A 144,179-nucleotide genomic window follows, 5' to 3' on the forward strand; every position below is an offset into this window, starting at 1 on the left:
TGTATTCCCCCTTGTGGCTATGCTGGCTGGTTGTGCCAAAGCATATGAGTCCACAAATTGTAGTGACTGTTGGGTGAGGTTGTCGGGGCCTGAGTAGTATCCCCAGTCAATATGTGTGTATATGAAGTCACACAATATAATGGTGTCTGTGGAGACCTGCATATTCTCCATAGTTCCCACAAAAGCCGAGTGTGGTTCCTGAGTTTGAGAGTGTGTTCTGTAGCAGGCAACAAACTGAAAGGCAGTATTGCACAATGGTAGTTGTCTATGTATGGTCTGTGATGCTTTGTGCAGTGCTACTAACCTGGAGGTGTGTGTATCTGTGACGTATATGGATACTCCCCCTAGTTGTGTTGTCTGTTCCAAATCTTGTTGTCAGACAGCATGGTATGAAACATAACCTGGTAGTGCTGGTGTGCATAATCGAGCCTGAACCAGGTGTCTGTCAGTGCACAGATATTGCTCTCCTCCATACTGAGGAGGGTCCTGAGTGGCCACAATATCAGGTTAACACAACTGTTGTTGAGCAGCATTACCCTTAGTTTCATTTAACCTGTAATGTATATGGAGGTGGGTTTGTCTTCTGAGCCCTGCGCAAAAAAGGCACTCTGGTGGTAGCAAGAGCCTTAGCCAGCATACCAAAGTCCAAGGGTGACAGGTGCAAGCTGACCATAGTGAAGCTACGTGGCATGTTGAGCATGTCACCATATGCTGACAGACACTGTATCCCCTCTGAATGAAATAAATTTGTTAGCCAACTGTTAAATGTGATATGTGTGTCCGTATACTGTGACATCATAATTGGTGTGTGTAAGATGCTAGACAAGGTCAGGTTCATACTGGCCTGGGCTACATGATCAGAGTGTACCTCCATGTATCATGCCATGTGGCCCAGGGAGTATCGTCTGAGGTGACACACACCAGTTTGGACAATGATGGTGCCAGTCTTGTACTTGCTTTTGAGTGACCTGACTGCCTGTGTTATGCGGCAGATCCTGGCACCCAACAGACAGCCCAAAGTGACCATTCCCTTGTCAGGGCTGGTGAGTGGTACATCAGTGTGTCTGAACATAAATGTTGCCTATTACAAGTGTATTAGGTGTGTTGTTTAGCCCGAAGGGCAGTGAATGTGTGGCACACTGACATTGTGAACTTAGTGATATGTGGGTATTGCAGTGGGGTAGCAGGTGTGTGTGTGTCTGCTTTGGAGGTCTCTGCTGCTTAGGTAGAGTACATTTACAGCATCCGAGTATGTCAATGTGTGCTAATGTGGTTTGAGTGCTGTTGCTAGAGGATATGTGAGACTGATATGTGGTGTGTGTGGTTACCTTCACCACCTGATACACTGTGCCAGTCATGGGTCGAGAGGCTTCAGCTCCCTGTATGTCTATATAGGTGCATCTCACACATATATCTGAGTTTGTCGGGAGGAGGAGAGGGTTGTCTGTGTACATGAGGCAGATGTGGCATTGTGTCAATATCACAATATCCACCAGCTGGACTGAAGAGTACACACAAAACCAACTCCTGGACATGCCAGGATATTATCATGACATACTCTGTAGCCTGATCACAAATGATCAGTAGGGTGTTAAACGTGTAAAAGAGTATAACAGGGATTAGTGCTCATGTTCGTTAGTGTGTTGTAAAGAGGAGCTGAGAAGGAGTTCAGACTGAATCATGGCACCTCCTTCAGCTATGTCATAAATATCAATGTACACACATATATGTCCTGAGTCAGGGCCAACTGTACCTGAGTGTCAATACCGACATCATGACAGACAGGCCAATACGTACATACCCATCCCCCACTGACAGTAGTCCACATCATCATACCAGGAGATATCACATGTAGAATGGATGAGCAGCTACCCCCACTGCCAAAAGCATGGCAGCAGGTGGAATACATTGATTCCCAATATGTGTCATGCACAAACTACAGAACAAACAGATCATGCACCTGAACAGTTAGCTGAGCTGCACCCCCTACACAGGATGTGGAACCGTTGAATGTGTCACAGCTACATATGGCACTCCCCACAAGTGTTGGTGCACAACACACCATGGGAAGTCAAGTCCAGTACGCCTATGAGGTCTGATCTGCAAGGTCATGGAGTCCATCATGGTTGCAGTCATAAAAAGAGCTATTGGAAGCTGACACACACACAACCCTACCAACTGTGGTATGTTCATGTGCAGATCATGGTTCCCAAACATGCTAGACTGTTTGCAAGGCAGCCACCCAGGACATACATCAATGAACACATCTACACATGTGTCACATAGACTTTGAATAGCCCTTTATCAACATCCCAGACACATGTAGTATCCACAAAACCAAGAAGCTGTGCATAAATATGTGTTGACATATGACGGAATGTCAATGTGTCCACAGATAGATCACACAAGGTAAGGATACTGAGGTCACGTTCAAGCTGTTGACACCTGCTGACCCACATGGACCATTCCTGGAATGGCATAAAACAAAGTGTACACACATCACCATGTCCAGTCTGATGATGTCACCATCCTATAAATACAGCAGGAGAAGGGAAACCAGCCAGTAAAGCAAATAGCATGCCGTGTTAATGCATCTCTCTCTAGTATCATAACATAGTTAAATAGGGGTTTGAATCCTGCAACCAGTGTGTGTGTGTGGGGGGGTTGTGTGTATGTGTGCAATTGTCTTTGAAAGGAGTGTCCTTTTTGGAGACTGTGAAAACACACTAAAAGAGGTACATTCCTCTTTGGAAAGTCTGATGATGTCACCATCCTACAAATACAGCAGGGGAAGGGAAACCAACCAGTGAAGCAAATAGCGTGCCGTGTTCAAGCGTCACTCTCTAGTATCATAACATAGTTAGGTAGGAGTTTGAATCCTGCAAACAGTGTGTGTATAGGGGGGGGTTGTGTGTATGTGTGCAATTTTCTTTGAAAGGAGTGTCCTTTTTGGAGACTGTGAAAACACACTAAAAGAGGTACATTCCTCTTTGGAAAGTGTGATGATGTCAGCATCCTACAAATACTGCAGGAGAAGGGAAACCAGCCAGTAAAGCAAATAGCGCGCCATGTTAATGCGTTTCTTTCCAGTATCATAACATAGTTAGGTAGGGGTTTGAATCCTGCAAAGTGTGGGGGTGTGTGTATGTGTGCAGTTTCCTTTGAGAGGTGTTCCTTTTTGGAGACTGGGAAAACTCAGTAAAAGAGGTACATTCCTCTTTGGAAAGTCTGATGATGTCACCATCCTACAAATACTGCAGGAGAAGGGAACCCAGCCACTAAAGCAAATAGTGTGCCGTGTTAATGCATCTCTTTCCAGTATCATAACATAGTTAGGTAGGGGTTTGAATCCTGCAAAGTGTGTGTATGTGTGCAGTTTCCTTTGAGAGGTGTTCCTTTTTGGAGATGGGCAAAACTCAGTAAAAGAGGTACATTCCTCTTTGGAAAGTCTGATGATGTCACCATCCTACAAATACAGCAGGAGAAAGTAAACCAGCCAGTAAAGCAAATAGCGCGCCATGTTAATGCATCACTCTCTAGTGTCATAACATTGTTAGGTACTGGTTTGAATCCTGCAAATGCTGACTGTGTGTGTGTCACTGTTGGTCAACACAGTGTGTGTTTTGCTTTTACTATGGTATGACATAGCATGATGACAACAGTAAGTGCATTGCAGACATCAGGTATCTGCATGGCAAATATATATGTGTACATGTCCCCTCAATCAGTACATAGCTGTGAAGCCTGCATACTTCATGAATACATTTGTTTCCATTGACAGGTTGTGCCGCTGCTACTCAGATCATAGGTCACATATGTATGTATGTGACATGGCCATCCACTGTCGTGTTCTGTGGCCAAGGTCATCTGTGGTACACACACCTGTGACAGTTACTTAAGAGTAGTGTGAGTGAGGGTGTATGCCTGGGGTATATGTCAGACATGATCATACACAACAAAGTCTGCCAAGAATGGACAATCTTTATCGGTGTATGACTGCCTTGTGGATATGCATTCAGGCCTCTAATGTCTGTGATACACCTTGGAACTCCACAATACATGTGGATATGTGGATACCAAGGGACACATGACATAACATGGGTCTGTATGTACACAATGGTACCCGACATACATGTTGAGAGCTACCACTGGTGTGGTACTGACGGAATAGTACACATAGTACATGAGGATGACTATGCCATAGTCGGCTTACTGCTATACAGCATGTATCACACAACAGGTATCTGTCTGTATGATACTCTTGTGTAGGATATGCGTCCCATCCAGGGAATGCATTGTAGGCCATTCCATGCATTCCCAGATTTGGATGGACACATCCCTAGTGTGTCTGCATGTACCTAAGGGGGCTATATGACACACAGGTGTGGTCACAGTAATGCGTGGCGGTCATCACCACTGGTTAGTTTTATAGTGTAGCACAGGAAGGATCCAACTGATACTGGTTTCCCTACTACTGTGTGTCATTTGTCAGGACAGCATCCAATGATTGCTTATAGTCATGCTGTTGAGATTGTGTATACTACCAAACTGCAAATCATTGACTGATATTAACTGTATCACCCGCAGCATAGTGTCAACTCATGTCATACACACGTCTACCCATGTTAGTACATAACTGTAGTAGAATACATACTGACCATTGAAAGATGCAATGAGATGTTAATAATGTGTACGACAGGGTATGCCACACGTCCCATGTGTCCACTATGCACGTACATCCAGACAGTGCACACCCACCATGTTCACAGATGTACACTTGCTAATATGTACTGCACACATCACACACGTACTGTCCACTCGGTAACACATGCTGGCAACACATCACACATCAGCCAAGTGGCACATGGGTGGATAATACATACTCAGACCTAACAGTGGTGTAAACAATGCTACATTGACAATCAGAGCTTTGATGCATAATGTCTGCTCAGATATACCTACAAGGATGTAGTTAGACTTCCTTGTTGACAACTCGCTATTATTGCTACACTGCTATAGTGTCACCCTGTGCATCAGCGCCACGTTAGCCTGTCCCTCCGTCAATAATGCAGATGACAGGAGGTGGCACAGGTATCATCATATGCACAGGGCGGTTTGTTGTTTGTAAGAGCCTGACACTGACCAATCCAACCGACATGTGTGTGTGTGTGTGGGGGGGGGGGGACATCAGTACAGCATGCGCCAGTGTTGATGTAATGTGTGTGTGTATGTGTGAGCCCTAGTTGTTTGCTTAATGTGTGTGTGTCTACATGCACACAGCTCCACCATGTGGCTGCCATATACAGTGGTTTCTGGGACAGCCACAGACTGTACCTGCTTGGCTGTACAGATCACTGTCTCTGGCCACGGACACAGTACCTGTGCCTGGCAGGGGTGCTACGGACAGGACTGGGTACTGTCATCAGAGGCAGAGGTATGACAACTGGACCCATGTCCCTGCTGGGACTGGCCAGAGCCACGTGCACGTGGTCTACTGGGACAGACAATGGATAGGCCAGCCAGAGCATTGCTGGGGCTGGTACTGCCACTACAGGAGCAGCTGTGAGCTGTGGGCCATCCGCGACCACTGCCAGCTGTTGCTGTTGCTGGCATGCGTCAATGTTGCAATCATCCTGCACAGTCCTGGCTTGAGGAAGACATGTTGCGGAGGGCATCTATAGTCCCCTCAACATCTATCAATGATCTTGGTGTATGTCCGGATGGCACTGGCAAGGTCACAGATGCTGCCATTGATAGCAGTGTTATGTGCCCTCTGCACCCTAAGTCCCTGCCTGGTGTACCGTTCCATACGTGCCTGAGCCTGCATTACAGCCTGGAACATAGTGGTTGTTGTAAGACCTGTGAGGGCACGTCTGCCAGGGGCAATACGTCCAGTGGTGCTCCCCTGAGAACCCCTGAACCTCCGCCTATGTGGTACCGTTGCGGGTCTATGGTTATGGCTGCTGTGAGGGGATGCACATGCCATGGGAGCCACACTCTCCTGGTCAATGCCAACTGTATGCTGTCCCTCCACTATGGCCATTGGTGGTGAGGGATGTAATGGCAGTATGAGTGTGCACATAGATGGGGTTGAACGCTGTGTACTGTCGATTGGTGGACCAATGACAGACCCTGTCAAATCACCCTGTGCCAAAATACATGTTTCATCATCACCACTATCCATGGCAGTGGCTTCAGGTCGCCTGCTGCTTTCGCCAAGCCCTACCTCAGCACCTGTGAGAGGAAGACAGGAAACACACGTTACGGTTTGCACATGCACACAGACACACAGGCACACAGGAACACGTGCACACAGGAACACAGGAACACATGCATACTCCTCACTACAGCAGATACACACACACAACAGACTTCCAAATCATACTCAATACTGGTTGAAGGTGGGTGACAGTATCACAAGGCAAACAGTCATGCACATGTGTCAGCATGCAGAATAAGTGTTGATCAAGTGCATGCAGTGTGAGTGTAGACAGCCATAGTTGATGACAGTGTACATGGCTGTGGTGCATGTGTGTACATGTTCAGTGATTGCCTACACCCTGGAACACAATGTGTACAAGGACACGACATTTCTGTGCAGGTATTATAAGCTCTGCAATGTCCTGTGCACCATCGCACACAGGTATACATGCCATGGCTGCGTGTCACATGGTTTTCCATGTCTGATTGCAGTGTCTCTGTCTGTAGCAGATAATTGTGGACACAGGTGTAGCACATGCATTCTATGTACACACACGGAATGGGTGGTGCATGTATACGTGATGGGATACCAATCCTGGACATGGCCATTGTAACAGTATATAGTGTAGTACCATTAGCCATTACCATCATGCATCATGTGGTCACTCAAGGCCTCTAACGTGTGCTAGACCACCACCTAGCATGCTGTACCTGAACCACAGTGCCGTGGCTAAGTTCACAATTACACCGCCACGTTGCACAAGGGTGTATGAGGTGTCCAATAGGGAGCATTGCCTAACATGACTGTGTTATGTGTTGAGGAGTGTTGCACAGCCCCATGCTAGGCCCCTACCCCTCAGGTATGGTATGTGTGGTGTGTGGATGACATGTGGGATACTGAAGTGTGACCTGGCAGCGGGTGTCCGGTTACACTATGTGTAGCATGTTGAGGTGTGCTGCGTATGACTAACGTGTTATGTTGTGTACATGTGTGTCAACTATGCCTATCCAATGTACAGTACAGTGTTGCCACATTTGTATCTGATGCTCTTTTCATTGCATGTGAATGAGGCAGCTACTGACATTACTGAGATGTTTCACGTCTCACAGCAAACATGCACAGCATGCATTATGCGTAGGTGTGTTATGGTTACATGGCCTACACCTCACCTATGACATGCACAGTTTAATACCAAGTTTAAAGTGTTAACACACTCACCAGCATGTAACGTCTGCCCTGCTGTCACACCAGAGGGACCTGCAAGAATATGACACAGTTTGTCAGTGGCCACACCTGTGGCATTGCTACTGTGAGTGTGCTAAACTACAGTAGAACAATAGGCATAGGTGTATAGATACTATTCAAATTATCAGTATTGCACACAATAGGCAGCACAACTGCTAAACACAGTACACATCTCACACATGCATAATCTAGCAATACAGGTAACAGTAGTCTACAGCTAGGGCATGTTACCTGCACGCTCCATGTCACTATGTTGGGTGGCTCCGGCCTCCATGACGACACATGTGTGATGTTGTTGTTGCTGTAGGCCAGGAGCCACCACACTTAGCAGCAGTTTCTCCACTCTGGTGAGGGGGGGGTGTATGGCCACCCCCACCACCTGTGGCAAGCTATTGTCTGTGGATATCAGACGCACACTGCCGGACATGTCTAATTAAATCACTGCAGTGATGGCGTACCTGCTCATATGTCCGGTTATGCATGCCTATGTCATTTACCCGATGAACAAGTTCTTGCCACAGTGCAGTACGCTCCTGCTGGTGCTGGCGGGCCCTTGAAAACAGCAGGGTATAGTGCTGTACCAAGCTGTGGTGGATTTCCTGTTCCTCTGGAGCTGTGTAGCAGGGGTTCCTGTGATGAGCCATAAGCCTGGAAGACAAGTAAACGATATGTGTGAGCAAGTCATGTGGCACACTTAACATTATACAGTAAAGATATCAGTTAACTGCCATATATAGCATCTGTTTGTCTGTCACAGGATACACACATTCAATACCACATATCAGTGCTCAGCCCACAATTGGCTGACAGTGCCTGCCACACTCCATATGACACACCAGTATACACCAGTACTCGGCTCACTGTTTGGTTTCCAATGCACAGCCTTGCCAGGGGGGTACATATCAAGCTAATGCATGCAGATATATGTCATCCATTGCAATGAATGTGAAGTACAGTTACAGTATAACCAGTAACCCACCCTAGTCATTGATGCCATACCCCTACCTAACATATGTGCACAGTTGTTAATATAGTTGGCATACTGCTGCAACAGCGTATACATGTTGCTAGGTACACACCCAACCCTGCATCACACATGTGATTGCAGACATGGTACAGGCATCATTACACACCCATCAGACATTCATACCACACACAAATGTATGCTAACACAGATGAGCATTTGCTATGTACCTTACAGTACTGTGTGGCCCTACTTACAGATGCCTATGCCTGAGGAATGTAATCTGTGCAGACTGCAGGAAACACACAAGACAGTGTTACCAGGGAATGTGAACATACACCATACTGTGCTGTTTAGGCCTACAGATTCAGGTGGTACAACAGCTCTAATGTCGGATGGATTCACCAGCAGTACCACTTACTGAGCATACATGTATTGCTTCAGCCTATGATGGGACACCACAGTTGTACACAAGGAACTACATCACAACATATACCATCCTACTATGTCTGCATCATAATAACTGACGCATCTTTTTCTGGCCTCACACATAGGACACAAATGACCATGATGGAAACAACCTCACTCCTAGCTATCACACCATCACAGACCTTACACACATTCACTGTCACACTCATTCCACCTCACATAGCTGGTATTGCACTGTGTACATGTCTGTGTGCATTGTGTCATAAGTAGGTAATATGTTATTTTCCCTGGGGCCTACAGCAGCCTAGCCATATGCTTCCCCGGCCTGTGACACACATATAATTAGATTTCACTTCCTCCTGTCAACCGGATACACAGAGGTGATTCCCAGGGCATGTTACCTATCCCCCAGACAATCATCAGGGGTATGTCTGACATCTGCTACTGAAGAGCCTTGTTTGTTCATGCTGGGTGGTTTACTCCAGAGTATGGCATATTTGCCAATAGGAGTCTATCCCTCCAGCATGTGCTGTTTAGTGATGTTGCGGGGACTAGGGACCTAGGCTGTGTAGCCCAGTGGGATTGTGAGGTGTTGACATGGTGGTTGTCTGACTGCTATGGGTGTGGCATGCCTCTGTATGTTTGGCAGAGGTAACCTCTGGGTGGCCAGTATACAACGCACTGTAGCTGTGGTTATGTGAGTCAGTCTGCATAGGGTATGTGTTTCAGGGCAGTATTACCCTTTGTGAGGTATGTCTGTGGACTTTCCACTTGCTGTAGTTGTCATGTGAGGTACATACCACATGTGGCATTGTGATGAGTACAGGGGAACACTGACCTATATTTCCATACATGACACATCGTTTGTGATTACATGTACCACGTAGACAGATTACAAGACTAGTGTGGCACTGTGAATATCAAAGGGGAGGCTACTGTCCACCTGTGTCCCATGTTCCCATTCTGACACCTTCAGTGTTAGTCAGGCAACCACCTATCTGGTAGTTAGTGGGTAAAGTGTTTTGGAATGGGGTATGGCACTGCAGTATCAACACTGGTGTTCAGTCCATGCCTTGGTCTCCAGGCACCTGTTGCAATATGTCTGACCTGTGTCTCCCTCTCTCACTATATATATATATATATATATATATTTATATATCACTCTATATATACATATCTATATATATATATATATATATATATATATATATATATATATATCTATATATACATATCTATATATATCTATATACATATATCTATATATATATATATATATATATATATATATATATATATATATATCCATAAATATCCATATATATCTGTATATATCTATATATCTCTATATATATCTATATATGTAGATATCTATATATCTATATATATATCTATATATATATATCTATATATCTACATAGCTGTATATCTATATATATCTATATATGGATATATGCATATATCTATATCTATATATATATATATATATATATATATATATATATATATATATATATATATATATATACACACACACACATACTTGTAAACAGCCACTGCTGTACATATACATGCGTATATGCAGATATACTGGCCACCTTTCATGGTGGGAATATCAATTATGGAACAGTTGTGAGACATACGATTATGTAATAATATTGCACAGTGTTGTGCAGAATGCATTTTGCTGTCTTCAGGCCGTATAGCCATAGCAGACCTCACTGGCTGTAACTCAGTCCCACAGCATTTAACCACCACATGACATATACCTGCACTGCTTGCTGTTTTCAATGCCACACAGTACAACCTACATAGATATGTGCACATAGCAACTTCAAATACATATATATGTCCAGCCTTCACTAACAGTTGCAGTATGTCCCTTGCCCTATGCACATCTGCATATACATATAGATATGGTCCGCTACCACATATGGAGGGTTCACAGAATGTAGAGTACCCTTCAAACACATCATTCGGATGCCAGCAAATACATCTCTGTTACATACCTTACCTTTGTATTTCTCACCTCAGTCTGTTGTACCTGTTGATGCTTTTTTTATTTTTATTTGTTTAGGTCGGTGTCCGCCACTGCCTCTGTTTGTTTTATTTTTTGTTTTGGTTGGTCGGTGTCTCCAACCGCCTCTGTTTTTTATTTTTGGTTTGGTCTCTCCAACTGTTTGTCTGTCTGTCTGTCTCTCTCGCTTGCTCTCTCTCTCTCTCTCCAGTTGCTGCAATGATATTATTGCATGTGTGGACAGCAAGTACAGGCTGCTTTTGTAGGTATCTGCACATGTGCATGTGATGGCCTCTGCACCAATTGGTGCCCACCATTTAGTAATTGCATGCAGCCTGCTGTGTGGTAATTGCAGTTCTCACTGTGATTTCAGGACACTGCTATAAAATGAAAGGTTAGGTAGGCATAGGCCTTTCAGTTTTGCAAGGTGGGGACCATGCTTGTTTGCTGTGGACACTGTTGTGTCAGTCAAAAGGTTGGTATATGTTTCATCTTTGAAGCTGGGTTGTAGTCAGTGAAATGCATGAATGCATGTTGTACTGAAACCTGACTGTTGCTTCTTCAAGTACACTCTTCTCAGTGTGTAAGTTTACTCACATCTCCTAATGCTAACACTGGATACATGGGAGTATGTACTTTCTTTTGGAATTAGGGAATTAACTGGCATACAACAGTAGTTATTGCAATGTATTCCTATGGCTTTCCTATTTTCCCTTTACATTCAGTCCTTGTAATGCATGTTATATTTCTTTATTGCAATGTATTCCTATGGCTTTCCTATTTTCCCTTTACATTCAGTCCTTGTAATGCATGTCATATTTCTTTATTGCAATGTATTCCTATGGCTTTCCTATTTTCCCTTTACATGCACTCCTTGTAATGCATGTTATATTTCTTTCAGCACCAAGTTATTGTGTATCTGCTGTAGCTTAGTGGTACATCATGCAGACTGGTGAGTCTAAGGTGTGGGGCTTGAGACTGACAAGGGTATTTTATTTTGCTGCTGAGCAATACAAGGGCCTTGTCATACATAATGACAAAGGCACTTTTAAGCAGTTGTAAGCGAGTTGGCGCGAGTTTGCATGACACTTAGCGATGCTAAGCGACACTTAGTGATGCTAGGCGACGCTTAGCTTAGCTTATTGTATTTTGGCAATACTAAGCTAAGCTTAGCTTAGCTTACTTTATGTTAGCAATAGTAAACTAAGCTTGGCGGAGCTTATCATATCTTAGCAATGCTAAGCTAGGCGCACACATGTGCACACTGGTGCAAACCCACTTGCTACTGTTTACAAGTGCTCACTCCCGCTAACCCTCGCTCTCATGTCTTTGACAGAAAACTAAATGGGGAGATAGGAATGTGGTGATAAACGGTGCTCAAAGAGTGGAAGACAGTAGGGAAACTAGCTTGGGATGTACACGATGGTGTGGAGAAGGTCCATAACTGCCCATTTCTTTACCAGCAACAGCTGTGCATATGCAATACATTAGGTAGGATATTTGAAACCTTCCACCCCTGAAAGAGTGGTGAGGACATCTTAGTATGTTGTACTACCAATTATGAATATCAGGCACATGCACTGTTTGTGAACAGCTATACTGTCATTAGTACATTACTCACATCTGAACAGTTTGTGGTTTATGTTGGCATTAGCACAGTCTGCTCAGGATGACTGGACATATTTCTGTACTGTGTATGCCTACCTACACCCTTGGTTGTGCCTGACTACATGGGTATATAGTACCTCTGGGTAGGGGTGCAGAACTGCAGTGTGCATTATTTACTATCATGTGATGTTTATCTTGTTGAACATGCAGAGTTGCTGTGTACCTGTAAGTCTATGAAGGCTTGTAGTCTGTCTGAGTAGCTCCCACCTGTGGACATATCCAGATGGTAGACAGAGGTCAGCTTAGTATTCTTTGACTGTGCACCACAGCAGTCTTTTCAGCACCTGAACAATGGCATTGTCACAAGTGGTTGCTAGCAGTACATGGCTACATCTTTTGCTGTTTCTGTGTTGTAATTCTACATAAGGGCATGGTTGTGGGATTCATTCTACAGCTATTTGCAGAGTGTGTAAGAGCAGACAAGCTGATATGCCTGTGTGTTTCTGACTCTTGCAGGCCTCAGATACTCTCACGTATATATTTGAACAGCCTCAAGGAAAGGTACATATAACTGGGATACACCTGTGATATAGTTCTGACATTTTTCAGTTCAGACTTTGGGTGATTCAGAGCATTTCTATTACTACACCTTTTCTGATGTGCAAGCGGTGTCTACTCTCACTTATTGACATTTGTTATGAAGTGAGATTCAACACCTTTCTGCCTACTGTTAGTACATTTCACAGGGAGTCAGAGGGCACAGCTAACGTTTGTTTACTAATCAGGGTCATCACTGTAGAGCAGTCACTGTTGGGAGGTCTAGCCTGTGACCTATGCTAATATGCCAGTGTGTATCCTGCTCTGATACTGTGTGGGGTTTGTAAGCTGCTACTGTAACCTTATTCCCTACTAGCATGGGTGATTCTCTTTTCACAGTCATGTCATGCAATTCAACAACACCTGCTGGTTAAGGCCCACAGAACAAGATTTGTGTTATGCCATTCCTATTTTCCCTTTACATTCACTCATGGTAATGCATGTTAAATTGCTTTCAGCACTAAGTTGTTGTATATATGCTGTGGTTTAGTGGTACTTCATGCAGACTGGTGAGTCCAAGGTCCTGGGTTCGAGACTGACAAGGGTATTTTTATTTTGCTGCTGAGCAATATATGGGCCCTGTCATACAGAGTGACTAAGGCACTTTTAAGCAGTTGTAAGCAGGTTTGCACGATGCTTAGCTAAGCGTACCCTCACTTACTACTGCTTAACAGTGCCTACTCTTGCTAACCCCCGCGTTAATTTCTTTTAAAGAAAAGAAAATGGGGAGATAGGAAAGTGGTGAAAAAGGGGGCACAGAGAGGGTAAGACAGTAGGAAAACAAGCTCGGGATGTGCAGGAAGGGTGTAGGGAAGGCCCATAGCTGCCCATTTCTTTAACAGCAACAGCTGTGCATATGTTGAAAATTTGGAGTGAGTTTTGAGACCTTCCACCCCTGAGAAAGAGGTGAGGACAACATAGTTTGTTGCACTGCCAATTAGAATTATCGGTGTATATGTCCTACGGACATGTGTGTAAAATGGGAAGCTATGTATGGGGCGTAATTTTTTTTCGGGTACAGATTGCCCATTTTTTTTTTTTTTCAGGTGAGAGTGGTAAGTGAGGTAGGGGAAGTAGGTATATTTGGGGAGATAGCTTGGGGAGGTAAACAGACAAGACAAACAAGATGCATACAGGGGTGGAATCTGACACATGGGGTGGGTGAACACAATTGACGGAGAAGGTTGTTTGGAAATCACAAGCCCATGAGCCCACAGATGGTAACAGTGGAACTGAGATCCCCACCCATGGGCAGTCACCACTGCACCTTCACAGCCCCGGGGGTGGCTGTGCTGGGGGCTGAGTAGTACAATCAGTTATGGTGTGTATTCCTGCCTGTGGGGATTATATATGCCACATTTCCCACACTTTTTTGTGATTGTCCATTTTGTAAAATTCTAGGCTGACTGCAGACCTGTTTAGTAATGGTTAAACTATCATTCCTAGGTTTATGAATGTTAATAGTGGCTGTTTCCCCTATGTTGTCATGGCTTAGTGGTTCTGTACTTTGATTATGATGCTAAGTGTCCTGGGTTCAAACCTTGTCATTCTTTTATTTTAATACTGTCTAGACAGGCTAGGGGGTGTGGCTGCATTTAAGCAACTTAGCTCTACGTTGCTGCACGGTACCCTATGGTGCCCTGGTTGGTGCGGCGCGCATGTCTGCGTAAACACATTGTGCTGGGTAAAGTGCTTTTAAACGTTGGGCAACTCTATTGCACTGGGTTAAGCGCTATTAAACTATGGGCAACTCTGTTTAGCTGAGTAAAGCGCTATTTAACTATGGGCACCTCTGTTTAACTGGGTACAGCGCTATTAAACTATGGGCACCTGTGTTTACCTGTGTAAAACGTTGCTTAACACCAAGCTATTATATATCTGGGTCCTTTAAAATTATATATTTTGCTCACTGATACATTGGCCATGTCACTGCTTTTAATAAAATTTTAATCATATTTGTCTGGTATTATTTCAAATACTGCTTTAAGACATAAACAAGAAGGGGAGTGGTGGGACTCGACCCGTGAATGCCTTCTCTTTGTGCATACGCTCTACCATTATGCTATTGCTATTTGGATTAATTTGCATAAGTAGTTCTTATATGCTCTTCAATGTCACAATTGCTAAATGTGGTTAAGCAATGGGCACACCCACGCAAACAAGCACAAATACGGGCAGCTATATCGTGGATTTAAAAAAAAATAATATTTTACGTTTTATAACTCTGCTGGGAGTTTACAGTGTCAGGGAGTGTGGTGTTGGGTGCAGGTACATTTGAGCAAACTCATTCTTGTCTGTTGACATTATGCTTTTTAAAAACTTGCAGGGACGTGGATTTTTAGACTGCTTGGCAGTCGGACACGCCCCCTGCTTGCCTACTCAGTCTGTGTAAGAGTTACGGATGAGTCAGCATGCCCTCATGAATATTCATGGCATGCTGATGTCATACCGTTCAACTGCAGCCTCCGAGTAAGACATTAAGTCTTACACGGTGGTTTCGTGAATCCGGCCCAGTGTGTAATTTGCCCTTTAATTGCATTCCACATTCTATCTCCCCTTCTTCTCCTGTCTTCTCCTTTATGCACATTGTAGACTTTCCATAATCTATACTTCCAATTTTTAATGTCTGTTGTTTCATGCTTTTTTTCTGTCATTCATTTTAAGTATAAAATTTATATGCAATAGCATAATGGTAGAGCAGTCGCACGAAGAAAAGGCATTCATGGTTTGAGTCCCGTCTCTTCCCCTTCTTATTTAGGGCTCAGTCCTGGGTCCACTCTTGTTCGGCATCTACTTTTCTGAAGTACAAGCAAACACAGGAGGGTTATGGCTGACAAAGTTTGCAGATGACTGCAAACTGGGCGCCATAGTCGAAAACACATCTGACACAGATATCCTCCAGAAGGGCCTCGCAGAAATGGATAACTGGTGCCAGAGCCATGGCCTGAAGTTAAACGCCAAAAAATGCATAGTCATACCCTTCGGGAAAAACAAGGTTACCCCTAGCTACCATATAGATGGCAATCCACTGAGCACAGAAAAAGTCATCAGGGATCTGGGGACCCAAGTTGACAGTAGCCTTTTATTTGACACTCATGTTGCTAAAGTAGTTAGAAAAACCTTCTATATCGCCCACCTGATCATGAAGGGATTCACATCTAGATCAAGGGAGGTCATCGTCCCCTGTACTCATCACTCATTAGACCTATGATTGAGTACAATGCCCGTTCGAATGTATCTGACCAGACACCTGATGCAGCTTGAAAGGCCCCAAAAGTTCCTCACCAAAAGGATAAAGGGTCTCAAAAATATGTCTTATGCTGCCCGACTGAAAGAACTCCAGCTCTATTCAGTCTCATACCGCTTGCTCAGAGGTGACCTGTGCCTGACATATAAGGCCATGTCAAACCCAGATTTGATGAATATGCTTCACCTCAAAAATCTAGATCCCTCAGAACCACAAGGCGGAGACTTAAACCTTGACACGGTTATAAATAGAACGTGCTGGAGGGACAGATTCATCACCCAGAGACTCCCTATGCTGTGGAACAAAATCCCGGTACATGTGAGGCAGAGCACCTCGCTGGCCTTGTTCAAGAGGAATCTTGACCAATGGATGGGAGATCGCAGATATACCCCAGGGATTACTTCAGTGTCACTGCCTGACAGAGGCACAGAAAAATGATAGGCATAGTTTTTATTCAAACTAAAGGGGTGGCGAAAGCCACATAACTATGGGCTAGGCTTATAAATGCCCTTGGGCAGATAGCCTAGTATGAACCTATGAACCTATGAACCTATGTGCTAATTAGTGGCATTATTGTATTAAAAACACAATAATATCATATTAATTTAGGCTACTGATATCTAAATAATATCACTGGGTTTGTCAGTATCTTTGAATGACCTTCTCTTTGTCAATCTAAGAGCCAGACACATTCTTTATTATTACCTGAGACGGAGGTGTTTACGTGCAATTGGAATGAAAAAAACAATCAGGTAAGAAGTGTGGCTAGTGACAACCATATTGTATAGAATTAAAAAAATATCTAGAGTGCAATTAAAATTGCTAAGTTTGCATCTAATGCTACATATTCCTCCCATCACTGTTAGTCACTATGTACGCTGAATTGGCTTGAACTCCCATAATACCTTACTTACCAACAACTAACTGTGGCTCACAAAATAATCTATAAACTTGTTGACAGCCCATTTCTCTGTTCCATTTTAGCACTATACCGTCCAACTAGATACCTTAGATCTAAAATCAAACTTTACTGCTTGTGCAAAAACCTAAACTCCCTGCTGGCAAAATGCTTTACTCCTCCTGCATAGCCAAACTTTGAAACCCACTGCCATCACCACTTAGGTCCACTAATGATGCTAGCTCCTTCAAAAATGCCCTTCACCTACATCTATCAACCCAATGGCACTGCTCATGCTCCAGATCTCAACCTCCCATAACCTGACCCCTATAATACCACTGCTTCTCACTTACAGTTTTCTTTCCTTGTATAGCATACTACAACAGCTGTCTGCAATCAACTTCAGATTCTCAACTCTGTCCATTTTTTTATTTTTATTTTTTTTACCTAACATATGTATAGCCCTTTGTATATATTTTATTTTTGCTGGTGTACTACCAGTTCTTCCTGTTTATCTAGTCACTGTATATTGCTATTGTTTTTACACAAAAATGCTTTGTCTATGTAATTATGTCTGTAAAATCTTCTTATTTTTTGCTATTTTAATTTGTTACATTTTTAAATCTATTCTGTAAATTCATGTTTTTATTGGAGCTTTTCTCCCCAGGCCTCCACTGAAAATGGGCTCATTTTGCCCAGTGGACTTTCCTGATAAACAAATGTAAATAAATAAATAAATGAATAAATAAATGCATAATCCTCTAGTAAAATAGTCTGGAGAAGTCTGCAGTTTTGAATGAAAATTCTAACATTTTTACTGACATCAAAGACAATAAAAGTTTGTTCTTACACTACTGTGTTTGTGTGTATTTTGTTTAGTTTATTCTTTTAATAAAGGCTTAAAATAATGAAATAATGAAAGATACAGAACTCGTTTATAAAATATATGCTGAGAAACTGAGAGCAGTGTTTGTTTCAAACACACATAAACTGATACACTCACCAATGAATTAAATATCTTCTGTGAGGTAGTCAGGTCTGAGCCAGAGGTAGATAAAGCTCTGATTTACCCTGTTCCAGCATTTGTCAGGAGCTGGAGGAGACAGCCAGTGGGGGAGTTGGGACTAAACAGCTGATACAGGTTGAGACATTCAGTGGGGAGGTGGGAGCCCCAAAAACATATTCCATGATTGCAGTTCAATATTCATAGTACTCAGACCTGCAAAGGCAGCTAAGGAGTGCTTGAAATCCAGCCAATCATGCAAGGGCACAAAATCTTGCACACCTGCTTTTCACAGTGTAGGCAGGCATTGTGCTGTGCTTGCAGGCCAAAAGGGTGTGGGTTAAAATCCTATTACACAAAAATGTCAGAAACCACCTCAAATGACACCACACCAGTACTAACTTGACTTCCCTACCTGGTCCACTGAATGTGAAGCCTTATGTTTCAGGGTCCCATTTCCCAATCAGTGGATCCAGGCCAGTGAGAAAACTAAATTTATAAGGCAAAGGGAGAGGGAAGTAATGGGGGCAACTGATGATCAGAGCTCTGCTTGAACTAAAAACAAGATTAAAGAAAAACTACTGTAAGGCCTATTTAGGTTTCCCAACAAATGCAAAAAAAAAAAAAAAATCATAGTGAGTATGCAAAATTAATATCTGAAGATTTTTAAGACATTTTGATGAACATGAGTTTTTTACAAGAGAGACTGTACTCCCATGAGGGGGCTGCACTGCCGCATTCCCTGATACTTATTATAATAAAGTCAAAGATTGCCATTACTCAAAGAAAAGCAAAAATCATTGTTGTGCCTTCCTACTTCCTTTAGTGATTTTGTAGTGGGGAAGATGCATTTTGAATCACTGTAGTTAGATTCCTCTGATTCAAGCACTTAAAAAGAAGTGCCTCCCAGAGTATATAACAGCATGCCAGACTTTGAGTGGCCTCCAATAGCTACAGTCACATAAAGAAAGATCGATACCTTGATTTTACTGTGACGATTGCAACCTATATCTTCTTACATGTCTTGTCAGTAGTGCAGGATCATTCATACAAAGCATTTAAAACTTAATAGGATTATGTTTTAAGTCCTTAATAACCAGGTAACACCTGCTAACCACAGGCATTTTTCTCGTGGATGATCCAGGAAAAGTAAGCTGTGAAAGTAGCAACACGTTGTCATACAACAAGCCAATGAAGGCATGAATTCAAAACAGAATGTGAAGAGAGTGTGTGTGTGTGTGTGTGTGTGTGTGTGTGTGTGTGTGTGTGTGTGTGTGTGTGTGTGTGTGTGTGTGTGTGATGAACGCTGTTTCAAAAAGACATAATTGCCTTGCCAACTCCTTTAATAACAAAGAATATGAGAAGAACACTGAATAAAAACATCTGAAACATAAGACTTATTTTGCCAAAATATTATCTCTCTCTTGGCAGTTGCTCAAAGGCTCTAGTTATTTGTCCAAAACAATCCAAGACGGTAGCAGACGACTGAGACTTTAGTCATGTGCTTTGGAAAGATGTGCAGTGTACTTAACAATGGGTCTGTTTGTTGACTGATTAAACAGTCGTTTAAATATAGTCTGAAGTAAAGGAAGCAAATCACATGGCAGTGTCACACTGTTTGCGGGCATCTTCCCAGAGAGAACTATCAATCAGTTACTCACTTCGAAGATGATCTGAAAGGTTGAATATTTCCTTCCAAGCCATAGTATGCACTGTTATCGTGGGTGAATAGGCTGGGGATGAACAAGGATCAGTGTCCTACCAGCTGTTTGCCTATGTGTATGATATTTGGAAAGCATACTGAATAGTTACATGTGTAAAGTTAAACATTATGCACAAGTAGCAGGAACCATTATTTGTGTATAGTTCCTGGTATCCTCTTTGCAATCATACCTCTTTGAAACTGAATAGCTTTGTGCATGGTCAACATATTAGTCAGTGTGCACCTGACAGCAAATATATGAAAAGGAACACACTCTGAGCCAGTTAAAGGTAAGTTTGTATTTTCTTCAGGTTTAGTAACCTGATAGGGATCAGTTAACAACCATGTTCTTTTCCTATGAACAAAGGAAGGCATTACAAACATTTGTCAGAGAGACTTGCAACATTCCAGTTGGAGCTATTTAATACTGCTGCTATAAAGTTTCTTCAAAGAGTGAAAGAACCTTTGTGCTATAATTTAACAAATGATAGGTGTCACATTCATGAGATCCTCAGAAAGAAGTTACTTATTTCAAGTTTTATATGAAAATATGAAAAGCAGTACAGTTATAAAGCTGCACTTACAAAATTAAATGCACACTATTACTTTTTCCTGTATGCATGACCTTGCCCATTGACTCCCCTTCCTGCTCCTGTTTGCCCCATTTATTTGTTTCTCCTTGCAGCATTATATCCAAACATATTCATGTCCCAGGCAGGATTAGAACCCCATAAACAGTTATTTTGATGTGGGAGGTAAGCTCATTTGGTCATCAGAGGCCAGAGTCAGGAACAAGGGAGAGGATCACTCTGGCATATCATTAAGACCTACCTTCTACACCTGACTTAACCTCTCCCTTTAAGGGCCTTGATGTCTGCTACATGCTGCCTGCTGGGAGACCTATCATGTGCTCCCAAACAGAGTAAAGAGTCATCGGCCTCTATCCTGACAGACAGACCTCCACAATCCTATGCAGGTATCTGTCAGAATAATCACAACGATTCCCTCTCCTAGAATGGGTGAGCTGATAAATCCTTCACATCACAACGATACCACACCAAGAACTTTATTAGATAAAGCTTTTGGGTCTACACCCTTCATCAGTATAAATCAATGCAATAAATCAACATTTAAATAGGAGAACATAAAATCACATGCTTCAGCCCATTCCACATCCTAATTAACAATCAAGCCTAAAAGTAATAGAACACTCATAAAATGCTATATAAAAAAACCACACCCAATTAGTAGAAATCCAAACAGTGAAGAGATTAAGAATGTTCAGTGGCACATAAACACCAGTATGCGCAGCTGTTGACATACTAAGTAGTTAGTCGCCAGATATCAGAATGACAATGAAACAAAACACAGAAATATTTTATAATTCTTGATTGAAGAAAACACAAAGAAAAAACTTTTGGATACAAAGTTTCCTTGTGTGCCACGCTTTGCTAATATTAGCGTTGGCTATATTAGTTGAACAGTTCCTGCATTTGTTCTATGAATATCATTTGTATTCGCAACATATCGTTTTTTTTTTTTGTTTGTTAGTGAGGTTGACAATACTGCCTTGCCTAATGAAATCTTGCAACGCTATTTGATTTGTGTTCTTCTCTCCATCCTTTGACTATTGTGTTATTATATGTATATATATATATATATATATATATATATATATATATATATATATATATATATATGTACATGTATGTGAAAATAACAATTATATATGTAAAAATAACAAATAATATCTACTAGGGGGTGAAAAATAAATATACCTAGTTAGAAGTAAAGAAATTCCTATTATACATAAAATTCTTCCATTTAAACAGAAAAATTCTTCCATTTAAACCAAAGAAATAAAAAATCTTCCATTTAAACCAAAGAAATAAAAATTACACATGACTTATATAAAACAATATACAAGTATACAAACATATTCACACACATACAAATACATACACACAAAACCACAAATCTATAATAAACTCCATCAAGCACGAATACTATGTAATACCTTTACTAAAGCCTCTCTCTCTGCCTCTTAACCAGTACTGGCTTCAAGCTGACTGCATTATTTAAACCAGGGGCTACGTCCGCCTGGAGCCTAATAATCCACTCTAATTCTTTCATTTCCAAAGAATTATTGATATCACCTTTCCTTATACTCACTTCCACTTTGCTCAACACCCTAAACTTAAAAACATGCCTTTCACCTTTATCTACGGCATGCTTACTCAAAGCATTTGTTAATACCTTTTTCCTTACTTCAGATTTATGTTGCACTATTCTTTCTCTTAACTTTCTAATTGTTTTGCCCACATAAAATGATGTACACAATGTACATGTAGCTAAATATACTATCTTTTCCTCATTACATGCAGTTAATGTTCTTAAAGCAAAAACTTCTCCACTTATGGGATGCTGAAATACAGTATCTCCTTCATATAAACCATTACAACAAGAGCAGTTATAACATTTAACTATCCCTACTGCTTTGTTTTTTTCCGTTAGTTTTAACTTGAAAATCTTTATAACATAATTTCTGCTTCAGAGCTTCAGAGCTCCTATAAACAAACCTAGGTTTTTCTAGATCCTTCACATCCCCAGCTACCTCCTTCCAGCTCTCCAACTTCCCATGATGATACTTGAACCTGTATCATTTGGGGTATAGTTAGGGATTTATCTAATATGCCTCAGAGTAGGGGAACAATTCATTAACTAATTTATTTTTAATAGTTTTACATTTCAAAATAAACTTTTCATGATCTTTTCTCTTTCCTAATGAGCAGTGATAGTGAGCATGTCCTATAGAAAATATTGTTGAGCATAGAAAAAAATGGGGGGAGACTATTGTCCCAGTCAGAAAAATTATAGCATTCATGTTTCTAGGTTGTCTAATAAATGTCTGTGTTGCAAATTTTGTTGCTCCCTCTCTCTCTCTCTTTATATTTATATATATATATATATATATATATATATATATATATATATATATATATATATATATATATATATATATATAGATATTTACACACACACACACACACACACATATATATATATATATATATATATATATATATAAACAGGGCATTGCAAAATGTTTACAAATGACTGTATAACTTCAGTGCATTCTTCTTTCCTTGTAAATTCAATTAGCTGTTTACATTTATTTACATTTTTGTACCAAATGAATGGGTTGAGCTGAGGACCATCTTTTAGACATGTTCCAAGGCACAAAGCGCAAACATTATAAAAAACAATAAATTGTGCAAGGCAGGTAGCAGCTGTTGAAATATACGTAGAATAATATGAAGGGTATACATAGGGCCATGACACATTAGCAGATAGGTGCCAGAACCATAAGGTGAGGGGAGGGGGCGAGACCCTCCACCCACTTTCACCAGTTGTCCAATGTGCTCTGAAACTGCTTTCAGAATAGCAGTTATATGGAAACATATGTGTTGTCATTTCCAAAACAACTACAAGTTCAGAAAGCTGGAAAAAACTATGTGAGTAATAATTCATCTTTTTTGTGGCTGCCATGGAAAAGCCTGTGGAACTGTTTCTGAGTCAAAACGATCAACTTTTTTCCTCAAGAATTTTGGACAAAGCCAAAAATAACAAGGGAGTGAAGGTTCAAAACCAGGGAAAACATTTTAAACATTATTAATTCATTTAAAAATTAAATAGAACAGGTTTTGAATCAACGTGCATTTTCTAACAATAGAAGCATGAATGTCTGGCATTACTGAGTGACTGTATTCCTCGGCAACTTCTGCTTAAGAATTCTGGATAAAGTCACAAATAATTGGGGGATAAAGGGCCAAAATCAGGGAGACATTTTAAATACTGATCTTATAAACTTAGAAGTGGCCAGAATGACAGGGTTTGTAATAACATGCATTTTCTGAAGGATATGAGGTCTCAACTCAAATGTCTCATTATTTAGTGAACCCTATCCATAATGGTTTGCCAGAAAAAAAAAACATTTTATGAGAACAGACCAAAAATGTTAAACAATAACCTAGATATTCTGTGAATTCTGGTTAGTTGAGAGCTATGATCCTGAGTGTTTTACCAGAAAATCAAACATTTTATGAGGAACAAGGCAAAAATATGAGGTAAAATTGGTGATGTTTTGCAGTTTGTTAGCAGGTAAATGGACTGGCTTATGTATCATTTCAGCCACAATATGGGATCAAGAGCAGTAAAGACAATAAATTACACAAGTACAATAAAACACTGCATTCATGTACATCAAACTTTACTGTTAGAACATTCATCCCAACTGTAAATGTATGTACGGTTCCCGTAAGTTCACACAGACCTGTGTATTTACAGTATGTACGATTCCCATAAGTTGGCACAGACCTGTGTGTTTATGTATGATTCCTATAAGTTAGCACAGACCTGTGTTTATGTACAATTCCCTTAAGTTGGTGCAAACCGTGTGTTTATTTATGATTCCCATAAGTTGGCACAGACTTGTGTGTTTATTGCATTTAACTCACTGAGTACTAGGATGGAATTTGGCTGCCCTGTCTATTAGCATGTTTTTGGCCGAACTTTCCACAGAGGTACATTTCATCAGAGCTAGACTGGCTTCCAAGGTAGTAGTCATTTTGATGTATTTAATTGTTCATTCATTCTGTTAGACCCACTTTATGCTATTCAGCATCTTTATGGGGGTAGACCGAAATTTCCCAACAAGTTATGGGAGTAAGCTATAAAAACAGTTTGGATTCATGGATATTCCAGGACCAGCTAGTCTTATGACCATTCACACTCTGCCAGTACCCTTCCTCAGGCAGCACTTCCTTTCTACAGGAGGGCTACACCAGTCAAACCCAGAGTAAGTTCACGGATATCCATCCAATCATTTATTTTGGGTTTAAAGTAAGACAGTGAATTGTACTGCTTACCTTTCCCTACATGTTAAGCAGTGAATCACACTGTTTAACAAGTGGGGAAAGTTTATTCCAGAGGTTTGTGAGGTGTTGCCATATAAGCATAACTCTCCACCATTGTATTTATCTGTTGTTGAAGATTAGAGTTTCTGGTTCTAGTTTTGGTTGGAGATATTGGACTTGCAGGGAAACATGAGATCCGAAACAACTGAGTCTCTAATGGTGCAGTAAACAAGACAGAGATCTCCTCTCAAAAGTCTGCAAGACACTGAATGAAGAGTATAGTTTCCAGCTTATCTTGGTAGCTCTGGGACTTTTGGCCTGTGATCTTTTAGTTATGAACCTTTAGGGTCTTGTAATTCTTTGATTATTAATGAGACATACCCCCAAGGGGGAATTGTACTTGATAACTGCCATGATCAGTGCTGAGTATAAAAGAGTGATTACTTCTTTAGACCACAATATTTCTTTTGCAATCAGTTGGACTAAATAAAAGGACATACTGACAACCTTTATCACACAATGGTTAAAAGAGATGGAGCTATCAGTCCAAGTACCCAGATCCCTCACAAAATGCTTTTTTTTACTGATTTGTTGTCTAAACAATAAGCTGAAGGGAGGGATTGTCTACCAAGAAGCTTTTAGTTTCAGACCATTTTAAGTACACCAATGGCTTACTTAGGAGAGTTCACTCTGGAGAGTTTGGGTGTCATTGGGTGACTTAACAACAACCTACACTTTGTTAGCTAGAGGTCTTGGTTCTCCAGTTGGAGATATGAAAAGTAAATACCAAAAAGGAGATGTCTCAGCATCACGCACTGAGGGAGACCACTGGTCACTTTCATACATAATGATGTGGCATCTACATCTCACACTGTGTTGGCTCTCTTTTTCAGCTAGTTTGCTATCCATCTTACTACATATGGGTCAATTTTTTTTAAAGAGCTAGATTTTGTATGAAGCCAGCATGGGGAATGCTATTGAAGGCCTTCACCAGGTGAAGACAACACCACATGTACTGCATAGACATTATCTACAGCCCAGTAACTCTTTAAATAAATGTACCAGGTTAAATAGACATTATTGAACCTTCACAAAGCTAAACTGTTGATGGTAAAGTTCAAAACGTCTTGAGGTAAGTTATAATACACCCCATGGTTTTGCCAGTTAGGCTTTTAAGGTTGATAGGAATGTAATTACCCGGGTCAGTTGCAAGGCCACCCTTATGGAGGGGCATCCCCACTCCTGAGCGGTACTCATCAGGGACAAAGCTAGAAGCTAAACCTAAGTTAAATAGCTTAACAAGTGTGTCTGCAGGGGCATATTTAACACTGCTATTTAAGTAGCCAGGTATATGATATATAATAATAAGCAAAGATACAATCAAAAGGATTGAAATCTGACAAAACCAAGCATTCTGCATGTTTTTTTTGTTTTTCACCCAGATGTTACAGTGTTATAAAATATTTTATGAATTGTAACCAACCCTCTTGATAAGCTGTGTGATGGCATTTTGTTTCATGACTTAGCTGCTGTGCCATGATGTGTGGTGTATAAAGCTCCAAGCTGCATCTTTATTGTATCAATAAATATTTCCAGACTTAAAAAAAAAACTTTGTGAAATTTGTTTTCTCTGCACTGATGAGGTTTAAGGTTGACATCAAATGAGGAGAAAACGTGAGAGGTACCCATAAACTTTAATGGATGAATCCTGCACATGCACAGACAGGTGCCCATAGACTTTAATAAACGCATGCTGTTCATGCACAGAAAGACATCCATTAAAGTCTATGGGCATTCACCTTACATGATGTCACACATGGAAAAGCTAAATTTATTTGGGCCATGGCTTTAATAAAAAGTTTACAAAACTTGTTATTTAAAACAATGGCCCAAGTAAATATGGACACACTTGTGCAAATTGCATCATAGCATTTAGCTCACTAGATGCAGAGATGCAACACTATATTGTGGCAAAACACTTTAAATGAGGTAGCATTTGGCAGCACTGAATATTTTAACTCTGACCTTTGATGAAATTAAACCCTAGGAAAAGGACTCTATGGGTCCTCTGCTGTCCACAGCCCCCCCCCCCCCACTCCCCCAAGCCTTGCTACACCATTCAGATTATTTTTTCTTGTTTTCTTATACTTTATTGTATTCTTCAAATTACTCTTACATTCTCTAAATGTATGCAAACCAGCCAAGATTGCATCATGATAAATGAACAAGAAATAATCAAATTAAGCCTGAGGTCTCAGTCCCTCAGAAGCCAGTGGAATGCAGATCCTCTGAGTTGTATTTTAAATATTTTTCTCATATCTTTTGAACCAAAGATGGTCTGAACAAAAACTGTGGATAAAGAAAAAAAAATCTCTCTCTTTCTCCCTGCATCACTCTCTTAATGGCAAAGACTGCACTGTAATAACTGGAGGGAATAAGATGCTTGGACCTCAGAAATCATGGGGGACTACATGCTGTGAGGTTCATTTTAGAGTTTTTTTTCTTCAGCCTTTTGTTACAACTATGGCCCTACTAAGTAAAGAAATTCAGTCTTACATGTTTCTTTCAATGAAGAAATATGTTGTGTCCAAGGCTTAATGATCAAAGTTGACAAAACAGTATGCCATATTGCTGGCCACATCCTCTTAATTCCTGATTTTTGTATTGTGGACCATTATCAGATACGACAACATCAAATTTCCCCATCTGAAGAATACAAACCTTAGTTTTTGTTTATGTCAGTCTGATTATTTCAGGATACTTAGAATAATAGTTCCTAAAATGAAACAAATCTGGACATTCCTGGAACTAGATCCATTAGCATCTCTTTCTTATGAACTTATAAAATGGCATGAATTGCATGTGACATAAATATTGGCCAATATATAAAATCTTATATTCTTTCTTTTTCACTTTATCTCCAGATATGATTCATATTTCTGCTCACGTATCTGTCTTCACATTTGATTGGAAATTATTATTCTGACAGTTTAGATCATTGAACATTCAACATACTTTATTTATTGTTTAAATGAAAAAGAAGACTGTATGACAATGTTTTCCTGAAGACAACCTCTCATTCTAGCGTCTTTTTGCATTTATAAGTCAGTCTCTGCATGCCCATTATTTTTCTTTCTTTTTTACTTTTTTCTATCATTAGTCATTTCAGTTACCCCAAAAATATCATATTCCTCTGGTAAAAATTCACCATGCTTCTCTGGTGTGTATGCTTTGCTCAACATATCTTCTATATGTAGTTCTTTTGCATGGCCAGTTTTTGACTTTCATATCATGCATCAGTAGATTAAAAAAAGTCTACTGTGATCTTGGGACACTTTATAAAACACGTATGCTGTGGAGCAGGTCTGGTATGCCAAAGATTAGATTACCAAAGCTCTCCGCAATTTATAAAACATGGTATACAATGAGGTAAGGTACTGTATGCAGTCTTTCCTAATTATATAACCATAATACCCCATGTGTAGAATACAAATGCAGATAACCCTATCCCTAATTGTATATGAGTCATAGACATAACACTATCAAAGTATCAGCTGGTCCCAAACAAGTAATTTATGGGATACTAGACAATCCTCTCTTCCTTGCTAATATGTTGCTCAATATACAGAGTTGAACAACATATCAGTACTGTTAAAAATACCTGCCTGCCGATGAGTACCTTGTGGTGCAGGCACATGCTACCACAATAATACTTGTCCCACTTTTCCACACAGTGATAGTGGCAAGCTGTCTCCATTAGTAGCCTGCACAATACCCCTTCCCATCATTACCATATTGTGGTAATTCCCAAACTTTGCCACCATGCCTAACAATTGTGAAATCTTTATGACGTGCAGACATGCATGTTAACAGTGCACAGAGCACCAGGAAAAATCAACTTAATAATATGTACAAAGCATACCTTACTGCATAGTTTTTCTGTGCTTTGCTGGAACCTCATGCAGCACATTATATAGTACAGTAGCATTTTGGCTGCTGACAGGAATGGAAATGAATTGGACCAAAGGAATGCTTACTACATTCCTGTGTACTAAGCACTCCTGTATGTATTTTTATTTATTATTTTATTATTTTTTTATGGGAATGTCCGGGAAATGTCCGACCGCAGATTTTGCCTTGTTTCGGGGAGAGGGAGAGCCTGCTCCAGATGTCTGTGGAATGTGGTGGGAAACCCGGAGACCACGAGAAAACCCACGAACACAGGAGAACACAGGACTCCACCACAGGCACCCCACCCCAGCCGAGAACTGGTGAACCTCTTGCTGTGAGGCGACAACATTAACCGCTGCACCACTGTGCCGCCCATGTAAGGTGCAAAGAATATAAGGACACTAATTCATGAATATGAATCATAATTCTGAATAGTGAAATACTAAACATAGTAAACAGAGCACACAGTGTTTATGAGTTCTAGGGTTGAAAATGTCTTGCACATAGACTTTCTGAATATTTTTGGAAGTGACTGCAGTCTGTTACTATCTGAGCTTTTTTGTCATGCACGTATTCATGGAATTGCATTGATACATACACTATTGCTAACTATCCAGTTTTATTTGATCAAAACACTTTTGTGTGTTTATAAATGCTCTGTATCCAGAACAAACTGGCCTATTCTCTTGTATTTATTTAATTATCTTTTCTTGATTGAATTAACCATATTAGGTTAGTAGCCTCATTTCAGGGGACACCTGAAGTGGTATTTACATTATGAGGGAACATTTGGCCATGCATTAGGGAACTTTCCCTCCTCTTTGGAGCTGCTAGATATACCAGAGCACTCCTACAGCAGCAAGGAAGAGGCCTAAAGGAAGCAGCAGCATGGAGGAGGAGAGAAACGCTATGGAGAGTTTGGCGGTGGAGCTAGGCATACTCTCTGTACTCAAATGAGTACATTGTTTTCTGAACATCTCTTGGAAACTTCAGTACTAAAAAAGCACAGAATGTTTAGAACTGTGTAAACAAATATTTACAGTACAGCATAGGGATGTAGCCAGAAAATTCCATTTTGTACTCACAAACTCTTTTTACTGCTCTCAAATCATCTGGCATTTCAAACAAATGGACACATCTTTCAACATCCCCCCTCCCCTTGCAGTTAATAAATGTACAAATCATTTTCAGCAGTTCCCTCTAAAACTGTTAAATAATATTGTTTTTATATTTGCAATCCTCTCTGTAAGCAAGTTATATACTTGTTGTTTGAGACGGTAATTTGGACAGCTGTAAAAATAACCTGATCCAAAGAAAGTTAAAATGTTTCTGAGTGATGGAAAAAAATGTACTCTGTAGGGCACAAAGTGTATGCCTGACTACAGCCTTGGTACAGAGGTATGGGAATAATGCTTGTGTGAAAGGAATACACCCTTCAAATGTTATTGCTATAAATGGGAACATTTAAAAATAATGTGTCCCCTTCCTGTATATCTGGGGGTAGCATTTTGAGGGTTGAGTACATTTTTAAAAGGATAGTTGGGTGTGGGGGAGGCAACAACATAAGGATCAGTGCGAAATGTAAATTTCTTTTTACATCGCTGGGTGGAAAGTGAGAATTCAGAGAACAAAAATGCTCATTATGGAGCTTCAGAATGTAATCAAAGATTCCTGTGTAGTGGATGTTACAAATGAGCAGTGATTAGTTGTCTCCTCGGAGAAAGTGACTGAATCTGTGGAAGCGGTGCAGATAACAGAACTGGTATCAGGAGCGCTTGCAGATGATGTTCTGTTAAAAAAAAATATTTGAGCAGGATGATCCAGGTGACACTTCTGCTGTTTCATGGTGTGAAATGAATGCTGACTTTTTTAGAAGTGCAGAAGATGCGGAAAAGGAATCAGGTGAAGTAGGGGCAGAGAATGCAGCAGTAAAAACATTCAGCTGTAACAGAAAGAAAAAGAATAAAGTAGCAAAAAACTGAGAAGGGTCTGGTAGTGAATAATGGACTCACTAAAACCTAAGTAGCAGTGACAGCAGGCAAGAAGTGAGAGCAGCAGCAAACTAAGTAAAATTGTTTTAAAAAGAAGAGAAGACCAACAGTGAGAATAAAAAAAAACACTGTAATAGACAGATATTATGTATGGGACAATTTGGTAACTGTTCTGGGTTTTAAAGCTCAAGAAATTCAGCCTTTTATACATACTGGGACAGAAACATTTTGTGACTTAACATTTGAAACTGATGGACTAATGATAAAATTTCTGTATCTGTGTAAGAAACAGAACATTTATCTGTAGAACAGTTATATGCTTTCTGTAGCAAGTTAAATGTCAAAAAATGTTATTTTGCAGTTTACAAGTGATAAACTTGAAGAAGACGATGTTAAAAATTGTATGTAGGATGTATGTGAAACTGTTGATAATATTGCGAAAGCTAGACATGACAGAAACTTATGGTATGGAGATGGAGGTTGGAAGTTGTTTTGAAATATGAAAACACAGTGAAACTCTTGCCAAGTGTTATTGTTGTGGCTGATCATAGAGGTACACCGTGGAACCAAGTATCCTTTGCTCTTTAATAGTACTTGCCAGAACTGTTTGTGACATTTATCATTTTATTTAAAATGCTGTTTTCTTTTACTTGCCTTTTCAAATGATTAATTATAATACCATGTTGATAATACTGAATAAATGTTAGGCACACCTGCCAGTAGCTGTGCTAAACTTTTTCCCAGATTGTGGCTCTCTTTCTCACTGCTATCACTATTACAGTTTATTTTTACTTTATGATTCATTCTACTCTTTTATTTTGTTTCATATTGTAAGTTATACACATTCATTTTCCTAGCTGTGTGCTGGCGATTTCACTCACTCAGTTCAAATTCCAAGAATTAAAGTGTTCTGCCTCACTTTTTGTATACCATTGTGAAATTTAGTTACTTAGGTTCATAGGTTCATGGGTTCATAGGTAGGTACTAGGCTATCAGCCCAAGGGCCTAAGTAAGCCTAGCCAATAAGGTTCCCTGGCTTACGCCAAACAAGAAAGTTAATTTCCTGTGCCCCTGTTGAGCAGAGCCACAGAAGTAATCCCTGGGGTGTATTTCCTATTTCCCACCCACTCATCAAGATTTTTCTTGAAGAGTGCTAATGAGGAACTTTGCTTGACATAGATGGGTAGCTGGTTCCAGAGTATAGGAAGTCTCTGGGACAGGAATCTATCCCTCCAGCATGTCCTGTTATTGTGGTGACAAGGTTTAAGTCCCTAGAGCATGTAGCTCGGAGGGATTGGGATTTCTTAAGGTGTAGCATGTCCAACAGCCCTGGGTTTAACATAGCTTTATATGTTAGGCAGAGATCTCCTCGGAGTAGGTGATATACTACAGAGTAAAGCTGGAGTTTTTTGAGATGGTCAGTGTAGGGCATCTGTTTGAGGTCAGTACTCCTCTTTGTGAGGTACTTCTGTGGCCTTTCCAGCTGCTGCAGATGTCTTGTGAGGTACATTCCAAAAGGAGCATTGTACTCTATAATGGGTCTAAAGAGTGCCGAGAAGAGGGGAAAAATGACCTCTTTTTTCCTGGATGAGAACCCTTTTGTGATGAAGTGTGCCACATAGAAGGATTTCCTGACTACTGTGGCAATGTGATTATTAAAGGAGATACTACTGTCCACCTGGGTCCCAAGGTCTCTTATCACACATTCGGCATTAAGTAGACTGACGTTTATGTGGTAGTTCATGGGTAGAGAGTTTTTGCCAAAGGGGATGACAATGCACTTTTAGGCATTGAGCTTGAGACTATGCCTCTGACACCAGGCATCTGTCTCAGTGAGGCACTTCTGTAGGATGTCCACATCATTTGGGGACTCGACTATGGCTCCTAGTTTGCAGTCATCTGTGAAATTCATTAGCCAGAGGCCTTCTGTGTTAGCCTGTAATTCAGAGAAGTCGATACCAAACAGGAGAGGTCCCAGGACTAAACCCTGTGGTACTCCACTTGTCACTGGTTTGAAGTCAGATTTGGAGTCTGCAACTTTTACAGTGTGGGTTCTGTCAGTGAGCCAGCTGACAACCCATCTTGTGATGTAGGGATTTATACCTAGTTTTGTGAGTTTAGCTATAATTCCAGAATGGGAGCTGGTGTCGAAAACCATGGCGAGGTTAAGATAGGCTGTGTGAACCACCTTACCCTCGTCTATGGCTTTGGTGACTGCCTCAAGTCGATCAGGTTTATAAGGCATGATCTGCCTTTCACAAACCCAAACTGGCTGGGGTCCAGAGTTGGTGGTTATCAATATCTTTGTTTACGAGTTCCATGATGATACGTTCCATGGCCTTGCAGACCAGGCTCATCAGGCTAATAGGGCTATAGTTCCCAGAATCAGTGGTGGCTCCTCCTTTGTGGAGTGGGATAACTGTTGATGTGCGCCATTCAGTGGGCACAAAGCCTGATGTGAGATTATGATTGAACATGGTGCTTAGGGGGGGAGCCAGTTCATTCTGAAGTTCGTGTAAAACGCAGCCTGAGATGTTGTCCAATCCCATGGATGCTGTGTTTTTGGTTTCAGAGAGTGCAGCTTTTACCTGTATAGATGTGATTACAAGGACTCTGCATTTTTCCTGTATAGATATTGGCCCTTTAGAGAGTGAGAGGGGACTAAAGTTATCACTGAACCTATCTGCCAGGATGTTGCAATATCAGTTGGTTCTGTAATTTTCATGTCATTGTGCTGTAACTCAGAGCAGATCTGGGTGTTGCCATTGAGATTCTTGGCATAGCTATAGAATGCTTTGTAGTTGCCCTTAGAATGAGTGGTGATTTTGTTTTCGTAGCTAGCTTTGGAGGATCTTATAAGGGTTCTCAGCTTCTTACTGAGGCTGACCAGGGAGCTCCTCCACTCATGGGATTTTACTCTCTTTTGCAACAGTTTCTTCCTTCTGTTGTAGAGTTTGTTTATGGCAGGGGACCACCAGATTGGCTTCCTGTTTTTGGAGGATAGTGTCTTGGTTCTGTTTGGGATAGCACGATCCATGAACTTGTGTAAGTGCTTATAGAACAATTATTTTCCACCCAATCATACCAATGTAATGTGGATGTTTCCTTAAAAAAGCTTTGTAAGCTTTTCATTAAGGATGCACTCACATAATTCTAATTTGTTCCTCAGTGATGTCACCATAGCAAAAGCATGGGGTATGTCCATAGACTTTAATAGATAAGGTCCTGTGCATTCACTGTGGTGCAGCCATTAAAATCTATGTATGCACCCCCATAATATCACTATGTTTGCATTACTCATAGGATCATAGAAACTTACTAGGCTATTGGCCCTAAGGTCCTTACAAGCCTAGCCAAGAATTTAGCCCATGTTCTGAAAAGTCAGCACCCGATGCCCTTGTCCAGTAGGGACACAGGTGGAATCCAGTGGTGTATTTTCTGTTCCCCGTCCAGTTATCCAGATTGCACTTAAAAAGGGTTAATGAGGTACTCTGCTTGACATGCAGAGGGAGTCTATTCCATAGAAGGGGGTGTCTCTGGGACACAAATCAGTCCCGCCAACAAGTCCTATTGATGTCACAGATCAGGTTGAGGTCATGCTTGCAGGTTACTTGAGCGGAGCTTGACTTGCAGATATGCAGCAGTCCCATCAAAGCAGGGTCTAAGATTGCTTTTTATGCCAGACAGAAGTCACCTCTGATGAGTCTGTATGAGAATGAGTAGCAGGACAGGGCTTTTAGCCTATCTGTGTAGGGTAGATGTTTGAGCCCCTGAATTCTTCTAGTAAGGAACCTTTGTGGTCTCTCCAGCTGCTACATTTACATTGTGAGGTAGATGCTGAAAGGGGCATTGTACTCAATAATGGGTCTTATAAGGGAAGAATATAGGAATGTTATGACCTCCTTGTCTGTGGATGAGATACCTTTACTAATGAGGTCAGCCATCTAGAAAGCCTTCAGTACAAAGGAGGCAATGTGGTGGTCAAGAGTCAGTTTGCTATCAACCTGGGCACCCAAGTCCCTCACAAATGATTGCATGCTTAGGGCCTTGTTGTTAATGTTTTAATTTGTGGGGACATCACTCTCACTTAAGGAGATGATGCATTTTTTTGGCATTCAGTTTGAGGCCATGGTTCTGGCACCAGTCATTTGTTTGGGTGAGACCCTCTTGCAGGATGTCACATCACTAGGGGAATTGATGACAGTGCCCAGCTTGCAGTCATCTGCAAACTTGGTCAGCCACAGCCCACTGCTTTTGGCCTGCACCTCAGAAAAGTATACCCAAATAATAGAGGCCCCGGACTGATCCCTGGGGTACACTGCTCATTAAGGGTCTACTGTTTGAGGTGGCTTCCCCTATTTTGACTAGGTGGGTTCTATCAGTGAGCCAGTTTGCTATCCATCTGATAGCATATGGATTGATGCCTAGCTGAGAGAGTTTATCTATTATACCCGAGTGGGGAATAGTATCAAAGTCTTTGGCCAGGTCAAGGTAGGCAGTGTGCACTGTCTTCCCCTCATCCATGGGTTTGGTGATTGCCTCAAAGAAGTTGACCAAATTTAGCAGGCATGACCTCCCCTTGACAAAATCAAACTGTGTGGGATCGAGTATTTGGAGGTTGCCAGTGTCCTACTGAGGTCCTTGATAATCCTTTCCATGCCTTGCAGATCAGGATAGTTAGGTTGATGGGTCTATCATTTCCTGGATCGGTGGACACTCCACCTTTGTGCAAAGGAATGACAGTGGCTGTCCTCCACTTGGCTGGGATGAAGCCGGTACTCAGGCTTTGGTTGAACAAGGTGCCTAATGGTGCTGCATATTCTTGCCTGAGTTCATGTAGGATGCAGCCTGGGATGTTATCAGGTCCCATGGAGGTTGTTTTTTTTGCCTTTGAGAGGGAAGTGATGACTTGATCACTAGAGTTAAGGGGACAGGGTAGGTGCTGGTGATGTCCTGATTTACTGATGGGGAGACAGAGGGGTGAAGTTTTCACTGAACCTGTCTGCTAGTAGGTTGGCTATATCTACAGTATTTGTGCATGTGGTGTCCTTGACCACCAATTCTGAGCAGATCTGAGTACTTCCTTTGAGATTGCAATCATATGTGAAGAAGGCCTTAAGATTGTCTTTAGTAGATGTGGCCAGTTTGGACTCAAAATTTGCTTTGGAGGATTTCACTAGTGCTCTTATTTGCTTGTTCAGGCTATGGAGAGATTGCTTCCAATTAGGCACCTGCTCCTTCTTGGTCCTGGACAGCAAGTTTATCATTTTATTATAGAGTTTATTTCTTGCAGATGTCCACCAGACAGGTTTACTCTTCCTTAAGGAGGATGATTTTGTCCTGTTGGGTATTCCTTATTCCATGCAGCTATATAAATGCTTGCATAGTACTTTGGTGTAGATTTGGATATATGTACCAGTTCGTATGGTGGGGGAGGGACTGTGAAACCATTTATATCTTCCCTCAGAGGTTGTAATCAGCTTTAGAAAAGTTTTTTTGTTTAACTCTAGCTGGGGTGGGGTCGGGGAGATGTGACTTTGAAAGTGACTGCTTTGTGGTCAGATCTTACCAGGGAGGATGACACTATAGAGATGCTGCAGTGGTTACTCATGTTGGTTAATATCAAGTCTAAGATATTATCACCTCTTGTGGGGGTGTCGACAAGCTGGTCCAAGGCATTTGTATTGATGAAATCAAGGAATCTCTGGTCATTTGTGTTTTGGCATGAGTAGTTTTTCCATTTTATGGCTAGATAGTTAAAGTCACCCAGGATCAGGGTAAAAGGTTGAATCTTGACAGATTCAAAGAGGTCCAGATAGGTAGACTGGGCATCTTAAGTCAAAGTTGGGGCCCTGTAGCTAGCTATGATTTGAATAGGGGTCCTGTCAATGGTTAACTGCACCTGGAGTGTCTTCTGTGTGTCAGAATGTTTGACCATCCTGGATGTGTATGTCTTTAATATATATATTGTAACTCCACCTCCTTTTGCTCTGCTGCCCATGGTTTGGGGTCTGAATGTATGATAGGATGAATAACCTGGTATGGCCAGGGTGCTGTCCACAGCTTTGAACCACGTTTCTGTGACTGCACATGTTAGCATCTTCCAGGGTTAAGAATGCTTGCAATGCATGCGGTTTCATGTTTAGACTCCTAGCGTTTAGCAGCATGACCTTTAATTTGTGTTTTGATGAAATTTTCATATTGATAGTTTTGATCTCATGGCATTGCCTAAAAAGGTAGTATGTGGGAGGTAAGCGCCTTTGCCTGAAGCCCAAGGGAGACAGATGCAGGCCATCTCCGGCAAAACATCATGGTTTGTTGATCATATCTTCCCAGGCTGTCAGGTAATGGATCCCTTTGAAATTACACCAGAAACTAAGCCAATTGTTAGTCAATCATTTTTTGTTTGTATTGAAGCATCATTTTGGGTGATGGTAGAATGCTGTTTAAGGCTAGGAACATACTTGCCTGGGATACATCTTCAGCGAGCACGATCATGTCTCTCTTCATATAGTCCAGGGAGATACATCTCAGGTCATTCACAGCAACATGAAGTATGACAGAGTCATAATAGTATCTATTGTTGAGAGACTTGAGTGCATGGGTGATATAGTGGATTCTGTCACTTGACAAACAACTAACTGTGACTTTCTTCTTATCCAGCCTGGTGAGAGGCACATGTGCCTCTCAGAATGGAGTCTCTGATGACTAATATGTTATGTTTATGTTTAGACCTTAGTGGCTGTGAGACACAGGTGTGTGGACTGTAGTGTGGTGGGCAGTGTTGTTCACGTGTGTTTTTGCCTCAGAGGTCTCTTTTGTTTGGGTATGTTTTTGTTGAAGATGTATGCATATGTCCGTGTGTGTTGTGTAGGTGTGGGTAGTGTTTCAGGTGTGGTGTTTGTGTTGACAATCTTCTCAGTCCAGATATATTGACTTGTGAGGCAGACAGCACAAACTCTAGGTTCTTAATGTAATTGCATCTTTCAGAAATTGTGTCCCTAGGTGGTAGTAGTAGAGGGTTGCCCACGTACATGAGGCACTTGCTAGACTGTCTCAGGATGCCCATATCAATCAGACTGGCAGGAAAAAACAGAGAATTGTCCATCCACATTTGTCAAAATCTGATGGAGAGAAGCCAGAGAGAGCTAAGGTGGTAAAGGGTGGAAGGTCAAGAGGAGTACTACTAGGTGATCACACAAGTGCTACTAAGGGAAATTTTGTAGCTGGAATACCTTGCAATGGGTTATGTACAGAGAAGCCCAAACCAGATCAAATGTGGGGTTTAAATGCCACAACAATAGAAGATTCTGATAACATAGAAATCTAGCCTCTTTGCCTGGAAATGTGCTAAAGATGAGGAACTACACTATTGGGATACAGCTGTATCTAAGAGAAAATTGTCAAAATTATCTGTCAGGGTGTTGTGCAAAATTGCATGGCAGTCCCTGGTGCTAGGCAATGAGCAAATAAGCAGAGACCCACACAAGGGTTGGGAATTAAATACCAGAAGGTTAAAACCTAAAACAACTTAAAAAAAGCTAAATAAAAACCCATTGAGGTGCTTACTCCAAGCCCTAGACCAGCCACCCTTTATCAGCCAGGGACCAATCAGCACAATCCTCTCACTAGAGTGCAGAAGGGCCCTTTGTAATCCAAGATGGCCTGGAAAATGTGCTCAGAACAAACAGCTACTACAAGTAAACAACCAAGCCCAGAAACAGCAACCCTGAGGCTGGACTATGCTACAGCTGCTAGCTAGACTATTTTAGGCAAAAAAAAAATACTACAGGAATGTTTACCACAGCAGAAAAACAGATGTGAGGCACTAAATAAAAGTTTTAAACAAAACAGAACAAGGAGATTCTAGAGAATGCTTTTAACTACAAATAAATCAGTTGTATGATACACTTCTTGACAGGAAAATCAGAATGAACAAACAAACAAACTGATGCTTAACAAATGGGGAAAATTTCCCGTTAATTCCTTTCAAACAGTGAAAATGGCTAACAAAGCTTTGCAAACATTGAAAATGGTAACTAAATGATTTAACAGGCCCAGTAAGGCAGAACTAGTTAAGATTACTGGGGTACACTGATAGGTGCATTCTCAGTTATAGGAAGGAAGTTATTTTTCTTTTCCACTGCTAGTTCATGAAGAATCTTATACAACATGCATGCAGCTGTGAAGACATATTAACTGCACTGAAGTGAATGGAGGAAGTCCAGAGAATGGCAAATGCAATGATTGAAGAGGACGATAAGGACAAACTAAGGATGTTTAGTTTCATAGTTTCAAAACGAAGTACTAGGCTAAGTGCCCTCATGGGCCATTTTAAATCTAGCCAATTTTTTTTTCAAAAGGTGAGATTCAACCCTGTACTTTGTGAGCTAAACATATAACCTTTATACCAACCCTGAACCCTTTTGTAAGGGTCATTGTCACAGGTATAATTGAATACAACGGTACACACATTCACATTAGTTACCCAGTGTTTTATTTGAATCCCCACCTATCGATTTACTCAGTCTGTACAACCACAGGCACCACAGGAAAAGTGCATTTGACACATACATCTTGGAAAGGAGCGAAGGGTGAAGAACATAACAATTGTTCAAATGCTTCAAGTATATCTGCAAAGTTTGAAGATCCATGAAACATCCTGCAAAGTAATGGGTTCAAAATCAGTGTTAAGAGTTCAGAAAATTATGGGACAAGATAAGCAATTTCAGTAAATTACAGGACAGTGTAGAGTGTTGATTCTCTGTGGCTAACTTATTGTAAAAGAAGTAAACTTGCACTCAGACTAGTCATACCAAACAGTCCTTAACTGCTATGGAAGTGAGTATTTCTATTTATCTTTAATACCATTCGTTCTTCTTATCTGTAAAGCTCAATCTCTACCTTGTAGTAACAAATAAAACCTCAGTGGCATGGAAAGCTGGGTCTGGGCTGTTCATGGAATACTACTTGTCGAAACTTCCTTTAATCGAATGGACATTGTCAGCAAAATTATTAAAACAGACTGTAAAATCATCAGGTTTTTCTTAAATAACAGTCAATAATACAGGAGGTTCAAGTTCAAAACGTTTTACTAGTGTACACCAGGAGGCAAAAGACTATACAATACAAGTATAGAATTTTGACTAATTACATTCAGGAAGTATACATTATTTTATACTGTTTACAATCAGCTTTGCCCACCTTACTGACGTGGTCAGTCACAGGGCACATACATCACTATAGTCTACAATATTCTATTCATAAGAAAGTGCTGATGTTATACTTTTTAAAAGTTTTCCCATGAGAATAATACAGCCTTGCAAGGCACCTGGTCAGTTATAATGTCTTTCTGTAAATGTTGCTCTTTCAAGGTTCCAGTCCTGCTCGAATACAATAGTCAGTTTGGTTCTTAATACGTTCCTTTGTTCCTTCTGGCAACATTAGCTAATAGCAGCTGTGCTGATAATATTCACAAGGCCAACTATCTCAGAGGAAGGAAGATACATGCTTTTTCCTGACCCAGCAGATAATCATTAGTGAAAAACATAAGCTTGCTGAGCTGGCTACTGCCAGGGTCAGAGTTCAATCACACTGCAGCTCCAAAGCTTCAAGCAATTACATGTAAGATCATTCTTACTGCCATATTGTAAAATAGAATAAAATGCATTACATACTATTTGCTTTTAAACTAGCACTTCATATATGTTTAAGTACATATTTTTCTAACATTCTCCCTCCTTTTAATTCTTTTTATTCTATTCAGAAACATAAACAACATCATTTCGTTCCCTAGCCTTTTCCTCTTAGAGATTTTTAACTAGGCAAGTCATTTGCTTTATATTTCAGAACGAATTTCATTTGGAACTAATGAATCCAATTCAATGTCTTGATACATAGTCTCAGTTACAGTTATGTCAACAAATTCTCTAACTAGTCTTTTCATACAGGGTATCCATAACAGACACATGCTCCTAGTATGAGCAAAACAACACAAATGGCAATCAAAATATTCATCAGGATTGAGCCCCACCCACCAAACAGACCCTGGAAAAAGTTCATCAGTGGGTTTGGGCCTGGTTCAGTCATGGCCGATACCTGCTGTATTACCTCTAGGTGATCATTAATTTCATGTTTATTATCTGGTATGTACGCACAGCATTCTTCTTTGATAAGCGCGCACGTACCACCTCTCGCCACTAGGGTGAAGTCAAGAGCCATTCGGTTTTGTAGCACAACAGTTCTCATTGCATTCAGTTCATCAGTTACAAGTTCGAGAGCGGAAAAGGTTGCATTACTCATTACTTCGAGAAGTTTTGACAATTTCCTCAGCTCCCAGATTGATTTGACTGCTCCATAGGCTGGGAATATTCCAGCCCAAGATATAACACTGTCACTTAAGTCCATATGAGTTAATTTTTCTTTATCTTTCATGGATGAATGGTCTTTCCAGCCAGCCTCGATCTTACCCACTGGATTAGCAGGTTTTCCGACTGAGTTCCCAGTTCTTTGGGCTACATCTCTTACGTTTCGTATCTTACCCAGAGGTAATTCAGCAGTATGCCTTATAGCTGGAACCAGATAACCCAAAAAACAACTGCCAGACCAATTCTCAGGTAACCATTTATATGCCTTTTTCCCACAAACAAAATAACAGTTTTCTACTTTAGTACTGATGCGGGTTAACTCTGAATGAAACATTTTCTTGTCTATAACAGATAATTGTTTATGCAATTCAGGATTTTTCTGCACATCTTTTATCGTTGTTTTCATTAAGCTCAAATATGAATCATAATTTGTGCTACAACTAGTACTTTTATCTTTGGCCTTAATATAGCATTTGTAAGATACAGTTATGTTACAGTTACTCCAACCAACTTGGAGTGTATCATTTTTATAGAAACAAACAATTCCTTTCTGTGTAATGGGTAAATATAATGCAACTTTGTCCTGTGACCTCACAGAACCTGTGTCAAAAAGTAGATTTTCCCAAGTTTCATTTATCCCCAAAGGGACAGCTGACATCAAAAGTCCTCCATATGCTGTTGGTATAGCAGTACAAACCCAGCAGTTCGAAACATTCATAGTCTCTACATATACACGCTTCATGGCCAGGTATGTGTTAAAGTTTGGATGCCAGTCTATAGACAGTTCATCACGTTTTGTCAATTTTATTTGTGTGGTTATATGCAAGAAAAACCACAACAAAAGGCAAGTCACCACGATCATAGTCAATAGGTGTATAATTAGCAAGACAAACAATTTCTTTGGGGTTGATTTGCGTTCTTATACACTTTGCTCCTAGCCATCCTGCTTTTGTGGTGCATCAGCTACAAAATATTTATCAAGCTGAAAGTTCTTTACCAGTTTGCAGTGTGTCAGATGAACCCAGGACAACCTCTCAGCAATCTTTACTGCGGTAGGCGTCGCCAACAGTACCTGGTATGGACCTTCCCACTTTGGACTTGTCCAATTTTTCTTCTTGATAACCTTCAACCAAACCCAGGACCCCGGGGTCAGCACTGCTTCCGGTTTCGTTTGTTCTTTATCTGAAAAAAAGTTTAACTGCAAAACAGTCTTATTAGTTAACAATTTTTTCATGTGACTAGCTATTGAGCTGTCAGCCTCCAGCTCTGCAGGCATGAGTGCTTTCCATTGTGGCACATAATATGCCCTCCCAAATATTATTTCAAAAGGGGTCAAGCCCTTTACATTTGGAACTGTTCTCATGCTCAGCAATGCTAAAGGCAAACAGCAAATCCAATTCTTCTGAGTCTCACTTATCAACTTCCTCAACTTATTTTTCAAAATCCCATTATATCTCTCCACCAGTCCTGCAGACTGGGGGTGGTAAGCACAATGATTTTTCAAGGAGATCCCAAAGAATTTCCCAAGTTGTTGGATTGTCTGATTGACAAAGTGTGTCCCATTGTCACTATAGATTCTTTCCGGTATGCCAAATCTAGGAATTATTTCTTTTACCAGGGCCTTTGCCACTGTAGCTGCATCCGGATTTATAGTTGGAAAGGCTTCCACCCATTTTGAAAACATATCTATAATCTCTAAGCAGTATTTTTTCCCTTCACATTTATTCAATTCTACGAAATCCATACAAATAGTATGGAACGGATATGGTGGTGTAGGAAAACTCCCTTGTTTGGGTTTGAATGCCCCTTGTGCATGATGTTTATTACAAATGTGACATGCTGCACAAAATTTTTGTGTGTAATACGTAAACCCGTATGTTTGGAATATTTTATTTACTAACTGTACCATCCCCCCTGTTGAGACATGGCTCTGCCCATGGCTCAACAAGGCTGCATATCTAAATAAGTTAGATGGTAATATTGGCTTTTTTTCTTTGGAGATGTACAGTCCATTTTCGAGGATCGCACCTCGTCTTTCCCATTTTTGTTTTTCTGCTTTCGTAGTTAATGTCTGCATTGTTTTTAACATTTCTAAATCTAGAATCTCAGATGGTTGTAATTCCTCATTCAAAAGTAAAGTTTCCGAGTCTGAAGCTGCTTGCTTAGCAGCTGCATCAGCTCGTGCATTACCTTTTGAAATCGGATCCTGTTGTTTCGTATGAGCTACACATTTACAAATAGCTACTTTAGTAGGTAATTGGATGGAATCCAATAAATTCAAAATAAGTTGTGCATGATTAATTGGTTTTCCAGTGGATGTTATCATTCCCCTGTTCTTCCATTGCTGTGCAAAAACATGCACTGTAGAAAAGGCATACTGACTATCAGTATATATGTTTACACATTTGTCTCTTGCTAGAGTGCAAGCTCGTGTTAAGGCTATCAGTTCTGCTGCTTGAGCAGACAAATTATGCTGCAGTGGTTGTGCTTCTAAAATGTTTGTGTCTGTGACTACTGCATACCCTACTAGATTCTTCCCTGTAGGACCCTTTCTGCATGAGCCGTCCACATAAAATGTTACTTCAGCATCATCCAAAGGTATATCAGTAAGATCTTGTCTAGGTGAAGTTATTTGCTCAATTTCCTGCAGGCAGCTATGTGGTGTGCCATCCACAGGGGTCGGAAGTAACGTTGATGGGTTTAATGTTGTACAACGTTCAATTGTCATATGAGGTTGGCTCAGCAATATGGTCATACAAGAAAGATGCCTAGCAGGAGACAGGTATGCTATTTTTTCTTGTAGCAAAATTATTGCGACTGCATGAGGCACTCTCAAAGTGAGAGGGTGGAATAACACCATTGAGGCTGAAGCCTGTATTGCCATTGCAGCTGCGACTACTGCTTGTACACAATGTGGCAAAGACCGTGCCACTGGGTCTAACTGTGATGAATAGTAAGCTATGGGGCGTTGCTTACTTCCATGCTGTTGGGTCAAAACTGACGTCATATATCCCTGTTTACAATCTACAGTTTGAAAAAATCTTTTGTGGTAATTAGGTAGTCCTAAAACTAATGATGAAGCTATCAATTGTTTTAGTCTGCAGAAAGCTGTTTCTGCTTCAGGTGTCCATTGCAATACATCTTGTGCTGCCATTGGTGTTTTAAATATTAAATCAGCCAATGGAGCCAATTCCAAGGCATAATTTGGTATCCAACTTCGACAAAAATTAGTCGTTCCCAAGAAGGACATAATTTCCTTCTTGGTAGTTGGTTTGGGTGCCTGTAAAATTGCTGTTTTTCTATCCTCATCTAGTATTCTACCTTCCTTGGATATTACATATCCCAGGTATTTAACCTGTTTTCTCCAAAGTTGTAACTTGTTCTTGTTTACTTTATGTCCCTGTTGTGCTAAAAATTTCAACAATGCGATTGTATCTTCCCTACACTGCTGCTGGGTAGGGGCTGCTAACAGGATGTCATCTACATAAAGTAGTATCTGACTGCCCCCTGGTGGAGTAAATCCCTCCAGGTTGCTAGCCATCTCTTGTGCAAATATTGTCGGACTTTCACAATATCCCTATGGTAGTAGTGTATAAGTATATCTCTTACCCTGAAATGTAAAGGCAAACCAATACTGGCTATCAGGATGTATAGGTATTGAAAAGAAGGCGTTACTTATATCTACTACAGTAAAATATTTTTGTTGTGGCTTTAAGTCGTTTAATAAAGTGTGTGGGTCTGGCACCGTAGGTGCTCTAGGTATTATTGCATCATTTACAGCTTGTAAATCCTGTATCATCCGCCATTCCTCGTTTGCTTTTTTTACAGGAAATAGAGGGGTATTACATGGTGAATTCAAAGATTCTACCAGTATTCCTTCCTTGAGTAATGCTGCTATTATAGGCTTAATTCCCTGCTCTGCATCCTTCCTCAAGGGGTATTGTCTTTTTTGTGGTATAAAAGCTGATTTCGGTGTAATGGTTACTGGACCCGCTGTCTGAATAAGTCCCACATCTGATTTCCATGTTGACCAAAGAATGCTTGGTACATCAAACAAGGCTTTTTCTTCTTCCTCTAGTAAAAATGCTAATCAGCTGTCCTCACTATGTTGTAAGTGTACAGCTGGACGTGCTTGTGTTAACCAATTCAATTTTTGTTTTTGTACACCCTGTTCTGATAATTCTAAATCAGTTTGTTTTTCCCATCTTGTTACTTTTTCACCCAAATCTGCCCATCTCACGTTTTTGTTTTTTGTTAAACTGACATGTGGCAGTCTGTTGGATTTGTACAATTTCATGAATTCCTGAGGCAGTGAACAACTTGCTACACTGTTACCCTCAGTATCCCAATATAAGGTTTGCAATACTAGTCTATTGGCCGGATTTCTAAACAATTCTTGCTCATATTCCTTATTGGGTCCTGGTGTGCTACAGTAGTATAGAGTACAATGTAACAAATGCTGCTGATCAGTGTTAAGGGAGGATACCTTACTGATGGCTACGTTCATCAGTTCTTTAGTTACTGCACCTGGACCAGTCGTAACTAAGTCCTGGCTGTACCAATAATAGGCTTCGTCCTCCGATCGCACTACAAAAGCATCCATTTGTCTCTGTGCCTCCATACCCTGCATGGTAGGAACTACTGCTATTCCAAAAATCTGCATAAGGTCTCTCCCCAGTAAGTTTACTGGACATTTTGCAGAAACCACTATTTTACTTTTCTGGGTCATACCTGAAATAGGGTCAGTTATTGCTATATCATGGGAAAGTGGTTCCCTATATAGCTGCCCATTTGCTGCTTTCACTAATATATAGTCAGGTGATTCAGAGTGTTCTGGCAACTTTGAAGGGTGTATCAAAGTTCGTGACGCTCCTGAGTCACACAAGAATTTCACTTCCCTTCCTTCCACTAGAAGTGTAACTTCCGGTTTTGTATCTGCCAGATAGAGCTCCAAGCTCAATAATGCTAAGTCTAAAACTTCACTTTCATCATCCTCCACATCTGTCTGGACTTCCTCTATCCCTTCTACCACATTTACATTTTCTTTTTGTCTATTATCCTTTCTTGGTGAGTTCTGATTGTTATCACTATCATATAGTCAATCCTCATCACCTTTATCTTTTTCTTCAGTAGTCACCTTTTTATTTGACCTGCAATCCCTCGCCAAATGTCCTCTTTTGCCGCACTTAAAGCACTCACCTTTCCTTTTCCTTTCTTCTAAATCCTCTGAGGTTTTGCCAGAGTATTTATTACCCTGAGCATTTCTCTTACCCTTTTTGTTTGACTGTACTACAAAGACTTCTGCTCCATCTTCAGCTGTGAAGACTTGCGTTTTCTTTTTCTCTTTACTATTAAAATGTCTTTCAGCATGCCTAGCGTACTCTAGTAGGGCTTGTAGCCTAGTCGTTCGGTGATCTATCATATGTTTTGTAATAAAACTACTAATAGGGGCAATACAACCTTTCAGAAATGCATTTTTCAACTGCTGTTCATATGAACTATCATTCTTCTGATTCTCAGGAATAGGCATATCACTATGGTTATTAAAACATTCCAATAATCTACCATAGTATCCATCTACAGTTTCATTATCTTGTTGTATGCACTGATTAATACAGGTCCAATCTGCTCTAGGTTTCCATTTTTCAGAGATTCGGTCTGTAAGACCTTTCACTCTGGTATCTAGCTCTGCGTCACTGTGTAGGAGTGGCTTGAGCTGTCCGTCACGAGCGTTCCAGGTGCCACAAATCATGTGCCAGTCTGGACCTATGATTTGTCTAACTACCTTCTCTACTTCTTCCCCATTCAAGTGGTAACTTAGTCTCATACCTTGTAAATCTTGTATAAACTTCTCATGATTAATTTTTGGATGAGGGATTCCCTCTGTAGCTTTCCAGATATCTTCCGGTGTCCATGGTCTATACACTAGTAGAGTTGGGTCCTGTCCTTCCTGTCCTGCTTGAGGGTTCGGTACTTCAATTAGTGGACAGATTTCTTCACTTTCTTCTAGTGAATCTCTCCCTATTTGATATAAATCTGTATCCCTAAGTGTTTTACATGTTCGGGATCTAGTTTCAATAGGTTCTCTTATGAATGGTTGTTTCAAAGCCCCTGCAATTTCAGGATATCGTGGAGGAGGACTGGCTTGTCCTCCTGCTTCATATCCTGAAAAAGGTATCTGAGGGGGTGGAGGGGGAGGGGCCATTGCTATTACTGTATTATTATCTTCTTTATCTAAAAATAATGCTTTTGCATTTTTAATCTTCTGTTCCCTTCGGTTCACTTCCTCAATCCACCTATGTGCCTGAGGAATGCCTAACTGTCGTTGTTTTTTTGCCTGACCTTCTGCGTCAGATTTTAACTGTTTCAAAAGTTTAACTAACGAAATTTTGTTTAATTTGCCGTCAAATTCATACTTGTTAACCCATTTTGTATAGTATCTGATATTATCTGCTCGTTGCAATTGCATATATTTCGCGTCATCAGTTAGGGGCGGATCTCGCGATCTTTTAGTGCACTGATTTTCCATGTCTTAAAAAGACTGTTACGTAACCCTTTTCTTACCACGTGGTATATTCTTCCCTCTGTTCAGTCCTGTCTAGAATGACTGTCTACTTTATTCTGTTTTCCTGATCTATGACCAAATATACAGTACTGCAATTCGTTCCTGATCTGTAAAAACAAATCTTAGTAACATTATACTGTAGCTTGGTCCCTGATCTAAAACAAAAGCAAAGAGGGAAATTCTTCCTACCTGAGCCTCCCGTTTATGACTGCACGTTTTCTTCTTGGGGGCCAGTTTTCCGCTCTTCAGCCACAGATCAGAAAGTGGCCAGCCTCTTTACACACGACAATTTAGTCGGAGGTCTTTTCACTTCAAGAAGAACCGTGCTTTGGTAACTTCTCCTGCGCAGCTTCTCCACCACCGTTGTATTCTGATCTGTAGCTTACCAAGGGAATTCCGGCTAAGAAGGACCAAAATGTCAGCAAAATTATTAAAACAGACTGTAAAATCATCAGGTTTTTCTTAAATAACAGTCAATAATACAGGAGGTTCAAGTTCAAAACATTTTACTAGTGTACACCAGGAGGCAAAAGACTATACAATGCAAGTATAGAATTTTGACTAATTACATTCAGGAAGTATACATTATTTTATACTGTTTACAATCAGCTTTGCCCACCTTACTGACGTGGTCAGTCACAGGGCACTTACATCACTATAGTCTACAATATTCTATTCATAAGAAAGTGCTGATGTTATACTTTTTAAAAGTTTTCCCATGAGAATAATACAGCCTTGCAAGGCACCTGGTCAGTTATAATGTCTTTCTGTAAATGTTGCTCTTTCAAGGTTCCAGTCCTGCTCGAATACAATAGTCAGTTTGGTTCTTAATACGTTCTTTTGTTCCTTCTGGCAACATTAGCTAATAGCAGCTGTGCTGATAATATTCACAAGGCCAACTATCTCAGAGGAAGGAAGATACATGCTTTTTCCTGACCAAGCAGATAATCATTAGTGAAAAACATAAGCTTGCTGAGCTGGCTACTGCCAGGGTCAGAGTTCAATCACACTGCAGCTTCAAAGTTTCAAGCAATTACATGTAAGATCATTCTTACTGCCATATTGTAAAATAGAATAAAATGCATTACATACTATTTGCTTTTAAACTAGCACTTCATATATGTTTAAGTACATATTTTTCTAACAGACATATCATCATAAGGATTTTCATCAAATGATGATAGTTGGCCAACATAAAGGATACATAAGCAAATACTTATCGGTAACTTAGGTATATGGAAACCTGCCCTTTCCCCACTGTAGTGTGATTTTGGAGTTGGTATATATAATTAGTAGGGGTGTGGGGGGGTGCAACCCCCCCACAAGAGGAACATTACATAAAAAACACCCGCACTAATTATATATACCATCTCCAAGTCACACTACAGAGGGGAAAGGGCAGGTTTACTTAAACCTAAGTTACTGATAAGTAGTATTTGTTTACGTGTCCTTTATGTTGGCCAATTATCATCGTCCCATGAAAATCATTATGATGATATGCCCATTCGATTAAAGGAATTTTTGACAAGTAGTATTTGACAAATAGCCATTCAATGAACGTGTTGTTCAACAATTAACCATAGACCCAGAAAACTACCTTCTAATGGAGAATTGCAGGGCTAACTACAGTTGTGTAGCTTTTGAGAATTCATTTATGCATAGTTAGTTGACATGTTGTACATGACTGCCTCCTCAAAATAAACATGCCTTAATCAGCCCTGTGTTAGAAAAGGAAAAGACTTGGGACCACATTCTGAAATTCTCTCTCCCTGATCCTCAGGGATGCGATATATACCAAGCAGGCAGGAAATGCTACACTGAAATTAGTGATGTAGAAACAAAGACATTGTAATAAAGGTCTCATGAAAACTGATTCAACAGTGTCAGCCCGCTCTGTAAAGCTACAATGGAGAATTAACTAGTGGATAGTTATTCTTAGCTTCCTGACATTTTATTGATGTCTACCAATGCATGTGGTGAAGTGTGGCCCAGAATGTAATTCTATATGCTTATGTATTACTCATTAAAATTATACTACATGCAATATGGATTACAGTGTTGTACAAATCAGTCATAAGCCAAGGATCAGACAGGTAAATGTGCAGAGAAATGGAAGAGCCTTCTTACTTACACACACACACACACACACACACACACACACACACACACACACACACACACACACACACATGCACACACACATGTGCGCGCGCACACACACACACACACACACGCACATCAACATGCAGACACACCTACACACGACTAGAGATATTTCAGTATTTCGAGATTATAAAGTGACTCCAAATATATATATATATATATATATATATATATATATATATATATATATTTGTTTAACCCCAGACCACAGGCATAAAGACTGTTTGCTCTGTATCCTGCAATTATTATAATCAGCTCTGGCATTGCTGCATATTGAGAGTAAAGCGATATTAATTTTTGCAGAGACCCTTCACCAAACTGTGTAGTGTGTTTTGTACATAATGGCCTTGGCCAGTTTAACTGTTCATATGTTCTACAGCATTTTTTCTTAATTTGTTTTGGCATGACTTCTTTAATGCTACCTTCTTTATTTTAATGGATATAATTAGACAGAGAAGTTGATCCTGAAAATCTTGACCTTGACATAAAAGACATACTAAATATATATATTTTTAATATGACCTTAGGAATTAATTCTATCAAGAGTGCAAAAGACCCTCTGTATGAAGGCATGGACAAAGTATTTGCATGTCTTGTTTCTTTATCTTCAATAAGGCTCTCCATTATACCTCACTTGTTTTGGCAAATTTGAGATAGGTTTCAGTCTTGTTCCTTCATACTGCGTCTGCCAGGGTAATATCCTTTGAGCTAACATAGTCTTCCTCATGGGGTCACTTTTGAACTGTGCACCATTAACATTGCCCTTACCTTAAGAACATATCTTTTTTTATCTAAGGTACAGCTTCCAGATCTAGCCATAGAGTTCTATTTGAGATATTTGCAGTGAAAGAGTAGTATTGCTGCCTCCCTTTTCTGCTGCATGTAAGTGTTTGACTTGTACCCGGAAGCCATATTGCTTATGGTTTTATAATGTCCTACTACCCTATCATCATCAGGTGAGATCTTATGCTAATTTTCTACAGGCACAGTACTCTCTCTACCCTACACACTTGTGCTGTAGCTATATAGCTTCAAGTCCTGCAACTGAAGCACATTGGGGATGACTGTAACCACACGTCATGTTTTCTAACTATTTACAATCCTAATATAACTGATGTTATCACATGCACAGAAATTGTACAGATTATGTACTCTGGTGTGAATGCACTTACACCAGCAGGACAACTAGACAATTAAAATGCAAACCACTTTGATGATAAATCAGTAGAAGTGAATAAAGACCTAAGGAAATCCAGTAGCATTCCGCTGTATTGGTTGTTCTAAATCTAACATTAAATAATTTAAATATATGCGTCTTAAAACATTTAAAGAGGATGGGCAGCACAACGCCTTATAACAATAGGTTCTCAAGTTCAATTCTCAGCTGGGGTACTTTCTATGTGCAGTCTACATGTTCCCCCAGTGCTTGTGTGGGTTTCCTCTGGGTACTTAATTTTTTATCCCACATTCGAAAGACATGCAGTAGGTGAATTTGACTCTCTAAATTGGCCATAGGGGTAAGTCTGTATACAAGTGTGTGATATGGAAGAACAACAGCATCAGGGCTAGTCTCTTGGCAGTGTGAACCTTAGTTCTAGATGATTGTCACTATTAAAGTGACACCCCGATAGCATGTGCAAAAATGGGAAAAGGGGTTAAGGATGGATGGAAAACATTTAAAGAGGACATAAGAGATTCATTTGGGTATTGTAAATCACTGCAATGCTTAACTCAGTTAATAATGTCAATTTGCTACAGTAACACTTGATATGATTAATTAGTTGGCTATCTGACATGATACTTTTAAATGAACCAGTAGTAGGTTGTTGCTGAGCTGATTTGGATTATATGTTTTAAGCTGACCAAACTATGTTGATTAATTAATTGACATTTATCTCACTATATAGAATTTTATGTCCATTTTAAAACTAAGTATGAATAAAAGTTAATGATGACAACTGAAATATGGTTTCTTACATCCATGACACTTTAATAAATCAGTTTTCATAGAAGCAAAATTTGCTGGAAATAATTCACTAAATCTGTATTTTGATAAATTAGAAAATTAAAGCACGTTCTACAAATCTAATGGTATTTTTGGGCAAAAAACTTTTTTACACCCCAGAGAAGCTTGACGATTATAGCTTCAAGGTAAGACATCGTTTAACAAAACTGAGTTTTGGGGAAGAGGATGTTCTATCTTCTCTTTAGTTCAGCAATTTGACACATAAAATATATATCAACTGCTGTTTTTGGCTTAATATGGCTTATTTGCATGTTTCAGCTGTAATAGTACAATTCTATTTTGTGCTTTGGACCAGGTTGTAGCTGAAATAGGTCTTTGTATCTACCCACCTCCCCAGCAAATACATATTAAATAAATTAATTTGTTATATAAAGAAGATGCAATGGATTGTGTGGTCTGGAAGACTGGTACATTTGTTGTTTGCTTTATTATCCATTCAGATGAAATGAAGAAGTAAATGGAACATTAGAGTCATATAGCACAATAAATGTCATGTTTATTTTTGAATTTATAGTAGCTATGTAAATTTTAAAATTATCCTCTTAATAAACTTCCCTGTTTATGACTGTATTATTTTATTACATAAAGATATGACATGTACCCCTTATTTAGGAATACTAATCTACTGTCCAATGAACCAGGAAAAACTGTTGCCAATAAAACAGGTGCAGTGCTGTACAAACACATTGTACAGCTTTAGATTTGTTTTTTGACAACAGTTACATTAATCACTATTACCTGCAAAGTCTGCTACTGACTTGTAGTAGCTGTCAAAAGATCAATGTTACATAGCATAATTGCAATCTAATGCACATTTTAACCAATATGTTTATATGTAATGTATCAAGTAAGTATCTCAGCTAAACATTTGCATACAATGAGACTTACCCAGCAAAATGTTCCTCCCAGATTATCTGTTTAGTGAAACAAATTCATGGAATAGATTTTTGACAAAAAGGGGTTAAGAACATATTTGATGAGTTAGTCTCTTTTTGCACATAAGCTATCCCTCACAACTTATCTTGTATATAGCAGCATCCTATAGCTCTGCAACTTGTGCAATCATCTTTGTAGTTGTTATATACTGTGAGATAAATTTGAGGGTTTCTGTAAAACTATGATTCACAAAGTCAGACTTTGTAAAACTAGATAGAATTGGACCCTTCATAAAAAGAACTTGTTTAAAGATATATTTTTATACAAGGCAAACGGATAACATTAATAATTACTGACTGACCATTGTGAAAGACAGATTTACCTGCTCCCAGTGATGCTTAATCAGTGACAGCCATAGCTTTTTCTGGCTTCATCAGCTGTCATGTAATGGCTATTAGTATAATGTAACATTAGTTCAAACAAAATTAATGTTTGTAGTAATGGACTTTGGAAAGTGCAGAGCAGTTTGATTAGATTGTTAAAAAAATAATTCCTTTCTCTGTGAGAACATGAGTTGACCAATGATTTTTGACATGTGGTTCTGAACTGACCTTATTGTAGATAAATGATTCCAGGTTCAATGGGGCTAGTCTAGAAAATGCACACTCAGTGTGAAAACAATTGGTTGTGGCATTATTAGCTTGTAATTATTACCTTGCTTTATCTGTTCATGTTTTCTCTCTGTAGGGACTTATTTGTTCATGTTTTCTCTCTGTAGGGACTTATTTGTGGCATAGATTCTTTAAGTATTTGATAAATTGCAAAATTATTTTGTTCCATTAGCACGTATTTTGGGATGTTTATCTGAGCACCACAGGACAGAAAACTTTTGTTTATAAGGACTGTTGGATCATCTGCACATAAAACTGCAAAAGCAATGCTCCTAATATTCCCTTAGCAATGTCACCTCAAGACTTTCAGAAACTTCTCAGTAATTGCTTTTGAATATGGTATATGTATGGCAGATTGTGAAGGTCTGGTCTCTTCTTTCTATGATAACATTTCATATTACCCTATATTTGTCTTCTATTCTCTACTGGGCAAGCATATCCCTCAGAGATGATTAGGGTAAAGTGAACAACTCTGAATATATCTTAGCTACATTGAAGAATGAAATGCCAGGTAAAGACCTTGTTCAGATGAACTTTAAGAACTACAGAAAAAATCACACTTGTACTACAGATTATTATACAACAGATATACATCACTCATTAGGGAAGGCAAAAAAAAACAAGTTACTTCAAACAGCTGCATGTATCTACTCTTGTCAAATCCAGTATCCTTCTAAAACAGTATCAAGTCTCATCTTAAAGGATCAGACTGTTTTGCCGACCCATCATCCAAATGTGACACCCTCTGTTTCAAAATACATGAGATTGCAATATTAAACTCTTATTTCCCCAGTAAAGCTACCATCCTGGGTTTGAACTTTGAGATGTATCTAACAATTGCTTTAATTACCATCTACTATTCCTTTTCAGCTCAAATTAGTGACTGTTTGCTCAATCAAAACACTAAAAGCTAAAATGTAAAAATACTGATTCACTCTCTGTAGACCATATTCCTTTAAAGCTCTCATTAACATATTTCATATAGTCAATAACAAACAAATAAATCCAGTTGCTGTGAGAATTAAGCTGTCTCAAGATAAAAAACAAAGTCCAAAGAAAAACTACCAAGAGACAGCAAACACAGATGGGCAAATATATCAATAACACCATAATTTATTAGGAAATGTGAGTGCTTTCATTGTCGATGCTGGTTTGCAACATTCTTTTAAATTTTTGATACTTGATACCATTGATAAAGGTAATCAAATGGGAGATATTAAAAACAGAACTGAGAAATTAGAACAGAAGTGGATAGTAAAATTACAAGCAGATAGACAATATGGCCTCAATGACAACATCTCTTTAAAACCTTTCTTAAAAAATAGACCACTCATTCATTAAAACAGATAACATCTTAACATATGTTTTGAAATATGTGCCATAATATCAATACACTGTAGATCAGTCGGGTCTACTTTAGATCGATGAAAGATCAATATGTTGAACGCTCACATGAGCAGAAATTCAGCAACTCAATATTTATTTTTTTGGATCGCAGTACAGTGAAGCTTGGAATATTTGTCGTTTCCTCATTGTAGTGCGATCTTGGAGTTGGAATATATATTTAGTGGGGGGTGACAGAGATTTTGAATTCCTACATTTTTACTCATGTGAGCGCTCGACATTTTAATTTTTCATCAATATAATATAGACCCGATCAATCTTGCACTTGTAGAATGCTGATGTTGTCCTATTATTAATTCTTTGAATTAATATTTTGCATTATTATATATTTTATATTGTGCTATTGTATATTTATATATACTTTTTAGGATGTTGTTCTTATTTTTTTTATACCTAAGATGAATTGCTAACTGTATTATGTGTTTTGTCATTATAGTATTATTTGATCTGAAGTAGTTAACTTCATTTGATCAGCAACCTGTAGGTTACGGATCCGACATGCATCCGTGCCGGCAGCATACCAAGCAAAAAGATCCAAGCTCCAAGCTCCTCCCCCATACCCATACTACACTGCAACCTCCTTCCAATCCCCAGATCTCATTTGCCGCGGCTTTGTCAAGCACGGGATTCTTAGAGCTCCAGGCAAGTTTAGCAATTTTTTTCTTCAAACTTCTCTTTTGGTCTTCTTTACTTGGTGTGTGAGTGTATTTTAATACCTTTCTATGTTTTTTCCTTCCACCTAGCCTTTATTTCCCCTTTACCTCTGGTAGTTTCTCATCCCTTTGTAGGCCCCTATTTTTCCCCTCTTTCACGTGTGCATGCGTGGCTGTGTGTGTGCTTTTGATATGGCTGAAAACCACAAAGTGACCTTTTCTAAATGCTCTGAGTGTGGCCATAAGCTGTCGCTAGCAGATGGTCACACTCAGTGTGTGATTTGCTTGGGGGTTATGCACCTTTTCTCAGGCTGCCAGATTTGTGCGGCCTTTAACCCTCGAGCCTTAATTGATAGGAAGAACAAGCTGATTCTGGTGGGTCTTCTACCCGTGGAATCAGCTTCTGCTCCTTCTCTCTCAGTAGTGACAGCCGTGGCTGCCCAGCCAACTGGCCCTCTTCCCCTGTCTGGGACTCATCCTCACACCTTGTCTCAGGGAGAACGAGAGGCCAAGAAATATAAAAAAGAGAGAAAGGAAAGTGAGAGAGAGAGAAAAAGAGAGAGAGAGAGAGAAAGAAGCTGCAAGCAGCAGGTCAAATTGGACCCCTCAGCCCCTCCCGTGAAGGTGGTTTCTTCTCCTCCTCTAAGAATGTCCAAGCCTTCCTCCCCATGGCTCCGTTCTCTGTGTTTCTCCCCGAAGCTGGAGGAGGAGACCCGACCACCCTTGAGGTCATCGTCATGTCAGCCCTCCCGGCCAGTGGTGGCGGCTTCCTCCAGGTCTACTCGAAGCATTTTGGAGGCAGATGATGCATCGTTTTTTGCAAACTCAGCTGCAGATGGGAGTGCTACTGCCTCCCCCCCTGCCGGGGGGGGAGTTCAGCTCCACTGTTTGCCCCAATAGCTCCTTCTCCGATCCACCACCAGATTTCGGAGTCTTTGGATCCGAGGAGGGTCGGCGCCGATGGTTATTGCTACCTCGACGCCAGCCATGCCCTCAAGCTTATCGGATCCGCTTTTGGATCTGAGCTCTTGGAGCCGAGAGCAGGGTGTTGGATCCGAGGGGGTGAGTGGGTCTTCGGCTCCTTTGCGGTTGGAGCACACTGTCCTCTCGGGTCCAATCGCTTCGGCTCTAGCGCCGATCCCTTCATCGGATCCGAGGGCCCCAGCCACCTGTCTTAGAAAGGCCAGTTCCCCTTCGGCATTTGACGTGGTGGAGAGGGTTCTCTCTGGAGTATCGAGACCCCTCACTCTTTCCTCAAGGTCCACCCCACTCCCTCACATCTCAGTTTGTCCTCCATCATCCAGTCCCCCCAGGGACAGCCTATGTCATTGATGCCCTAGCCAGTTCCCTTGGAGGGACATGAATCTGTGGGTGAGCCCCCCTTGGACAGTTCCCCTGAGGAGGTCTCTCACAAATGCCTGTGCAAAAGGAGGCACTTGGACTCCCCCGAGTCCCTTACCAAGGATACCGATTTGGAAGAAGGGGAGGTTTCCCCCAAATCACTTCCTGACGATGTCTCCTTTGGAGATATTATGGAAATACTCTGCGAAAGGGGGTGATCTACCCAAAAACCCTCCTCGGATGAGTCGGTATTCCTGGAGGCATTCAACATAGGCCCATCTACCTCTTGGGTTTCCCCCCGGCCGACCCCCTGGTCGACCTGATTACCACCAGGGCATGGAAGGAGGCAGAGACTGTACAGCCAAAACCTAGAAGGCCCAATAAGGTTCTCAGTCCCCCTACAGACAGAGCTTCATGGAGCAAGAGTTCCCCAGTTGATGCAATGGTGGTGGCGGTGGCCACCAAAAAGGAACTATCCCAGTAAAGTTCTTCGGTCCATTCCCTTGACAAGGAGTCTCGGGCAATGGACTGTATTGGAAAGCAGACTTTTGCTTCAGCTACCATTTCTATAAGGGCGCTGAATTATTTGGCCCATGTAATCAGACTGCAGCGGGACCTGGTCAAGGAATACGCTGAGTCTCCCCCAGAGTCCATGTTGGCTGAGGATAAACGGACTTTCTCGGCTCGTATGGCCACTCTTAAGTCAGTGTCCAATACTTTTATGCGGCTACTTTCTCATGCCACAGAAGGAGCCGCTAGAGCTAGCGGGTCTGGTATCGCCTTAAGGCGTCATGCCTGGCTTCGACTTTGCGATTTCTCATAACCCTTCAAGGCATCCTTTGTGAATGCACCCTTTGCAGGCCCGAAATGCTCAGGACTCCTTCTCCCCCAGAGGCAGAGGGGGACAAGGTGGACGCCAGCCCAGAGGCAGAGGGGGACCGAAGAACTTCGGGTCATGGGAACCTTTTTCTGACTGACCCGCACAACAGCCCTGAGGGTTTGCCCGACTGCTCCTCTCTGGGGGCACTTGGGGGGTGCTTTTTGAGGCACCTGGCTCAATGAGAGTCCATCACAACAGATTGCTGGGTGCTTCTGATAATATCCAGAGGCTATTCAATCCCCTTCATCAACAAGCCCCCTTACTCAAGATGCCCCCAAGTTCCATCCACTCAAAGGGAGGCCGCGGCTTTGGAAATAAAAAAGCTGTTAGAAAAAGGAGCCATCCAGCATGTGCCCCCAGACCAGTCCAGATCAGGCATCTACTCCAGGTTCTTTTTGGTGCCAAAAAAGACGGAGGACTTAAGGCCAATTCTCAACCTGTCAACAATTAACCTTTTTGTTGCCAAAGAGAAATTCCAGATGGTCACAATTCAATCCATCCTGTCCCTCTTGCAGGAGGAGGACTGGATGTGCTCCATAGACTTCAAGGATGCGTACTACCATATTATCATGGAAAGACTGTCCAGGAGGTTTCTCCACTTTTGGCTAGGAGACAGTCATTACCAGTTCAGGGTCCTGCCCTTCGGTCTCACCACAGCCCCCAGGGTGTTCACCAAGGTCATGGCAGTTGTAGCGGCCCATCTGAGGGTCCAGGGCATACAGGTCTTCCCGTACCTAGATGACTGGCTTCTCACTGCTCCCACCAGGCATCTACTTTCTCTAGCCAGGGATTTCTTCCTCCTGATGTCACCCTGGTTGGGGATAACCATAAATGTCAAGAAGTCCTTCCTCCAGCCTGTTCAAGTGTTAAACTTCATAGGGGTCAGGAGAAATACCCTCCAGGCCAGGGCCTTCCTAAAGTCAGACAGACTTCACAGCATGACTCTGCATGTGCTAGCCCTCTTTCAATCCCCTGCTCCCCCAGCAGAATTAGTCCTGAGAGCTTTGGGGTCCATGGCGGCAGCAATCAATCTGATTCCTTATGCTCATCTGCACATGAGGGTTCTGCAGTGGACGTTGCAGGTCCAGTGGTCTATTCTACACCACCCTCTAGACTTCCCAATTCCCCTCAGCAGGGTTTGCAGGAACTCCCTCACGTGGTGGCTTCAATCCCGAGCCCTTCAAGAAGGATGACCTTTTGTTATGTCACCACTCCAGCCCCCAGTGACCACGGATGCCTCCAACCTAGGGTGGGGGGGTCATTGTGCGGGCAGGACTGTCCAAGGCACGTGGACTCAGACTGAGACCATACTGCATATAAATGTCCTGGAGATGAGGGTGGTCCTCTTGGTGTTGCAGGCCCTCCATGCCTTTCTTCCTCCGGGGACTATTGCGATCCAGTCGGACAATATGTCAGTGGTCTGGTATATCAACAAACAGGGGGGAACCAGGTCTTACCCCCTTTGCCAAGAAGCCATGAGAGTTTGGGAATGGGTGATCTCCATCAACTGCTTCCTGTTAGCAACACACATTCCGGGTTGGTCCAACATACTGGCAGACAAATTGAGCAGAGCTATCCTCTCTCCTTATGAGTAGTCTCTGAATCCTTGTGTATCGGAACAGATCTTCCTCCAGTGGGGTCAGCCTTGCTGTGATCTCTTCGCATCTCATTCCAACGCGAAGTGCAGCAAGTTTTTTGCTCTAATTCCTCCTTTGGGAGAAGCCCCTAGAGATGCTCTACTCCATGCTTGGCTGCCAGGTCTTTTTTATGTGTATCCTCCACTTCTGCTTATGACAAAATTTCTGCAGAAAGCTCGCCGGTTGGGGAGCAAGATTATTCTCATAGCCCCATTCTGGCCACATCATGTCTGGTTCCCCTGCCTGCAGTCTCATCTCATAGCTCCACTCTGGATCTTGGATCCCATTCCGCATCTGATTTCTCATCCCTCGGGAATGGCTCCTCCAACCTGGATGGTCTCAAGCTCTCAGCTTGGCTGATCCAGTTCCACTAGTTGTCAGAACTCCCAGTATCTCTTCCTGAGTCAAGCCTATCCTGGAGGCGGCACATAAACCCTCTACCAGGAAGATTTACAGTAGCAAATGGAAACATTTTTCAATTTGGGCTTCACAAAAGAACTTGGATCCTTTCACCGCTCCTGTTTCAGCGGTACTGGAATTCTTGTCTCATATTTTTCAGCAAGGGGCCAGCTCATCTACTGTGAAGTTTCAGTTGGCTGCCATTTCGCATTTTCATATTGGGGACAATTTTGGTTCCCTCTCTGCTGCCAGAGTTTGTAAGACCTTTCTTAAAGGCACTTTTCTTTTGAGACCCCCTGTTAGAAATTCATCTCCACCGTAGGATCTGACCTTAGTTCTTCAGGTGTTAGTTGCACCTCCCTTTGAACCCACAGCTTCTGTTGATCTGAAGTTCTTGTCATGGAAGACAACTTTTTTGGTAGCAATTACTTCAGTCAGGAGAGTGTCGGAGCTTCAAGCTCTCTGTATCAAACCTCCATACCTTGTGTTTCATAAGGATAGGGTATCTCTCAGGACTAATCCCTCCTTTCTCCCAAAAGTTGCTTCCGAGATGAACATTAATCAGTCCAATAATTTGCCTGTCTTTTTCCCTAATTTCCAGAATAAAGGAGAATATAAACTTCTTTTACTGGATGTTCACAGACAGTTACATTTTTATTTGCACAGGACGGCTGTCTTTTGTAAATCTGATCAACTTTTTGTCTCCTTTGCTAAGCCTTTTCTAGGGAAACCAGTTTCAAAGGTGAGAGTTGTATCTTACAAGCATACAGAGAATCTGGCTTACCAGAACCAGTGGGAGTTCATGCTCATTCTACGCATTCTATGGCAACGTCTGCTTGATTCTGGTCAGGATTTGCCTGGATGACATCTGTTCAGTGGCTACCTGGGCATCCTCTCACACCTTTATCTCTCATTATAAACTGGATTTGGTGTCTAGGGGAAGGGCTGCCTTTGGCTCTGCAGTGCTCCGGAATATCCTTCCTTAAGGACCTCCCAAGATTTGGGTAGCTGGGGACTTTGTCCCACTGGTTGCTGATCAAATTAAGTTAACTAATTCAGATAAAGAAGTTATGTACTCACCATAACATTCCATCTGAGTAGGTAAACTTTATTTGTCAACAACCGTCCCTCCCTCCTTCCCCCTGACCTTCATGGTTGTTTAGCTGAGCTCGAGGTTTGCACTTATGAGCTTTACTTTGTCCTTGAGTCAGGTGTCTCAGGTTGTTAGTTGTTTTGTTATTATGTGCAGGTGGCAAATGCGATCTGAGGATTGGAAGGAGGTTGCAGTGTAGTATGGGTAAGAGGAAGGAGCTTGGAGCTTGGATCTTTTTGCTTGGTATGCTGCCGGCTTGGATCCGTGTCGGATCCGTAACCCACAGGTTGCTGACAAATAGTTTACCTACTCAGATGGAATGTTATGGTGAGTAGATAACTTCTTTTTAATATCGGTATTATATCTGAGGGATATGTGCATTAGTTATAAGGTCAAAACAACCTTATTATATCAAATGTATGACTTTTTAGTAAATTATGACAAATAGAACAGAATGCTGTTAAATAATGCATTTTTATTTAGAAATGTAACACTATTTTTAATTTAGTTGTCAACGTTCTTATTTAGTTAGATTGATGGTTGTTTTTAGCAAACTATGATAAGATGAATAGTGTTGTTAGACAATGCATTTTTAGTAATTTGACACTATTTTCAATTTGGAATCAGCTGATATAACTTTGAGATACTGGATATTATTTTATGAGTCTAAATTATTGGGTTACTGATCACATAGCCTTATTAAAGCTATTGATTGGTCAGATCAAAAGAGGAAGTCTGAGTAGAGTCGATGTAAGCAGTAGTTCCCAAAGATTTATAATATATGAATATTTTGGCTGTTTTATATTTTTAATTTTCACTGCTATATCCCAAAACAAGACCTTGATCATTGGCATAATGACAAATTACCCTTATTATACTTTTAGGTATGTAATTTATGCTTTTTATTTACTGTTTACATTCTGTCAAGATGATGGTTGATTTTAATTGCTTAGCAAGTTATGATATGTGATATATCATATGACTGATAATGCATCTTTAATTCAGCAATTTTGTATAACTCATACTTGATATGCAATGTTTTACAATTTAGTAAGTGATTGACTTGCTATGTGATGCATGTGATATGTCTTTTCATTGGTATATTGTCCTTTCAAATATTTTAATTTAGAGGTGACTTCTTGATGTGTGATGAAGTGATGACTTGACGTGAAAGCGATCACATTTCCTAATAAATTGTGGTTTTATTGATATATTTGCCCATCCGTGTTTGCTGCCTCTTGGTGATATTTCATATAGTGTTCATATTGAGTTTGTAGAAAGATGCACTTATGTTTCCCTCTAATAATGGAAGTGCAAGCTATAATGCAGATAACTTAATGTCTGTTGTTGTAATGCTTCCTTTCAAAGTTCATAGATAAAATGATTCAAGATAGTCTTTTGTTCTTTATCCCTGGTAATTTTTTCTACTGTATAAATCCCCTACCACCACATCCTGGCTAAGGGACTGACTGCTCTTTAGCTGATATACCTCTGGCACCATACTCTTCTCAGGAACATAGATACGAGCTGTTATATCATCTTTTTGTTTTTTTGGGGGGTTTTTTCCTTTTTTTTTTTTTTTTAGTGAAATTACTTTTACACCTCTCCCTCTCTGATCTTTGGTCCCTCCCAAGAGTTGACTTTCGCAAAGAGAAGAAGTAACTTCAGGTTATATCAGTTTGGCCCATCTCTGTCAGTGTCACATCATATTGTGATCGGTTCAGCCACCGCATCCAGGCCTCCACCAAGTATCAATGTCCTCTTGCTGTCCTAAGACAGAGCTATCAGGATCTCCTCTGTGTCACTGAGGCTAGTCAGTGATGGTTGTCCCTGACCTCTGGTCATCTTCTCCCATGCAATGGCCTGAACTTTCATGCAAACAAGCAGTACCATATTGGTGAACCTGCAGCAGACCTATCATACCAAGCTGTTGTGACCGCCAAAGCCATTAAAGGCCATGTCACCTTTGTTAGCACTTAAAATGTGCTTTCTATGTGCATACAGAGCCTGCATTAACACTTCAGTCTGAGGAAAACTGATGTTGCTTTAGTGCCATGGACTTTCACTGCCTGACAAGAAATATGCATACTGTAAATTGTACTGGTCCCACATCCATACAGCATCAGTGACTGTAAAATGTTTCATGCCTGCAGTAGACTGCTGTCCCCTGTCACATTACTACAACAATTTAGTGTGACAGCCCGGGGGCAAAGTATAGTGGAAAATGCACCTTGTGATTTGGTAGGTAGACCTGTGTACATGCAACCAATATGATGGTGTCTTCTGCAGACACACCTGCAGCCTAAATCAAAGAGTAAGCCTGTGTCCCTTCACTCCCATTCTTTGTACATGTTTGTGGAGCCATTGCAGGGAGTGCAGTGCAACACATAACCCTCCATCTGTGTCATAAGCCAACATGATTATTACAGCACTCCCTACTAACTGCCATGTATCATCTGGGCTGTCACTGTATGGCTCTCTGTCCTGTCTGACACAATTCACCATTCCAACACCACTGTGTTGTCCATACCATGTTTGTAGGTTGCTGTTGAGAACCTTTCTACCTAGTCCCATAAAAAATGCAAATTACCCCTCCTTGCCCTTGCCATGTATACCCTTACCACAGTACTTAGAACAATTTTGTATTTTGTAGAACACTCTAATATATTCTGCTAAAAATCTGATTGTTTTTTTTTTTTTGCCAAAAACTCAGTAGTGTGATGAGCCTTGTAATGGTAACAGTTAGGGAGGGTGGCCTAATGGTTAAGGTGTTTGCCTTACAAACACAAGATGCAGGGTTTGAGTCTCACAAGGGATAATTGGCTAGGCTTAAAATAAATAAATATAGGCAGTTAGCTTAGTACTAACCTATGAACCTATGAACTAAGTTATTTAATACAGAGCTCACAACATAGTATTTATGCTAATGAGGTAATTTAGGATAAAAGTGTCTGACATGCATGAGTAGCATGGTATGTAAGTAACACTACAGTGTACATTGGGGCCTATAAGTAGCCTTAGAGTGTGCAAAGTGGCCTTTGCCTGCCTGTGATCATGTGACAATGAAACACTCTGCACATGCTTGGGCACCTCCATGACACTGATATGGCTGCTGGCTTCAAACATCTGCTCAGTGGTCTATTGGGGGTACAGTGAAACTCTTGTGCCATGATGTATGGTGCACTGGTAGAATGGTATACTATGCACATGGTGGCAATAGTGCATTGTGGTCACACTACTCCACTTTGGTACTGGGCTACATACCACTGCCATGCTGTCTGTCAGTACACGTCATGTGTTTTCTGCAATGTGTATTGACACACATCTGCTACTATTTTCCTGCTGGGGTCAACCTGGCAAGTGGCCATTACTTTTAGAAGGGCTGATATTAGAAGGGATCCCATATAGAACAGGAAGGAAACAAAATTATTTCTTTACCCTCTGTATCTGCACCAGTAGGATTGCTTTCTGGGTAACTCCTACGAGGACCACCAGTGCAAAGTGGATGCCTAGTACCATCTTGCCAGGGTAGTGGGTGATGCCATGGGCATTATCCTGTTCAGTGAGCAGTTGAGGCACCATTATAGCGACCTGAAGAGGCACCACCCTGACTTTCTCTACCAGTGAAAAGAATTGGACAGGCAGAGGGAAGCTGAGAACTACAGTAAGTATACCTACCTGATAATTGCTTTTACATAAATAAGCTATATTGTATACCTACATGCAGTTCTGAATGTTTATGGGTATGCTGTCATTCATTTTTCTGTTTTTCAACACCTGAGGAAATAAAGGAAAATCAGCTGAGCTGCCAAAGGAGCCATATAAATCTGTCCAGCTATCAGGGTTTGTATATGAGATTGCTGTCATACCTGTACATATATGACTCAGCTTTCCATCTTTGCAGTATTGCCAGTTAATTTTACCACTGCTTATTGCTCTAATCTATATGCCATATTAGTTTTAATTGCAAGTATAACACCTCTCTTGTTCTTTCTATGTCCTGTTATTCCTGGCTGTAGTTGGGTATGATATTGCCATTAAAGTAGGTCTCTGCTTTGGTCGATATGCAGCTGGCATAGTTCAGTGCCTCATATCTGCCTGTCCACTGCAGGTAATGGACATTTCCCATGTCAGCCTGACATGGTATGTGGTTTGACTGTCCATTCCACCACTCTTGGCATATAGCATGCAATGTACATGCACACATTGGCCTGTCATGTAATGATGCACGTGGGCTGATGTATGTCAGTATGCAGTATTACCGCAGAGTTTACATGTCCCTTGTGAAGTCATGTTGCTATTCTGAGGTGGCTTATATGTGGTCTGTTGCCATCCAATGCCACACATCCTAACATTTCCCAGACTGTGTCTTCTGCCTGCTCATAACATCTTTAGGGCTGTGCATTTCATTTGTGCAGTGGATAATTGTATTTAGCTTTCAGTGCCCATTACACACACACACTGGTGGACACCCATGCAGTACGTCACTGCCCTACAGTGTATATACTGATGTGAGTGTACATAATAATATATATGTGGATGGATCCCTATCTAAATATTGAGCTTCACAACAGGAAAACTTATAGCATCAAACTGGGAACATTGACATCTGTTACAGTGAAACCTAAACAAGAAATGCAAAAACTGCTTTTTGCAGGGAGCCAAGCCCCCTTGTACCACCTATATCTCCTGCTAATTATATATACCAAGTTTGAGATTGCACTACAGAGGGGAAAGGAGCAAGATCCCAATTTCCATCCAATGGGAGGGTCTCCACACTTTAATACCGAATAATAACAATGTAATATAAAGAAAATGCCCCAAAATTCCTCAGCTTTGAAACATTGTGTGAACATAGAAGGAAGGAGTTATTTAACAACACACATACCGCACAAGGATGGATGGTATATCATCAGCATGTGGTGGACTGAATACTACTGATGCTTGTGAAAGCATGTATAAATTGTTAATTTTTATAAGGACATGTAGAGGAAGGTGATGTCTATGAGGCAACAAGGGCTGTTTCCTTAAGCATGTAGGAAGGCTCCACAGAAATGGATTAGCTGTAACCTGCCTACAAAATGATTAATGCTACCAGTAAGTGACAGATTCATGAAGAAGAAAATTAAAAGGAGTCTCTAGAGACTGGAAAGGCTTCCTAATAACTTGAAAGTATGTCTGTACTGGAAGAACTGTTGCTTTGAGTTTGAGAAGCTGCTATCCTGTGTGAAGAACGTTAATGGCATGTGTGACAACTTTTACTGAAAGATGTAAGGACTTGAAGGACCTCTGCTTTCTGTCTGTAAGCAGTTAACTGTCTTTTTGGAACACCAGTGAGGGAGTGTTTCAAAAACCAGTAAACCTGGACAATGAAAGTATGTGCACTCAATGCTCAGACTGTTTACTTCCAAGAAATATATGTAACAACTGTTTATTCTGATGTATGTGGTTTCTTAAGCTGGAGAAATGCATCTATTTCATTTTGGCTCTGTAAATAAACTTGAGTTTTGAAATCACACACACACACACACACACACACACACACACACACACACACACACACACACACACACACACACACACACACACACACACACACACACACACACACACACACACACACACACACACACACACACACACACACACACACACACACACACACACACATACACCTCATATGGCTTAGTGGTAAATTGCTGTGGCAATGGTGTGTAGCATTCTAGGTTCAAGACCTGCAAGGGCTGATTATTTCCTACCTATGAATCTATACAGGGGTGCAGGAAAATAACTTTCTTGGGTGGTGAAAGCCTGTGAACTTTTTTGGCTAGGCCTATATGGGCCCCAGGGCCGATAGCACACACGCACACATGCACTTGTGTGTACATATATATATTTGCATGCTTGCGTGTACAAACATGGATGCGTGTGTGTGTGTGTGTGTGTGTGTGTGTGTGTGTGTGTGTGTGTGTGTGTGTGTGTGTGTATTGTTTGCTAATTCATAACATGCAGAAGTGACTAGAGGATGGAAATAAATATGAAAGAGTGTGAGCTTTGAAGATATTTGGGGTAGGGGGTCGGTGGCGGTTGTATACATTAGATTATATAAAAGTGGTTGCTACTCATGTAATTATTTAGAGATGGATACAGCTCTTGTGGCTTCATAGACAGTACCTTCCTCTACATGTCCTTATAAAAATTAACAGTTTATACATGCTTTCATAAGCATCAGTAGTATTCAGTCCAGCATATCATGCTGATATTGGTGTGTGCCCTGTTAAATAACTACTTCTTTCTATGCCCACACACTGTTTCAAAGCTGTGGTATTTTGGGGCATTTTCTTTATATTACATTGTTATTACTTGGTATTAAATACCTCTGTGAGTACAGCAGCAGGAGTCAGAGACTTATATATCTGAAAAAGCACTGTTAATTTTTCTTTCAAATATCCCTGTATGAGTGTAGTGTTCTTAGAATAAGTTCCCAAATGTCAACTCTTCAGATTTATGTTGTCACCTTCTGTGAATTTATCTAAATTATAATAATTACAAAAAATGTTTGCATGCACAAGGATTTGCAGGATGCACATTGTTGCCTGATGATGTCATTGTAAAATTTCTGCACTTAAATAAATCAAACTGATAGGAATGGGAGAGAAGAAAGGTGTTTAGAGGATGGAATAAAACATCTGTCTTTTGTACTGCATACCTCACATATGCCATTTTTGTCTCTACATGAAAAAAAGGATACCTAAACTCATTGTAAGCAGATCCTGGAAACTTAATAGACATTTATTGCAAAATAAAAAAAAAGTGCTGTAGTCAGTTAAAGAACTGTAATGGAAAGCGATACAGGCAAATATCATACAATCAAACTGACACTTATGGTGGTATTCATAGTCAGTAGAGCAAATGCGTTAGGTAATTCAGTGGCGATCACAGACAGGCATAGCAAAGCCATGATTAATAGAGGCCAGTTATGCCAATTTGTGGTGTCTCTGAATGTAGGTATTCAAATAAACAGATAATGAGATGGTAATGAGAAGTGACGTACATTTTCTTATTCTAATTAAGGCTATTTTATGCCCTCTTCAATTCATAGTCAATTTTTTCTGCTTCCCGTGTTTGTCACAGATGTGGTATAAAAATGGAAGACTCACCTAAATTATCACAGTTGCAGCTGGTGAAAATGCTATCCCCTGTCATAAGCTTTGCTATTTCTATGACAGTGTTGCTTGCCTTGGTCAGGCCAAAACTGTTTGCACCCAGCGGTGCTCACCCAAAAGGCTGAAATATAGGTAAAGGATTACTCATTATAGTTTTGATTATCAGAAAATCCTTGATAGGTTTAGAGTAGACAGGGACATTATAAGGGTCTTAGTGGGCATGTTTGACCTCCAAAGAGGCACTGGAAGAATGCATGGACTTTCTATTCCTGTGGACAAAAAAGTATGCACAGTCCTCACTACACTTGCTATGGGGACCTTCGAGACAAACTCTGGAGACACTTGGGGATCTCACAGGCTTCTGCTTCAATGATACTGTAGGAGTTACTGGTTGTACTCTTGGCACATGTGGATCAATACATCTATTTCCTGGTGTCATGTCAGGACCAAGTTTGGGCTTTATGGGATGACACATTTCCCTGAGGTACTCGGTGTGATAGATTACATTTATGTCACAGTTAGGGTGAGTGGTGCCACAATTGGAAGGGCTTCCATTCCATCAATTCCCAGGTAGTGTATGATGCATGGGTGTACACACCAACGTCTCTGCTCAGCATCCTGGCAGTGCACATGATTCATATATCTGATGTCTGCCCAGTATCCTGGCAGTGCACACGATTCCTATATCTGATGTCTGCCCAGCATCCTGGCACTGCACATGATCCTCACATCTGGCACACTAGCTCACTTTACCACCTCTTCCTGCATGGTACGATGCCCAGTGGTCATCTTGTTAGTAAGTGGAAAGTTTTTTTTAAGTGTGTAGCTATTAATGTTAAAGGTATTTGCTGTATATTAATCTGTATTTTCTTTTTGTCTTCCCTCCCCTTTCTCTCTCTCTCTTTTTTTTGTAAGGGATTGCCAGGTATGCACTGGAGCCATGGCTCATGTCTCCATTGAGAAAATCCATCTGGAGATGTGGAGGAATATAACACATCCCTGTCCCAAACCCGTATTGTGATTGAGAGGGTGTTTGGCTTCCAGAAGTGCCATTTCTGGTGCCTAGATGAGCATGCCTCTCAACTGTCCAGATTTTTGCAAAATGTCCAGATTTTTCCTCATATTTTTTGCTCTGTTCCTCATAAAATTTGTGGTTTTCTGGCAAATCATTAAGGATTGCAGTAATTAAATAATACTAAGTAATAGCATACATGTGAATTTCAGACTTAATTTCCTTCAGAAAATACATAATAATTCAAAACCTGTTATTCTAGAAACCTTCTAAGTTTATAGGCACAATATTTAAAATCTCTCCCTATTTTTTCACTTTTGTCACCTCATTATTTCTGTCTTTGTCCAGATTTCTTGTGCTGAGAGGTTGAGAGGTATGTGGACAAGTCTGGGGGTCCCCTTCAGTATGACCCATGTGTGTAGGATGTTTATTGCCTGTTGCATTATAATTATGCACTGGTCTGGTGATGAAGTGACCCATGCTGTCACTGCAGCTCCCAGTTGGAGAGCCATTATCACTAACTCAGCAGCAACTCAATAAATAAGTCAACAGTTGCACGTGCTGTATTTAATAACTGTTCCTTTAATTATGTATTTAGTATTCAATAGTAACAGGTTTGATGAATGAAGAGAATGAGAGAGACAGAAGGTTGGATGATGTGGGGATAGTGAATCATGAAGTACAATGGATTAGCAAGGAGGAAGTAAGGATAGCTATGAAGAGAATGAAGAATGGAAAGGCTGTTGGCCCAGATGACATACCTGTGGAAGCATGGAGGTGTTTAGGTGAAATGGCAGTGGAGTTTTTAACCAGATTGTTTAATGAAATCTTGGAAAGTGAGAGGATGCCTGAGGAATGGATAAGAAGTGTTTTGGTACCGATTTTTAAGAATAAGGGTGATGTGCAGAGCTGTAGTAACTACAGAGGGATAAAATTGATCAGTCACAGCATGAAGTTATGGGAAAGAGTAGTGGAAGCAAGGTTAAGAAGGGACATGATGATTAGTGAACAGCAGTATGGTTTCATGCCAGGAAAGAGCACTACAGATGCGATCTTTGCTCTGAGAGTGTTGATGGAGAAGTACAGAGAATGTCGGAAGGAGTTTCATTGTGTTTTTGTAGACTTAGAGAAAGCATATGACAGGGTGCCTAGAGAGGAGTTGTGGTATTGTATGAGGAAGTCAGGAGTGTCAGAAAAGTATGTAAGAATGGTACAGGATATGTACGAGGGTAGTGTGACAGCAGTGAGATCTGCGGTGGAAGTGACGGATGCATTTAAGGTGGAGGTGGGGTTACATAAAGGATCAGCTCTGAGCCCTTTCTTATTTGCAATGGTGATGGACAGGTTGACAGACGAGATCAGACAGGAGTCCCCGTGGACTATGATGTTTGCAGATGACATTGTGATCTGTAGTGAGAGTAGGGAACAGGTGAAGGAGACCCTGGAGAGATGGAGATATGCTCTAGAGAGAAGAGGAATGAAGGTCAGCAGGACTAAGACAGAATATATGTGTGTGAATGAGAGGGAGGATAGAGGAATGGTGAGGATGCAAGGAGTAGAGGTGGCAAAGTTGGATGAGTTTAAATACTTGGGGTCAATAGTTCAGAGTAACGGTGAGTGTGGAAGAGAGGTGAAGAAGAGAGTACAGGCAGGATGGAGTGGGTGGAGAAGAGTGTCAGGAGTGATTTGTGACAGACGAGTACCTGTAAGAGTGAAAGGGAAGGTCTACAAGAGGGTAGTGAGACCAGCTATGTTATATGGGTTGGAGACAGTGGCATTGACAAAAAGGCAGGAGTTTGAGCTGGATGTGGCAGAACTAAAGATGTTAAGATTTGCACTGGGTGTGACAAGGGTGGACAGGATTAGGAATAAGTATATTAGAGGGTCAGCCCAGGTTGGAAGGTTTGGAGACAAAGCCAGAGAGGCACGATTATGTTGATTTGGACATGTGCTGAGGAGGAATGCTGAGTATATTGGGAAAAAGATGCTAAGGATGAAGCTACCAGGTAACAGGAAAAGAGGAAGGCCTAAGATAAGGTTTATGGATGTGGTGAGAGAGGACATGCAGGTGGTTGGTGTGACAGAGCAAGATGCAGAGGACAGGAAGAAATGGAAACAGGTGATCTGCTGTGCCGACCCCTAACGGCAACAGCCGAAAGTAGATGATAATGACTGTCAGTTGTGAAAAATGTAACATTCATTTTTCAAATTATCTGTAAAAAATTATATTGCACTGCATATCACGTCTTTCTTACTGTTATGTAAAATATTAATGAGTTCAGAGTCTTTCCTCATTTGTGCAGTACTGAAGTATGTATGTACTTAACATGCACATAGATTTCCCACTTCCTCACAGCACAATTGCATTTAATCACAAATGTAAAAGATTGACACTTCAGTAATAGCTGGAAAAGGAATAACTGCATAGATGTCCACACCACACCCCCTTCCACTAACTATTCCTTAGTTTTATTACACAAACATACTTATAAAGAAGTATTAAATCACAGTAGCTCCAGCTCAAATGAGTCATATACATCTCTTATTAATAGGTCTGGTGATGGTGCAACTAATCTGGAGGATGGGCTAGTATGAGAACTATAAGGAGAGTTAGTGAAATGGTATAACCTAGAGGAAAAAGGCAATCCTCCTATTAGTGACCTGACAGTGCTTTGTGACCATGACCTTGACCTTGACCTGGAACATGAGGTACTCCTAGGTGTAGATGACCATTGACATGGCCTCTGAGAAATGCATTGTGATTGCTCACTGTTAGTGATAACACTACAGTCTTGAGAGTCAGTGTTACTATCATGTGATCTTCCCCCCACATGTCTGGACTGTCCCCCCTCCCTTTCCCCCTGGTTAAACTTAGTACACCTTGACTCTGGTATGTCCAAACCAATGTACAAATGGTGGCTGCAACTGATGTCTGGTGTGCCACCATGTTACGTATCAGTGAAACCATGGCATTATCCCTTCTCTCTGAAAATTCAAAGCACATACCCTGTAGGACTCTAACCATTTCTAACTACTCTCTGTTGCACTACTTTGAGCCCAAACTAAGTCATGGCACATTTCCTGTTGTGCTGCCAAGGTGTTACTTGCTTCCTGAGGTAGCTCAAAACAATTTCTGTGCCTAGAACCTCTTTGTAATGCTGTCACTGTGGGCAAAGTGGCCTCAGACTGCCTGCCTTCAGCCTGAAACTCTTCTATCACCTGTGGAGACACTGGTGTAGACGTGCCTGCTTGCCCCTGGTGTATAAGCATGAGTGGAATGTCAGCCTATCTTCCACTTTGTGAGGCAGTGTCACATTTTGTAGAGTTACTAACATGTTGAGTGGTGGGAGAACCTATCATTACACTAGGAGCCTGCCTGCCACTTCCCTCAGGGTGCCTCATAAATACAACTGCATCAACATCATCATCATCATCATCATCATCTCACAAATGATCATTAAGCCTGGGTGATTACACACCTTCAATTCCAATTGGGTTATTTATTTAGCCACCTGTACATGCTCAGCTTGCTATGTTGGGCAAACGTCTCGTCCTTTTAAATTAAGAATTTCTGAACATTTAAGTGACATCATATGTGGACACAGTTAAAATGCTTTGTTTAAACACACTCCTCAGCCAGGTTTAATTTTGTTATTATTGACAAAATAACTTTGGATAGAAGGAACAAAAGTGGTTGGCATTTTTTTTATTAAATAAGAAGGAGAAAATGTGGATCCTCAAGCTGGGGGTGGGGGGGTTGTTTATACCTGGACTTAATGATCATTTCTGAGTAATCAATTGTTGGGCTTTTTGGGTTATTCAAGGTGTGGTATTTGTTTTCTGAAAATAACACCGATGAAGGCTGCATTGCTGAAACTGGTCTGTTTTTGGTTCATGGAATAAACGTATGGCTCATTGACTAATGTGTGCTAGCTTCTTTTTCTTTTTTCATTTGCATTTTTGAAACCAACCTGCAGGAATGGATGAATGCAAAGGCTGCTGCAGACTTTGGTTTGATGGAACAGTATCCATGTCACCTCTAATTATTCCACTTGCACTATCATCTGTATCTTAGTCATCCCCATGGATGGACAGAAGGAATACATCATCTGGAGTTACCTTAATAAGATTCGGAGCCCCCCCGTAGTGATCCTGATAATTGCATTCTGCCTGGCCTTGCTTCTAGCTCATCCTACCATATAATTTGCTCTTTTCTTGCTCTATACCAGAGATCTGTTTCTGCCTCCAACTACATTGATTTCAACAACTACTTGACTTCATGCTTTGCTCCTCCCTGCTAGCCTGAGCACTCTTTACAAAACAGCAGTTTGCCATATGTCCTAAGTGCTGCCAAGAGTACACAATTTTCTTCTTAGCTAAAATTTATCATGTCTCCACCTGTACTATACTGCAAAAATAAATAAATAAAAATAAAAGGGCTACTGTCAGACACTTGCCACAGTACTGTCTGCATGACATCAGTAGTTAAAGTGTAATCCACTGGCTTACTATTCCTGCTACCAACACAAATACAGAAACAATCTAACACAAGTGTAATTTCAAGGAGCACAACTTCAGATTTTTCAGTACAAAAATGCAGTGCTGTCTGCCACTGACAGGTACTCTTCCCTCACTAACATTAGTAAAACGACAATTTCATTACACAGCTGTATTTCTGTCTTATGCACAATAAACATTGACAAATTCAATAACATGAAGTATAACTATGATGTATTGTTCAGTTATTACACTTTCAATGTACAGAAGCACATGTCAAACAACCCGCAAGCAGTTTCCCATAGGATTATAGCAGGTTACTATGCTAATGGCTCTAGGGTCCTTACAAGCCTAGCCAAGTTCAGCACGTGTTTCCATGAGTGTCTTCCTGAGGCAGTCAGTGGTATAAGCACCTATTCGCCCTGCTCAAGAGGGACACAGGTGCACCCTCCAGGGAGAAATTCCAGTTACCCATCCAGTCATCCAATTTACACTTAAATGGGGTCAATGAAGGGCTCTGCTTAACATAAATTGGAAGTTTGTTCCAAAGGTGAGGTTTCTTGGAGACAAATGTGTCCCTCCAGCAGGTTCTGTTGATGTCGCATACCAGGTTAAGGTCCTTAGAATGAGTGACCCAAGTGGCATTAGACTTGTGAATATGCAGTATTTCCATTAAGAAAAGGTCAGGGATAGTTTTATATATGAGGCACAGTCCTCCTCTGAGAAGTCCATATGACATGGAGTAAAGTGGCAGAGATTTCAGTCTGTCCACATATGACAGGTGCTGAAGATCCTGAATTGTCTTTGTAAGGAACTTTTGTGGTTTCTCCAGTTGTTGCAGGTGCTTGGAAAGGTACATACCAAAGGGGGCGTTATATTCTATTTTTGGTCTGATGAGGGAGGAGTACAGCAGAGTTATAACCTTCTTTTTTACTGGAGGCAATACCCTTATGTACGAGATGAGCAATATAAAATGTCCTTCTTACCACCATGGAGACATGGTGATCAAAGGCAAGGTTACTGTCAACATGGGTGACCAGGTCTCTCACCACTGACTGCATGTTTAGGGTGTTATTACTGATGTGGTAGTTTGCAGGCACCTCACCCTTGCTGAATGGGATGATAATGCATTTTTTGCATTAAGTTTTAGACCATGGTTTTGGCACCAATCATTAGTCTGTGTAAATACCTCTTGTAGGATGTTGACGTAATTTGGGGACTCAATGAACACTCCCAGTTTGTAGCTATCAGCAAATTTTTGTCAGCCACAGGCCTTTAGTTTTTGCCTGGACTTTGGAAAAATAGATCCCAAACAGTAGAGATCCCAGTACTGATCCCTGTGGAACACCACTGGTTAGGGGTCTGTTGGAGGAGATGCAGTCCCCCTATTTTGACTGTATGAGTTCTGTCAGTGAGCTAGTTTGTAACCCACCTGACAATATAAGGGCTGATTCCCAACTGGTTTAGTGTGTCCATAATGCCTGACTGGGGAATTGTGTCAAAGGCCTTGGCTAAGTCTAAGTAGGCTGTATGCACCAATTTACCTTCATCTGGGGTTTTAGTGACTGTCTTGAAGAAGTCCACTATATTTAACAGGCATGATCTCCCTCTGACAAAGCCAAACTGGGTGGGATCAAGCATTTGTATGTTTCCTATATCTTTGCTAAAGAGGTCCATGATGATTTGCCCAAAGGCCTTGCAGATAAGGCTAGTTAAGCTAGGGGGTCTATGGTTCCCAGGGTCAGTGGATGCACCCCCTTTGTACATAGGGATGATGGTAGCTGTTTTCCATTCCAATGGGACAAAGCCAGTGATAATGCTATGATTGAAAAGAGTACTCAGACACTTTGCTAATTCCTGTTTTAACTCATGTAGAACACAGCCTAGGATGTTATCTGGTCTCACAGGGGCTGTGTTTTTGGTCTTTGAGAGGGTGCTAGTAGGGATACTTCGGTGTATGAGTGGCGGGGACAGGGGGGTGAAAATAGCACTGAACCTGTCAGCCAGCAGGTTTGCTGTATCCACAGGCTCTGTATATGTAGTGCCATTAACTACAAGTTCAGCACAAATCTGGGACTTACCATTAAGGTTATGGATGTAACTGAAGAAGGCCTTATAGTTGCCCTTAGTTTGGGTAGCCAAATTGGATTCATAGTTGGCTTTGGAGGACCTTAAAAGAAGTCTTATTTGCTTATTTAAGTGGAGGATGGAGTGTTTCCAGTTTTGAGACTGTTCCTTTTTACTCTTAGACAGCAGTTTCTTCCTCTTATTGTATATCCTGTTAATGGCAGATGTCCAACAGGCAGGTTTGTTCTTCTTTGAATATTTTACTTTGGTCCATCCAGTATGGCAGAGTCAATACATTTATAAAGACACTTGTATAAAGCATCTGTGTAAAACCCTGCATAGGTACCCATTTCCTCTGTGGGTGGAAAGCTATGAAGCTGTTTATGCTGTCTCTTAAGAGGTTGTAGTTGGCCTTGGGGAAATTTTTTAGTCAGGTTTCTCCTAATGGGGGGGGGGGGTCTGGTGTTATGGTGACTTCTAGTAAGATTGATTTATTGTCAGATCTCACCTGGGAGGGCTGAACACTGGGAGTGGTACAATAGTCCCCCATGTTGGTTAGTACCGGATCAAGGATATTTGTGCCCCTTGTGGGGGTGTTAACCAGCTGGTCCAATGCATTGGAGTTAATAAAATCCAGGACCTTTTGGGTAATTTACTGAGTCAATGGTTGGGTAATTAAAGTTGCCCAAAACCTGGGTGTTCAGTTGTATCTTGATTGAAACAGTCATTCAATGTAAAAGCACAATACAGTTTAAAATGCATTGCAATTGACCTTTAAAACAGTATGACTGGAACTGTTATTATTACTTATTTTATAAAGTTTTTCTTACTTTTCGATGTTTGAGGTATCCTAAGTAATTTGCCACCAATCTTGACTACTCACAAATCAATATGGTACAGCTCAGCCTTGCGGCTTAAATTCAGGCCAATTTACATGCTTAGTATGCAAATTAGGCTAATTTATATGTATGTGCATGATTCATAATACAATGCAAATGTGTTACAAAGTACATCTGCATATTTCTGGTTTTTGCCAATTGTGAATGCGCATGACATGCTTCATGAAAGAATCTGAGAAGGTGTGGACATTTATGAACTCTGCAGCAATACCAACTTGTTTGCGGGCATGTGCTGCCTCGCCCAAACTAGCTAATATACAGATATATTGGTAAAATTCACAATGGAGTCATCGGAATGTCAGGTTGTAATGAATCTGTAGGTTAATCCCTGGCCATCCAAGACTGTATGTCATACTCTAACAGTAATACCTATACAAAAGTCCTAGAGATACTTCCTCACATTAGTATTGGCATTTCTTTCTCTACTACCTATTAATAAAAGCAAGAAGGAAAGAAATGAAGATAAAAAAACAAATGCAGACATAAGAAAAAAATAAAAAAATGTTATGAAGAAATATTACTGGCAACACCTAATTGATTTAGATAAACTTAGAAATAATCTGTTGGTAATTGTATACTCTGGTAAGTATTTACCTTTAAGAAAAAACAGGATGTGGCAAAGCATTTGTGGTGACACCAAACCTATCAATGTTATCAATACCTGGTCTAATGATCATGCTAATTAAAAAGGGGTTTGGTCAATGTGATGTCACATCCAGCAGGGAGTGGCTCTGACCCTGCTTATTACAGCCCTGACCATACTTTCCTCATTCTGGTTCTGGCTCATTGAATGATGTCAGTATCTGTGTGGGATCAAAGTTGCACTCCTGGCTGGTTTGAGAAAGAGACCCTAATCATGCTCTATCTTCTGCATGACTTGTACCTGGAGCAGATCCAGGCATGCACACGTACCAGTACTTGGAAAAAATCACTATCTAGCAGGAGCTGGGTGACTCCTGTCATCCCTGACAGGTATAACCTGATCCAGTCAGCAGTGTCATCAGAGATATGATGACTTGCAAAAGTGTGGTGCTGATCACCTAGCCAAGTGGGTTGATCATGTTCAAGTGAGAAGCCAGACTTCTACAATAAGTAACATTTTTAATCCATATATAGCTGAATACACACACACACACACACACACACACACACACACACACATATTTTTATTTTATTTTACATTTGTTAACTGGGAAAGTCTGACTGGATACATGTCCATTTTCAATGAACACCCAGGGAAAAAAGCTATATATATATATATATATATATATATATATATATATATATATATATAGAGAGAGAGAGGGAGAGATGTGAAATACAGCAGGGGGTAGAAAGAATTGTACAAGTACATGTACTTCAACAGTCAGATATCTTAAGCTACAAATATGTGCTTGAGATAACATTCTGAAATGTATTCAGAAAAAATAAATACCATTTCATGTAATCAGACGTCCATCTGTTCATGACAGAGAGAAAATATTGCTGTTATCTATTAAGAGGTTTCAGTAATAAAGAAAAATGTCAGTAAAGAATATGAAATTAGTAATCTCTACAGGTAATTTTGCAAATGTGTTAGTAATGTTCAAATATCGGTAATGTTGATTGCATGTAATACAGTTATAAATAAAACTTGCAGTTACAGATGTAAAGAATTGTGTAACATTGCATTGAAAAAGTTGTAAGGCCTTTTTGAATTATTACAAGAATACAGGTTTTGTGAAAGGTAACTAAATTTAAGTAAAAGAATTGCAGAACTTAGTTGTTTGTGCATAAGTATTTCTTACTGTGCATACAACATGGCTGAAATGACATTCACCACACCCTAGTCAGACTCATTGCTGGGAGGAAAGGAGTGAGGGTTACTTTGTTTTAATGATGAACAGTAAGTACCCTTTCAGAGAACAAGTTGTTTTACTTCATTATTGTACATTAGACAAAGTTCTGCAGAAAAAGGAATTCACACTTCCTTGAATTGTTACATTTCAGCACAGTGATACCTGTATTTTTTAAATCAAAAGACAGATCTGCATTCATACTTCTTCACGACCCTACCCAATGCAGTAGAATATATCACTACTGAATTTTAATAATTCACACATTTATGCATTCAACGGTTGTAATCTGACAGGTAAAGACAGGAATGAAAATGATTACTGAGAATATAAGACGTGTACATATGGAATGCAGTCCAGTCAAATACAAGTAAAAATGGTTACCCTTCTCTTTTACTTGTAGCTGAGGAAGAAATACAATTCTCAACAAGAAAATAGAAGAGCCAAGAGACTGGTGGAATCTTCTGACATAAGTAACAGGTGTCCATAAGATAAGTAACCATATCAGAAAAAAATTACACACAATTCAGGGTAGTATAAAGAGTAGTGCAGCAGTTTGGTAATCCTGCACACAGCTGTTGTTATACCTTTGCAGCTGAATGAAATTCCAAGGAAGACAGGAACAGATCAATTAAATGTGTTATATTGTCACTTTTAAGCATGATTAACTGCAATCGTTAGTAATTTCTTTCATGTCTGATGACTGTGTACTGTAAAATGTGTTTGAAAAGTATAGAAGTGAAACACAAAACCATTTCAATTCATCACGAGTATGCATAAGCACTGCTCTTGCACATTTGCCCATGTTACATGAGCACTTCCCCAATCACTACCCCAAGTATGCATAAACACTTCCCATACTCAACAAGAACAAAAAACACCACCAGCAACCAGGTACCTGTGTCCAAATAAACACAAATTCCAAATAATAAAAACCAACAAGCGGACTTAGGTAAGGCTCCACACTCCAGCGTTAAAATTCACGTTTTATTCACTGAATAAACTGCACAAGTGCGTTCACAAACTGCTTCATCACATGCTTAACAAACAAACATGAAACAAAAATTTTTGATACTGCAAGACAGTTTTCATGTACAAAAAGATGACCTTTACACAATTTACACATTTAGGAAAAAAGGGTATGATTATAGAATTTCCTTTGCATTTCTGTATTTAATGCAACTACATTACACTGACCTTATTTGCATATTTGTATTGTGCCACTATCCACGGATGGGTGTTATGCACTTGCGCAGCCTCGGACTATGAATACCACCCTTAAAATGAAAACTTGTTGTTAGACTGATATAGTAACGTCTTTTCCAAAGTACAAAACCATCTTTAGCACTAGAAATAGATATGGTAAATTTTGTCACCAACCATTTAACTGAGCTCTGCTTGGTTAATATGTAGAGACAGAATAGGTCAAGAACAGCACTGCTGTTTACATGGGGAACAAAGCCCCCATCCTCTTTCATTTCCAAATTACAATTAACTCAGACCTCATCAAAACATGGTAGAAGTTGCAATACAGTTTGATCTAGGTGTAATTCATCTATTGGTTTTAGCATGACAAGGATGGATTAAATAGTCAGCTTTAATCTGACAGCCTGGGAAACAACAAAAGCTCCTACACTAAGCCTACTCCAGTAAAATGTACTGCCTGAAAGAAAACAGGGCTGTTTTATTGCTAGTTTTATTTTAAGAACAATCCTATGATTTTAGATCTGTACTACTGTACAGGGTCAAAATATTTTTTCTAATTTGTAAACAGAAATAAAGTCAAGTTGCAAATCCAAAAATATGTATTTAAATTTTAATTTAGCCAAAAATTAAATGTCATCACGTGACAGCAATAAGCTAATTCAGCAGTGGGTTATGGTGATATTTGCCCATAGATGGTGACAGTTTGAACATACCACCTGATCCATTAAGCCTAAACTCATTGTACTTATGAGTAAAACAACCTATTCGATAGCTTGATGAGAGTGCAAATGCTACACAATTCAAAGTGCTGAATTATCAACTGCAATTGTTGATTTTAATAACCAAGTTATCTTTAATTGTGATGCAGTTTGTTTCTGGAACAATACACTATAAAGCTACTTCTGTTTTATAGTTGTCTGCATGTAAATACATTACAATGCTTGACTGTCTATGGCTTGCAAGAATTTATTAAATGCTTAACTACTGATTTCTTCTTACTTCAGCAGTCATTGGTTTCAGTACTATGCAGTACATTTTTGTGAAGTATGGGTAAAATTCAAATACTGTCTGTACTCTACAGTAGCAGTTATACTTTAAAATCTAGGGAGACGGTCATTGCATAGTTCAGAATGAATTATGTAGTACTGCAACAGACATATAATTATTGCATAGGAAAGCAAGTGGTACACAGTTCATAGGCAAATTTGCTCACAGCAGTGTTATATGAAATTCATGATTCAGAAAGCACTATAGTGTGTACCAGCCTTGTCTGCTGAAAATGCAATACCATGCAGTTAGAGAAACGTCACAGCAAGAGATAAGGTCCACTGTGTATATGAGAAAGCCAAGCTAGGGATCCTGACAGTGATACAATGGCAGCACTGTAGACATGAGATGCCCTCAACTCACACACACACACACACACACACACACACACACACACACACACACACACATGCATATATACACACACATACATGCACACTACATGCACACATGCACAGTCATATGCATATGTACACACACACACACACACACACACACACACACACACACACACACACACACACACACACACCACTTTTGCTACTGTATCCCATTGTATTTTCCTGACTAGAGCTGCTGAATCTGTAGTACTCCAGCTACAGGCCAGTGCTGAAATGCAGGGGTTAACTGTACTCCTGTTAGTATAGCTCAGCAGTTAATCATGATGAGGAAAACCTTCATAATGCTAGTCCTGGAGTTTGGAGCCCAGTGATTTGCAGACAAGTGTTAAATATTCTTTTGGAACTTCCATAATATAGATGATGCTGAAATATGCTACTTTACATGAAAATTCAGAAGGGCTCATGAAATTTATGAAGCAATTTGCCTCCACACAATCTTTAGGAAGCACTCCCCTCTATGTATACTTATAGGTACCATCAGTTTTAAATAGCTTTTTAGGAACTATCATTGCATGCTGTCATATTTAGCACTCATATCCACATTCCACCTTAACAAAACACCTCCACTAACTGTCTCATAATTAGCACAATTCTCTGTATAACCTTATTACCAGAGCCCTCTTCTACAAGCACCTCTTAAGGAACACCTACCTTTATATGATGCCACTAGGAGCACCTACCTGCATATGTCTTTGTAGGCAGCATACACCTGTACATTGCACAATCTCATAGGCATCATACACTTCTCATACCAGTAGCAGCCATCTTTGCATGTCCTCATTGATAGCACATACTGCTATAAATCTCCACAGGTAGAGCAGTTTTACATGCCCTCATAGGTAAACCATGTCTATCTGAATCCACTTTAACATGCTCCTATAGGTAGCATCCACCTCTCCCAATGTTTGTAGGCATCGCTCACCTCTACACACCATGTCAAAATATGTAGTGACTATTTATCTCAGGTAGCCCTTGTATCTACTTTTTCTTGTAAGAAAATCCAGCCTTTACATAATCGCATAGGTAGCTCCTATCTTTAAATTCTTTCACAGGTCATAACCAAGTCTGCATTTTTACAGATAACAACCATCTCTACTTTTCCTCATAGAAAGCATTCTCATTAGCATACACCTGAGGGTACCACCCAGTTCTATCTGTCCTTATGGGACATACTTACCTGTAGATCCTCACATAGGTAGCATTAAGTGTTGGAAGTTGTTATCATTATTAAGGAAGCTCAGGGTTAAAGGCAAATTTTCTTCATGGACTACTCCAGATGTTGTAGGTTCAAATGTTCTTAGGTTCTTACTAAGCTTGTAGCCAGAGGAGGACATCAAGAAGCTCAGCCACATCACCCAGTATTGGTGGAAGGCTAGCAGTGTCCCCCAATTAATAGGCTTTCTCCACAAATTCCTGATGAAAGTTTATAATAACCCATCTAGTCATGCAGACCAGATTTAAAGGTTACTAAAGAAATATGCCACTTGATAGGTAAGGGCAGCCTATTCCAGAAATGAGGACTACATTAGGTTAAGTAGGTATCTGCCATGCCATCTGGTGGTGTTGATGTAGGTTTAGGTCTCTAGAATGGGTGTTTGCTTTACTACTTGTCCTATTTAGGTGAAGGAGTTCAAAGAGTGCTGGATCATTCATAGTACAGAAAGGTAAGCAGATGTCACCCCTCAGGCATCTGTATGATGCTGAGTATACAGACAGACAGCTATTTTAGTCTGTCAGAGTAGCTAAGGGTACTTAGACTTGAAATCTTTATATGAAAATATTGATTTCTCTCAAGCTGGTTTAGGTGCTTAGTGAGATACATTCTAAATTGTGAATTACATTCAATGTTGGGCCTGATAAGGGATTAATAACATGGGATTATAACTTCTATGGAATTTAAGGAGATGCCAAAAATGATAAGCTGTGCAAGGCAGAAGGATTTTATAAGTGCCACAGAGATATGGTGGTAAAGGAGAGTCTATTATCAACATATGCACACGTGTCCCTCATGACCATGTCAAAGAATGTTTTCAACATGGTAAGCAATATTGATGCTAGATTCATCAATGGAAACCATGCTGCACTTCTTGGTGTTGAGAGTAAACCAATGATTAATACATTAAACATTTGCTAGGTCCAGCTCTTGCCAGAGAATTTAAGTATCTGGGATTTGATAAGCTCCCCCACTTTGCAATCATCAGTGAACCTGGCTAGCTATAGTCCTTTGATATTTATTTTCATGTCACAGAAATATATATCAAAGAGGAAGCAATACAGGAGAGAGAGTCTTTTGGGACACCACCAGTGACATTATTCTGTCTAGAGCAAATACCTTCAACATTAGTGGTATAGCTCTGTCAGACAAGCAGTTATCAAGCCAGCAAACATTTATAGCTTAATGGTGAGTTAGGAGAGTTTGTCAGTAATCCCAGTATGGGGAATAGCATCAAAGCCCTACACAAGGGTTAGATATTTTATTGTATTATTATTTGTTTTATATTAGTTATCCTTTGTTGACCAAGTTAGTCCTACTAGTTTAGTGACCTGTTTTCAGGGGAGATCAGAGGTGGTATTTCTACCACTAGAATAAATCTGGCCATGACCTCAGGGGACTTCCCCTACTCATTAGAAGAGTTCTTGTTCTGATCTTAGTGCAGTGGTAGCTGGAAGAACAGCACTCAAGGATATTCAACATGGTGGATAGCACAGAGGCAAATGCTATAGTGTGTGAGGCTCTAGAGGATTCTGAGGAGTTGTTTCAGAAAAATTTGTTTGTTTCAACAGAAGCAAATGTTCAAAACAATGATGGACATTTTATTACAATCCTCCACTCAGGAGGGTTCTGGGAGGATATGTTAGATGAATTGATATTGCAGAGTGAGCTGGAAAGTGGAAAAGATGTTTCATGGTTTAAAATTATGGATGAAGTCCAATTGGAGGAATTAGGAGCCATTTTAGAAGAAGAAGATTGCCAGAAACAGAAATCATATTCTGAGGCTTTTAAGAAATCTGCAGGGGAAGTGATAAGAGATGAATACAGGAAAAGATATATGAAAAACCACAGGAAATTCATGGCAAGAATTCAGAACAAAGAAGAAAAAGAAATGGACAAGCAAGCCATTTGGGATAATTTGGGAAATAAAGAAAATACATGTTCAATTTCAAAATTAAGTTGAAAAAGAGATGTTTAAGCAAACTTTGTAAAGAAGTTATGGACAGTAGCAAAGTGTATGATAACAGAGGACTATGGACTGGTGGATGGGACTTTCATATTGAACTGAAAATGAAGAAAGAAAAATTGTTCACATCCCTATTATGACAAATGTAGATGGTAACAGAGGTGCTGTAAAATATTGGGGAGAACTTAAAATGTGTTTTTTTCTGTGGAAAGGATGACAATTTGATAAGTAATTGTGATAATAGGAAATGTTAATTTTGTGGGGAAACAGGACATGATGCAAAAAAGAGTGATTTGAGATATTATAAATGTAACAAAATTGGGCATTCATGTGTGGATAGATTCTAATCTAGAGAAAAAGGATGACAAAGAAAAAAACAAAAGTGAGAACAGTATATTAAGAGAAGAAACTGTCCCCATAAAAGATAAAGAGGAAGTAGGGAAGCAATATTGTGGTAAAAATAAAGATAAGGACAAAGAGAAAAATGAAAAAGAAGACTATATAGAATAAAGTTCTGAAATAAGTGATGAGGAATATATAAATTGAAAAATAGTGAAAGGTAGAAAGACTTCAATTGGCAAAAGAGTAAGAGACAGAAAAAGAAAGTTTAACGGGATAAGTATAAAAGAGAAAAAGAAAGGAAATGGGTAATACAAATGAGATAAATACTCCAAATTTACATAATTTCTGGCAAGCTACAACATAGATATTTTGGCATTTTAAAGTTCTTTCACTAAATAGTATTAAAATATGTTTGTTTGTGTCTTTCAGCTTTTCCCGGTTAGGGGTCGCCACAGTGGTACTCCGGTCTGCTAATGACTGGTAGTATATTTTTTACATGCTGAGTTTGCCAGCCCTTACATACAACCTTCAACAAAGGTACGCCCATTCACGCATGTCTCCACACAGAAGACGCTCTAGCTGAGAATCGAACGGCACAACGTCTTACTATGAGGCAACAACGCTACCACAGCACCACCACTGCAGATTAAATAGTATTAAAAATAATATTTACATTAACTGAAATAACTATTAAATGCTATTATACTTTAATACTATTTTAATTTTAAATAGTATTAAAATATAATAGCATTTTATAGTTATTTCAGTTAATGTAAATATTATTAAAAATGTAAGTCGAAGAACAGACATCCTAAATTGGTGTAGTAAGTGAGATATTGATGGAATAATATTAGAAGATGTAAGATTTTTGACACAAGAAGAGGGATTAGAGACAAAGAAACTTTGGGGAGGAGATACATTATGGAACCTAGGAAAAGAACTTTGTTCTGGCATAGTTGTACTTTGTAGGAAGTCAGTGAAAATATTGAATATAACATTGGCAATGATGGGAAGATTAACTATTGTAGATCTCAGATGTCATAATCATGTATGTAGAATTACACCATTCTATGCCTATATTACAAGTAAAGAAAGGGAAATTTTATTTCATAAAATTTGGCTTATGTAGTAATTAATATGAATATAATATTAATTGGAGATTTTAATTAGGATATGGCGGGAAACAAGGAGGAGAGAGGAAATTAGGTAAAAAAAGTTATAAAATGTGACAATTTAAAGATTTGAAATAATAATTTGTGGATGTATAGTTGAGGTATATATAAGACTGAAATAGATAATTTCATTATATCATAAGGTTTACATATAGCTAAGGGAAAACACTTGTAACAGGCTTTTCAGATCACTCAGCCATATGGATAAAGATACAGGAAAATAAGGAATATATTAGATTGGGAAAATGAATACAAACAATAAATGACAAATTATTGCATGAAAATGGAAAAAATAAGTATGCAATTATGGAAAGATCACATTTCCACTAGAGTGTGTTATAAAAACTGGTCCGAGTGTTGGCTAGTTTTTAAACAAAAATATAAAAAAAATGCTTACATTTTAGTCATATGTATGAAAAGCAAAAAAAACAAAAAAAAACAACAAAAACTATAAAGCAATATTTATAGATGCTTTAAGGGATTTGGAAAGAAATTATGAAGTATATTATGTGATAGAATGGAGAATTTATAAAAAGAATGAAGGGACAATTAAATTATTATTTAAGAAAAGATAATACAAGGTAAAAGAGAAGCTGTATCTGCTTATTTGAGTAGCATAGTTAAAGAGAATACTAGTATAAAGTCAGAAATGAAAGATGATAGAGGAGAGGTAAGAAGATCTCAGGAACATATTATGAATATCTTAATAAATTATTTAAAGAAAATGTTCATAATATTTTTGCCAATTAGCAGAAAAGCACTTTTTAAAGTTATGAAGGAGTGGTTAAATGAAGGTTTTTGTGTATAAAGATTTATGCAGTGGTATACTTAATTTTTTATGGAGGAAGGATAATAAAAATAAAGTTGAAAATTGGAGACATACAGTATTGAACAATGCATTTTATAAGATTTTTTTATGAAAATCATTAAGAAGAGAATGGAAAGTAAAATAAAACATATTATGGAAGATAGTATGCATAGTTTAAAGAGAAAAGGATGTCGGGAATTATTAATAGTAAGGGAAATTGTGGATGACATTATAAGCAGGACTGATGAAATCAAGGTCACCATAAGAGATTTAAATAAAGCATTTCATACAGGACGACATAAATGTTTGTGGATAATTATGGAAGAATATAACATTAGTGAGAAAATTATGAATGTATGTTCTACATATAACAAAAATAGAGTAAGAATTTTAGTGAATGGATGGTTAAAAAAGAAATAGATATAAAGAATGCCATACATCAGGGATGTCCTATAAGTAGCATATTATTTGCATTATTTTTGAATGTATTAGCTAGATATGTAAATTTGCATATGAAAGGTGCTACTCATATTACTAATGAAGGGATACAAATTCCAGTTATATTTACTTTCACATATGTTATTATATTGATTACAAAAAACAAAGCTTGGTTGAAAGAAGTTATGTTATGTACATCAATGTTTAAACATAACAGGCATGACTTTAAATGAAGAAAAAAGTAAAGTACTGGGTGATACAGTAACTATAGAGGAGTTCTTTTTTTCATGAAATAAATCTCTGTGTTAGGAATAAAATTGGGAGTAAACATGTGAGTAACAATGGAATAGGATAATAGATGAAATAAAGCAGCTTTGTTATTTTTGGAAAACATACAAGCTTTCACTTAATAAAAAGGTTAATTTGATTAATTCAGTAATATTGGGAAAACCTACATATTTAGCTAGTGTCTATATGTTGCCAATAATCTTTAAAAAAAGAAATACTACAAGTATTTTTTTTCTTTTATATGAGGTTTGAGATTGAATCCAGTAAGAAAGGAGCCTTGTATATGGATAAGGAAGATGGAGGTTTAGGATTAATGAACCCAATTGTTTATGCTGCTTTTCTGAATTTGTATAAAGTTTTGTTTTGGATAAATTATAAAAGTGAAAAGTTAATAGCACATTCACTAAAGTACAAATATAAGTGGCATTATGATATGTTTAAAAAACTGAAATGAGGAAAAGAATGTCTGGATGTAGAGACTTGATATTACTAAGATTTTTTTTTTTGGAAAATAAAAATGAATGAAAAATTCAAACAAGCAAAAAATGTTTGGATGAAAAAATGAGATGTTGCCAAGATTTTTTTTTTTTTGAAAAAAAATAATGAAATAGAAAATGAGAGGGAAGTGGGGTATAAAAAACATCATGATACAATATTATTCTGTTAATCTTTGGATTGAGCTAGCAAATGAAAAAGTTAAAGATATAAAAGTACGAAAAGCACGGTGTAATAGGTAAGTAGACTGTCAAGATTTGTTATGGGGATTAGTAATTATTAAATTACCAGTAAAATGAAATATGCCATTTAAAAAAAATCAATGCAAGAATGTAAATATATATATTGTGGTAAAGAAGAAACCAAAGAATATGGTTTCTTACAATGTATAAGGGTTAAACAACTGTGGAAAAATTATGTCAAAAAAGTTTTTTGAAAATATAAAGTAGGAAAAGGGAATAAATATGGATATGATTATGCATGGATATTATATTCATAAAAATAAGGTATATGATAGTAAAATAGATAAAAATGTTTTACATTGTATGGACCATTTGTATTGAACGTTTGAATGAAATCACATTTACTTGTAAATGAAAACTAGATCAAGAGGCAAAACCAAGGAGGCAGTAGAACATGGCAGTAAAAGATAACTTGAGTTTAATGAAGTATGAGTGCTTTCGCATTGCTTCCACAATGCTTCTTCAGATACAATAAAATAACATCTCAAACTACTTGTATTTAAGTCTCCATAAACCAATAAAAATACCAGGAGTAGTCACATGACATATAAAACAATCAAATGACTCTTCAGTTAGACTAATCACCGGACCTAAACTCCAGCTTGCAAAATCCCAAATAGCACGTTCATCATGCAAAACAAATATAAAACATTCAGCCTATAATGCAAAGCTGAAAAGCTGGTAAAATTAATATATTAAGTACTTAAATAAAACATACATGCATGTTTATATATATAACAAACAGTTCTCATACTATCAAAGGCATAATCATATTAATAGCACTCAGACACCCCTAATGGAAGTCATAAGAACTAGCAAATAAACACATACAAAGCTGCTCAATAACCCCTTCAAGATGTAAACATAAGGCCTGCAGCACTGTGTCATTTCTGTTTAAATTTCTACAACCTTTCCATATACAATACAACAAAGTTTGTAAAAAAATACTTATATTCTCACCCCATGGCTTCCCCCTTAAAACAACTAACATACATGCATGTTTATATATATAACAAACAGTTCTCATACTATCAAAGGCATAATCATATTAATAGCACTCAGACACCCCTAATGGAAGTCATAAGAACTAGCAAATAAACACATACAACGCTGCTCAATAACCCCTTCAAGATGTAAACATAAGGCCTGCAGCACTGTGTCATTTCTGTTTAAATTTCTACAACCTTTCCATATACAATACAACAAAGTTTGTAAAAAATACTTATATTCTCACCCCATGGCTTCCCCCTTAAAACAACTTTTGACTAATCAGCATATATGTCTATTTCAAATGAGTCTGCATACACATGTCATTTAAAAATCAAGTTAAACAGTCCATGCAAGTAAATCTAATCAACAACACTCTTGTGTATTTAAAGAACAGCAAGATACGTAAAAAATACTTATATGGACACTCCCATGGCTGTACTAAGAACATCTTGTCATAAATCAACAAGTTTATCTATTGTAAATGAATCTGCATTCTAATGCATTTTCAAAGTCAGCTATTAGTGTTTGTGCATATAGATCTAGAAGACATGGATCGACTCACTGAGCATAGACTAATAATGAAACCTTCCTGTTCTCCACCATGCTCATTGCACATGAAGAAAAATCTATTCCAATTTTTACTCACCAAACCTCCACTTTTATGCATAAGTTCCTACAAACCAATTGCTGAATGAGTGCAAGCTTCCTTAGGTACAAAACTACCCGAGTTGTAAACAGCATTCAAAAGGAGAGTCTCTTATAGGTTCATAGGTTGGTACTGGGCTATTGGCCCTAGGGCCTGTACAAGCCTTGCCATAACAATTCCCTGGCTATTTCTTCCCACAATATTTACTTCCCTGGACCCCTGTTTAGCAGGGTGACTGACATGATCCCTGGGGTAAATTTCCTATCTCCTATCCAGTTGTCAAAGTTCCTTTTGAAGAGTGGCAAGGAGGCACTCTGCTTGACATGTATGGGCAGTCTATTCCAGAGTATAGGGAGTCTCTGGGTCAGGAGCCAATCCTTCCAGCATGTTTTGTTCATTGTGATGACAAGGTTTAGGTCCCGGGAGCATGTGGCTCTGATGGATTGGGATTTCTTTAAGTGTAGCATGTCCAACAGCTCTGGGTTTGACATAGCCTTGTATGTTAAGCAGAGATCGCCTCTGAGTAGACGATATGTGACAGAGTATAGCTGGGTTTTTTTTAGTCGGTCAGCATAGGTCATCTGCTTTAGGCCTGTGATTCTTTTAGTGAGGTGTTTCTACAGCCTTTCCAGTTGTTGCAGATGTCTTGTGAGGTACATACCAAATGGGGCGTTGTACTCTATGATGGGTCTAATGAGGGATGAGTACAGTGGGACAATGAATTCCTTTTTTCTGGATGAAAAGCCCTTAGTGGTGAGGTGTGCCACATAAAAGGATTTCCTGACTGTTGTGGCGATGTGGTTATCGAAGGTGAAACCACTGTCCACCTGTGTTCCTAAGCCTCTTATCACACTTTCAGTGTTTAGTGTACTGCCACCTATGTGGTAATTCATGGGTACATGGTTTTTCCCAAAGGGGATAACTATACACTTCTTGGCATTGAGCTTGAGCCCATGGCTCTGGCACTAAGCATCTGTTTCTGTAAGGCGCTTTTGTAGAATATCCACATAATTTCTGGATTTAATAATGGCTCCCAGTTTGCAGTCATCTGCGAACTTTGTTAGCTAGAGTCCCTTAGTGTTGGCCTGTACTTCAGAGAAGTAGATGCCAAACAATAGCGGTCCCAGGACTGAACCCTAAGGTACTCGACTTGTCACTTGTCTGAAGCTGGATTTGGAGTCAGCTAATTTTACAGTGTGGATTCCGTCAGTAAGCCAGTTGGCAACCCATCGTGTGACATAGGGTTTTATGCCCAGCTTAGTAAGTTTATCTATGGTTCCAGAGTGGGGGATGGTGTTGAAGGCCTTGGCAAGGTCCAGATAGGCTGTGTGGACCGCCTTACCCTTGTCCACGGCTCTGGAGACTGATTCAAAGAAGTCAATCAGGTTCAAGAGACACGATCGGCCCTTCACAAACCCAAACTGGGTGGGGTCCAGTGTTTGAAGGTTGCCAATGTCTTTGTTTATAAGTTCCATAATAATACATTCCACGGCCTTGCAGATCAGGTTTGTCAGACTGATGGGACGGTAGTTCCCAGGATCCAAGGTGGATCCCCCCTTGTGGAACAGGATAACTGTAGCTGTGCGCCACTCAATGGGCACAAAGCCTGAGGTGAGGCTATGATTAAACATGACACTTAGGTGAGGTGCCAGTTCATTTTGTAGTTCATGTGGTACACAGTCCGGGATGTCATCTGGTCCCATGGATGCTGTATTCTTAGTTTTGGAGAGTGCAGTTTTCACCTGTGCGGCTGTGATTACTGGAATTTGACAATATTTCGGTATTGAGATGGGCCCTTTAGGGGGTGAGAGTGGGGTGAAGTTGGCACTGAATTGATCTGCAAGGATAGTGACAATGTCCTTGGGATTAGTATATTTAATGCTATTCTGTTGTAGCTCAGGGCAGATCTGAGCATTGTCATTTAGATTCTTGGCATAGCTATAGAATGCCTTGTAGTTGTCTTTGGAATCTTTGGCAATTTTATTTTTGTAACTAGCTTTGGAGGATTTTATGAGGGATCTCAGCTTCTTACTGAGGTTGGTAAGGCAGTTTTTTGCATCCTGGGATTTTCCTTTTTTCTGCAACAGTTTCTTCCTTCTGTTGAATAGTTTGTTTATGATAGGGGACCACCAGATTGGCTTCCTTTTTTTTGAGGAGAGTGTCTTGGTTCTATTTAGGATGGCATGATTCATGCATGAGTGGATGTGCTCGTACAGTGCTTTAGTGTAGAATTCGGCAGTCAAACTTTCAGTTCCCAACTGCATGGGGGTCATGAAATTTGTCACTTCTGACTTAAGTAGCATGAACTTGGTGTGGTGGTGGGATGTGGATGTCAAAGGTGATTAGCTTATGGTCAGTCCTAACAAACAAGGGAGTGATGACTGGTGTGGAGCATTGATTTCCCATGTTGGTAATGACCAGGTCCAGGATATTGGAGCCCCTGGTGGGACTATGGATTAGTTGATCCAGGGCATTGGAATTTATGAATTCAAAGAATCATTGGGCAAAGGTGTTGGCACATGAGTAGTTTTCCCAGTTAATGGCAGGGTAGTTGAAATCACCCAGTATTAGGGTGTTTGGTTGTATCTTAATATTTTCCAGTATGTTCTGAAAGGTCTAGTGAGAATCTTGGGGCATGGTGGGGGATCTGTAGCAAGCTACAATTTGGATTACAGTCTTACCTAGTGTTAGTTGCACCTGGAGAATTTTGGATGCATTGTGTTGGGCAACTAGCCTGGAAGTGTGAATATCTTTGGTGAATATGGACACTCCTCCACCTTTAGTGTTTTGGTCCTGGTTTGGTGGCCGAAAAGCGTGGTAAGAGCTGTAGCCTGGTATTGCAGGGGTTGCTCTCTGGAGCCTTGAACCAGGTCTCATTTACTGCACAGATATCAATGTTCTACATTTTTAAGAGTGCCTTGAGAGAGTGCATTTTGAGGTTTAGATTTCTAGCATTGAGTAGCATTACCTTCAATTTTGCATACTTGTACCTGTTATGGTGGCGGGTTTGTCCTTTTAGCCTTGCCAGTAACCTGAATCCCAGGGCTGACCATCTCTGGCAAAGCATTGTGGTTTGTCAATCATATCATCCCAGGCAGACAGATACCGGATCCCCTTTGAATGACACCAGAAGCTTAGCCAATTGTTGAAGTCAATTATTTTATCCTTATACTGTGGTATCATTCTGGGAAAAGGCAGGATGCTACTCAGGGCTAGGGTCATACCTGCCTGGGTCACATGATCCGAGAGCTCCTCCATGTCTCTTTTCATGTAGTCCAGGGAGGTACATCTCAAGTCATTCACTCCAACATGGACAATGACAGAGTCGTATTGGTACTTGTTGTGGAGTGACTTGAGTGCATGCATTATGTGGTGGATCCTGGCACCTGACAGGCAGCTGACTGTAATTTTCTCCTTGTTCAGCCTGGTGAGTGGGACATCAGTGTGCCTGACTATAGAGTCACCTATGACTAAAGTGTTGGGTACGTTGTCTTCACTTAGGGGCTGTTTTTGGGTTGCACACTGATGTTGTGAGCTATGTGATAATTTGGTTGTGATTAGTGCTTGTTTGCATTTCAGCTTTGGAGGTCCTTGTTGCATGGGCAGGTTAATGTTAACGGCCTCCACATATGTGTGCTTAGTGTTGCTATGTGTGGGTGTTGGCAGTGAGGGTTTTGAAGGGCTATGTGTTACTTGAGGTGTAGTGTGGGTGTTTACCTTCTCCTCTTGAATGAGAGAGCTTTGCTTCCAGTTTGGCTATGTAAGTGCATCTCTCGCAGGTTGTAGTGTTGGGTGGTAGGAGGAGAGGGTTGTCTGTGTACATGAGGCAATTGCTGCATTGCCTCACTATGCCCAGATTCACCAGGTGGACAGGAGGAATCATTGGAAGCTGAGCCTTGGACATGCCTGGTTAGGTGCTTTTTTTCCCCTTACCTTGGCAAGGTATGTTGCAATTATAGGCTGTTTAGTGCCTACGATTAATTTCTCCTTAACAATGAGAGTTGAGTGCTTGTATCAGTTTAAGGCTTCCTAGTGCTTTCCAGCATGTTTTAGAGCAAGTGCTAGTCACAGGGACTCCAACCAGAAAGAGTCAGGAATCAATGCACTCTACTCCTACTCTCACCAGGATCAGAATATAAGCACAGATTCCAAGCTGTCACATATAATGCAGTTATTAAGCTTTCTGGAGATAAGCAGTCTCCAGGAAATAATGTAACTGCACTCTTTCTCTCACCAGGAGAAAACAGAAGCACTACTCCCAAGATGACTACTGAGAGGCAGAATGTGGGCTCTCAAATAACTGGTGGTCTTCAATAGATGCTTAAAGGTAAGATGAAAAAATGGGTTTATCCTAAACACTGCAATGTGCACTAAAGGAATTAGATGTGAACGTAGGTAACTTAAGTTTTACCTGTCTAAAAAGTTAAGTTTTAGTGAAGAGTCATTATTTTTAAAACAGCAAGATAGATTGAAAGGGGGTAGTCACTTTTGTATTCTGGTACTATGGAATACAGTAGGATGGCCAATAAATTTAAATAGTTGAAGGGGAGTGATTTCAAAAAATGATAATTTTGTGCTTACTCACATAAGCCACTAAAAGCAGAGAGGAAAAGAGATATATGGTCAAATTAACATAAGGGGCAAGCAGCTAGAAAGACAGTGATGTTTAAGAACACAACAGTAACTGGGTGGGGGGATTCTTTCTGCCTGACTCACAAGAGACAGAGCTGTGGTCTCTTTTCAAGTTTTAATATGCAGTTAAAAGCATAATACAAGTAAAACACAAGATAAAGAAAACAAATCACAGTATTCAAAATAAAAAAGGCAATGAACTAATACAAAATAGAACAAATAAAAAGCAAACTAACCTTTCCCTCACAGCAAAGTGTAGTGGAGTCTGGGTGAGCCTTTCTAGTAAAGCTCTTAAATGTTTTATTTTACCCCTGACTCACAAGAGGCAGAGCTGTGGTCTCTTTTCAAGTTTTAATATGCAGTTAAAAGTAGAATACAAGTAAAACGCAAGGCAAAGAAAACAAATCACAGTATTTAAAATCGAAAAATGCAATAAAGTAATACAAAATACAACAAATAAAAAGCAAACTATCCTTTCCCTCACAGCAAAGTGTAGCAGAGTCTGGGTGAGCCTTTATAGTAAAGCTCTGAAATGTTTTATTTTACCCCTTAAATAGAAGGTTTAGTTCCAAGCTCCACCCCCCAGTTCACAGATGATTAACCTTAACTGACCTCTTCTATCTTATGTGTGAGTCTTTAATTGACCTGTTCTAATTTCTGCATGACTCACAAAAGACAGAGCTGTGGTCTCTTTTCAAGTTTTAATATGCAGTTAAAAGCAGAATACAAGTAAAACACAAGGTAAAGAAAACAAATCACAGTATTAAAAAATATTCAAAAAAAGGCAATAAAGTTATACAAAATACAACAAATATAAAGCAAACTAACCTTTCCCTCACAGCAAAGTGCAGCAGAGTCTGTGTGAGCCTTTCTAGTAAAGTTGTCTGTGAATTCATTACAGGATAGTGTAACTAGTGCCCTCTAGTGGTCAATGAGAAATATGAATCAATCTCACTGAACTAACTGAAAAAATTGCTCATATAATACAAAAAAACTACTTGTAGATGAGCTAATGAGAAAAAAAGAAGATGCCTAAATTACAAAGCTGCAGAAAGACTCCATGTGCAAAAAACATAGTTAAAGTTTGCACATGAACTTTCAGTTAGCTCAGTGAGATTGATTCATATTTGTCATTGACCACTACAGGGCACTACTTACACTGGCTATCCTGTAATGAATTCACAGAGATACTCTCCTTTTGAATGCTGTTTACAACCCAGATAGTTTTGTACCCAAGGAAGCCTTCACTCATTCAGCAATTGCTTTGTAGGGACAGGTAGCTTACATCAAGTTGGGAACTGCTGATTGAGAGCTCAGTGTCTGTTATTCTAAAAGTGTATTAGTTCTGGTTTAAGCACTTGGGCTTCAGGCTAGTTATTTTACGTTAAGAAGGATTGCGGTCTGCACTCTTGTGGGAGGAGAGGCTGGACTCTGCCCTTCTGAGCAGGGAATTTCTGGTTAGAGGCTTATAGTGCCTGCATATTCTAACTGTTTCTTACTGAAATTGGTACACCTTGTTTGCTGTAGCATAGACTAGATCCAGGCCTGCTGAATCTAGCTTTATTTGTATGCTTGTTGTTTGTTTATTTCACTGAAATGCTAATTCCACCTAAAACGTGGCCTTTTAGCACTTCTGTGGATCCCTAGTGATATCTGCATTGCTTACTGTACTTATTTCCTTGTTTCACTTGAAAGAAAGTTACTGTTTGTCATTTTTGCATTTAAGTTACCTGTAACACATTGCATTTAAGTTACCTGGCACTTGCTCACTAAAGCAATTATATAAGTCAGCTCTAAAAAATTAAAAGCACTACACCCTCACAAACTCCCCTTGAGTACCTTGTTCCCCACTGGCTCTTTTTTTCAATTATAAAGGAATTCCCAATACTATTCTAGCATGTCCAAAGGTCAGTTGTCAATCTCCACTCCGGTCCAGCTGGTGAATCTGGGAATCTTGAGGCAATGTTACAACTGCCTCATGTACACAGACAACCATCTCCTCCTCCCAACAAATTCCAACACATGTGAAAGATGCAACCATATAGCCAAACTGGAGGCTAAGCTCTCTCAACTCAGTACTGGCGTAACCAGTCAGGAGGAGAAGGAAACCACACTCACTACAATTCCAGTCTCACATAGACCTACCACGACAACAAACCAAACACATAAACACACAAAAACATACTCGGAGGCTCTAAATAAAAATCTGCCTAAGCAGCAGAGACCTCCGAAGCAGACACCCAAGCAACCGTTACCCCAAAACAAAATACGTGCAACACATAGCTCACAAAGCCAGTGTGCCGAACAGTCGCAGCCCTTAAGGCTAAACAACACACCTGATACACTTGTAATAGGTGACTCTATCGTCAGGCACACTGATGTCCCGCTCACCAGGCTGAACAAGGAGAAGGTCACGGTGAGCTGCCTGTTGGGCACTAGGATCCGCCACATAACACAAGCACTCAGGTCACTCCAAGGCAAGTACAAATATGACTCAGTCATTGTCCATGCTGGTGTGAATGACCTGAGACATACCTCCCTGGACTACATGAAAAGAGACATAGAGGAGCTCTCTGAGCATGTATCCCAGGCCGGTATGACCCTGACCTTGAGTAGCATCTTACCCTCACCAAGAATGATGCCACAATATGAAGACAAGATGATCAATTTCAACAATTGGCTTAAGTGTTGGTGTCATTCAAAGGGGATCCAAGGCCTGTCAGCCTGGGATGACATGCTCGACAAGCCACGATGCTTCGCTAGGGATGGCTTACACCTGTCACCCCTGGGCTTTCGGATATTGGCAAAGGCTCTTGCTACCCCCATAGTGCCTTTTTTAGGCAAGGCTCAAAAGACAAACCCACCTCCATAGGTATCACAAGGGATAAGAAACTAAGAGTAATGCTACTCAACGCCAGAAGTCTAAACCTCAAGATGCATGCACTCGAAACTCTCCTTAGCATGGAGAACATTGATATTTGTGCAGTAACAGAAACCTGGTTCAAAGCTCCCGAGAGCACCCCAGCACTACCAGGTTATACGTCATACCATGCTTTTCGGCTCCAAAACTTGGACCGAACCACAAAAGGAGGGGGAGTATAAATATTCGTCAAAGATACCCACACCTCCAGGTTGGTGGCACAGCACGAAGCATCAGAGACTATCCATGTGTAACTAACTGTGGGTAAAACTGCCTTCCAGTTTATAGCCTGCTAAAGACCACCATCCCAAACACAGGAACCCCACTTGGCCTTCTTGAGAATACTGGAAAATATGAAGGTCTCTCCAAACACCATTATACTGGGCGACTTCAACTACCCAAACATAGACTGGGAGCATTACTCTAGCTCCAACACCCTAGCCCAAAGGTTCCCAGAATTTATAAACTCAAATGCTATGGAACAACTTGTTACCACTCCCACAAGAGGGGAAAACATACTGGACCTGATCATCACCAACATGGGGACACTATGCTCCAGACCAGAAGTGTATCCCTCACTGGTAAGATCAGACCATAAACTAATCTCACTGGATATTCACATCCCGACCCCACCCCCTGCCCAGAAAACCACAGTGAAAAACTTCTCTAAAGCAAATTTCACATGCCTCAAAACCGAGGCAAAATCCTTCAAAGCCCCCGGGCCTGTGGAAAATACGTCCCAGACCGCAGAATCCTTTATAAACGCATTCTATGAACACCTTCAGGAATGCATGGATCATGCAATGCCAAATAAAACCAAGACCCAATCCTCCAAAGTCAGACGTCCTGTCTGGTGGACCCCAGCCATAAACAAACTATACAATAGAAGGAGGAAGCTACTACATGATAGAGCAAAATCCCAAAAAGGGAAGGCATCTCTGATCAGTATTAGCAAAAAACTACGAGCACTAATAAAATCGTCTAAGGCCAGCTTCGAGAGAAAAATTGCACAGGACACTAAGGATAATCACAAGGCTTTCTTTAGTTATGTTAGGAACCTGGGTGGGAATTCCCAGATATGCTCAGAATTAGTCCAAAATGACAAAAAATACACAGAGCCCACAGACATTGCCAACATCCTAGCTGACAGGTTCAGTGCAAACTTCTCCCCCCTCTCCCCACCAAAAGGGCAAATAGCTATCCCAACAGAGTGCTGCCCCCCTGACATCTCAGATGCTCAGGTAAGAGCTGCCCTCTCCAAAGCAAAAAACACAGCATCAATGGGACCAAATGGTGTCCCGGGATGTGTCCTACATGAACTCCAAGAAGAGCTAAACCCAAACATAAAACTACTGTTCAATCTTAGCCTTACTACTGGATATGTACCCAAAGAGTGGTGTACAGCAACAATGGTCCCTCTCCACAAAGGTGGTGCCTCAACGGATCCTGGAAACTATCGCCCCATAAGCCTGACTAGCTTAGTCTGCAAAGCTATGGAAAGGATCATCATGGACCTCATAAATAAAGATATTGGGAACCTACAGACACTGGATCCTACCCAGTTTGGCTTTGTTAAGGGCAGATCCTGCCTCTTAAACCTGGTTGATTTCTTTGAAACAGTCACCAAGGCCATTGACGAGGGGAAGGTGGTCCACACAGCCTACCTGGACCTCGCAAAAGCCTTCGATACAATACCCCAGTCGGGCATTATAGATAAGCTCACCAGCTTAAATATACACCCCTATGTAACTAGATGGGTTGCAAACTGGCTCAAGGACAGAACCCACATGGTTAGAATTGCTGGAGCCATGTCAGACTCCAAACCAGTTACAAGTGGCGTCCCACAAGGCTCAGTCCTGGGACCTCTCTTGTTCGGTATATATTTCTCAGTGGTACAGGCCAACACAGAAGGACTGTGGCTGACCAAGTTCGCAGATGACTGCAAACTGGGTGCCATAATCAACTCTCCAGCCGACACAAGCATCCTCCAAAAGGGCCTCATAGAAACAGACAACTGGTGCCAGAGCCATGGCCTCAAGCTAAATGCCAAAAAGTGTATAGTCATCCCCTTTGGCAAAAACAAAGTGCCCACAAATTACCACATAGGTGGTAATCCATTAAGTACAGAAGAAGTCATTATGGATCTGGGGACCCAAGTTGATAGCAATCTCTCATTTGACAACCACGTGGCCAAAGTGGTTAGAAAAACATTTTATATAGCCCACCTAATCATGAAGGGATTCACATCTAGATCAGGGGAGGTCATCATACCTCTTTACTCATCCCTCATCAGGCCCATAATTGAGTACAATGTCCCTTTTGGGATGTACCTTACCAGACACCTGCAGCAACTGGAAAGACCCCAAAAGTACCTCACCAAGAGGATCAAAGGGCTCAAACAGATGCCATATGCTGCCCGGTTAAAGAAACTCCAGCTCTACTCAGTGGCATACCGCCTGCTCAGAGGCGATCTGTGCCTGATGTATAAAGCCATGTCCAACCCGGAATTCATGGACATGGTGCACCTCAGAAAATCCAAATCCTATCGAGCTACGCACTCGAGAGACTTGAACCTCAGCACTGAAATAAATAGGACATGCTGGAGGGACAGATTCATAACCCAGAGGCTCCCTTCACTCTGGAATAAAATCCCAGTCCAAGTTAGGCAGAGTCCCACACTGACTCTCTTCAAGAGGAATCTTGATGAGTGGATGGGAGATTGTAGGTTTACCCCGGCTATCACTTCTGTGTCACTGTACAGTATACTAACCTCAAAAAAAGGCATAGAAAAATGAATTTAAAATGGGTGGCGAAAGCCAAACACACTCTGGCTAGGCTTATAAATGCCCTAGGGCAGATAGCCTAGTATGAACCTATGAACCTATGAACCTATATGCATAAAGTGGAGCTTTTGGCGAGTAAAAATCGGAATAGAACTTTTCTCATGTGCAATGAGCATGTTGGATAACAGGAAATTTTAATTATTAGTATATGCTCAGTGAGACGATCTAGGTCTTCCAGATCTGTATGCACAAACTCAAATAGCTGACTTTGAAAAGGCATTAGAATGCAGATTCATTTACAATAGATAAATTTGTTGATTTATGAAAATATGTGCTTAGTAAAGCCAATGGGGTATCCATATAAATGTTTTTACTTATTCTGCTGCTCTTTCTATACACAAGACTGTTGTTGATTAGATTTACTTGCACTGACTGTTTAACTTGATTTTGAAATGGCATGTGCATGCAGACTCATTTGAAATAGACATATTTGCTGATTAGTCAAAAGTTGTTTTAAGTGGAAGCCATGGGGGTGAGAATGTAAGTATTTTTTTACAAACTTTTTTATTTTATATATGGAATGGTTGCAGAATTTTAAATAGAAATGACACAGTGATGGAGGCCTTATGTTTACATCTTGAATGGGTTATTGAGTAGCTTTATATGTATTTATTTGCTAGTTCTTATGACTTCCATCAGGGGGGTCTGAGTGCTATTAATATGATTATGCATTTGATAGTATGAGATCTGTTTGTTATATATAAACATGCATGTATTTTTCTAGGTACTTAATATGTTAATTTTACCAGCTTTTCAGCTTTGCATTATAGGCTGAATGTTTTATATTTGTTTTGCATGATGAATGTGTTATTTGGGATTTTCCAAGCTGTAGTTTAGGTCAGGTAATTAGTATAACTGAAGAGTCAGCTGATTGTTTTATATGTTATGTGACTACTCCTAGTATTTTTATTCGTTAATGGAGACTTAAATACAAGTAGTTTGAGATGTTATTTTACTGTATCTGAAGAAGCATTATGGAAGCAATGCGAAAGTGCTCATACTTCATTAAACTCAAATTATTTTTCACTGCTGTGTCTACTGCCTCCTTGGTTTTGCCTCTTGATTACGTTTTGTACTAGGAGTTGGTTTCATCCATTGATGTGAGATTTTTGTGACTTTAAATGGAAACTAGCAGTAATTTTAAGAATAATTAGTTGCTGGTTGTGGGAAATGGAGTGGGGGTCAAATATGGATAATGAAGAGAGAAGTTTAACATAATAATAAAAAGTAGGATATTTATGATTGTATGACTATAACAGAAAGGAATGGAAAATTGTACACTGTAAAGAGGAAGGAGTGAAATGATGGCATAGCAAAGGACCTCAAACTCACAGCAAAATGAAAGCCAGGCAAATTGAATAGATGTTCCATTGTTAATCTTTCTAGCCTTATATTAACTGAAGATGACTTTAGTTTATTACATAAAGGCTTACAGTTTATTCCGTCTAATAGTGATAGTTTTTGTGGATGCTCTCAAGGACCTTAAACTTTTTCCAAGGAACATTGGTTTGAAACTTATTTTTCAGGATTCAGTATCAATGACATCTCAGGTATGTAAAAAATCTAGTCTGTTTGTGCCAGTTAATTGTCCTGTAGTAACTGCCTTTTATGAAATTTGTAAGTGTGACATATGCGAGTATTATACTATGAGAGAAAAGAAAAATGTTATATTCGTACTCCTGCAGAAAATAAAGCACTTAGTAGATTAGAAAGTAATAAAGACATTGTAATTATGCAGGCAGATAAAAGTGGAGCAGTGATGATACTGAACAAATCCAATTATGCTATGTATATTTGAATTTTTTAGTGATAATGCTTTCTCTAACATTAGGAATGTTGATATTTCTAAGTTTATTAGTAATGTCAACATGAGTGTATATGAGCTACAGATCAATAATGACATTGACATTGATTTGTTTAACTTTTTTAATGTTTCCTATCCACTTATACCCGTATTGTACGGATTACCTAAAATACATAAAAGCCTCCACTGCCCCCCATGAGACCTATTGTCTCAGGAGGTGGGTGGGTGACTGAGCAAATATCAATATGTTTGCAATCTGTTTTAGGCAAACATTTGATGAAAGTAAGGTGCTATGTACAAGATAATAGAGACTTCTTACATTAATTATATGAGTGGCAGAATGCGTATAAAGAATGTGAATATATTTTTATTACATTAGATATTAAGTCGTTATTCACTATGATTCCCATAAATTTTGGAGTCGATGCTGTACACAGTTCTTTATGTTAGAACACTAGCAGATGTGGCAGAGAGATAGAGACTATATCTGAGCTACTCAAGATTGTTTTGAATAACAATATATTTATATTCCAAGAGCATGTATTTCATCAAAAAACTGGTGTAGCCATGGGTACATCTATTGCCAACATATATGTGAATATAGCCATAGCTAAATGGGAGGACAAATATGTATTTAATAGTACACATGAATATGGCGATAAGGTTCTTTTCTTTAAGCGCTTTGTTGATGACATCTTTCTTCTGTGGGGTGGTGATTGTCTTCAATTGGATCTTTTCATTGATTATTTGAATCATACAACTATTTTTCTACAGTTTACAGCTACATATTCAAGAGATTATATAATTTTTTTAGATATTAGTTTAATAAAGAATGGGACAAGCATTACGACTTCCATCTATAGGAAACCTGTAAAATGAATAGATTCACTCATAGGACCAGTATGCATGCCCCACACACATTTAAAAGTATAGTCAGGAGTCATTTCTTAAAAGTCAATAGGTTGAATACAGACATTACTTTATGTTGTGAAAAACTGAACAAATTGACAGCAGAATTTAAAGAATGTGGATATAAGGGCAGGTTACTACAGGAAATAAAAGAGGCCACTCTGGCAAAATGAACTTCTGATGCTAGACCATACTTTACAGAATATAATAGAGAAGTGGGTAACATTAGAGACAAAATCATATGTGATATGCCACTAGTTATAGCAGGAGGTCTGACGGTATTAAGAATATAATAACAAAGAAATGGCATATCCTAAGAGCTATGCCTGAAATTAGCAGAATAGTAGGTGAAAAAACATGTTTTGCGTACTAAAAATGTTCAAACTCGAAACAACACCTATGCTATAAAGCTCTATCAGCTACCAGCCACAAAGAGTCAACGAACTGGGTATGTTTCCATGTTATAATTGTAGTTGTTGCAATGACATTATGAAGGATAATGTGTTTATACAGCTTATAACTAAGAGAAAGTTTGTATTTAAATGTAACGCTACCTGTAATTATATTAATATGGTTTATATGGCTAATTGTTTGAAATGTCCTGCCTTCTATATAGGAAAAAGTACTAGAAACTTTAGAGAAAGAATTATTGAGCATGAATAAGTGATCAGGAGAGAGATAAACAGCAATGCACTAGCTAACCATACATTGGAAGAAGGCAATGAATGCAAATTTCTTTTTAGGGTGATAGACATTAGATTTAAGAGCAGAAGGGGTGGTGATGTGAACAACAAACTTGGGGTATGTGAATATGAATGGATCTAATGGTTAGAGGTAGATCAGGCACCTGGGTTTAACATGGCTGTTAGTATTAAACCTATTTTAAGAAAGAAGCAATTGCTCTTAAAATAACTGTTTTAGAAATAATTCTGTCAAATTTTTGGCTTATATTACATTTTACTATTATTCTATAACTTTGTTTTTATCTTTTTAAAATTATTTTTTAATTGTTATTCCTTGAATTGTTGTTTCTTTAAACTGTTGTTTTTTTCTGATTGCATAATGGTGTGCCATGTGATTTAATCTTTAATTATTTAAATTGATTGTGATTGTTGAATTGCATATGTACATACTGAGGAAGGGTTATTCCTGAAAGCTTTGTGGATATTTATTTGAACTCTTGATTAAACTTTGGTTTTACTAACTCTCCGTTTCCGATACTGGAGTTTTTCACTTTTACTATTTTGAACCTTCTTCTCCAAGTACGGTTAACCTCAGTGCTGGTCCATTTTCCCTGATTTTTGTGAACCTACTCCCATAGGTGGCTCCCACTGCCATATACTCACAGATCTAGCATTTGCTGATACGTCTCACTGCCCTGGTGAACCTATTCCCATAGGTGGCTCGCACTGCCACATACTCATAGATCTGGCATTTGCTGATATGTCTCACAGCCCTGGTGAACCTATTCCCATAGGTGGCTCCCACTGCCACATACTCACAGATCTAGCATTTGCTGATGTCTCACAGCCCTGATGAACCTATTCCCATATGTGGCTCCCACTGCCACATACTCACAGATCTAGCATTTGCTGATGTCTCACAGCCATGGTGACTCATTCTTGTCTTTGCATCCTTACTTTTCTGACATTGGTCTTTTCTATTTATCCTTGTTTGATCTTGTTGGTTGATTTCTGCTCTTCCTCACCCTTGAATGCTTGGTTCATTTCACTGCTTTTCACTCCATGATTCAATAATAATATTATGTTTCTGTCTTCTTTCTTATGTAGGTAAATCATACAAATTTTCAAAGGCATAGCTTTCATTATGTCATATCTTTGTAATATTCTGACAACACAGAAGATTAAGGATGCAAACCTGCTTCCTGGAGTCCAGGATTTTATTATCTCACCTTCTGTGTCTCTACTGTGTGACTCTGAGCAAGTCACTTAGCCAGACAGCAGTGCTACCAAGTTGCCCTGTTTAGTGGACTTACTCGGTCAGCAAATAAATAAATAAATAAATTCCTGCCATAGTGCACATATCTAATCATGTCTCATGGTATTCACTTTTTTTGTAATATTATCTAATGATCAGATTTGTTTTCAGGTTTGAGGTATACTATTCCATTTACTATGTACCTATTGCATTAAATGCACAGTATTGTTGCTTGTGTTGTATGTCTATTTTGGAATTCTGTATTGTGGAGCTGCATAACATAAAACCTACTTCCTTAGGTCTTCCCCTAAAAAGGTACGATACTATATTAATGATGTATATTGTAGGATTAACCTTTCAGCACAATGCATTCATCCATGGAGTCAGCGCATGACCTAGGCAGCCTAATCTAATGAAACACTGACAAGTGGAAATTAATGACTATCCTGTTTTTGATATTCCAGGACTTGCTGTTCCATAATATGACAATGAGTAGGTTTCCCATAATCCACTGCTGCTTGCCTTCATAGTTGCCATCAGTCTTTATGGCTTGGATGCAGCACAGGAAGGAGCATGAAATATATAAACAAGTAACTTGTATCACACAGTGTACATTGTGGTATGGATATGGCAAACTTTGTATAATGCAGAACATATTACTCCTGGTCCTTCAGTAAAGGGTAGAATACAATGTATCTGTCTATCAATCTATGTGTATATACACATAGATAGATATAGATAGTAGCATAGTGTGGCATTTATTATATACATCATGATACTATATGCACAGGATTGAATCATACACATTGTGTCTAAAAACATGAACTTAAAAAGAATTTATAAATCTTACTGGATTCTGTCCACTTCCTAATCATTGATGCAGTCAGTGCTGTATTTTCTGTGTTACAAATACCTATCTACAGTGGTGTGGTCATTATTCATTTTGTGTTTTATACTCAGCACTCAGAAGATGCACGTAGGTCACATTACAATGGTGCATCAGAAGTTAACCCAGTACACAACTACACAACGGCCATCAGTCGTGAATATACCACTGGTGATCAGAGCTACCATGATGCTAACTTCATTGTGTTTGTTGTGATCAGCAACTCTCATGGATAGGATATTAATGGGATTTATCCAAGAAAAGTCAATGTTCTTCTATGTGCTGCATTTCTGCATTATCTTAGTATATGTCCTCTACTGTAAAGAAGAAGTGTCCCTTGTGCTCTTTCTTACTTTCTTTTCCTGCTATGCAGGATAACGTGACCCTGGGACATGGATAAAGTGACCCTGGGACATGGATAACGTGACCCTGGGCATGTCATTTCTCTCAGTATTCCTTTTCATACTCCGTTTGTAGCAGTGAGAATTCCCAATATCCTTGTATAACATATTATATCCAACAAACTCTTCTTTTTCCTTCACCCCAAAATAGGCAGTCTACAAATGACAATAGGATGTCAGATATGTAGTTTCTTTGTATATATTTTAGATAAAATGTCCCACTCTTTCAGTCTGACCCTGCAAATCTTAAAACCCCAGAAGTTAAGTAGACACCCGTGCTATCTAACTGTTTAAAAAGAAAGTGTCCATTGCTCTCCACTGTATCAGTTATAGTAAATACACAAACCACTTCTTCAGAGGTTTCATAGTTTTAGTTTTACTTGTGCTGTATGTGCATATATTCATGCTAATTACATACATTTACCCTGAAGAGCTGAACAAAAATGGAACTTGTAAATTTCAAAGTATTTCAAAAGGGATTGATTAGCTTTAGTGCACTTTAATGAACATTGCCACTTAGCCTCATAATCTGACAATATGTCAATATTGCATTAAGAAATTCTACTATGTTCCTATGGGACTGTGCTTACTGGACAGTCATACTAAAAGTACACAAATCAGGTAAGAAAGCTAATGTAGCTTTATGTGAACAAAACTACTTTTTAAGCAGGACATGAACATTTTGTTATCCTTGACCCTGAACTAGGGTCAGCAGAAAAATAAAATAAGAGAGATGTACAAATAATCCAAAATGTGCAATACATTCTTGTAACTTTGTTAGTGCCAACATATTTGACCTTGAACTTTCAGAATATAGATTTTCTCACAGTGTCTCATCAATATGACAGCTGCCACTTTCCAGCTCCAGGCCAGTATTTTTCTTTTCTTTTTTCCAGATCAAGATACATTTTCACTTTTATTGCTTCTGCTTGGGTATTAAGTATCATCAACAATTTACTCCTGGGGTAAGTTCAAAAGGGAACAAATGCTGCAAATCTGGTGTAACTATACTAAAAGTAAAGGAAACCACCTTTTACAAATACAAATTCTTAACATAAGACTTTTCAGTATTTTCATATTTAGCACACCTTACAAACAAATCAGATCAGACTGCAAAACATGCTGAGACACATTTGCTTTGCCAAATAAGAAATACTTTAAGATGAATGATTTTTCCCCTCCAGTAGCAATCAGTTTGCAGTGGTTTACTGTCTCAAGTAGGAGCAGTTCTTTTCCTTACACCTGTTGCCTGCCAAGAGAGTGAGGTAAAGAAAAGATTTAAAAAACTCTCAATCTATCCCCAAAATGGGACTCCTGGTCTAATGAAGCTTGTTCAAATGGTAAGGCCAAATGGGGCGATTGGGTACATGCTTAAATAATGTGTTTTAGTTAGATGTGCTATAATCGTTTTTGTTTTTGCTGCCCCTGAGTTCACCCTTTTTATATACATTATGATACTATAAGCACAGGACTGAATCATACAAGTTTAGTCCAAACACATGAACTTAAAAATAATTTATATGTCTTACTGGATTCTATCCAGTTCCCAATCACTGTTACAGGCAGTGTTATATTTATCTACAGTGGTATGGTCTTTATTCATTTTGTGTTTTATACTCAACACTTCAGAAGATGCATTACTGCAGGTCACATTAAAGTGATGCATCAGAATTTAACCCAGTGCACAATTACACAAAGTGCATCAGTCATGAATATACCACTGGTGATTAGAGCTACCCATGGTGCTAACTTTGTTTCATTGGTTGTGCTCAGCAGCTCCAATGACCACCTAGCTTGACCCCCTTTGGCAATTCCTTTGGCTTTCCCACTTTTCCTCTACCACAGTATCTGCATATTTTTATTGCTGGTTCTGCCTAATGGTTAGGACACACAGTAAATGTTTTAACTGGTTGATGTTTCTAGTTTTTCACAAGCTCATTGGTGCTTCACTCACTGGTATTGAGTCATATCCCTCTTTCATACAATTGTTCACTTTTTACAGTTAGTTAAGCCCTGAGGATGAATCGTATTAGTTATTTTTTATTAAGTTCATTTGAATTTAGTAAACTTTCTGTTAGGATAATTATACATGAAACTTGTATATATAATAGTTGGCCTGTTTTTTATGCTAATCTAAAGAAATCTGCCAGCATGGATGAACACACTTACTCAGTTTTGGTGTTATTTACTGGCTATCATATGATGTAAGACCCTCTAGGCATAAGTTCCTGTTTTTAGGAATGAATGAGGTGCAGTGACTTGGTTAAGTGATGTCTGTTCCCTTGATATGAATTCTAACGCCAAATTTTCAAGATTCAAATTCAGGTTTAAGTGGTTAAAACTTGAGAAATTAGAAAAGATAATAAATACCAGGTTCTCTCACCACGAAAATGCAAAGTTTCAATAATAAATCAAGTGGCAAAGCTCGGTGACAAGTCAAAGCAAAATCAGCAAAACAGGCTGAAAAAATTCGGCAGTAGTCCAATAATGGTACGAAAAAAGAAATTTATTTAGTGAGCGCTTTCGCGTAGCAGCTACTACGCTTCATCAGACAATATAAAATCATGTAAAATTCCTGTTTATATATCAAAAGAGGCGCCAAAGCCAGTAGTCATAATAGATTAATTGAGTAAAATGCTTTCAATTAGGTACAATTAGCTTAGGTTCACATTTAGTTGTATACAAACTAAAGTAACATATTCTGGTTTACATTGACGACAGTAAATGTCAACTGATTAATGCTGTAAAACTCATTCAGGTTGGGATAGATACACATTCAATTGTAGGTGAATGGAGTAACATACTTAGTTTGTGTAGATAATAAATATTATAAAAGATATCAACTTTTTTTTTTATATACAGAAATTAGAAAAGCAAATAGTTGAAAACAGAAGTTTAGAAACCATTTTGTCCACACATATATATATTTTTTCAAAAATGTGCACTAGATAGCAATACATGCAGCTTTCAGCAATATTTCTTCCATAACATCCCACCCCATGCTGGAATCAAATAGCATACGTGCCATAACCCTAGCCCTAAACCTACACATCCTGTGAAACCTAAATCTTAACACCAAATCATAACTTTAGTTATCACCTTTTTTATATCAAAAATAATGTAGCTAAGAAACAAATGATACATACATTTAAGTAGGTTTTTGGTGATGACTCATCTGAACATGTCCGTTTTGCATAATTTGTTTTTGAGAGGAGTTACAGTGAAAATTTTAATTAAGACTATCTTTGAGGAAGTAAAATAAAATCAAACAAACATATTGAGTATGTCCCTATTCTGAGGCAGGAATAAGAAGAGACAGATGAAAATAGTATAAACACTGTTAGTTCATAGCTTTATCTTTAGAACATAGTGTGGGTAATAACAATATAATAAAAACAAAAACAAGATTATAAATAATTGGAGGATTTACAGGAGCATAATGATTTGTTTTATTTGTCTGTTGATAGTCCACTGTTCATTAATAAAAAGAGTGGTAATCAGAAATAATTTTTATAAAGACAAAGCAATGTCAGTAAGAAAACTACAGTCATCATGTGCATTTGCTTGCAGTTTCTGACAGCAGTGCAGATGTATTCAAAATGGTACCTATATGACAAATTTTGTTTATATTAAAACTACTGGTGCAAAACATTACATTTGTTTTTCGGCAAGTATTGACCCAGTCCCCTTCAATAAACACATCACACCGAATGACGTTTGACAACCTTTATTAAGCTTGCATAAACATAATTTTGTTAACCAATATTTATTAATTACAGCTGAACACAGTATAGCGGATTATAATCACAGCATAAACATCCATGTGACCTCACTCATCCTGATACAGTAAGCAGCGTCCATACCTCCACTCACTTATTTTATTTATCAAGCAGCATCCAACTGCTGATATAAACATCCAACACCAGAGGGGAGACAGAAGAGGGCAAGCCTGTCTCTCTTCTCTGCCCCAACTGAACTGATAAAATAACCACAATCCCCACTGTTCCACCAAAAAGGGGAGGGAGGGCAGGTAGCAAGTTCATGCCACTATGTGATTCCTTATCCAGTCACACTTGCATAAAACCCCTTAAGCCCCTCCATACCCTTACTTTATTTCCTCCCAATCATCCCTCATTCCCATCTAACCCTTTCAACCCCCCCATGCTCTTAACTCCTGCTAATATATTTATCTAACCTCCCTCTGAAGATGTCCCTGGACAAACTGGTTTGTTACCAAACCTCATTTGTTTATTTAGCTAAGTGCACTGCCTGCAAAGCATTTTATGTTGGTAAAAGCTTGACTTAAATTTGTCAGTGAATTTATGAACATTGGTTTGATATGAAGAAGAAGAGTATTATCAATACAATTTAATGTAATATGTAAAAAATTTAAAAATATATATTTTTGTAATAGGCACTGTAGGTGTTGACCCTAGAAGAGGTGTCTATAATACCATTCTTGAAGAGAAATAACTAAAATAAATTCTGGAGTATTCCCTGTTTTGAATCACACCATGTCTAACGACTGCAAAAGGAGCATGCAATAATGTCATTATTTTAACAGTGGTTGGTGGTTGTGTATATATATATATGTGACTTTTCAAGTATTGTGTATTCAAGAAGTGGTTTATCAGTGTCTTTATCGATCTGACGAAGTCAAAAAATGACAAAAGTGCAAGTTTATTTGTAGTTCCTGTGATTCCCACATTTTTTTTAATTCAAAACCTAAATCTAACAATAATACAACCCCTAAACTGAACCCTGACCCTAAATCTTTAAACTCAGTTCTAACTGTAATATTAAACAAAGCTAAAACTCCATTCCTAATCCAAACCAAGACCTCATTTCTGTCATTACAGTCATTAACTTTTAAAAGCAGTTTAGCAATGACCTTTCACCAAATGGCACTTCATGCAATATAATATTCACACAAATTAAACTGCCTCTCAAATCAACATTTGCAAAAAGGATAATCTCCTCAGAGGAGTTTGCTTTCCAGCATTTTTTACATATTGTATGTTTGCTTCATGACAAGATTTTATTGAATCCAGGTATCGCTTGTTTTACAAGATTTGTGGGAATATATTTCTACATATTTGTTGGACTGGAAATTTTAATAAATTTCATCAAGGCTTTTTTTCTTTTTGTGGTGGTAAACTGCATAGTTTCCATTCAGTGATGTAATAGGATAATCTTTTTATTTATTTTTTATTCATTTGGTAACTGGGTAAACAGACTTAGACAAATAATTATTTCCACGATCAGAAAGCAATGCCTGGTTAAAGCAAGCCACCAAGAGCAAAGCCAGGTCCCTTTCCGTGCTCATCAACAGAGGAGCAAAAAAAAAGTCCATTCCTCATCCGGCTAGTACTCCTCAGTGGAAGATGAAGAGTAGGCCAAGAAATCAAGCCAGATCCCCCTGGAGGAGTAAAAAAAACCCCAAAGTAGAAGTAAAAAAAAGTCTAGCCTTTGTCTGGCTAGTGTTCTTTAATAGAGAAGTAAGCAGTAGCAAACCAAGAAGCCAAACCAGGTCCCTTTCTGCTTTCCTTAATAATGGGGGAAAAAAGGCTGCTTTTACTTTTAGAGCTGTAGCAGGTGGTTTGCTATATCTTATACCACATAAAATGCACTGAACTGCTTCAGTACTACAAAACAGCAGTAGTGAAATTCACTTCTGTTCCAGCATTCATAAATGTAAGTACAGAAATGAATACTGGTGCTGCAGTGCCATTCAATTGGCATCTCCCAGTCATGACCCCTATCACCTTGTACCCAGAGCACCTGCACTCTTTGTCCCACCCAAGCTATGCTGCTGGGTTCAGTGACTTGCTTAGAGTAATAAAAAAGACAAATTGACACAGAGTGTCATACATTTAGAACTACATAATGAAGTTAACATTCTGGAAGGTAAAGAGGTGCATGTACCTAATTATGGGAAATATTCTTTACAGAAGAAATATTAATGTAACATTAAGGCTGTGATATCTGTTTTGTTTTAAAACTGAGGATCCTTATCTCCCCAGATCTATAATATTAACTGTATGAGTTTTGTTGTATTGTTAACTGTGGAGATTTTCTCCCTGGGCCTCCACTGAAAATGGGTCCAGTGCCCTGTGGACTTTCCCAGTCAACAAATGCCAATAAATAAATAAATAATAAATAAATATCTAGCATTGTGTTCCCTATGCCCTTGTTTTTACATAGGGAAGACTATTAATGCACTTAGGACTAGAAACACAGCTATGATATAGGTAAAAAGACATGAAAAATGCCTTAGCTGCCCATATTGCCACACACAATGGACATAGATTTAAGTTCACCATTATAGATCAAGTCATATTAGGGGAAAGAGGGGGTCCCTTAAATGATTATTTGGAATTAAAGAAACTGAGATGGCAAATGAGAGCCAATGCCTCTGAGTATCCCAGACTTAACAGTGCTATCTCTATCAGCTCAATCCTGAGACTAAAAGCAAAATTTCATTTGTAATCATTTTAAATGTAATTTTTATATACATATATATGTTCAAGTTCATATTTTACAATACTGAGATCTTTTAGATAACATTGCATGAATGTTGGAAAGTTTTATCTTAGTAGAATGCCCTATTACTTTGTATATATATATATATATATATATATATATATATATATATATATATATATATATATTATACATATATTAAGGTTTTAGAAAGGACATTATGTCACTTATTGTAGTAATTGAGCTGTGTATATAAGGATGGGGTTGTTTGTAATACATCATTCTGAAGAAGTTTCTAATCAGAGATGAAAGCGGTTAATTAAACTTTTGTGTGGATTCCTGGCTTCTTCCTTGTGGTTTTTACAGTTTGTGTGATTGTGTTGTTATACATAATGAAGTTTTTTGACTGCAGATTTCTTTCTTTCTTTATTTTACATTTGCTAACTGGGAAAGTCCGACTGGACACAAGTCCTTTTTCAGTGGAGGCCCAGGGAGAAAAGCTCCACGGATAAAAATCAATATAAGTCACATAATATAATATAAATCACATATGAATGAATAGAAGTACAATTTGATTACGTTACATGTAAATTGTATACAGACTGATCAAATATTAGAGAGCAAAAATATGTGCATACAGATCAATCAGCAGAATACATATAGGTACAAAACAATTCTGAGAGGTCATGTGGCAGAGAATTAATTAAAGATAAATCCCCAGAGTACATAAAATGAAAAAATTATTTTGAAACATTAGGTTTCAGGGAGTCAAATAAATCTTTCTATATGTATGTTCATTCAGACCTGGTATAGTAGAGTATTGAGGGTGAAAGGTAGACAGGACTGGTACAGGAACAGAGCCAAGAATTAGTTAGCTGAGTTTTTAGAGATTTTTTTTAAACTGTAGTAAGGAGGAATTGGATGTTATACAGGTGGGTAGTGTATTCCATACTTTAGGTATGAAATTTGAGAAGAGGGATTCACCAGCGGTATTGTTGGCTTTTGTTAAGTCTAGAAGGAATTTATTACTGGAGCAGAGAGTTCTATTACTGGAGTAAGGATATAATAGATTTTGAAGTGCAGGGTTTTTCTATTAATTTAATTATTCAGTTCATTAACCAGGTAGGTGGACTGGTACAAAGACCATTTTCAGCCATGACTTGGCCAAGCAGGCAAAAAAGCACAGATATAATACATATACCATGATCTTAGTAATTATGCAAAATATAAAAATGCACAAACTATACAAAATATAAATAAAAATTAATTACTAAGAATAATATCTTTACACTGAAATAACAATGTAGTGAAGGTTATCAAAGCTTCAATCTTGAGAAATATGTAATATCTACAAGTATTATATGTAATATTATCATGCACAAACAGCAACATCATCAAAACAAAGAGAGTACTAGAGAGCCTGGCCAGGATGGTCTCATAACCCCAAAGCTCTGGACAGGGCCTGCAGAAATTTGAATAAATATAGTATTCCCTGGAAGAAAAAGTAACCCAGAAGTAAAGTCAAGTGTGCAGGAACAAAAAGAGGAATAAAGTTGAAAATAAGAAGGAAAAACTGTGCATTTTCTTTGAAAAGATAATCACAGCAAGACAAGATGTGAGATTTATTCTGACTTACTTAATAGCTTGTGTTCTGAAAGATGAATATCATATTCAGGTTTTCTCTGAGTTTGTATCAGTTCTGTAGGCTCCTAGATACATTTCAGTTCTACTAAGAGGTATAAATGCACAGTAAATGAAGCACTTGGAAGCAACGGGGTCATTCTTAAGTGCACAAACCCAAATGCATGCATACATAGCAGAGCAGCGGTCATTAAGCAGGACAAAAAGAACAGACATATATCCTCAAGATATTTAGTTATCTGTTTGCCTGCATGTTTATTTATTTGCATTTGTTAAATTTTGTGGAGCACTAATCTACACGGACATGTTTCACACTCATTCTGGGAGGACTGTGTCTTCCTCAGAGTCATAGAGAATACTTAAACAACTGAATCAAAAGGGGATGCTATTCACTTCAAATAACTGACATTTTAGTTGCTATTATGCCTAAACCTAAGTTATTCTCTGCACTTGATGCTGACCAAGGGTTTTGGCAGAACAGTTTGGATGAGACAAGCTCACAGCCATGTGCCACTATTTTCCTTTGGACAGACACAGACTTTCAAGGCTGCCTTACTGTATAAGTATTTTAAAGAGCAATGGCTGAAATGTTGGAAGATCTAAAAGGTGTTGTCATTTTAATTGTTTATCTTCTGGTGTGTGGTGATGTCAAGCAAAAACATGATGTCATCTCTTTAAAACTGCTAAACAAGTTAAGTCAAATATGATTAAGTTAAATGGTGTCATATTTATGTATCGAATCTCATGAATAAGTTATGTTTTAACTTCTTATGGTCTTAAACATGATTCTGGCAAAGACGGAGCAAGTTAAGATATGCAGAAACCTCATGATATGTCACTTCTTATAGAGTGTCTTAACACAGTGTAACATTTAGGTGTTCATTAAAAAGATGTTACATATACCGGTGGTTTTCAGAAAGCTTCTGCAACATGCTGTTGATTGTAAACACAACAAGAAAAAAACTGAACTGCTTAAAAGATTAGTTGTTGAAACTCCTACAATAGGATTTCATGGTGTGATACAATCTGCTGCTCTGCATGCAGATACTAGTCACCAAAGGCTTGTTGTGGATCTACTGCAAGAAGGTAGACTAATAGCTTATAGGTCAAGAGCATTCTCTGATGTACAACTGAGCTATGCTCAGACTGAAAATGAAATGGTGACCACATCTTTTGTTTATCAGAAATTCCATGACTATGTCTATGATAAAGGAGTCTTAGCAACACCATGGTCCAATTCATACTCGGTATTAATACCTAACCAGGTACGCTAATGCATATAGCTGATACTTTGATTATTGCATGGGTACAAGAAAGTAAGACAATGGAAAAAGATCTGGAAGTTCTTTAGATTGTTTCTGTGCTACATCTGTCTACTAAGAAATTGGAGAAGCATAGCGTCAACACAAGTTAAGTCTTTGAACAACAGTTTACTAACACAAACAATAATGAATAGTTGTGCCAGATAATGTTAAATTACTAATCACAAATGTTTGAATTTACTTTCCATAACAAGCTGTTTTCCTGTAAACAAATATTTTGCTTAAAAGTAACAAAATCATAGGTTCATAGGTTAGTACTAGACTAACTGCCTTTGTGGACCATTTTAAGCCTAGCCAATGGAACTCACCTTTGTAGAGCTACATTGTTCAAAATACCTGAGCCACATTTAAGAATCAGAAAGTTTAAAGAAATAACCTGTGCTATTCTTTAGTCTTGAGACTGAATAGATGGTGCAGAGACATGATGTATGTAATATTTCAGAAATAAAAATGAACTAGAAGAAATTATATAACAGGAAATTCCAAATCTTACTTGAATCAAAGTGGGAATAGACTTATTCCAGTACAATGATGACCATTATTTTGTGTATGAGATTAGTATCTAAAATGTCAATTTCTAGAGTTACATGAAACCACAAGCCACAGTGTTATTACAGTACTGAAGCCACTTTTCTCCAGGCATGGTATTTCAGTTGAAGAGATATTACACAATGGTCCACAATGTACGAGTCAAAAATGTCATCGTTTTGTGAAGCAGTAGGAATTTAAGCACACTATCTTAAGTTCACTAAATTCACAAAAACAAAAAATGGAAAAGTGAAATGAATAGATCAGACAGTTAATTGCTCATTAAAATTATGACAATTTGGAGACTTTAGATGAATATCTGACATTTCTATCATGCAGAAGCACTGCAGTAAAATCTGTTGGCCTCCCTGAAGCAAAGTTATTGATGGATAGAAGAAACCTACTATAGCTGCTAAACACATCCAAGTTTGCATCACAAAAGCTCAGCAACAAAAGTTGTACTTAGTGGTTATTTAATAAAATTCATGTGATTTCTTTACTGGATTTTATTTTTGTGATTTCTAGTTAGTCATTTTATTATACTACTATATTTATATTATTTTACATGCTCTGTAGAACTGTGTGAGCCTTTTGTACCATTTTATATTAAGGATTGTTACTTTTAAATACAAACTTTGTTCAGTTGGCATAATGGTTACTTTCTTTGCCTCCCATGCACAAGGTACAAGGTTCAGTCCTAACTGCCGGCCAATGCCTTTATGGAGTTTGCATGTTATCCATGTGTCTCTGTGAGGATTTGAAAAACACTGTCACCACCTCAAACTCACCCAAGAATGGAGTTGTGGGCAGCAGTACAGACTCAAGGCGGTGCCTATAGTGGGAAGAGCTGTATAAGCCGACTGCTTTGGATCTCAGCTGTAGTGCATTGTATTCTCAAAATAGGAGAACATGGATCATAGACAGCACATCATGTTACAGACAGCCACTTGCTGATGTAAAAATTGGCTCTAGGAGATTTGATTGTGTTGACTAATGCCACCAAATGGGCACGAGTATTTGCTGGTAATAAGGTGGTTGAGCACTCAGCTTATTTTGACCTACACCAGGGAACCATACTAATGGTGGGAAGGGTACATTTGCCCCTGTTGACCAGTGTGTGCCCATCACAAAGCCCAGCAGCCCTGGGTCAATAAGCTACCGGCTGGCCAGTTTCCCGTTACCTGGGATAGGTCTGTGGAGTGAAAGCAGGATGTAAAACCAATCAATCTACCAAACATGAACAAAGGATTGCTACACTAATTGTAGGTTCACTGACAGGACTCAGCTTAGAAGTGGATGACATGATGGTAAGGAGGAGGCTGGGCATCTTCTGTATCCAAGAGACAAGATGGAAGGAAGGGCAGTGCAGCAAAGCCACTTGGTTTAGGATCCAGGATATACTACTCAGGAAGAGGAAATATAAGAAATGGTGTGGGAATTGTGATGAGGGAGAGGCTTCAGAAGACAATGAGGGATGTCGCCAGAATTAATGACAGACTCATGGTAATCAGACTCCAGTGTAAAGACAGGGCACTATTCATAATTTAGGTCCAGGCCTCACAACAGGGTTGTGATAATGAGGAAAAGAGTGCATTCAGACAGCAGTTGCAGGACCTACTAGATACAGTAGGAAAGCATGAACATGTGTCGATAATGGGTGACCTGAATTCATGTATCGGGACAGACAGAACAGGATATGAAGACTGTAGTCCACATGTTTTCGGGCAACAGGAATAAAGTAGGAGAGGCCATTGTAGACTTCTGTCTGACAATAGGCTTGATGGTGGCCAAAACATGGTTCAGCTAGAAGGATAGTCACAGGACAGCATATAAGGATGGAAAACACACAACTGAGGCAGACTTCCTTCTACTAAGGAAAGGGCATTTGGCTAGAATCCGTGATTGTAAAGTCATCTCCAGTGAAACAACCATCCCGCAGCATAAACCACTGGTTGCCACAATCAGCTACTAACAATGTTCAGCGAAGGCACTAAGCTCAGTAGAGACTGGACTGAAGGCCTGGAAGTTGACTGAAGAGAAAGCAAAGAGTTCAAGGAATTATTTGGACCTTTAGCACCTCAGAAAAAAGAGAAAATATGTAGAGGTAAAGAAGAATGGCAGCACCTCAAAACAGTATGTGTGAGGACTACAGAACAGATATGTAGCTGAGCCGAGTAAGGAAGTGATGTACGTAAGGAATGTAGGTGGTGGAAAGCAGATATCCAAGAAGTCATCACAGAAAAGTAGTGTAGGAAAAAGTGGGAGATAGAAAAGATGGACCAGGAATGGAAGGAATACTGGTTGGTTAACAAAGAGCCTAGGGGAGGAGTTGCAATAGCAAAGAACAAGGTATCAGAGGCACTTTACCAACTTCTGGAAGGTAATTCAGTAGATGGCACAAAGAAATACTATCAGGTTGTAAGGCAAAGACAGAAAGATAAAGAAGACCATCAGACACCCTTCATAAGGGATGCCAGTAAAAACCTGCTCACCAGTCCACGGGACATCAAATGCAGATAGGAGTACTTCCAACAACTTCTGAATGAAGAAAACCCCACAGAAACTATACTACCCCAGAAACAGCATATGCTGAATGAAGAGGAGGAGCCCATCGTAGATGAAATAAGAACAGTCTTAAAGAAAACAAAGTCCATGAAAGCAGCAGGCTCTGATGAGGTCACACCAGATATGATCAAGATGTTGGATGAGATATGGGAGTAATGGCTCCTGAGGGTACTCATGGCAGTAACAAGAAAAAAGGCATATTCCAGATTTATTTATTTTATTTAACATTTGATTACTGAGAAAGTCCGACTTGGAACAAAGCCAATTTTCAGAGGAGGCCCAGGGAAAACTGCTCCAGACACATGTCTTTGAAATGTTCCCAGATGATTGGAGAATATGCATACTAGTGCCATTGTGTATAAGAGCAAAGGAGACATCCACAAATGTGAGCAGTACAGAGGTATCAAACTCCTGTCTCACTACATGAAACTTCTGGAGAGGGTGATTGATAAATGAATGTGCCGATTAGCAGGAAGTAAGATGGGAGAGGAGCAATTTGAATTCAGGTCAGGATGCAGCACAACCACCGCAATGTTTGCAGTGAGACAGATAGTTGAGAAAAGCTAAAGATTAGGGAGGAGTCCAACTGGGCATTCCTAGAGTTGGAGAAAGCATATGATAAGGTCCCAAGAAAGCTGATATGGATAGTACTGCAGTGGTTCAAAAAACATTGGTAGAATCAAGTAAGAACAGTGTTCGGTCTTACAGAGGGGTTCCCAGTGGGAGTGCATGTGCCTCATCGTTCATCTCTGAGCCCACTGCTGTTCATACTGGTGATGGACTACATTAGCTACAGGCTGCAGGGGACATATCACAAAGTTATTGTATGCAAATGATGTGGCCTTACAGGCAGACTCTGAATAGAACTTCAGGAAAGGATAAGGGAACAGAATGCAAAACTGAAGGCACATGGGATGAAAATGAGTAAAGATTAGACAGTTGTAATGGTAACAAATGGGGCAAATCAGAAGAAGCTGAGAACTGAGATATAAGAAAAAATAGTGGAACAGGTTAACAGCTTCAGGTATCTGGGAAGGTTGGTTGAGGAGAAAGGAAGTCTAAATGAAGAGTCAAAACTAGAATCAGAGTGGCTGCAGCCAAGTGGCACAGAGTGTCGGGGTGGTGTATGACAGAAAAATGCCAAAAGAAACTGAAAAGTGAGGTGTATAAAACAGTGATGTGACCAGTACTACTGTATGGTACAGAAACCTGGAAAGTAAAGGCAGAGCAGTTGAGGAAGGTAGAGGTGATGGAGATGAAGTGCCTGAGATGGGTGGTAGGATGCACACTGTGGGACAGATGAAGAAATGAGTACAGAGCAGAAGCCAAAGTAGCCCCAATTGCACAGAAGGTAAAAGAGAACAGATAATGGTGGTTCAGGCACATTGCAGAAAAGCAGAAGACAATCTGGTGGAGAAGTTTTGGGAGAGACAGGAAGAAGGCAAGAAGAAAAGAAGGCATCCAGGAAAGAGATGGATAGATTGTGTGAGAGAAGACCTAAGACAGTCAGACATAACAGTAGAAGATTGCAGGAGAGTAGCACAGAATTGAGAGAGATGGTAACAGATGAGACAGCACACCAATCCCATGTAGAAAATGAGAAGACGGGGGTTAATGATGATGATAATGATGATGATGATGATGATGATCTGCTAGTTTTACTTAGGCCACCACTGAAGAGAAGACTGATCTCCTTTTAAATGATTTTGAAGTTCAAAAAACTGGCAGGCTTGCCTTTTCCTGAACAATACAGATTCTCTAGGTTTGATCTTATGTTTATAGGTAAGGCAAAACCTAGCTAAACATCCTCAGGGATGTTGATCTGCTTGAAAGCCAGCTATGCTGTATCTAGCTGTGTCATGGATATTTGAAAACAGATCATTAAATATAATTTTAATTAATTTGAGGTATAAGTCAGGTAAAGCAGTCTCCAGACATCCATGAAGAATAAGATGGGAAGTCCTCAGCCTGTGGAGTGGGTGAGATGTTTAAGACATTGTCTGCAGCATCAGTATCATTAGTTTGCCTTAAGACATTGTTTGTGTTATTTACTATCATTTCTCTGAGTAAGGGATGTTCATGACTGGTGATAAAAGCATGAAAACGGATAGTAGATTGAAGTTGTCCACTCATTGATATGCTGAGTATGATACAGTATTTGCTAATGTGGGAGGGCTGTAGGGATAGGAAGGTGGACAATAATTGTGACTGGGCAGTAATTACCAGTTTCAAGAGCGTACACTTTCCTGATGCTAGTTTGAAAATATTTTGGTTAGGCTTCATCTGAGTTAGATTAAATTTATGCAAAGTATTCCACAACAAAGGCTAGAAGGATTCTCTCCACTGTAAGCTAGTCTTTAACAAATAATTTATTATTCTACAGAGACGAGGAGACTGTACTTAGAGCTATGGGGACTATTGTGAGAAAACTGGATGGAAGCACATTCTAGACAGGTTTAGTCTAAGATGCTGTCTAAAAAGGCAATTGACTTAGCCATTTTGAGTTCCTGTTTTGGATATCAGGTGATTTTTCAATAAAAGAAAGTGTCATACTATGAGAGGGCAGATGTAAGACTCCACCTCATACTCTATAGTCATGAATGCAGCTGCAGAAGATGTTAGATGGGGTGAGTAGAATAGCATCTGCTGTGTTTATTTGAGGTCTGAAACAAGATTCTAACCCCACAACACTGTCAGATGTATGGTTACCAATCAAAGAATTTAGTAAGTCAAATTAGTTTCCAACATTGCAGATGGTGAAGTGCACTATTTGTTTCCATGAGAAGAAATATTTTAGAGGAATGTTGCTACAATGGGTCTGTAATGGGATCAGGAATGAAGGGGAAGAGAATTGTAAGGGGTAGAATAGCTAGCCATGTAAACTGCTATGGCAAGTCTTTCTGATAAGAAATATACAAGATAGTCTGTTGGGCCATGGCAAAAGGTTGGGGTAGGACAAGTGCATGTAAGTCCTCCAGAAGGAGTGCAGGGAAAGATGGGTGAAAAAGGTAAGGAGAAGAACAGGTAGGGGAATGCACATAGAAAAAAGAGGCAAGTACTGAATTGGGTGGGGAGGTGGTAGTACGCAAGGACTTGAGTTTCCATTTTTACAGGAAAAATATTGGCATATCCTGAATCCAGACTGATTTAAGTGTTGGAAAAACATAAGAGTTTACATGGAATTTGGCATTTAAACCAGAGAACTCATTCATTATGACCCTGCATTTCTTCTCATATTTGCATTGACAATTTTCCTTACTGAGTGCTCTCTGCCTGGAATCTCTAGAACCTGTCTTAATTTTGTGTGTGTGTGCGTGTGTGTGTGTGTGTGTGTGTGTGTGTGTGTGTGTGTGTGTGTGTGTGTGTGTGCGCACATATATATATATATATATATATATATATATATATTTATTTATTTATTTATTTATACACACACACACACACGATATATATATATATATATATATATATATATATATATATATGGGTCTACCTAAAAACACCGACAACGAAATCACTGACACCACAAAACCAAAAGTTCAAAAACACGAAACTTCACATGCCCGACAAACTACAATCCCGACAGTCAACAAACAAAACAAATCACCTGTCAAAAAAGCACACACATAACACAAGCACACCAAAAACCTTACAAACCTACACTAAACCTTACAAGCACAACTATCTATGCACTAACCTTAACCCAAACCCTAACCCTAAGGTCCGTCACTATCGCACACTCACCTAACCCGCGCCCTAACCCTAACTCACTTAACCTGCCCCTAATCCTAAAGTCTGTCACTATTGCACACTCACCTGACCCGCTGCCTAACCCTAACTCAGTTAATCCCCCCTAACCCTAAAGTCCATCACTATCGCACACTTATCTTAGTCACACCCTAACCCTACCATCTGTCACTACCACATACTTACACACTAGCACTCGTTTGACATGTCAGTGTTGTCAGCATCGGGATTTTCAACTGTCGGTCATCTCCGTTGTCGATCTTCTGGTGTCAGTGTTCTCTTCTGCGTTTCCAGCTTTCGACGTTATCAGGTAGACCTATATATATATATATATATATATATATATATATATATAGATATATATGAACACACACACACACACACACACACACACACACACACATACACACATATTTTTTCTTTAATAAAATTGTAATGAAATCATGATAACGACCAGACATTCTACTTAAGAATTGTGGACATAGTTCCTAGATTTCATCTCATGAAAATGTATTTTTTCTTTTTTTTTCTTTTACTTTTATTTATTTATTTTGTTTGTGAACCATAAATTTATGTACCTGGTAAAAGGACTAAGTTATACAAAAGTACGGAAGAAGGAGGTAGCTGATATATATATATATATATATATATATATATATATATATATATATATATATATATGGGTCTACTTTAGATAACCAAAATACCACTTACCCAACTTTTAAATCACCAAGACAAAAGCACCGATAAACCACTTAAACACATCACCGACAAAAAAATACAGGTAAGTAACCACTTGGCCACCATGGTGGACTTTGCCCCTTTCCCTACAGTAGTGCAATCTCAGAGTCGGTATATTTAGTTAGGGTGTGTGGGGGGGGGCACAGCCACCCACATGTGTGGGTTTCATATGGTTAAGTTTTCATGTTTTGTTGTGGTCTGGCCAAAGGGTTACTTAGCTGTACTTTTTTTGTTGGTGATGTACGTGTTCGTTTAAGTGTTTTTTCTGTGCTTTCGTCTCAGCAATTTAAAAGTCAGGTAAGTGGTATTTCGGTTATCTAAAGTAGACCCATATATATATATATATATATATATATATATATATATATATATATATATATATATATATATATATTTAGCCACCATGGTGGACTTTGCCCCTTTCCCTACAGTAGTGCAATCTCAGAGTCGGTATATTTAGTTAGGGTGTGGGGGGAGGCACAGCCACCCACATGTGTGGGTTTCATATGGTTAAGTTTTCATGTTTTGTTGTGGTGTGGCCAAATGGTTACTTAGCTGTACTTTTTTTGTTGGTGATGTACGTGTTCGTTTAAGTGTTTTTTCGGTGCTTTCGTCTCAGCGATTTAAAAGTCAGGTAAGTGGTATTTCGGTTATCTAAAGTAGACCCATCTATATATATATATATATATATATATATATATATATATATATATATATATATGGTTCCCTATCAGAAGCCTGAAACACTATAAGCCTGAAAATCAAAATCCTGAAAACTAAAGCCTGAAAATTCAAAATCCCGAAAACCCAAAATCCTGAAACTCAAAATCCTGAAAACACAAATAATGCTAATATTTCACTATAAAGACACTAATATCTACCAACTGACCCTGACCTAACCCTAACCATAAGGTCCGTCACTATCGCACACTCACCTGACCCGCGCTAACCTAACTCACTTAAACGCCCCTAACCCCAATATTTGTCACTATTGCATACATGCCTAACTGCACCTAACCTAACTCACTTAAACCGCCCTAACCCTAACATAAAACCAACGCACTTACCTGAACCAACGCATGACCTAACACCACAGGGCTAACAATAGCAAAGCCACAATGACGTCAGTATGTCCATTTTGTGTTTTCAGGATTTTGAGTTTCAGGATTTTGGGTTTTCGGATTTTGAATTTTCAGGCTTTAGTTTTCAGGATTTTGATTTTCAGGCTTATAGTGTTTCAGGCTTCTGATAGGGAACCATATATATATATATATATATATATATATATATATATATATATATATATATATATATATATATATATATATATATATATATATATATATATATATAGATATATATATATAGATAGATATATAGATATATATATATATATGGTTCCCTATCAGAAGTCTGAAACACTATAAGCCTGAAAATCAAAATCCTGAAAACTAAAGCCTGAAAATTCACAATTCACAATACACAAAATGGACATACTGACGTCATTGTGGCTTTGCTATTGTTAGCCCTGTGGTGTTAGGTCATGCGTTGGGTTCAGGTAAGTGTGCGGTTGGTTTTATGTTAGGGTTAGGGGCGGTTTAAGTGAGTTAGGGTTAGGGCGCAGGTTAGGCATGTATGCAATAGTGACAAATATTGGGGTTAGGGGCGGTTTAAGTGAGTTTGGGTTAGGGCGCGGGTCAGGTGAGTGTGCGATAGTGACGGACCTTAGGGTTAGGGTTAGGGTCAGGATCAGTTGGTAGATATTAGTGTCTTTATAGTGAAATATTAGCATTATTTGTGTTTTCAGGATTTTGAGTTTCAGGATTTTGGATTTTCGGGATTTTGAATTTTCAGGCTTTAGTTTTCAGGATTTTGATTTTCAGGCTTATAGTGTTTCAGGCTTCTGATAGGGAACCATATATATATATGTATATATATATATATATATATATATATATATATATATATATATATATATATATATATACACACACACACACACACACACACACACACACACACACACACACACACACACACACACACACACACGAGTTTTTGCATTAGATACAGCAAGTAACGTATTAGAATATGTATACAAAACAAACAGTCCTTGAGTAGGCAGACCTAACTCTAGGTTTTTCCCAAAAGGGAGCAATGAGGGGAGAAAAGGACTTAAGTGACAGGATGCATCAAACTGAAGGGAGATGTGAGCAGACAATTGAAAGCTGATTGCAGTATCAAGGCAAGGTTTGCACAAGACAGTGGAAAGTACATGCTGAGATCATCCTGTGCCTGCCGAGTTCTCAGGAAAGTAGGAAATAGATGTTAGACAGAAAAAGAGGAGGCATGGAGAGGAAGAAAAGATACAGCGAGAATAAGTCAGATATATGAAAGTTTACACAGATCAAATAAATTCAGTGAATTTAGCTGCAGATAGAGGTTTCAAAAAGGAAAATGGGCAAAGATGATAGACACAGATGCAAAGATAACAGTTTGCAGCAAGAGTAACATGAATGGGGTTATTATAATGTTGATCAGATAGGTGTGGACTTACTGATCAAACAGCCCATCAGGCCTATCTCTAGGGACAGCAGACGTAAAGGGAAAGCTAGAAGAGATGGACTAGAGGGGCAAAGATCAAGGAGCAGTAGGCAGCAAAATGAAAGATCCCGAAATTAAAGTTAACATCAAAAGGTTATCCAAGGTAATGAAAAGCACTGTCAGGAAAACATAACTTCCCATGCTCTTAGGGTGGCATTGGAAGCTAACCATAATTACATATCCATCTTTACTTAGATCAGAAAGTTACTGCATAACACCTAACATTGCTTTGAAGTCATTCCAGATGGCACTACATACACTGATCCAGTGGATATTGCAAATATACTGGCAAACAACAATGAAAAACCAAAACAACCAGGAACCAGAGAGAAGCAACCAAACAGCAAAAGTACACTGGTGGAAACAGATGCTCGACCCAATTCTTTTAGCATAAACCAAATTTATTAATCCGCTATCTCAGTGACTGCTATACCAAACCCACATATATCTAATTACCTCAAACCTTCTATCCTCACAAAAGGATGTTTGCTATAAGTACTTTTGAAAACAGAAAAATACATCCTCTGTAGGACCTGATAAAATACCAGACTGCCTGCTGGACAGCATTAAACATGTGCTGGTGCACCCAGCCCAGCAACTCCACTGGTTTTATCCTCAAGGTTTGGCACACTGCAGTTGTGATACCTTTTCACAAGGGTGGCCTCACTGTGGACCCCAGGAATTACAGACCCCTCAGCCTGACAAGCCTCATCTGCAAGGCCATATAATATAAAAATCTTATAAGACTTGACCTCCAGCAGTTTGGCTTTAAGGGTAGATCCTGTCAAATTAATCTGGCAAATGTTTTGAGTAGGTAACACAAGCCATAAACAGTGGTCATGCTCTCCATACAGCATACCTTGACCTCACCAAAGTATTTGATACCATACCACATGCCAACATTATCAAAATGCTAAATGTGCTCCAGATCGATCTCTGTGTAATTAGATGAATAGCAAATTGTATGAGGACAGAACCCACATTTTAAAGGTGGAGTGTGCTGCCTCATGCAGCATGAAGGTAACCTGTGAAATATTACAGGGTTCAGTATTAGGATCTGTGCTATTCGTCATACGTTTCCATGATTTACAGATCAAAAGTCAAGAACTCTGGGTAACCAAGTGTGCTGACGATTTTAACCTGGGTGTTACACTTAAATCCACTTCTAAGATGTAGAATCTAATAAGTGAACTTATGCATGTTAGTAGCTGGTGCACTGATAATGGACTAAAACAAAATGCTAAAAAATGCAATATTGTTGCATTTGGCAAGCATAGCCCCACACAAATGTATTTATTTATTTTATTTATTTGACATTTGTTTACCAGGAAACTGGGTATCAGCCCATTTTCAGAGGAGGCCTGGGGAGAAAGGCTCCACAGTACACATAAAGAGAATTGCACTGAACAATGGTGACAAATATTGAGGCAGTAAAGTAGTACAATATGTGAAATATAAAATAAGTAAAATATAAAGGCAAGCAAAATATTTTACCATACATTATATACAAGGTAATAAGCAAAATATAAATGCAAGCAATAAAGTCGACCATACATTATATACAATGTAGGAAGAGAGTTCCTAATAGAAAAAATAACACTACAAAATCATATATTGCGAGAGAATTTGGAACATGGATAGATAACTCACTCTCCTTTGGCCATCTTATTCCAACAGTGATCAGAAAATCTGTTTATTGGGCACAGCTGATCATGAGGGGTATTTCCTCTAGGTCCAAAGAAGTCTTGACCCATCTATATTCTGTATTGAATAGGTTCATAGTTCATAGGTTCATAGGAGGGTACTAGGCTATTGGCCCTAGGGCCTATATAAGCCTAGCCAAAAATGTACCCTGGCTTTCGCCACCCAAGAAAATTATTTTCCTGTGCCCCTGTCAAGAAGAGCCACAGAAGTGATCCCCAGGGTGAATTTCCTATCTCCCATCCAATCATCAAGATTTTTCTTGAAGAGTGCTAATGAGGAGCTCTGTTTGACATAGATAGGTAGTCTGTTCCAGAGTATGGGAAGTCTCTGAGACAGGAATCTATCCCTCCAGCATGTTCTGTTTATTGTGGTGATAAGGTTTAGGTCCCAAGAGCGTGTAGCTTGGAGGGACTGGGATTTCTTTAAGTGGAGCATGTGGGTTTGACATAGCTTTGTATGTTAGGCAGAGATCGCCTCTGAGTAGGCGATATGCGACAGAGTAAAGCTGGAGTTACTTGAGACGGTCTGCGTAGGGCATCTGTTTGAGGCCAGTAATCCTCTTTGTGAGGTATTTCTGTGGTCTTTCCAGTTGTTGTAGATGTCTTGTGAGGTACATACCAAAAGGAGTGTTGTACTCTATAATGGGTCTAATGAGTGATGAGTAAAGGGGAACAATTACCTCTTTTTTTCTGGATGAGAAACCTTTTGTGATGAGGTGAGCCACATAGAAGGATTTCCTGACCACTGTGGTGATGTGATTATCAAAGGAGAGACTACTGTCCACTTGTGTCCCAAGGTCTCTTATCACATTTTCCGTGTTAAGTAGACTACCAGCTATGTGGTAGTTCATGGGTACAGAGTTTTTACCAAAGGGGATGACAATACACTTTTTGGCATTGAGCTAAAGGCCATGGCTTTGACACCAGGCATCTGTCTCAGTGAGGCCCTTTTGTAGTATGTCCACATCATTAGGAGTTTTGATTATGGCTCCTAGTCTGCAGTCATCTGCAAACTTTGTTAGCCAAAGACCTTCTGTGTTAGCCTGTACTTCAGAGAAGTAGATACCAAACAGGAGAGGACCCAGGACTGAACCCTGTGGTACTCCACTTGTCACTGGTCTGAAGTCGGATTTGGAGTCTGCTACTTTCACAGTGTGGGTACTGTCCATGAGCCAGTTGGCAACCCATCTTGTGACATAGGGATTTATACCTAGTTTAGTGAGCTTATCTATTATTCCAGAGTGGGGGATGGTGTCGAAAGCCTTGGCGAGTTCTAGATAAGCTGTGTGAACTACCTTACCCTCATCTATGGCTTTGGTGACTGCTTTAAAGAAGTCAATCAGGTTTAGGAGACATGATCTGCATTTTACAGAGTGTGGAGATTACCAATGTCTTTGTTTATGAGTTCCATGATGATATGTTCCATGGCCTTGCAGACCAGGCTTGTCAGGCTAATGGGGCGGTAGTTCCCAGGGTCCATCATGGCTCCCCCTTTGTGGAGTGGGATAACTGTTGCAGTGCGCCATTCAGTGGGCACAAAGCCTGAGGTGAGACTATGACTAAACATGGTACTTACGTAGGGTGCTAGTTCATTCTGTAGTTCGTGTAGAACACAGCCTGGGATATTGTCAGTTCCCATTGATGTTGTGTTCTTGGCTTTGGAGTGTGTGTTTTTTACCTGTGCAGCCATGATTACAGGAACTTTGCATTCTTCAGGTATAGAGATGGGCCCTCTAGGGGGTGAGAGGGGGGTAAAGTTAGCACTGAACCTATCTGCCAGGATGTTGGCAATATCAGTTGGTTCTGTATATTTAGTGCCATTGTGCTGTAACTCAGAGCAGATCTGTGTGTTGCCATTGAGATTCTTAACATAGCTATAGAATGCTTTGTGGTTGTCTTTAGAGTCAGTGGCAATTTTGTTTTCATAACTAGCTTTGGAGGATTTTATGAGGGATCTCAGCTTCTTACTGAAGCTGACCAGGGAGTTTCTCTAATCATGGGATTTTACTCTTTTTTGCAACAGTTTCTTTCTTCTGTTGTAGAGTTTCCTTATGGCAGAAGACCACCAGATCGGCTTCATTTTTTTGCAGGATAGCATCTTGGTTCTATTAGGGATAGCATGATCCATGTACTAGTGTAAGTGCTTATAAAGTGCATTTGTGAAGGATTCAGCAGTTGTAACTCTATTGTCCGTCTGCATGGAAGTCATGAAGTTTGCCACTTCTGTCTTAAGAAGTGTGAAGCTGGCTTTGGAGATGTTTTTTACTGTGGTTTCCCTAATTAGGGGTGGGTGTGGGATGTGGATGTCTAGGGTGATTAGCTTGTGGTTGGATCTGACCAATGAGGAATTGACCTCTGGTGTGGAACACTGGTTGCCCATGTTGGTAATGACCAGGTCTAGGATATTACTGCAGCTGGTGGGGGTGTGAATAATTTGATCCAAGGCATTGGAATTTATGAATTCCAAAAAACGTTGAGCAAAAGAGTTGGTACATGAGTAGTTTTCCCAGTTAATGGTGGGGTAGTTGAAATCACCCATTATTAGGGTGCTAGGTTGTACCCTAATACTTTCCAGTGTATCAAGAAATGAGGAGTGGGAATCCTGGGGCATGGTGGGGGGTCTGTAGCAAGCTACAATTTGGATTGCGGTCTTGCCCAGAGTTAGTTGCACTTGGATAATCTCGGATGCATTATGCTGTTCAACTAGCCTGGAGGTGTGGATATCCTTAATGGATATGGACACGCCTCCACCTTTAGTGCTTCATTCTGTGTTAGGTGGCTGAAAGGTGTGGTATGAATTATAGCCTGGTAATGCAGGGGTGCTGTCTGGAGCTTTGAACCAGGTCTCTGTCACTGCACAGATGTCGATGTTCTCCATTTTAAGAAGTGCCTCGAGTGAGTGCATTTTGAGGTATAGACTTCTGGCATTGAGTAGCATTACCCTCAGATTTTGCTTGCTTGTGCCTGTTACAGTGGCGAATTTGTCATTTGAACCTTGCCTAAAAAAGGCACTATATGGGTGGCAAGAGCCTTAGCCAGTATCCATAATCCCACGGGCGACAGGTGCAAGCCATCTCTGGCAAAGTATCGTGGTCTGTTGATCATGTCATCCCAGGCAGACAAATACTGGATCCCCTTAAAATGACACAAGAAGCTTAGCCAATTGTTGAAGTCAATTATTTTGTCCTTGTACTGTGGCATCATTCTGGGTGATTGCAGGATGCTACTCAGACCCAGGGTCATACCTGCCTGGGCTACAAGATCGGAGAGCTCTGCCGTGTCTCTTTTCATGTAGCCCAGGGAGGCACTTTTCAGGTCATTCCCACCAACATGGACAATGACAGTGTCATATTTGTAATTGTTGTGGAGTGACCTGAGTGCGTGCGTTATGTTGTGGATAATGGCACCTGACAGACAGCGGACAGTAATTTCTCCTTGTTTAGCCTGGTGAGTGGAACATCACTGTGCCTGACTATAGTCACCTATGACTAGAGTGTTGGGTATGTTATTATGCCTTATGGTCTGTGGTTGAGTGGCACACTGAGTTTGTGGGCTGTGTGTCATTTGTGTTGTGCTGGGGGGGTGGAATTTGCTTGCGTTTCTGATTTGGAGGTCCCTGATGCTTGGGCAAGTTTTTATTGAGAGCCTACTCGAATGTAGGTGTGTGTTTTGTGTTTCTATGTGTGTGTTTTGGTGGTGTAGGATTTGAGGGACTATGTGATGAGTATGGTGTGGTGCAAGTGTTTACCTTCTCCTATTGACTGTCTAGTCCAGTCTTGGGTGAAGAGAGCTTTGCTTCCAGTTTGGCAATATAAGTGCATCTCTCACAAGTTGTAGTGTTGGGTGGTAGGAGGAGAGGGTTGTCTGCATACATGAGGCAATTGCTGCATTGCCCCAAGATGCCCAGATTCATCAGGTAGACAGGAGAAATCACTGGGAGCTGACCCTTAGACATGCCTGGATAGGTGCTTATTTATGAAGTAATAAAAACTGCTTTCCTCTAGACAAGTGTGAAAAGTTGAGTGCTGTAGTAATTTGCAACTTATTTAGTGCTTACGAGTTCTGAACAAGTGCTGAGTTCAAAGAAACAGATTTGAGTGCTGAAACTAGAAAACTGGCTAGGTCTAATAAACAAAATTAAGCTAAAAGGCTTCCCTCCAAAACAGAAAAGCTTGGGGGCTCAGAAGCCTACAAATAGTCTAGACCACTTGCAGGAAAGGCAGGAAACAAGCTTAAAAAATGTTTTTTTTTCTTTACCAGATGCTCTCTTTGTACATAATAGGTGTGCCTGAAATGAGAATATAATCTCACTGCACTCAGTTGAGTGAGCAAATGAGATGGGCCCAGAAGGAGTATCCAAACACAAACTTACAAGAGGGGCAGGCGGTTTCAAAGCCACCAAGATTAACACCAAAATAAAAACAGGGAGGTGGGAAGGGAACTAACTGACAAAACAGAGTCAAAACTTCCAGTTCAGTTAATATTCAATGTAACACAATAACTCAATTTAAATGCTGTATTATTTGAAAAATGTGCAGATAAAAGGTACTTAAATTTTCTTATACGTCCAACTGACTACAGCTGGATCTTAGCTGGCCAAGGCTGAAGTTTTTATAAGAAAATATCCTTAATGTACCACTTAAATAGGCAGTGACAGGCTATCAATGAATAAGACTTCCCCCGCCTGCAATTACTAACAGCAATAAAATCTAACAAGCACAAACTGACAAAACAGAGTGAAAACTTCCAGTTCAGTTAATATTCAATGTAGCACAATAACTCAATTTAAATGCCATATTATTTGAAAAATGTGCAGATAAAAGGTACTTAAATTCTTTATACGTCCAGTTAAATACAGCTAGAGCTTAGCCGGCTGAAGTTGAAGTTTTTAAGCAGAAAATATTCCTAAATGTACCACTTAAATAGGTAGCAACATGCTATCAATGAATGAGACTTCCCCTGCCTGCAATTACTAACAGCAATACAATCTAGCAAGCACTAACTGACTAAACAGAGTCAAAACTTCCAATTCAGTTAATATTCAATGTAACACAGTAACTCAATTTAAATGCTGTATGATTTGCAAATGTGCAGATAAAAGTTACGTAAATTCTCTTATATGTCCAGTTGAAAACATCTAGATCTTAGCAGGCTAAAGCTGAAGTTTATAAGCAGAAAATATTCCTAAATGTGTCACGTAAATAGGTAGTGACAGGCTATCAATGAATGAGACATCCCCCGCCTGCAGTTACTAACAGCAATAAAATCTATCAAGCACTAACTGACAAAACAGAGTCAAAACTTCCAGTTCAGTTAATATTCAATGTAACACAATAACTCCATTTAAATGCCATATTATTTGAAAAATGTGCAGATAAAAGGTACTTAAATTCTTTTATACATCCAGTTGAATACAACTAGATCTTGGCTGGCCAAAGCTGAAGTTTTTAAGCAGAAAATATTCCTAAATGTATCACTTAAACAGGCAGTGACAAGCTATCAAAGAATGAGACTTCCCCCACCTGCAAATACTAACAGCAATAAAATATAGCAAGCACAAACTGACAAAACAGAGTCAATACTTCCAGTTCAGTTAATATTCAGTGTAACACAATAACTCAATTTAAATGCCATATTATTTAAAAAATGTGCAGATAAAATGTACTTAAATTCTCTTATACATCCAGTTGAATACAGCTAGATCTTAGCAGGCCAAAGCTGAAGTTTTTAAGCAGAAAATATTCCTAAATGTACCACTTAAATAGGTAGTGACAGGCTATCAATGAATGAGACTTCCCCACCTGCAAATACTAACAGCAATAAAATCTATCAAGCACTAACTGACAAAACAGAGTCAAAACTTCCAGTTCAGTTAATATTCAATGTAACACAATAACTCAATTTAAATGCTGTACTATTTGAAAAATGTGCAGATAAAAGGTACTTAAATTTTCTTATAAGTCCAGTTGAATACAGCCAGATCGTAGCCCGCCAAAGCTGACGTTTTTAAGCAGAAAATATTCCTAAATGTACCACTTAAATAGGTAGTGACAGGCTATCACTGAATGAGACTTCCCCCGCCTGCAATTACTAACAGCAATAAAATCTAGCAAGCACTAACTGAAAAAAACAGAGTCAAAACTTCCAGTTCAGTTAATATTCAATGTAACACAATAACTCAATTTAAATGCCTTATTATTTGAAAAATGTGCCGATAAAAGGTACTTAAATTCTCTTATACGTCCAGCTGAATACGGCTAAATCATAGCCGGCCAAAGCTGAAGTTTTTAAGCAGAAAATATTACTAAATGTTTTAGTGGTACATTTAGGAATATTTTCCTCTTAAAAACATCAGCTTTGGCCAGCTAAGATCTAGCTGTATTCAACTGGATGTATAAGAGAATTTAAGTAGCTTTTATCTGCACATTTTTCAAATAATATGGCCAGAAGTCTAAATCTCAAAATGCACGCACTCGAGGCCCTTCTCAGTATGGAGAACATCGATGTCTGTGCTGTGACAGAAACCTGGTTCAAGGCTCCTGAGAGCACCCCAGCGCTATCAGGTTTTACCTCATATCATGCTCCGCCCCAAAATCCGGACAATACCAAGAAAGGAGGGGGTATCCATATTCATCAAGGACACCCACACCTCAAGACTGGTAACGCACATGCATCGGAGACCATCCAGGTGCAATTAACCATAGGCAAGACTGCTCTGCAAATTGTAGCATGTTACAGGCCACCTCACAAACTCAGGAAACTCACATGGCCTTCCTGAAAACACTAGAGGGATAAATGTATCACCAAACACCATCATACTAGGTGACTTCAATTACCCTAATATAGACTGGGAACACTACTCAAGCCCAAACACCCTAGCCCAAAAGTTCCTGTAATTCATAAACTCAAATGCCATGGAACAACTAGTCACCATCCCCACAAGAGGAGATAACATACTTGATCTCATCATCACGAACATGGGAGCACAATGTTCAACACCGAAGTATACCCTCACTGGTGAGATCAGATCACAAACTAATCTCGCTGGAGGTCCTCATCCCACCCCACCTGAAATAAAAAGACCACAGTAAAGAACTTCTCAAAAGCCGACTTCACACTGCTAAAGACTGGTGTGGTCTCCTTTCAGGCCCCCGAGCCGGAAAACAATACTCAAGCGCTGAATCACTTACAAACGCCTTCTACCAGCACCTGCAGGACTGCATGGATAAGGCAATCCCAAGCAAAACAAAGACTCTTTGTACCAAAGGCAAGCGTCCAGTCTGGTGGACCCCAGCCATAAACAAACTCTACAACAAAAGGAGGAAGCTACTACAAGATAGAGCAAAATCCTTAAAAGGTAAGACACCCTTGATCACTATAAGTAAAAACTAAGAGCTCTCATAAAATCATCCAAAGCAAATTTCGAGAGAAAAATAGCTAAAGACTCAAAAGACAATCATAAGGCCTTCTTTAGCTATGTTAGAAACCTAGGAGGAAACTCCCAGATATGCTCAGAACTAGTTCAAAATGATGTGAAGATTACTGATCCTACAGACATTGCCAACATACTGGCTGACAGGTTCAGTGCAAACTTCTCCCCCAAAAGGAGAGATATCTATACCAAATGAGTGCAGCCCCCAAACATCTCCAGCTTCAAGTGAGAACTGCTCTCTCCAAAGCAAAAACACAGCATCCATGGGACCCGATGGTGTCCCCAGCTGTGTGCTCCACGAACTCAATGAGGAATTAAACCCACAGCTAGGACAGCTGTTTAATCAAAGTCTTACCTCTGGATACGTACCAGGGAGTGGCGCACTGCAACTGTGGTCCCACTTCACAAAGGCGGTGCCTCCACCGACCCTGGAAATTACCGCCCATTAGCTTGACAAGCCTTATCTGCAAAGCCATGGAGAGGATCATAATGGACCTCATAAATAAAGACATAGGGAATTTGCAGACTTTGATCCAACCCAGTTTGGCTTTGTCAAAGGCAGATCATGCCTTTTAAACTTGGTTGACTTTTTCGAAACAGTCACCAAAGCCATTGATGAGGGAAAGGCAGTCCATACAGCCTACCTCGATCTGGCTAAGGCCTTGATACAATACCCCACTGGTATCATTGAAAAACTCATCAGCTTAAATGTTAACCCATACATCACAAGATGGGTTGCAAACTGGCTGAGTGACAGAACCCACAGGGTCAGAGTTGCTGGCGCCATGTCAGACTCAAAGCCTGTCACAAGTGGTGTCCCACAGGGCTCAGTCCTGGCCCACTCTTGTTTGGCATCTACTTTTCTGAAGTACAAGCAAACACAGGAGGGTTATGGCTGACAAAGTTTGCAGATGACTGCAAACTGGGCGCCATAGTAGAAAACACATCTGACACAGATATCCTTCAGAAGGGTCTCACAGAAACGGATAACTGGTGCCAGAGCCACGGCCTAAAGTTAAATGCCAAAAATGCATAGTCATACCCTTGAAAAACAAGGTTACCCCTAGCTACCAAATAGGTGGCAATCCACTGAGCACAGAAGAAGTTATCAGGGACCTGGGGACCCAGGTTGATAGTAGTCTGTCATTCGACACCCATGTAGCTAAAGTAGTTAGGAAGTCCTTCTACATTGCCCACCTTATCATGAAGGGATTCTCATCTAGATCAAGGAGGTCATAGTCTCCCTTTACTCATCACTCATCAGACCAATGATTGAGTACAATGCCCCATTCGGAATGTATCTGACCCGACACTTGCAGCAGCTGGAGAGGCCACAAAAGTTCCTCACCAAAAGGATAAAGGGTCTCAAAAATCTGTCCTATGCTGCCCGACTGAAAGAACTCCAGCTCTATTCAGTCGCACCGCTTGCTCAGAGGTGACCTTTGCCTAACATACAAGGCCATGTCAAACCCAGATTTGATGAATATGCTTCACCTCAAAAATCTAGATCCATCAGAGCCACAAGGGCGGAGACTTAAACCTCGACACGGCTATTAATAGGACGTGCTGGAGAGATAGATTCATCACCCAAAGACTCCCTATGCTGTGGAACAAAATCCCGTACATGTGAGGCAGAGCACTGCTGGCCTTGTTCAAGAGAAATCTTGACCAATGGATGGGAGATCGCAGATATACCCCAGGAATTACCTCAGTGTCACTGCTCGACAGAGGCACAGCAAAATAATGGGTATAGTTCCCCATACTAAAGGGGTGGCGTAAGCCACAAAACAATGGGCTAGGCTTATAAATGCCCTCGGGCAGATAGCCTAGTATGAACCTATGAACCTATGAACCTATGAGACTTCCCCCACCTGCAAATACTAACAGCAATAAAATATAGCAAGCACAAACTGACAAAACAGAGTCAATACTTCCAGTTCAGTTAATATTCAATGTAACACAATAACTCAATTTAAATGTGATATTATTTGACAAATGTGCAGATAAAAGGTACTTAAATTCTCTTATACGTCCAGTTGAATACAGCTAGATCTTAGCAGGCAACAGCTGAAGTTTTTAAGCAGAAAATATTCCTAAATATACCACTTAAATAGGCAGTGACAGGCTATCAATGAATGAGACTTCCCCTGCCTGCAATTACTAACAGCAATAAAATCTAGAAAGCACTAACTGACAAAACAGAGTCAAAACTTCCAGTTCAGTTAATATTCAATGTAACACAATAACTCAATTTAAGTGCCATATTATTTGAAAAATGTTCAGATAAAAGGCACTTAAATTCTCTTATACATCCAGTTGAATACAGCTAGAGCTTAGCCATCCGAAGTTGAAGTTTTGAAGCAGAAAATATTCCTAAATGTACCACTTAAATAGGTAGCGACATGCTATCAATGAAAGAGACTTCCCCCGCCTGCAATTACTAACAGCAATAAAATCTAGCAAGCACTAACTGACAAAACAGAGTCAAAACTTCCAGTTCAGTTAATATTCAATATAACACAATAACTCAATTTAAATCCTGTATTATTTGCAAATGTGCAGATAAAAGGTACGCAAATTCTCTTATACGTCCAGTTGAATACAGCTAGATGTTAGCCGGCCAAAGCTGAAGTTTATAAGCAGAAAATATTCCTAAATGTACCACTTAAATAGGGAGTGACAGGCAATCAATCAATGAAACTTTCCCCACCTGCAATTACTAACAGCAATAAAATCTTGCAAGCACTAAAATGACAAAACAGAGACAAAACTTCCAGTTCAGTTAATATTCACTGTAATGCAATAACTCAATTTAAATGCCATATTATTTGAAAAATGTGCAAATAACGGGTACTTAAATTCTTTTATACATCCAGTTGAATACAACTAGATCTTGGCTGGCCAAAGCTGAAGTTTTTAAGCAGAAAATATTCCTAAATGTATCACTTAAACAGGCAGTGACAAGCTATCAATGAATGAGACTTCCCCCGCCTGCAAATACTAACAGCAATAAAATCTAGAAAGCACTAACTGACAAAACAGAGTCAAAACTTCCATTTCAGTTAATATTCAATGTAACACAATAACTCAATTTAAATGCCTTATTATTTGAAAAATGTGCCGATTAAAGGTACTTAAATTGTCTTATACATCCAGCTGAATACGGCTAAATCTTAGCCGGCCAAAGCTGATGTTTTTAAGCAGAAAATATTCCTAAATGTACTACTTAAATAGGCAGTGACAGGCTATCAATGAGTGAGACTTCCCCCACCTGCAATTACTAAAAGCAATAAAATCTAGAAAGCACTTACTGACAAAACAGAGTCAAAACTTTTAGTTCAGTTAATATTCAATGTAACACAATAACTCCATTTAAATGCTGTATTATTTGAAAAATGTGCAGATAAAAGTACTTAAATTCCCTTATACATCCAGTTGAATACAGCTAGATCTTGGATGGCCAAAGCTGAAGTTTTTAAGCAAAAAATATTCCTAACTGTACCACTTAAGTAGGCAGTGACAGGCTATCAATGAATGAGACTTTCCCAACCTGCAATTACTAACAGCAGTAAAATCTAGCAAGCACTAACTGACAAAACATAGTCAAAACTTCCAGTTCAGTTAATATTCAATGTAACACAATAACTCAATTTAAATGCCGTATTATTTGAAAAAGGTGCAGATAAAAGGTACTTAAATTCTCTTATACATCCAGTTGAATACAGCTAGATCTTAGCCAGCCAAAGCTGAAGTTTTTACGCAGAAATTATTCAAATTTTCCTAAATGTACCAATTAAATAGGCAGTGACAGTCTATCAATGAATGAGACTTCCCCCGCCTGCAATTACTAACAGCAAAAAAATCTAGCAAGCACTAACTGACAAAACAGAGTCAAAACTTCCAGTTCAGTTAATATTCAATGTAACACAATAACTAAATTTAAATGCCATATTATTTGAAAAATGTGCAGATAAAAGCTACTTAAATTCTCTTATACATCCAGTTGAATACAGCAAGATCTTAGTGGGCCAAAGCTGACATTTTTAAGCAGAAAATATTCCTAAATGTACCACTTAAATAGGTAGTGACAGGCTATCAATGAATGAGCCCTCCCCGCCTGCAATTACTAACAGCAATAAAATCTAGCAAGCACTAACTGACAAAACAGAGTGAAAACTTCCAGTTCAGTTAATATTCACTGTAACACAATAACTCCATTTAAATGCCATATTATTTGAAAAATGTGCAGATAAAAGGTACTTAAATTCTTTTATACATCCAGTTGAATACAACTAGATCTTTGCTGGCCAAAGCTGAAGTTTTTAAGCAGAAAATATTCCTAAATGTACCACTTAAACAGGCAGTGACAGGCTATCAATGAATGAGACTTCCCCCACCTGCAAATACTAACAGCAATAAAATATAGCAAGCACAAACTGACAAAACAGAGTCAAAACTTCCAGTTCAGTTAATATTCAATGTAACACAATAACTCAATTTAAATGCCTTATTATTTGAAAAATGTGCAGATAAAAGGTACTTAAATTCTCTTATACGTCCAGCTGAATACGGCTAAATCTTAGCCGGCCAAAGCTGAAGTTTTTAAGCAGAAAATATTCCTAAATGTACCACTTAAATAGGCAGTGACAGGCTATCAATGAGTGAGACTTCCCCGCCTGCAATTACTAACAGCAATAAAATCTAGCAAGCACTAACTGACAAAACAGAGTCAAAACTTCCAGTTCAGTTAATATTCAATGTAACACAATAACTCCATTTAAATGCCGTATTATTTGAAAAATGTGCAGATAAAAGGTACTTAAATTCCCTTATACGTCCAGCTGAATACAGCTAGATCTTTGCCTGCCAAAGCTGAAGTTTTTACGCAGAAAATATTCCTAAATGTACCACTTAAATAGGCAGTGACAGGCTATCAATGAATGAAACTTCACCCGCCTGCAATTACTAACGGCAATAAAATCTAGCAAGCACTAACTGACAAAACAGAGCCAAAACTTCCAGTTCAGTTAATATTCAATGTAACACAATAACTCAATTAAAATGCCATATTATTTGAAAAATGTGCTGATAAAAGGTTCTTAAATTCTCTTATACATCCAGTTGAATACAGCTAGATCTTAGCCAGCCAAAGTTGAAGTTTTTAAGCAGAAAAAATTCCAAAATTTACCACTTAAATAGGTAGCGACAGGCTATCAATGAATGAGACTTCCCCCGCCTGCAATTACTAACAGCAATAAAATCTAGCAAGCACTACCTAACAAGACAGAGTCAAAACTTCCAGTTCAGTTAATATTCAATGTGACACAATAACTAAATTTAAATTCTGTATTATTTGAAAATGTCCAGATAGAAGGTACTTTAATTCTCTTATGCCACCAGTTGAATACAGCTAGATCTTAGCCGGCCGAAGCTGAAGTTTATAAGCAGAAATTATTCCTAGATGTACTTCTTAAATAAGCAGTGACAGGCTATCAATGAATGATTAGAGAACTTGGCATAGCTCCTCGTGGTCCCCTGCAGAGTTCCTAAGCCAGCAGAGAGCAGAAAAAGCAACTTTCTTGATTATAAGTATTTTTTAAACATTTTATTTTGCATTTTTCGATCTTTTGAGCTTTTCGACTACTGTTTGTGCCTATATTACTGTTTTATTACCTGATTTTCCTGTTTTTCTGTGCTTAAATTGTTGATTGCACTTGTTGGCTAAAGTTTTGCTTAAAAGTAACAAACAGGCTAATACACTCAAGTGTACCAGCCTTTGATAGCAATTTAGTCGAATACCAAAGCATTTACTGTATTTTTTCTGTCTGTTTGCAAAAAAACTAAAAAAACCCCCCCAAAAAATACTTCTCCTTTCCTAAACTATCCTAACTAGCTGTTCCAGTGATCCGATTTTGCTGATCCCTGGGCTTTGTATTTGGTTCCTGTGTTCCTCCATTTTCTTGTGTGGCCAGAGGTAGTTTCTTTACTCACCAGTGGGAGTGGGGAGTACTGAGCTGCTTGTTTGTCCTCAGAGGAGTGGTTAGAGACAGCAACTAGTAATTCATTGGCCATTTTGGGTCATTTCCTGTTTTTTCCAGCCCCCTGCTATAAAGCACGCTTATGGCTTTTTCTGGCATTAGAGAACTTGGCATAGCTCCTCGTGGTCCCCTGCAGAGTTCCTAAGCCAGCAGAGAGCAGAAAAAGCAACTTTTTTGATTATAAGTATTTTTAAACATTTTATTTTGCATTTTTCGATCTTTTGAGCTTTTCGACTACTGTTTGTGCCTATATTACTGTTTTATTACCTGATTTTCCTGTTTTTCTGTGCTTAAATTGTTGATTGCACTTGTTGGCTAAAGTTTTGCTTAAAAGTAACAAACAGGCTAATACACTCAAGTGTACCAGCCTTTGATAGCAATTTAGTTGAATACCAAAGCATTTACTGTATTTTTTCTGTCTGTTTGCAAAAAAACTAAAAAAACCCCAAAAAAATACTTCTCCTTTCCTAAACTTTCCTAGCTAGTTGTTCCAGTGATCAGATTTTGCTGATCCCTGGGCTTTGTATTTGGTTCCTGTGTTCCTCCATTTTCTTGTGTGGCCAGAGGTAGTTTCTTTACTCACCAGTGGGAGTGGAAAGTACTGAGCTGCTTGTTTGTCCTGAGAGGAGTGGTTAGAGACAGCAACTAGTAATTCGTTGGCCATTTTGGTTCATTTCCTGTTTTTTCCAGCCCCCTGCTAGAAAGCACGCTTTGGTGGGCTTTTTCTGGCATTAGAGAACTTGGCATAGCTCCTCGTGGTCCCCTGCAGAGTTCCTAAGCCAGCAGAGAGCAGAAAAAGCAACTTTCTTGATTATAAGTATTTTTTAAACATTTTATTTTGCATTTTTCGATCTTTTGAGCTTTTCGACTACTGTTTGTGCCTATATTACTGTTTTATTACCTGATTTTCCTGTTTTTCTGTGCTTAAATTGTTGATTGCACTTGTTGGCTAAAGTTTTGCTTAAAAGTAACAAACAGGCTAATACACTCAAGTGTACCAGCCTTTGATAGCAATTTAGTCGAATACCAAAGCATTTACTGTATTTTTTCTGTCTGTTTGCAAAAAAACTAAAAAAAAAACCCAAAAAATACTTCTCCTTTCCTTAACTTTCCTAGCTAGTTGTTCCAGTGATCAGATTTTGCTGATCCCTGGGCTTTGTATTTGGTTCCTGTGTTCCTCCATTTTCTTGTGTGGCCAGAGGTAGTTTCTTTACTCACCAGTGGGAGTGGGGAGTACTGAGCTGCTTGTTTGTCCTCAGAGGAGTGGTTAGAGACAGCAACTAGTAATTCGTTGGCCATTTTGGGTCATTTCCTGTTTTTTCCAGCCCCCTGCTATAAAGCACACTTTGGCGGGCTTTTTCTGGCATTAGAGAACTTGGCATAGCTCCTCGTGGTCCCCTGCAGAGTTCCTAAGCCAGCAGAGAGCAGAAAAAGCAACTTTCTTGATTATAAGTATTTTTTAAACATTTTATTTTGCATTTTTCGATCTTTTGAGCTTTTCAACTAGTGCTTGTGCCTATATTACTGTTTTATTACCTGATTTTCCTGTTTTTCTGTGCTTAAATTGTTGATTGCACTTGTTGGCTAAAGTTTTGCTTAAAAGTAACAAACAGGCTAATACACTCAAGTGTACCAGCCTTTGATAGCAATTTAGTCGAATACCAAAGCATTTACTGTATTTTTTCTGTCTGTTTGCAAAAAAAACTAAAAAAAAAACCCCAAAAAAATACTTCTCCTTTCCTAAACTTTCCTAGCTAGCTGTTCCAGTGATCAGATTTTGCTGATCCCTGGGCTTTGTATTTGGTTCCTGTGTTCCTCCATTTTCTTGTGTGGCCAGAGGTAGTTTCTTTACTCACCAGTGGGAGTGGGGAGTACTGAGCTGCTTGTTTGTCCTCAGAGGAGTGGTTAGAGACAGCAACTAGTAATTTATGGGCCATTTTGGGTAATTTCCTGTTTTTTCCAGCCCCTGCTATAAAGCACATAGCGCTTTAGCTCGATTTAGCTTAATTTAGCTGAGTTGCCACTGTTGCACACAAGAGCAGTGGCAGTTAAACAAGGTTAAACTATTCGGGCTACCTAAATTCCACTCTTCAAATTTTCCCTTAAAACTACCTTCCTCGAACTGTACTGCCGATCTAACCAGCGTATCCTATAACTAAAAACTTCATCTCTACTTGATTCCCAAGTAGACTATTCTCTATCTGTAAAGCCTAGCACTTGCTCCTATAGTACTTGCACCTTGATAAAGCACTATTATTATAGATAGTACCCCACCAGCCTAGAACCCACATCTCCCGGAGTCTTTTGTAAGTTTTTTTTATCTATTACTTCTAGCATGTCGAGGGATCAGTTGCTAGTGTCCTCGCTTGCTCAATTGGTGAACCTGGGAATATTGAGGCAATGTTACAATTGCCTCATGTACACAGACAATCCTCTCCTTCTCCCACAAAACACAAATACATGTGAGAGATGCAACTATACGGCCAAACTGGAGGCTGAGCTCTCTCAACATAGGACTGGCAAGACCAGACAGGAGGAGAAGGTAACCACACACACTACATACCCAGTCACACATAGTACCATCACAACTTCAAATCATACACATAATCACACAAAGACATACACGGAGGCTCTGACCAAAAATCTACCAAAACAGCAGAGGCCTCCAAAGCAGACACCCAAACAACTACCACCTCAGGACCCAACACATGCAACACATAGACCACACAGTCAGAGTGTCAAACAGTCACAGCCCTTAAGGCCAAACACAATGCCAGACACACTCATCATTGGTGACTCCATAGTCAGGCACACTGACGTCCCGCTCACCAGACTGAGTAAGGAGAAGGTCACAGTAAGCTGCCTGTCGGGCGCTAGAATCTGCCACATAACACAAGCACTCAGGTCTCTCAACAGCAGGTACAAGTACGACTCAGTCATTGTCCATGCTGGTGTCAACGACCTGAGACGCACTCTCCTTGGACTACATGAAAAGAGACATTGAGGAGCTCTCTGATTATGTAGCCCAGGCAGGTATGACCCTGACCTTGAGCAGTATCCTACCTTCACCTAGAATGATGCCACAATACAGTGATAAGATGATCAGCTTTAATAATTGGCTTAAATTTTGGTGTCATTCAAAGGGGATCCAATGTCTGTCTGCCTGGGATGACATGCTGGACAAGCCACGCTGCTTCGCAAGGGACGGCTTGCACCTGTCACCCCTGGGCTTCCGGATATTGGCAAAGGCTCTTGCCACTCCCATAGTGCCTTTTTTAGGCAAGGCTCAAATTCTAAACCTACCACCCTAGAACACAAAAAAGGAAAAAAACTAAGGGTAATGCTGCTCAATGCCAGAAGTCTCAACCTCAAGATGCACGCACTCGAGGCTGTTCTCAGTATGGAGAACATCGATGTCTGTGCTGTGACAGAAACCTGGTTCAAGGCTCCTGAGAGCACCCCAGCAC

The sequence above is a fragment of the Protopterus annectens genome, chromosome 1.part2 (assembly GCF_019279795.1).
Source record: "Protopterus annectens isolate FY-2018-M chromosome 1.part2, PAN1.0, whole genome shotgun sequence".
Classification (NCBI taxonomy): Eukaryota; Metazoa; Chordata; order Ceratodontiformes; family Protopteridae; genus Protopterus; species Protopterus annectens.